Source organism: Mesoplodon densirostris, chromosome 16 (assembly GCF_025265405.1).
Source record: "Mesoplodon densirostris isolate mMesDen1 chromosome 16, mMesDen1 primary haplotype, whole genome shotgun sequence".
Taxonomy (NCBI): Eukaryota; Metazoa; Chordata; class Mammalia; order Artiodactyla; family Ziphiidae; genus Mesoplodon; species Mesoplodon densirostris.
This window is the reverse complement of record NC_082676.1, coordinates 35,659,395-35,792,749: the sequence shown is the minus strand read 5'-3', so window position 1 is coordinate 35,792,749 and position 133,355 is coordinate 35,659,395. Positions and strand designations below refer to the sequence as shown.

The following is a 133,355-nucleotide window of genomic DNA, read 5'->3' as shown; positions in this document are numbered from 1 at the left end:
TTTAATGTCTGGCTTTGTTTACCTTTGACAACTTGGAGACTACATGATGGTTTTTGAAGGTAATTAAAAAATAACTTAGAGGAGGATTTGGGGGAGGTTGTGGGCTAGGACACACCAGGAATCCATCTCCCCACCGAGACAACAATTGCATTAGCAGAATCTGTCTGATGTAACTATTTCAGAATTCTAGAGTCTGTTGAAGACTTGAAACTTCCAGGGGAAGACCTGGATGGTAAATTGCAAATTTCAGTTAATTTTGGTCAATTTTAGCTCCTTAGCACAGTAGCAGCTACCCATTCAACACCTCCAGCCACATAGAAGGTAGCTATGTATGTGTTCTAGGAGTTGCTTGCACATAGCTTGTGGTAGGCAAAAAGGACTATGTACTCCAAATATCAGGGATCTATGCTCTAATTCACTGATTGCTACTTCTAATCACGTAAGTGCAGGAAAACAGGTAGATAGCCACTCTTGTTGCACCTCCCCCTCCATTCTTGCAAGAACTTCCCCCTCCATCTGAAATGACTTCTGGGTGATTTAAAGGGCCAACACCCCTTCCCCCCTTCATTTTTTGCCTTCTCCCCTTTTGGGATTCAGACATTAAAGACTAGGACATTCAGAAACTACTGCATATATGGGGAAAATTAGAAAGTGGCCATGCATGCCTGGGGGAAGGATTAGAAAAGACCTGAGAAGACCTTAATCTGCACATTATTCTGATCCTTGGCACAGACACAGACCACAATGATCAAAAAATAAACAAAAACAAAACAAAACAAAAAACCCGGCAGACTCTAGGGAAGGAGGAGAATCTGATTTCCAGAGTTGCCACACTATTAGATTCAAATGTTTATTGTTCAACGAACAAGAAACGAAATGTTAGCAAACCAAATTCAACATTACATTGAAAGGATCACACACCATGATAAAGTGGGATTTATTCCAGGGATGCAAGAATGGTTCAATATCTGCAAATCAATCAACATGATACACCACATTAACAAAATGAAAGATTAAAATCGTATGGTCATCTCATTAGATTCAGGAAAAGCACTTGACAAAACTCAACAACTTAAGAGTCTTTAAAAACCTCTCAACAAAATGGGTATGAAAGGAACATACCTCAACATAATAAAGGCCTTATATTACAAGCCCAAAGCTAACATCATACTCAATGGTGAAAAACTAAAAGCTACCCCTCTAAAATCAGGAACAAGACAAGGATGCCCACTCTTGCCCCTCTTATTCAACATAGCATTGGAAGGCCTAGACAAAGCAATTAGGCAAGAAAAAGAAATAAAAGGCATCCAAATTGCAAAGGAAGAAGTAAAACTGTCACTAGTTGCAAATGACATGATTTTCTGTATAGAAAACCCTAAAGACTCCACCAAAAAACTACTAGAAAAAAGTAAATGAATACAATAAAATGCAAGGAATGAAGTCAATATCCAAAAATCTGTTGCATTTCTATATCCTAACAACAAACTAACAGAAAGAGAAATTAAGGAAACAATCCCATTTATAGTGATTTAAAAAAAAGCCTAGGAATAGATTTAACCGAGGAAGTGAAAGACCTGCACAATGAAAACTGTAAGACATTGTTGAAAGAAATTGAAGAAGACACAAAGAAATAGAAATAGAAAGATATGTCTTCATGCCCCATATAGGTGTCCCCAAGTTCCCTTCAGTTTACCCCAGTGTGCCATACACATATTCTCATTAAAAAAAAAAAGATATTCTGTTCTCATGGATTAGAATTCACATTGTTAAAAAGTTCATACTACCTAAAACAATCTACAGATTCAGTGTAATCCCTATCAAAACCCCAACGGGGGGCCTCCCTGGTGGCGCAAGTGGTTGAGAGTCCGCCTGCCGATGCAGGGGATACGGGTTCGTGCCCCGGTCTGGGAGGATCCCATATGCCGCGGAGCGGCTGGGCCCGTGAGCCATGGCCGCTGAGCCTGCGCGTCCGGAGCCTGCGCGTCCGGAGCCTGTGCTCCGCAACGGGGGAGGCCACAGCAGTGAGAGGCCCACATACCACAAAAAAAAAAAAAAAAAAAAAAAAACCCCAACGGTGTTTTTCACAAAATAGAACCAAAAGTTCTAAAATTGATAAGGAACTAAAAAGACTCCACCAATCTGTTCTCTGTATCAATGAGCTTTGGTTTTGTTTTAGATTCCACATATAAGTGAGCTCATACAGTACTTGTCATTTTCTGTCTGAGTTATTTCACTTAGCATAATGCCCTCAAGGTCCATCCACGTTGTTACAAATGTTGGGATTTCCTTCTTTGTATGGCTGAATAATATTAGATTGTGTATATATATATACCACGTTTCCTTTTCCATTCATCCATTGATGGACATTCAGTTTCTTTCTATGTCTTGGCTATTGTAAATAATGCTGAATGAATATGAGGGTGCAGGTAACTTTTCAAGTTAGTGGGGTTTTTTCCTTTGACAAATACCCAACAGTGGAAATGCTAGGTCCACTAGATCCATTTACTATGGTAGTTCTACTTTTGATTTTTTTGAGGATCCTCCATACTGTTTTCCATAGTGATTGCACCAATTTACATTCCCATCAAGAGTGCACAGGGGATGCCTCTTCTCCACATCCTCTCCAACATTTGTTGTTTCTTGTCTTTTTGATAACAGCCATTATAACAGGTGTTAAGTGATATCTCACTGTAATTTTGCTTTGCATTTCCCTGATGATAAGTGATGTTGAGCACATTTTCATGTACCTGTTGGCTATCTGTGTGTCTGTAGTATGTTTATGATATAGGAATGTCATGGGTAAAATGTTTTCAATATAGTTTTTGAAACTTCTGTTTCCATGTGAAATTTGTTCCTTGTGAAGTTTTTTCTATTAAATAATATCCCCCTCCCTCACCCCCACTCATATCTCCTTCCTTGTTTGTTTCATGTATCCATAGTGATTCCTAGGATAGAATCGAGTGCCTAGCTCACACTATTCAGGAACCTAAGATCATAAAGTGCCATTTCAAGTGGCAGCCAGTTCTGTTCCTAACTTTCATTTTGGCAGTTTTATTTTATTACCATTGTTTCTATAAATCCATTATAAGGTTTATGATTTAATGCAAACACTCTAGCCTGAGAAAAGAAAGTGTGTGTGGGTGGGGGGGTAGTGAGAGAACAAGAATTTGCCAGTTTCTGTGTGCAATATGACTTGATATTATTGCCATCATTTTCTTTCTTATGAGTACTAACACCCTATTTAATTTAAGTAAGGGATTTATCCTCTTAGGAGGAATGCTGACATTAAGTTAGAGAAATGAATGCCACCATTTATAGATTTATGAGTTTTTAAAAAAAAGCTCACAGAAAGCTTGTACAAATATTTCTCACATGGCAATTGATTTCTGAGGATTGCATATAAGGAAGACCAGGTCAGCTTGAGGATATTTCTGAAGGTTCAGCAAAATGATATCAACTCAAGGAAATTGAATCTCACTTTCCCCTGGCTTTTATTTCTTCTTTTACTCAGTCTTCTTCCTAAAGTCTGTTATATTAGGAAGTTCTGTTAACACTAGCCTACCCCATACAGTCAGGCCAGGAACAACTATTGCTTTCCTATAAATACAGAGGGTGCTATTGGCCTGCTACTTATAATGCCAACAGAATACTGAACAGTAAACACTCACCTAAAACATGATTGAAGCTTTGGGCCACAGCTAATGGAACTGAAAGAACTATTTGTTGAGTTTCTCAGACCATAAGCTGTCACTCAGTTTTCACTTCCTGTTAGTTATAGTCTTGCTGGTTCCAAGCTCTTGGGTTTTTGGCGTTTTTTGGTTTTTTGGTTTTTTGTCTTTGTTTTCTAGTTGGAAAAGTTGCTTTTGTAAGAGTATGTATTTATAAGTACAAAGTTGCTCTTAAGGTTTATTTGTTTTTGTTCATCTGTTTAAGAAATTAATGCACAAGTCTTCTTTTGGCTTTGGAGAACCTCAGTTCTTGCTGAGTTTGGATTATTTTTCAATCCTGATATCTAGATCAACTTCCACCTCGAACCATGCTAGTAAATGTTTTTGGCTCCAAACTTTAGGAATGTTTTAGAAATTAAAACTGGTTTTTCCCTGTTGGTGACCTTAAAGACTATGCTTAGGAGTTTTAATAATTCTATTCTCTAACTGCAGTTTTAAATAGCTGCAGCATGACTTGTCTTGGTGAATTTGTTAAAGTGTGCATTTTATTCAAAAGTAAAATTTAAGACAAAACATATACTAAACACACAGAGATCTAGAAAACTTGGCTTGTGGTACACATGATGGATTACTAAATAACTTTTAAAGGTAGCTTTTGTGTCACACTTTTCATTCCTGGGTATTGTTTGTACAATTCAGTTCCACTTTTATGATGTGAATGAATACCATATTTAAAAAATATTACCAGGCCAGTACCATTCTTATACTTTATACTACAGGAAATTTTGTTTAATGGGTTTAAAATGAGTCCATTGTTGATTGGACTATAAAAAGCAAACTACTTCTTCTCAAGTTTACATGGAACATTTGCCAAGATAGGCTACATCCTGGGCAATAAAACACACCTGAACAAATTTAAAATAGAAATCATACAATGTCTGCTCTCAGATGACGATGGAATTAAACTAGAAATCACTAATAGAAAGATAACTGGAAAAACATCAAACTATGTGGAGATTAAACAACACACTTCTACATAACACATGAGACAAAGAAGAAATCTCAAGAGAAACTTTAAAATATTTTGAACTAAATGAAAATGAAAACACAACTTATCAAAATTTGTGGAATGCAGTGAAAGCAGTGCTTAGATGGAAATGTATAGCATTGAATGCGTATATTAGAAAAGAAGATCTAAAATTAATCATCTAAGTTTCCACGTTAGGAAACTAAAAAAAAGGAAGAGCAAATTAAATCCAGAGTCAGCAGAAGAAAAGAAACAATAAGAATTAAAGAAGTCAATGAAATTGACAACAGGAAATCAAGAGAGAAAAATCAGGAATTCCCTCGTGGCACAGTGGTTAAGAATCCGCCTGCCAATGCAGGGGACATGGGTTCGATCCCTGGTCCAGGAAGATCCCACATGCTGCGGAGCAACTAAGCTCATGCACCAAAACTACTGAGCCTGCGCTCTAGAGCCCGCGAGCCACAACTACTGAAGACCACACGCCCTAGGGCCCACGCACCACAACTACTGGAGCCGGCATGCTGCAACTACTGAAGCCCTCACACCTAGAGCCCGTGCTCTGCAACAAGAGAAGCCACCACAATGAGAAGCCCACGCACCACAACGAAGATTAGCCCCTGCTCACCGCAGCTAGAGAAAGCCCAGGCGCAGCAACGAAGACCGAACGCAGCCAAGAATATAAAAAATAAATTAAAAATTTAAAAAAGAGAGAGAAAAATCAATGTAACCAAACTCTAGTTCTTTGAAAAGATCAATCAAATCGATAAGACCCTAGCCTGGCTCACTAAGAAAAAATGAGAAAGGACACAAGCTACTAACATAGAAATGAAAGAGGGGACATCGCTACAGATCTCCTGGACATTAAAAAGATTATAAAGGAATACTAAGAACAACTCTATGCCCACAAATTTGATAACCCAGATGAAATGGACCAGTTTTCTTTTTGGTTCAAAAACTAACCCCTGTACACGCAGGGCAAAGAGAGACTGAAGAAAGAGGCAGACCACTCCAGATTGGTAGGTGGCAGTTCTAATGAGCAAGGGAACTTACCAGGCTTGTGTTGGGCTGCTAACAAGATGAGTAGTTTTCTGCACCCACTTACCAAATCTTAAAAGTTTCTATACAGGCCTTACCTGTGTTCAGTCACTGTCTAGATGGTCTCAACAGCATATTGCTCTCTCAAGGTTGCGTCCTTGAAAACAGCTCCCACTTTGAGAACAGTGGGGAGAGTGTATATTCCAAGCACAGGTCAGGGCAGGGTAGGTGAGGAGCTTCTGATTGTCCAGGTCCAGATCTTGGGTCAAAACACAAAGAACCCCATGATCTAAACCACTGATTTACTAAGTCCCCTCGGTTGGGGGGTCGGATCACTCGGGGTGTTCACTTGTGTCCTCATGTGATTTAATAAGATGGCACATTGGCAGACTCATTAGGTATGAACACACAATATTCTGTTTGGATAATGGCACAGATGCCTCCTTGTAAGGCAGTAATAATGTTCAAGACCCTTCTTTTTTGGAGGACAGCCTTTCTCTTTAGAGATATTTCAGCGTTCAGTAAGGACAAGCTTTGTTGGTTGTCACTTAAGCCTTGCTGGGTGAATTTAGTAAGGACTATAATGTCCTCCAAGACAGTGGAGGGAACAAAGTCAGCAGCCAAATGATTCTATGTGTAGGAAACAGAACGTGCCCACCTGGTCTTGAGGAGAGGGAGGTTGGCAGCTTTAGGAACTTGACCTGGTTGTACATACCGTACAAGTTGGGTGGGGGAGGCAGCACTGTCAGATGGGCTGGGGGCCGGATATGCCAGACCAGGACCCCCACCTTCTCCCCTCAGTGGTGTGTGTTCCATTCCAGGTACTGAGAGTTTCGACAGGTCCAGCTTGTAGCAGGACAATGGGATCCCAGTGGAGACTGAGTAGTTGCTGCTCACCGAAGGGTGTGAAGTAATTCACCCATCCTGGTGAGTTATCTCATTGCAAATTCCAGTAGATAATGCCTTTCCCAGGCATGAAGGGGCTTGGTATTCTCAACAGCATAGCACATTGATCCACGGTGACAGTCAGGGCAATGCCTGTCTCCCACCACTTTCACCCCTTTACTGTGTTGGGTGCCTTGACAGGGGTCCCCACTCTGGCATGTGGGGCATCAGGCCTTACTGGTTGATCATTTCGATATATAAAATCACTTAAATGTATTAAATGATTAAATAGTACTTTAGTCCCCCCAGCCAAGGTGGTTTTTACCAGTTAGTAATTTAATCTGCTACTTATTAAATATTAATTTCATTATTTTTTACCAACCCTGCTACTTGCAGGTTATAGGGGAGATGGATCCTCCATTCAATGTTACGTTCTCTTGCCCAGTCTTTCACATCATGACCTTTGAAACGTGACTCACGATCACTGTCTGTTCAACAAGGGTGTCCATACATGGCACTCAGCTTCTCTAATCCACTAATGGTGGCACCTGGTTTGCAAGGAGACAGGGAAAAGCTTGGGTTAAGCCAGACACAGTGTGCATACAAACCAGGGCAGGTTTAAAGCCCCCACTCAGAGGGAGAAGGCTGATATAATCAATTTGCCAATCCCTCACCAACTGGAATTCTAGTGGGTGGCCCCAGACTCTTTTGGTGGTTGCCTTGGGTGTTGTTTAGAACTCTCAGGATATGCTGTTACTGCATTATCCAAGTCACTGTATTTCAAGGGCAATCCAGCATCCTTGATGATACACCATCCCACATAGGCACTGAGGTGGCTACTCTTTCTGCTGTGATACCCAATCTACTGCTAGGGCTCATATCCAAGCTAGGGCATCAGCTTCACGATTGCCAGGGGGTGTCAATGCCTTATGAGCTGGAATGTGGGAAACAGTGAGGACTGCCTCAGGCTCTTGCAGGTGAACCAAAATGTCCCTTCACACATCCTGACCCCACAAGTGCCCACTCATGAATCATCCACCCCTTGGCTTCCCTTTGCCCAAGCCACAGGGTTAATCTATTTAGAACAGCCCAGCACAAAGGGCTAAAAACCAGGGCTCATGAATGATCACCAGTCAAACTACTCTGAGTTCCGGCCATTGGCGGCTGCAGTTTAGTCCCTTCCGAGAGCTCCACCTGGAGGAGCACGTGTACACTGCTAGGAGCTGCTGCTCTGTGGGGGTATGTGGAGTTTCTGTCCCCTTCCAGAGCTGGGACCAAAATCCTAGGGGCACTCTCCCCTTCCGTTGTCTCTGCCACAGTGCCTGACCCATGCCTTCTGGTGTCACAGACACATCTAACTCAAATGACCGCCCCACTTAGGCGATACCCAGAGCTACTTCACTAGTATTTTGCCTTCTCAAAAGTAGTTTGCTTCTCGGATCCCCAGTCCCATGCGTACCTTTCTTTACCTGGAAGCATAGAGGTGGAGGCACTGTGCCAGGTGGGGAATAAAAGTCCTCTTAAAACCCCCAAAGCCCTACAAAGCCTTGCATCTTCTTTACATTCTTAGGGGTTGGATAGGCTTGCATCTTACCCAACACAGCTTCTGGGACAACACGCATCTCACTCGACTGAACGACTCCAAAAACCTTACAGCTGTGCTTGGGCCTTGAATTTTCTGTGGGTTCACCGCCCAACTCCCTCACAGATGTTCCAACAAAGCCTGCAGAGTATCCTGCAACAGAGACAAGTCTCCACATGTTAACATTAATCATCCATGTAATGGGCCCATTTTACTGGGGTGGGGAAGGAGAACAGGGACAGGTTTGGGGCTACCATCCCATGACATATGTGCAGGTAGCCTCGGGGAGCACTTGAAAGGTTCCCTGTTGCCCCTCCCAGGTGAAGACAAATTGATCTTGTGGCTCAGTGGCCAGGGGAGAACTGATAAAGGCATTTGCTAAGTCCAGTACCACGTGTACTGGACTCCTGTACAGTGCATACTGTCCATGCACTCCCAGGACCATGGCCAAGGAGTCTAGGGTGGTGGTAATGTGAGGCTCAGCCCCACAGATGAGGAGCACTACCTTGTTCAATTCTCGGTTGTCCAGCGTCATCCACATGAACCATCTGGCTTTCTTACCAGGCATCCTGGGCGGCTGAAAGCACTGTGGGCAGGGCGTAAAATACCCACGCAGTGTGGTTTATGGACACCTTCTCCTATCTCCTTATGCCCCCCCGGGCAACTCATATGGCTTGACAGTTACCACTCTTTGAGGAAAGGGCAAGCTTACCAGCTCCCAGTTGCTGTTTCCCCTCAGCACTGGTTTGATTCACACAGAAGCGGAAATCACAGATAGAGGTTGCAGAGTTTGACCTTGTAGGATGCCAAGGCTTATGTTCTCTGTATTAGAGAGATAAAAACTTCATATTTTCTGGGAGTAGAATACCCAATTTTCAGTGTCAAAAGGACCTTCCTGATCATGACTGTTTGCCCTCCCTAACAGGTGAGGGGGCCAGAAAACGGAGGGTGACCACGTACTAGAGTCCATTGAGCACCAGCACCCGCCAGAGCTGTCACATTTTGTTTATTTCCAGGAGACCAGTGAATAGTGAGATCAACATGAGGCCTTTGATTGCCTCCGAGAGCCCTCACCTGGAGGCAATCTTGATCTGCATCCTATACCCGGGGTGTGGGAGGCACCCACCCAAAAGAGAACTGTATCCCTGTTGTCTCTGCTGGAACAGGCAGGGCATCAGGGATGGTAGGGGCAGATGGGTCAGGTCTGAGCTGTTGTTTGGGTTTTAAGGCTTTCTACAGGTTGACCCACCCAGCAACGTGTTGTCGGTCCATCTCTTCAGGTGAGGTTCCCACAGCCATGGGGTCAAACACATTTGTTTCCAGGTTCCTTCCCCAACCCTTTACAGCCAATTAGGATAGCCCTTTTGGCTTTCTGAGCTCCCTCCTAGTCTCTGGTCTTTCCCAGGGCCTGTGTCCTTTCCTGGGATTTGTCAGTTTCCCCTAGATCAGCAATGGATTGCCAAACATCATCAGGGACTTCCATGGTGGTCCAGTGGTTAAGACTCTGTGCTCCCAATGCAGGGGGCATGCGTTCGATCCCTGGCAGGGGGCCTAAGATCCCGCATGCCTCACAGTGTGGCCAAAAAAAAAAAAATTTTTTTTAAATAAATATCTTGTGCCACAACTGGGTTCAGCATGGCTATCCCATCCCACTCCAGGTGGTGGGGGCGGACGAGAGCATCTTAACTCATTCCTGAAGTGAATGTGGCTCAATCAGGGCCTTCAAAGACAGGGGCATAGACTGCCTGTCTCATTCCCAACTCCCTAAGAATTTGTTGTACCTCATCTATAGATTTCCAGGGTCCCATATGCCCAGGAAGGTCCCTGTCATTGGGCAAGCCTCCTCGCAGGAGAGAATAAGCCAATCTATAAGGGAGTGAGGACCTGGACCCTCCCGCCAACCCCAGCACCACGCAGGCGCTGTCGGAGGGTAGAGTGTCTGATGTTGTACATCATCTCTGCCTCCTGCCCAGTCAAAGAAACCATAGCTGCTCATATCCCACGGCTGCACCAACCGTGCCTGGTAACTTTCCCTGGCCTTTAGCTGGAATTTAGCACCTATATCCATAAGCTCAGCGGGTGTGTATTCTTTCATCATGAACCTTTCCTGGATTGGGGGCTCCTGTCCCTGGCCGGGGTTGCTGTAGCTGTGCTTTTGTTTTCCTTTGTATTTGATTGGAGTCATAGTTACACAACTTTGTGAATCCACTAAAAACTACTGAATTGTGCACTTTAAAAAGGTGAATTGGGTAGTATATCTCAATAAATAAATGTTTTTAAAAACTAGTAAAGATTGGGTAGGGGTGGGGGTGAGAAAAAAACTAGAAAATATTGTTCTCATGAGCCTTTTTAGAAAATAAAAAAGTCAGCCAACCAAGAGATGAGTGGACAAACTACTAACTCTGATCACTGAATCTCTATAACTGATGAAGTAAAACTAAAAACAATATGAGGATTATAGTTAAAAGATAACGAATACATTATAAAATCTAACGACATAAAAATATGTATTGTTAATTGGGAGAGGAAAAGGAAGTTTAAGTATGATTTCCTTACCTTTTACAGCCGGAGATTTATATACATCATTTAAAACTGATTAACAAGTAATGAACTTATAAAACTATTGAACAGTACAAAGGTAAATATTAAGAAAGATAATAAGATAAACAATAAGGTACTACTGTATAGCACAGGGAACTATATTCAATATCTTATAACAGCCTATAATGAAAAAGAATGTGAAAAAGATTATATATATATGTATGACTGAATCACTTGCTATACACCAGAATCTAACACAACATTGTAAATCAACTACACTAAAAAAACTAAAAAATTAAAAAATAAAAAGATAATAAGTACAAACAAAGGAAGTGAAGGACGGGAAGGCAGAAGAAGAGAAGTATATTGATCTAATTATTGCTCATAGCAGGGAATTCATTCCTAAAGAAACAGAATTACAGCTATGGTATAAGTTACATATTCTATAACAGTAACCATAGTAAAATAATTTAATATTCCAAATTATCAGAAGAAATGAACACAAAAGAAAGCAGAACCCAAACAATAAAAGTGTTTTTAAGTTATAAAGCATAAGGGGGGAAAATGTGAGAAAAAAAAAGCTGTCATATAAATAAAAGAAAATAAATTAAGCTCACCTACTTTTTAAAAAGACTTTAACAATGGCACAAAAAGGAAAACCCAACTCTACTGCATACAAAAGACACATCTCAAAGTGATTCAGAAACTTTTTAAAAATATTTTAATTATATTAGAGTGTAGTCGATTTACAATGTTGTGTTAGTTTCAGGTATACAGCAAAGTGATTCAATTATATATATATATATATATATATATATATATATATATATATATATATATTCTTATATCATTCTTTTTTAGATTCTTTTCTTGATTCAGAAATTTTGATGGCCAAAAGTTTCCTAGGCAAATGCAAACAAGAAAGTGAAGGTCATAATATTTGAGTTATTCTTTTTGTATTATAATATTATTCTTTTATTCCTTACTTCCTTTCTATAAATTTTGATTATTTTTCTTTGGAATATCTGCCAAGGCATTCAAGGCTCACAGTTTTGGCAATCTGTGTGCCAGCAATTAGAGCACAATGTTTTGAAAATAGCAAAGATCCAATATGTTGATTCACAGACATAATTGCAATACAAAGGGAAAGAGGAAAAATCCAAGGACTGAACATTATCCTGGTTTCAATTCTTACATTAAAATTACATTAAGAGGGCTTCCCTGGTGGCGCAGTGGTTGAGAGTCCGCCTGCCGATGCAGGGGACACGGATTCGTGCCCCGGTCCGGGAAGATCCCACATGCCACGGAGCGGCTGGGCCCGTGAGCCATGGCCGCTGAGCCTGCGCGTCCGGAGCCTGTGCTCTGCAATGGGAGAGGCCACAACAGTGAGAGGCCCGCGTACCGCAAAAAAAAAAAAAAAAAAAAAAATTGAGATATAACATTGTACAACTTAATTTTTAACCTTATTTGTCATGCCTTAGAATCTTTTCTAACTAAAAATCAAACAGAAACCCCACAGAGGAATATTGTTTGGTATTGCTCTGGTAACCCATGCAATTTGTGTGCAGGCCTATAAACTGTTAATCTGAATCTATAATTTTGTATTTCAAGATGCCTCCACCTATCACTCATCTCAGATTAAATGAAACCGAAAATAAACATGGGTTAAAACATGCAAAGCGGGCCTCCCTGGTGGCGCAGTGGTTGAGAGTCCGCCTGCCGATGCAGGGGATACGGGTTCGTGCCCCGGTCTGGGAGGATCCCATATGCTGCGAAGCGGCTGGGCCCGTGAGCCATGGCCGCTGGGCCTGCGCATCCGGAGCCTGTGCTCCGCAACGGGAGAGGCCACAACAGTGAGAGGCCCGCATACCGCAAAAAGAAAAAAAAAAAAAAAAAAAAAAAAAACATGCAAAGCTTCCCCATCCAAACTGAGATCACAGAGCAACTCATAAAGTATATAAAGTATCAAATCCAAACATTTTAATGTTGTACTGTGTGCATTCCCCAATTGTAGTGTGTAATTCCTACTATACTTCTCATTTCTGTTGAAAAAGGCAGTAAGTATCCATTTTAAAATACACTAAAAATATTTTATTCAAAATTTTTTATACTCAGCAGCTCAAAATTTTTTATATTCAACAGAAATAAAGATGGCAAATTCTATGAGGCTTCATATTCAACTAAGTTCTAACTCATTAAAATTGGTTTTCTTTTACTTTAAAAAAAATTATCATACAGGGCTTCCCTGGTGGCACAGTGGTTGAGAGTCCGCCTGCCGATGCAGGGGACACGGGTTCGTGCCCCGTCTGGGAAGATCCCACATGCCGCGGAGCGGCTGGGCCTGTGAGCCATGGCCGCTGAGCCTGCGAGTCCGGAGCCAGTGCTCCGCAACGGGAGAGGCCACAACAGTGAGAGGCCCGCGTACTGCAAACAAACAAACAACAAAAAAAATTATCATACAGTAAAATTGATTTTTTGGTGTACAATGCAATGAATTTTAACACAGGTCTAGATTCACGCAGCCACCACTACAATCAGAACACAAAACAATTCTCCCAGTCCAGAAGCCTCCCTCCATGCTCTCTTTGCTCTCACAACCTCTTCCCACCCCTAACTTCTGAAAACTCCTGATCTGTCCACTATCCCTGAGCTTTTTGAGAACGTCACATAAATGGATCTTTTGAGATTAGCTTCTTTCTCTCAGCATAATGCCTTTGAGATTCATCCAAGTTATTGGTGTATCAATAGCAGTTCTTTCATTTTTATCGCTGATTTATTCCATGGTATGGATATACCACAGTTTATTTACTCATTCACCGCTGGAGGGCCATTTGGATTGTTTCCAGTGTGTGACATTTCTGTGTGAACTGAAAATTTCACTTTGCTAGTGCAAACACCCAAGAGAGGGCTTGATGGGTCATATGGTGAGTGTATATTTACTTGGTAAGAAACTGCCAAACTGTTCTCCAGAGCGGCTGCACCATCCAGCACTCCCAGAAGCAATGTATATTTGCTCACCAGCCCCATCAGCACTTTACCAAGTGTCAGTGCTTTTTAAATTTTAGCCATTCTCATAGGTGTATAATGGTGTTTCATTGTGGTTTCAATTTGCATTTCCTTAATGACTAGCAGTGATGAACATCTTTTGATATTCTTATTTACCATTTATATATCCTCTTTGGTGAAGTATCTGTTCAAGTCTTATTCACTTTTCAGTTGAGTTCTTTGTTTTCTTACAGTTGAATTTTGAGAGTTCTTTATAAATTCTGAATACAAGTCCCTTTTCAGACGTGTGATTTGTAAATATTTTCTCCCAGTCTGTAGTTTATTTCATTCTCTTAGCAGTGTCTCTCACAGAGCAAAAGTTTTTAATTTTGACAAAATCCAATTTATCCATTTGTTTCCTTCTATAGACGGTGCTTTGGGTAGCACAAAATACACTTCCTAATGGCAGGGTGTACAATTCACAATGAAGATATGAAAGTTATGAACATCTATGCACCAATTTGCAAAGCATCAACATTTTTTGAGCTACACTTATACAAAGTATAAGAAGAAACAGACAGAAGCATGTGAGTAATAGAAAACTAATTCATTTCTCTCAGCCCAGGATAAATCAAATGGACCAAAAAAGAAATGAATGTAGAAGGGGTTTAATAGAATATAAAAAGCCTAAATAACATACGAAGGCAAATCCGACTGATCTATATAATGAATACTGTATGCTGAAAACAGAGAATAGATCTCTTTTGCAGGTGCCAATGGAACATTCTAATGCAGACTTTACCATGCATTAGACCAAAGAAAGAAAACATATCCCCAAAAGAATTATACAGTATTTCATCAGTGGTCAGGGAAGAGTCAGAGAGATGGGGCCTGGGGTTGCACTGGGCTGTGGGTCCTGAGAGCGACTCAGAAAGCGCTAACCTCCTCTGACCATGGGCAACCCATGCCCTCAGGCCCTGGCCAGGCTGAGGAGGGTGGTATCCTGCTGTAGGGAGAGGTCTCTGGGTGTGGGAGTGGAGTGGAGTGGAGGTGTGAGGTCCCAAATTGTGAGGAGGAAGCATCCCTGGAAACTGCAGAGACCATCACCTGTGCTTCGCCCCCAGAGTTTATCCTGCTTCTGCTCTTGCCCCTCAAAACGCTGGGGCAATACCCTAGCACTTCTCACCCGGACCCTGTCGTCTTCATGGTCCAAGATAGCTAGAAGGTCTGACAGGCAGAATCCCAGGAGGGAGAGAGCAAGGGAGGGAGGGAGGGAGGGACAGAAGGCAGGAAGGGAGGAGGGGAGAGTGGGAGGCAAGTAGGAAGCTGTCCCTGGAAGCGCAGGGACCCACCCCCATCCCTTTTCATTTCTCAGACTCTAGGAGTTAACTTTCTGGAAGTCTCAGAAGAGGTGACTGGCTCTGAAGCACAACCCCATCTCAGGCCAGAGTTCCCATCCAAAATCCAGGGCCTCCACTTACCAGCTGATGAAAGTAAGCAGAAGCTTAAACTCTCTGTGTGTCAGTTTCAGTTTCCTGACTGTTAACGTGTAAGGATTACAGGATGTATCCCTTTGGAATGTTGTGAGTGAGAATGAAATAGGATGATGCTTTGCCACGTGATCAGTCCAGCAGCTGGCAAACAAGCCCCCAGTAAATGCTAATGTGGAAGTAACGCTGAGTCTGGGCTACTCACCAACCCCACTCTGTTGTCCCCATGTTGTAGACATTCACCTTGGGTCTACAGCTGTCCGCAGGACCACTGGCCATGCGGCTAACCTTGCAGTCAGCCCCAGACAGGCCCTGCTGGCCTCTGCACCACTCCTGGATCCGATGCTTGGTGTCCCTGGACCACAGCCAGGTTCATTCAAGGAACCTCTGCTTTGGGATGGCTCTCATTGGCTGGCTGATACCTGCAGGGCAGCCAGGAGCAGCTGGGAACATTTACAGGAGCTCCCTGGGTGTCATAGATAGTACCTAGTTCAACCTTGCCAGCTGTTCCCAAGAAGTCATCCAAGATGCATTGCTAACATTTAAACCGAAACCATCATCAGGGTTGGCTGGAGCCTGTGTGAAACCAGGATCTGAGCGGGCAACAGGTCAGCACTCCAGGATCCATCAGGTGGGTGCTGAGTCACACTCCTGGATCCTGAGTTCCTTCAGGGTTCTGACACAGAGCAGATAAGTGATAACACGGGGCTAAATGCACTCACTGTGAATTAAATTATACTTTTTATTTCTTTCGGAACCATTACAGCTTATGGATGGAAACCAACCCCAGAAGGGTCCTGATGTCTGTAATTAATCAGTCCGGGTCACAGGGATATGAAACCCCCTCTCCACCCTGTCCTCAGCTAGAAAAGGGGAGAAAATAAAGGATGTTTGATGAACTGCATGGGAAAAACTGTGAACTGGTTAAATATTTAACAGAACTGTGAAAATAAAATTAGACTATCCAGAGACTGGCTTAAAAATGTGTGAAATACTCAAAACTAGCAAAAGAGGGGAAAGGTCAAAACAGGATGGACGGATGAGTCCAAGGAGGAATCATATGAAATGATGAAACTTGGATCAAGCATGAATGTTAGGCCAGCCTTCAGAAGGGGTCACAGGGAGGGGTGGGGAGAGGGGAGGAAAGCCTCTCGCATGGCTCAGGCTCCCAACTCTGCAGGTCAACAACCTGGCTAAACGTGGATTGTGGCAGAGGTCACATCAGGTGCCCTCCAGCCCTAGGTGGGGGTAGTCCTGGAGAACATCCTTGACCTGAACCAGCGCCCCTGACTCGCTATGAGCACGGGGGTGATGGGAGGACCCCGGTGGGAGCGCCGCGTCTGGAACCCCTTTGCAGCCCTCACCCTTCCACCCCCAGCGCGCTCACTGGCCTCCGCCTAGTCGGTCCCTCCTCCGGGAGCGCGCGCAACGGAGAGACGCTCGGCGCTACCAGGCCCACGCCCAGCGCCCTCCAGCGGATGACCACCTCGCAGCGCCCGAGAACCAGTGCGTGTCCGTGGAGCAGCAGCCGGGGACAGCAGAGGTCCCAAGTCACAGAAATCGCAGGGTGGGGACGTTCACGAAAGAAAGGGGATGGGCGGGATTCCCTGGCGGCCCAGTGCTTAGGACTCCGCGCTTTCACTGCGGTGAGCCCGGGGTTCAATCCCTGGTTGGGGAACTAAGATCCCGCAAGCCGCAGGGTGCGGCCGGTGGGGGGGGGTGGGGAAAGAAGCGGGGAAGGGGGGTACCGGGGTGGGGGACATCATCCCTGAATTGAAACATTTTAGAAGTGTGTTTCAGTCTTGCACTGACGAGGCAAAGGAAGCCTTCATGCAGTTTGGCAAACGTCTGCTACCCCCAGTATCTGCCCCACTTCTTCCTTAGTATTAGGACAGCCAAGTTTTAGATGAGTAACCTGTCATCCAGAACAAAAGCTACATCTCTGAACTTCCTGTATAGCCAGTTATGACCTTAGGATTAAGTTCTGACCAGTGGGATAGAAACTGAAGTGCTGTGTCTGTGATTCCCAAGAAACGTCCTTAAAGGGAGGAGCGATGCCCTTCTTCAGTCCTTCCTCCTTCCTGCTGGCTGGGAATGTAGATGTGATGGCTGAGGCTCCAGCAACCATATTACACCATGCAGTAGAAGCTACATACTGAAGACAGTTAAGTAACAAAATTCTCTGTAAAGGAACCAGGTCCCCGATATCAAGGGCACCCTGCCAACCCTGCATGGCCTACTTTGGGGCCCTTTTATTTAAGAGAGAAATACATTTCCATTACATTTCATTCAAGCCATTACTGTGTGGTTTTCTGTCTCACATAGCTGAACTGAATCCCAACCAATAAACAGAGGAGATGAGAATCCTTTTTGTTGGCAGAGGTGGGCAAGGACTGTAATGGAAGTAGGGGTTCCCTGTGTTAGCAAAGGTGGGAGACAGAGATGCAAGGAAAGTATCAATAGAATTGGCAGCACTGGTGATAGAAGTCAGATTGATTCCTGGATAAACAGACATGGTGAAGGAAGAAATGGATCAAGGACATCTCTGTAGTGGCAGCTGTGTAGGGTGGGGTCACAGAGGACATTGGGGAGGTTAACATGTTGGACTGTGTAGGGACAGGTGTCATGGCTAGACAGGTGAGGTCCCTGTGTTGACAAAGTTTGGAGAGAGGCTCAAGGTAAAAAGAGGAATTGTTCCCGGAAGTTCTATCCATTTTAAAGAAACAGCTCAAGTCCTTGTCCATCTCCCTTGGTGGCCAGAGGCATCCCTGTTAGTTCTTGTATCCGCTGACTGCCCACAGCACCTCCTGCTGACCCACACAGCCTGTTGATCCAGAGGAGGTCAGTTTGGCCTGACTGTGAGGGCAACTCGTCCAGCATTTCTCCTCATGTAGTCCTCAGACCACACTCATGGGACTGCCCTGACGACCTGTTAAAAACACAGACTTAAGAACTCCACTCAATACCAGATGGATCAGCCCCTCTAAGTAGCCCCATGATTCTGACATATACTCAGGTCCAATCCACCTTTTTATATGTCAGGAAACAGAGGCCCAGACAAGGAGTGTGGCCCCTCCAGAGGTCTCCCTGCCAGTCAGCAGAACACTGAGTGAGAATCCAGTCCAGGGCTTGCTCCAATGCCCTGTGGATCTCCCAACACCTGCACCCTTTATCTTGGCTCTCTCCGGTAGTCAGCTGCTAATTTTAAAACTCTCTGAGATGGGGACACAATCTGCATGATCTCCTCCATGCTCACAATCCTGGGACAAACTGACAGCTGAGGACACACGGTGTCTCCTCGGCACATCTCCCAGAGCTGTGTGCAGCTGCAGAGCCCTGGCCTCCTTCTGCAGCACCTCCCGAGCAGGCACAGGGCCTGCATGCCCTAGGACTCCACGCAGACTTGCAGATTCTTCTGGCTGGACATTCAACTGACCCCTCCCTGACCCAGGGCCTGGGGAAGCACAGTAGGGGCTCCAAGATCAGAACACCCTCCTCAGATCCCAACCTAACCCCCTACCGGGCCTGCCTGCCCTTCCTCCCATCTCCCTAGTGCAGCCCTGCCCCTGCCTTCCCCATGCCTGGGGAAGGGGGAGAAGGGTATTGACATAACTGGCTGCATCCCTTTTCTGCCCCAGAATCTGAAGTATCTTCAGGTGCAACTTCCCCTTCCCTCTCCTACTGGCTGACCTTCCATATTCCACCCCCAGCTCCACCACCCCGCCAAAATAAAGTTCTGACTGGCTTCAGAAGACTCCACAAATCTAGAAAAAAGGTACAGATGAACCAGTTTACAAGGCATAAATAGAGACACAGATGTAGAGAACAAACGTACAGATACCAAGGGGGGAAAGCAGGAGTGGGGGCGGGGATGAATTAAGAGACTGGGATTGGGCTTCCCTGGTGGCGCAGTGGTTGAGAGTCCGCCTGCCGATGCAGGGGACACGGGTTCGTGCCCCGGTCTGGGAGGATCCCACATGCCGCGGAGCGGCTGGGCCCGTGAGCCATGGCCGCTGAGCCTGTGCGTCAGAGCCTGTGCTCCACAACGGGAGAGACCACAACAGTGAGAGGCCCACATACCAAAAAAAAAAAAAAAAGAGAGATTGGGATTGACATGTGTACACCAACATGTATAAAACAGATAACTAATAAGAACCTGCTGCATAAAAAAACTAAATTAAATTAAATTTTAAAAAAAGAAAGCTCCACAACCTGCCTTGCCCTTACCTGCCATGGATTCCCCCACAGGTACTGCCCCACTGATGCCATTTCCAAGCGGGCAGGAGCCAGCACTCACCTCTCCGAGGAGGTCTCTGCTGGGCCAACTCCTAGAACATGCCCTGTCTTTTCACCTTCTAAGCTATCACTAGTTCATGACAACCCCAGTCTATAAGCTGTCCCTGACCTCGCTATCTCCGTGGTCCGGGCCTAGGACTTCATGACTACAGAAGTCAGGTGAGGCGACCGCGTGGCACAGGAGAGTGACAAGGAGGCAAGCCCCCATCACCTCCAAGACCTTTATGGGCCATCCCAGTTTCCAAGGCTGGAGCGGCTGCCTTCGGCGCCACCTGGCGGCCGCCGCCCGAAAGCGGAGAGTGGACCCAGCGCGGGCCGGTTCCCGCGGGACGGGTGGGTAGGCTTGATGGGGGTCGCCCATCTTAGAGAGCCGAGACTAAGCGGCCCAGAGCCTGGCACGTCTCTGGATTCCCGCGGATCCCGCGGTCCTCGCGAGACCCCGAGACCCGGTGCCACCCGGCCCCTAGCGGCGGCGGACGGCCTAGTCGGACGCTGCGGGGCGCTCGGCGGCCGAGTGAGCGTGCGCGCACGCGCCCGCCCCACGCATCGCCCCGCACCGCCGCGCGCTCGCACGCACGCACACCCAGACGCTCGCCCGCGCCGGGCGGTCTCCCACGCAGTGAGCGGGCAGCGAGCTCCCGAGCCAGCTACCCCGGGAGAGGAAAGGGCTTACGAGCGACGAGCTAGCGCGGGCACACCAAGACCCATTTTTTCCCACCTCACTTCGCGCGCGGGGACGCCGCCGTGGCCGCACCGTCCTCATGGGTGACCCCCTCAGGGCGGGACCTGGGGGGGGGTCCGTGCGGCCCAGGCCCTTCCGACCAGGCTGCGCGAGCCCAGACCAGGCCGCTCCCACCTGCCGGCCGCGGCGGCCAATGAGAGCCTGGCCTGGTGATGTCATGCCCCGACCGGATCCCGGTGACGAGAAGTCCGAGGTCACCCGTCAGGGAACCAGCGCAAACCCACCCGCGGGGGTTCCGGAAGTTTCCACTGCGGCGGCGGCCTCACCCCGCAGCCTCGCGCGTGCCACCACGTTGGCCTTCCTTGTCGAGTGTCCCGGAGTCACCTCTCCCTCCCCCCGGGGGTCTCCTCCCTCTTCGGGGGTCCCCTTCGTGTCCCCTCGTGATCTCATGTTCACATCCTCATTCTCACAGGTGTCACCTTTTCTCCACCGGTGCCACCCGGGCCCCTGAGGGGGTCCTCAGCCGCATTTTCACGTGCCGGTCCTCCCATGCCACCCCTGCTCTGTCGTGGCCAGGGATGCTCATTTATTCGGCCCCCAGCCCCGACTTGTCAGTGTGTCCAAGTGTGTCCGTCCGTCGGTGAATGTCGGTCACTGCGTTTGTCTCTGGCTGTCACTGAATGAGACTGTCCGTCTGCATGTGTCTGTCTCCGCGGGCTTCTGTCCTTCTGTCTCTCCCTGTGGGTGTCTGCTCCGCCGCTGAGGGTCTTTCTGTCGTGTCTGTCACTGCGTGTCTGTCCGTCTGTCGGCGTCTGTCACTGGAGTGCGTCTGGGCCCCGGGGTCTCTGGGTCTGGGCTCCGAGAGAGGGAGAGGGAGAGGAGGTGGCAGCCAGGGGAGGCGGGGAGGGGCGGGGGCGGAGACAGTGGGCGGGGGCGGGCGGGGGCGCCGAGCGGCCCGGAGGGGGTGTGTGCGGGGGGCCGGAGGCGGCGGCTGTCAGAGTCGGCTCAGCCTGCGCTGGGGAACATCGGCCGCCTCCAGCTCCCGGCGCGGCCCGGCCCGGCCGCCTCAGGTGAGTCTCCCGCCCCGCCCGGGACCCTCCTCCGGCCCGCGGCCCATTCCGCGTCCCGGGAACGGTGCGCTCCCCGAGGGACCCAGGCTCCCAAACAGGACGCCCACCGCGCCCCGGGGCCTGCCCAGCGACGCCCCCCGACGCCCCACACTCACCCTTAACTCTTCCCTCACCGCCGCATACTTACGATTGCCCGCGCGGGAGGCAGCATCCCGCAGGGCCAGCTGCCGCCTCTGCTCTCGAATTCCTGTGGGGACCCCCGAGCGCCGCTGCCCCTGCTCGACCCCAAGTCTGGGGCCACTGGAAGATGCCCCCTGCTTGGGGGCGGAATCCAAGCTGCGCAGGTTCCTGGAGCCCGGCTGGGCCCTCCGGGATCCCGCGACCCCAGCGCCCCTGCGCAGCTCCCAGCCGAAGCTCCCTCCCAGGCCCAGGCGTCCCCCTCCCGCGGGGACTCCGTCTCTATTTTAGGGGAAGGGGAGGCTTAGCGGAAGCCCCGAGTTATAATTAGCCCCACTCGGGTTTCCTAGTTAATCTCCATCACCACCACCCCAGCTCAGGGCGGCGAGGGCTGGGTGAGGGGTGACCGGCGGGAGAGGGGGGAGTTCCGACCCGGGGAATTTTGATCCCTTGGCTGGAGATGCCGGAACCGCAGCAGCTGCTGCCCCAAAATAGCGCCCCTGCCCCTGCAGCCGGGGATCTCCGGAGCTCCGAGAACGCAGGCGTCCCGGCTCGCCCTTCAGACCCCTCGGCAATGTCCGCGAGCCCCCAGACCCCCGCCCCAAGTTCCCGGCTCCTGGACTCGGGGCGGGGAGCGCCGTCCTTTTCTCGGTCTCTACTGCCCCCCGCTGGCGGCAGCGTGCACCGCAGCATCGGATGGATGGGGGACTCGAGTCCTGTGGGGCCAGGGCTAGCGAGCCTGTTGGCTGAGACTAGGCGAGGGGGGTGCGCAGTTGACGGGCATCCAACGCGCTGTGTCAGACAGTGGATGAGGCGGGGCTGGGTGGGGCAGGGTGTGGAGTAGCCAGGATTTGGGGTACCCCGGGAACTGCGACTCCCACACCCTGAATGCCCAACCCACACCCCCCCAGGGTCCGGCCCTGGCCAACTGCATGAGAGGCTGAGCCTTCACGCCACCTCAAGCTCCCCCGTCGGCGCCTCCCGTCAGTGAGGGCCCCGCCCCTGTCGGGTGGCCTGTGCATGGCCCTCAGCCTCTGGTGCTGGTGCCCCGCACTGCTCGAACTGGGCCCAAGGCAGTCCACCCAGCTGGGGGAAGGAAGTGAGGGCGGTGGGTCTTCTGCGGGGCAGGGGAGGGTATCGCTTGGCAAGTGTGTCTCTGTTCCCTGCATTTGTCCGTCTGGGTGTATGTGTGTGTGCCTGATCTCCGTCCCCTCTTGCTTCTCCCTGTCTATGTCCTTGTCTCTGCCTGTCTCCCTCCCTCCCTCCATTTCTCTCCTTTCTGCCAACCTGCCCCACCTCCTCTGCAGCTCAGTGATAACCCCTGGGTAAGAGTGTTACCTAATCATCTCCTCCCTCCTGGCAGCTTTGAGCCTTCACCCTCTGCCTTTCTTTCTCCCGGCAGACGCCTGGCAGCCATGAGGCCCCCGCGGTGTCCCCTGCACACGCCCTCCCTGGCTTCCCCACTCCTTCTCCTCCTCTTCCTCCTGGGAGGAGGGGCAGAGGCTGAGGGCCCAGAGGACCCAGAGCTGCTGGTGACGGTGCGTGGGGGCCGGCTACGGGGCCTCCGCCTAATGGCCCCTGGGGGCCCTGTCTCTGCTTTTCTGGGCATCCCCTTCGCGGAGCCACCTGTGGGCCCCCGTCGCTTTCTGCCACCAGAGCCCAAGCGGCCCTGGCCAGGGGTGCTGAATGCCACAGCCTTCCAAAGAGTCTGCTACCAATATGTAGACACCTTGTACCCCGGCTTTGAGGGCACTGAGATGTGGAACCCCAACCGTGAGCTGAGCGAGGACTGCCTCTACCTCAATGTGTGGACACCGTACCCCCGGCCTGCGTCCCCCACCCCTGTCCTCGTCTGGATCTACGGGGGTGGCTTCTACAGCGGGGCCTCCTCCCTGGACGTGTATGATGGTCGCTTCCTGGCCCAGGCCGAGGGGACTGTGCTGGTGTCCATGAACTACCGGGTGGGAGCCTTTGGCTTCTTGGCCCTGCCGGGGAGCCGGGAGGCCCCAGGCAATGTGGGTCTACTGGATCAGAGGCTGGCACTGCAGTGGGTGCAGGAGAACGTAGCAGCCTTCGGGGGGGATCCAACGTCAGTGACTCTGTTTGGGGAAAGCGCAGGTGCCGCCTCCGTGGGCATGCACCTGCTGTCCCCACCCAGCCGGGGCCTGTTCCACAGGGCCGTGCTGCAGAGCGGGGCACCCAATGGGCCCTGGGCCACAGTGGGTGTGGGAGAGGCCCGCCGCAGGGCCACGCTGCTGGCCCGCCTCGTGGGCTGTCCGCCTGGTGGGGCTGGTGGCAATGACACAGACCTGGTGGCCTGCCTGCGGACGCGGCCGTCTCAGGATCTGGTGGACCACGAGTGGCATGTGCTGCCTCAGGAAAGCGTCTTCCGCTTCTCCTTCGTGCCTGTGGTGGATGGAGACTTCCTCAGTGACACGCCCGAAGCCCTCATCAATGCTGGAGACTTCCATGGCCTGCAGGTGACTAGTGGCTGGAGGGGGTGGAGCTGCTTCCTCTAGGCCTGTTCTTCACCTGCCCCTCCCCGTGGGGACCCAGGCATGAGGGCTCCTCAAAACCCACTCCCAAAGGCCCAGGCTTCTGGGCCCCATGGCCTGCTCCTCTTCCCTGAGGGCTCAATCCCAGGGTGGTCAGTGGGACAGAGAGGAAAGGAAATGTGGGTATATTTTCTCTTTCTCTCTTTCCCTTCCCCAATCTCGAACTCTCTTCCTCCCTGGTTCTGGGTCTATAACTGTTCATCTCTCTGGCTCTTTGTCCATCTGTTTCTGTCTGCCTGTCTGTCTGTGCTTCCCCTCCCCCCCATCCCTCCATCCTGTCCCCTCAGGTGCTGGTGGGTGTGGTGAAGGATGAGGGCTCCTATTTTCTGGTTTACGGGGCCCCAGGCTTCAGCAAAGACAACGAGTCTCTCATCAGCCGGGCCCAGTTCCTGGCCGGGGTGCGGGTCGGGGTCCCCCAGGCAAGTGACCTGGCTGCCGAGGCTGTGGTCCTGCATTACACAGACTGGCTGCACCCTGAGGACCCGGCGCGCCTGAGGGAGGCCATGAGTGATGTGGTGGGCGACCACAACGTCGTGTGCCCCGTAGCCCAGCTGGCTGGGCGACTGGCTGCCCAAGGCGCTCGAGTCTATGCCTACATCTTTGAACACCGTGCATCCACGCTCTCCTGGCCCCTCTGGATGGGGGTGCCCCACGGCTACGAGATCGAGTTTATCTTCGGGCTCCCCCTGGAACCCTCGCTAAACTACACTGTCGAGGAGAGAACCTTTGCCCAACGACTGATGAGATACTGGGCCAACTTCGCCCGCACAGGGTTAGCGGGGCTGAGGGGAGGAGGGCCTCCAGGATCCAGGGAGGCAAGGCGGGGGGGTGGGGGGTGAACAGACAGGGAGGGAGACAAGCAGAAAGGGCAGGGGGGGCCTCGAGTTCACAAAGGAAAGGAGACAAAGGGGGAGAGAGAGAATGACAAAGGAGACCCCAAGAGAAGGGAAGGAGGGAGGAAGGCAAGGTGGCAGATCCTGATGAGACAAGGACAGAGCTAAGGGAGGCAAAGAGAAGAGACAGACAAGGAGAGATAGACAAAGGAGTTACCAGAGCAGTTAGGAGTGTGGACTGTAGAGCTGGATCAATTGGACCAGTGATGATTTTTTTTAGCTGTGACACACACGAATGCATGCACACAGTTTACCTGTCTGAAGAAGGGGACCATAAATATCCCATCACATGGGTGTCCGCAGAAGTAAACATGATGTTTGTAGAGATAGGACTGGGCCTGAGTATATAGTAAGGGCTCAGTAAATCATAGCAATTTTTTAAATGGGAGAAACAAAGATGGAGCAGAAAAATTGAGGGAAAAAAAAAGAGGAACAACAGAAGGAGGGCAGGAGGAAGGGGAAGACTCCGGAGGACGCAGCATATTGGAAAAGAGAAAGGATGAAGGAGAAGGTGGGAGGGAGGAGACGGGGCTCTCCCTGGAGCCTAAGAGGGAACGGCATGGGTCAGGAAGCAGCCTGCCTCCTCCTACTCTCCATCTCCATTCCCCAGCCCCCAGGGGCTGAGCTTTCCCTTTCCTTCCGCAGGGACCCCAATGACCCCCGGGACCCCAAAGCCCCTCAGTGGCCACCATACACGGCGGGAGCGCAGCAGTACGTGAGCCTGAACCTGCGGCCGCTAGAGGTGCGGCGGGGGCTGCGCGCCCAGGCCTGCGCCTTCTGGAACCGCTTCCTACCCAAATTGCTCAGCGCCACCGGTACGCAGGGGCCAGCGGACAGGGGCTGGGAGGAGGCGGGGGAGAAAAGGGGCGCGGAGAGAGAGAGGGGGAACTGGGAGCCGGCCGGGTGTAACCCCTCTCTTCTCCCCCCAGCCTCGGAGGCCCCCTGCACCTGCTCAGGCCCCGCCCACGGGGAGGCGGCCCCGAGGCCCAGGCCCGGCCTCCCCCTGTCCCTCCTCCTCCTCCTCTTCCTCCTCCTCTCCCGGCTCCTGCGGCTGTGACCGCGGCCTCTTCCCCCTCCGGCCTCAGGGGGCCCCTCCTCTAATGAGTGGTCGAACTGTGGGGAAGGGCCCCACTCAGGGATCTCCGACCCAGCGGCCCTTCCCTCCTCAAACCGAGAAACTCAAACTGGACAGGGCTGGGGGCAGGGGGGTGGGGTGGGGTGGGGTGGGGGGAGGACACCTACGACCCATCTCAGGGATCCACACGCCTTTATTGTTTAAATGGAAATGAAAAAGCCAATTTTCTTTTTTTATAAAATTATTATTTGGAGCCTGAGCTTGGTGTTGGGGTGAGAGGGAGGCCCTAGGGCTAGATAGCACCCTCAGTGGGGCTATAACCGCCAACCATTTCTGTCTCTTCTCTTTTCCCCACCAACCCACGGATCCTCCTCCTCTGATCCCTTCTGTCCCCCTGTCTTCCGGTCATTTTCTCCCCCTCCCTCCTCCTTCCCGCCATCCTTCTCTGGCCCCGCCTCTACCCTCGTCCTTCCCCTGGTCTTCTGTCTGTCGCATGTTCTCCTGATCCTCTTTCCACCACCCAACGTGGTCTCCTGTATTCTCCGTGTGTCCTCCCTGAACTCACGCCCCCCTCCATGTCCGTTCCCGTCCTTCCCCATGTCCTCCCCCCCACCCACTTGCCGGGCACCCTGGCCGCAGACACGCTGGACGAGGCTGAGCGCCAGTGGAAGGCTGAGTTCCACCGCTGGAGCTCCTACATGGTGCACTGGAAGAACCAGTTTGACCATTACAGCAAGCAGGATCGCTGCTCAGACCTGTGACCCAGGAGGGACCCCCTCGTCCCGCTGCCCTGCCCGCTCCGCCCGGCACCTCAGCTGTATATACTATTTATTTAAGGGCTGGGATATAACACAGAGGATCCCTAGACCCTGCCCACCCACCCCCGACTTTCCCCTGGGGCTCCCCGCCCTCTGCATGACTCGGGCCGAGCCCCCTCCCCCGCGGTGCCTTCGCCCCTCTGGGCTGCCAATAAACTGTTACAGCCACAGGAGTGTGCGCGCCTGGGGAGCCAGGGTCCGGGCAGAATGCTTCAACCACTGGGATTGAGTGAATGGAGGGATGGGTGCTAAAGCCGGCGGGAAGAGCGGATCTGAGAGGTGGGGTGATGGGCTCCCGCGCCACGCCCCCGCCGCTGCGGCGAGTACATTCCGCCCCGCGAGGAGGAGCTCACGCCTGCGCAGTGAGGACGGCGGCGCGGACGCGGCGGTGCATTGTGGGAGCCCCGCGCAGCAGCTTGGTGCTGGTTGCTGCGGGGAGCGCCACGCGCTTAACCCTGGGGCCAGGCGACAGCGACTCCAGGGCCTGTACGCCGGTCCTGCCCGCAGTTAGCCCAAGACTCGGGGCCGAGAGGAAGCGCTAGAGCCCAGAGTTCTCCCTGGAGTTCGCTCCGCGCCGCCTGGAGGACGGATCTGCCCGGCCCGGCGACCGCCGCTCCCGCCCCCCGCCCTGGAGCCGCTGAAGGACGTCCATCTGGGCCTGGCTCAGCCCGGCCGCGGCGGCGGCCGCGCTCGCCTGGCCCTCCTCTCGGGCCATTACATTTACTATCATTACGGCTGCGACGGCGTGGACGACCGGGGCTGGGGCTGCGGCTACCGCACTCTGCAAACGCTGTGCTCGTGGCCAGAGGGCCGGCCGGCGGGCGTACCCGAACTGGCTGCAGTGCAGGCGGCCCTGGAGGACATGGGCGACAAGCCCCCCGGGTTCCGGGGCTCTCGGAGCTGGATCGGCTGTGTAGAGGCCAGCCTCTGCCTTGACCACTTCGGGGGTCCACAAGGGCGCCTACGTCACGTGCCCCGTGGAGCAGGGCTTCAGGGGGAACTGGAGAGGCTTTATTCCCACTTCGCAGGGGGCGGGGGACCTGTAATGGTTGGAGGGGATGCGGATGCCCGGTCAAAGGCCTTGCTGGGAGTGTGCCTGGGGCCAGGCACGGAAGCCTACGTCCTGGTATTGGACCCTCACTGCTGGGGTGCCCCGAAAAACTCCAGTGAACTACAGGCTGCTGGGTGGGTGGGCTGGCGAGAGGTGAGCACAGCCTTTGACCCCAACTCCTTCTACAACCTGTGCTTGACCAGCTGTAACTCGAAAAAGCAGCTGCCCACCCTGGACTGAGGCTTCTCTAGCGCCATACCCGTTGATCTAACCCATCTCAAAGGCAGAGGCTGCCTGATGTCAGACTCCCAGGAAGCCCCAGCAGAGCCTGGGATCTTTGGTGTCAATAAAGTGGCAAGGCCCAGCCAACCATGGCCCCAGCTAATTTTTGGGAGCATCTGGGTAAGTATATTACATATATACGTTAAGCCAGGAGTCACCACGCAAGTGCTTTTATTGGCAGTAGGGCTGAACGTACAAAAACTTCTCAGAGCTGGATGGGACAAGGCAGTCACAAGTATAGGTGATACCAGGAGTGAGGAAACGTATATGACTCAAAAGAAATCCACATCATCTGGAGCATCCAGGTCACGGTATTCCACAATGGCCCGTGGGTCTCCACGGACCATCCTGCGAGATAAGAAAGAGGTAAGATGGGGTGAGATTTGAGGGTTCCTGATAGGAAGTTTGAAGAGGGCCAAGAAAACTTAGACATCTTAGCCCAGTCTCACCTGTTTCGGGGTTTCCCAGGATAACCTCCCTGGCCTCGGAAGGCATCATAGTTCCCTCGGCCAGCACCATAGGGAGCATGGGGGTATGGAGGCCCTCCTGTGGGGACTGCAGGACGAACAGCACCAGCTATGAAAAAGATCAGTGTTGAGTTGAAAAACTGACCTCAACTACATCCTAGCTAAGTTTTCTTTCTCCCAGCCCCAGTCCAGGTCCTTTCAACTCCCTCTTACACTTACCTCCATAGCCCAAGATGGGGGGCCGGGGCTGACCATAGGGCATCAGGCCCTGGGGAGTCTGGTGTGGGTAGGGGAGTCCTGGGGTCAGACCTGGGGGGAGTACAATACGGACAGGGACATGAATTACTGCGGGAGGTGGGGGGCGGGCGGGGCGAGGCAGTGGCGGGAGATGGACAGCTGGCTTTTTAGTAATATGGCCTGAGAGTGGGGCGGAAACTTCTCAGGATACAACAAGTTAAAGAGAACCGGGAGGGGCTTCCGTGGTAGTGCAGTGGTTAAGAATCCGCCTGCCAATGCAGGGGACACGGGTTCGAGCCCTGGTCCTGGGAGATTCCCACATGCCGCGGAGCAGCTAAGCCCGTGCGCCATAACTACTGAGCCTGCACTCTGTAGAGCTCGCAAGCCACAACTACTGAAGCCCACGTGCCTAGAGCCCATGCTCCACAACAAAGAGTAGCCCCCGCTCGCCACAACTAGAGAAAGCCCGCGCACAGCAACGAAGACCCAACGCAGCCATAAATAAATAAATAAATAAATAAAACCAGGAGTCTCTGAACAGTCAAGGGAGAGGGAATGGGGCAGACCCTCATGGATCGTATCTTACTCTGGGCAGGGCCAGGTGGCTGAGCTGGCTTGATCTCAGGCAGAGCTGGTCGCTTGGCATCGGTGAGAAAGTTGTTAAAAAATGCTACCTCCTTCTTTACTTCCTCAATTTTCTCTGCATGCTTGTTGAAAATATGTTTGCGTACAAACTCAGGGCCCTGGGTGAACAGAGGAGGGGGTGAGAACTGAGTCAGCAATGAGGGTTCCCTAGCTCCCCAGACCCAACTGCAAGGACACTCCACCTCCCCTCCGTCTCGTCTCAATGAGCAGTTCCTCCCCAGGCTCTGAGGAGGCTTCCCGGTTGAACCCTCGCCTCCCACAGTCCTAACACACAAATGTCTAACATCCCAGACCTTGAATTTCTTGCCACTGAGAGGGCACAGCCACTTATCCTTGCCCAGTTCCTGGGTGTTGGAGGTCACAAACTTTTCCACTTCCTGCTCAGGGTCTTTGCGACCCATCTTCTGGGCCTCTTCCTCTGAAAGAGATTCCCGCACACTCAGCAGCGGAGTCAGCTTCTCCTCAAATGTCTTCTGCCATTCTAGCACTGTGGTTTGGGAACAGACGGGGAGACCAGGTTGGAGAAGGGAGCCCGGAGGTGGGGATTAGAGGAGAGTGTGGCAGAGCATTGCTACCAGAGCAGAACTAAGGCCAGAGGCAGCTGGGAGAGAGGGAAACCAGGAGTAGGAAAGCTGGGAGCTCACCTTCTCCATGACTGATGCGGTTGGGCGGCATGGGCCCCCGAACATGGATGATGCCACAGCGGTTGGGCATCTCATCCTCATTGGGGTACTCGCACGTGTTATAATAATCCAGGGAATGCACGATGCGCAAATAAAGGAGGAGTTTGTCCAAAACCTAAGAGAAATGAGAAGCTGAGAGTTCCCCATACATTTGCCCCTTTACTGCCCCGAGCCAGGCTCTCCCACGCCCCACACACTCTGCACCCACTGGCACCTTGATCAGCTTCTCATCCCGCTCCACGTTGATCTCTGCTGGGTTCCCTTCCTTAGGAGGCTCCTCAGGAGGGGCACCCCCACTGCTCCCCAGCAGCTCCTCCTCCTCAGCACTCACTTCCTCAATCAGGTAGTCAGTGATATTCTTCAAGATGGGGTTCTGCGAGGGCAAACTCTGGTAGGGTGAGAGAGGTGGAGCAAACAAAACTCAGGGTAGCCTAGGAACCTTCTCATTTGACAAGCCCATGTGGGGCAGAAAGGAGTTCAGGGCTCAGCTGGGCTGCTACATTTGCCTCATTATTTGTCTTAATTTGTGTACGTGTTCTGCCCTAGCCGATAAATAATCACTAATACCAATCTGTTTTGTTGGAAGCTGGAGATGCTGCCCAGGAGGAGAGGGGCAAAGACAGGGGTGGGTACAAGGGGGTCGATGCTACAGATCAGGTAAGGCCAGAGGTGCCCACAGCAGATGAGGGGGAACCAGCGGCTTTTCAGCAAGTCCCACGAGGAGTCACTGACCGTCGGCAGAGGAGGCGTCCCAGGCTCAGAGGCCCAGAGCTGGGTCCTGTCGTCCAGCGTGTGGATCAGCTTGGCCGCCAGCTTGATGTCGTTGCGCACGATCTGCTTGTGCTGGGTGATGCCGTTGATGTTGCGGACGCGACGGGTCAGGTCTCTGTTCACACCAGGGCTCAGCTCACACTCCCGGAGCTGGAGGAGACTAGGAGGCTCACCAACACTTGCCCAAGAAGAGCCACTCAAAGACTGGCCCGACCGAGCGCGCTAGCGATCAGACTGAGCTCCCTAAGGACAGGGACCAGGGGTGTCTCGTTCACGGGAACAGTCTCAGAGCCAAACCCAGAGACGACTGCGTACAATTCACGTGAGCAGACTAAATGGATGAAATAAGGAGCAGATGGATGAAGCCATCCATGAACGAAGGGATCAGAGACTGTGTGGAGCAGGGGGAGCCCCGCCTTCTCTCCCTCAATAGCCCCATGCCCAGGACTCACTCGGATATTCTGCAGGTTCCAACAGATCTCTTTAATGTTAACGCTGCGGTCAAAGGTCACCCAGCCACGACGGAAAAACCTAAACAAGAAAATGTCAGCATAACCCTGGGATGGACGTGATGTTGGCCACCAATCTTCCCCTGCACCTTTTCCCCAAGGTATCCAGGGTCACACCTCCCTCCATTCCTTACCTCCTCTCGGGCTGGGGCTCCGATAATGCCACACGCATAAAGCCGGGATATCTTTTACAAAGCTGGAAAAGCAAAGAAACAGAAGCCCCACTTTGTGATTCAAGGATTCACTTCTTCCTCCAATCCCCATGTCCTCAGAACCCTGGGGAACTGCCTTTTCATCTTTCCTTGGACTAGGAAGAAACAATTAAGGGCTTAAGAATAACAGCACTTGAAAGCAAACCACGCAACCAGGGCCAGCCTCTTTGAAGGGCGTGGGCCCATGGGAAGGGGGCCTCCCCGTCAGAGAAACAGAGATGTAGGTCAGAAGCAGTGCCAGCTTATCTTCTCGCTGTCGCCCCCACCCAAAGGAATGGAGCCTGGGCGTCATCCCTGCCCCCAGTACCATTCTTCCCCACTCACAGAAATGATCTCAGCCCGGGAGATGTTGGGCGCGATGTTGCGCATGAAGAGAGAGCAAGTCTTATGCAGCGGTCGGGGTTTACATTCCAGCCCAGGAGCGTCCTTGGGCTTCTCCCTCTCTTCTTCCTTGGGCTTCCCCTTTTCCTTGAGTGCTTCCTCTATGCAGGAAGTGGTGGGAGGTGGTGAAAATTTATTGTCAATTGAGGAGGGGAGGGTAGAGAAGCTGTCAAACCTCCCCGCACCAGTCCCTCCCAAAAGGCCACCCTCCCATCAATTTCACCAACCTCTCACCTCCCCCTGCCACACCGGTCAGTATGAAGAGACTGGACTAGAAGCAAAGAAAATAAAACCTACCAGCCTCCTCCTTCTCCTCCTCGGCCTGGCCACTCTCCGACTCCGACTCCGACTCGGACACACTGCCTTCGTCAAAGCTGTCATCACCACTATGCTTCCTATTCCGCTTCTTGCTGCTCTGTAAGAGCCACAGCAAGGGGAGGTGAGTCAGGTACCAGGACCCAACCCCAACACTGACCCTGTGCAAGGGAGAGGCTACCTTTTTGGCTTCTTTCTCAGAGTCTTCTTTCTTCTCTTCCTTGTCCCCATCACCCTCGGATTTCTTAGTTTTGTCATCACTAGAACTGTCGTTTTCAGCCTACAGGTAGAGACAAATCACCAGGGATGTTGGTCTCCCCTTCAGCCTTTGTCAGAGGGCCCTGCCCACGCTCCACAGCTGAGCCCACAAGTTCGCCTCTCCCCCACCCGAGACACAACCCCCGAAGCAGCTCCATTCTCCTCCCCCGGCCGCACAGGCAGCACCCAGAAGCCTCAGCACTCAGACCTGTTTGCCATCTTCTTTCTTGTCATCCTTCTCATTGGCCTTGCGTTCTCCGTCGCCCAGGCCTGGTCCAACCCGGCCTTCCTCTTTCTTGCTGGGCTCCCCGGGCTTTCCCGCCTGTTCCTCCTCCTCCTCCTGCTCCAGGATACGTAGGTCATTCTCTGTACCTCCTTCCATCTTAATCACAGCTACCAACAAAGGGAGCAGAGATCACCATCCAAGGGCCCTGGCCTTCAGCCTCTGGCTTTCTGTCCATCTTTCTTTCCATTTTCAACCAAGACCTTGGTCACCAGACAATCCCACCCCTCCCAATCCACCCACCTGCATCCAGCATCTTGACAATGGCATCAGCTTTGTCTATGTCCAGCAGAAGATTATCAAACCAGCCGCTCTCCATGAGGGACAGGAATACCCTTAGTCGGTTTTGCAGGGCCCCCCGGGCCTCCTGCCGACGCTTCCCCACCTCATCTGGGTGGTACTTAGACCGAAACCTGGGAAGGAAGTGGGGAGGGAAGAGGCCAAACGGTCACTGGAGGCCAGAGCCAGGACATGGGGAGGGGCCCAGGAAAATCAGGGGAAAGCCCCCATCCTCTCACACCCACAAAAGATCATAAAAGCAGAGATATGGGGAGAGGGGTGCACCAGAACCACCCAATCCCCCCAAAAGGAACCAGAGGTTATGCTCTGAGAAAATCTAGGGAAGAGCCAGGAACTAAGAGCTCTGGATCTGGAAAGAGCATGACTACAGGGGGAGCCAGGGCTGGAGGCAGACTGACTGCCCTGAGTATCTGGGAAACACAAATTTTAAAAAGTGTAGTTTCCCAAAGCTTCCCAGAGGAACGCTAAGGAAATAGTAGGCCCCAAAGAACCTCCCTCTCCTTGCCAACCCCAAACTAGAGTCATTAAAAGGACTGCTCCCACCAGCTCCCTCCATCCCTTGGTGGAAGACAGGGAAACCTGAAATCACCAGAAAGGAAAAGCCAAAAATGGCAGGATACCTTTCTCCCCCCTTGGGAAGATAAGCAGATGGTGAGGGGACAGGGAAAGAGCAAAGGGAGAAACTGAAGTGCCCTTATAACCTCAGGTACTGCCCACAGGGATCGAGAGAGGACAGGGTGGGGAGTTAGGGTAGATCATGAAAAAGGAAAACACTTAAATTAGGACCCTGGGCAGGGGGGCAGGAGTAGGGGGGAGGGACAGAAGAAATTAGGAAAATTATGCAAAAAAGAAAGGGGAAAGTGAGAGAAAGTCCCAGAAGTCAAAAACAAAAAGGAAAACTAAAGACCAAACAGACTAGGGGGAGAAAAAAAAAAACAGTAGGAAGAAGCGTTAGGCAGGAGCAAGAACAAGGACGGAGAAAGAATGAAAGGTTCACGAGAGAGTGAGACAAAGACACAGAATAGGAAGAGGAGACAGTGACAGAACAGTGACAGAACAGAACCGCGAGGTGAGCGTGAGAGGAAAGGAAAGCCGCAGGCATCACCTCCAGGATCTTTACCTTGGCCGCTTGGTCAAACAGAGCTCAAGATTTAACTAGCCGCGCCCAGGGCCCATGCTGGCTGGTGGGCCACCGGCTGGCTCCTGGCTGGGGCGCCCGGCCCAGATGCCCCACCCCCGCGGGACTCCGCGGTGGTGGCCCTGACTGACTAGCTGCCTGAGCAATCACATTCAGCTAAACCGCTGCATTGTGCACAGCAGTGCCCTGCCTGTCTGCCTGGCCGGGGCAGCGCCGTCAGCCCAGGGGCTCATGTATGGGCTGGGTATGGTGGGGGTGGAGGTGGGTTTGCTCCGAGCTCCGTCGATGAGCGGGTGTAGTTCCCAGTTCTGGCTCTTTTCAAGGAGGAGGAGCAGAAAGAGGATGAGGAGGAGGAGGAGCAGGAAGGGGGGAAAAGATGGTTGATTAAAATTAAAACATCCACAAAAGGAAAAAAATTAAAATTCTTTTTCTGTCAAACGACACTGAGATCTTTGCTTTTCTTGTCTGGATTCACTCGTTGCTTTTGGGAGGATGCCGTAGCCACACAGGGTCCCGGCGATCAGGGATGACAGTGACCCAGTATCAGCGAGTGGGAAGCAGTCTGTCTGCTGCCCCAAGGGAACAGGTGGCTCTGGCCAGCTGCCTGGAGGCGTCTCACTCGCTGAGGACAGTGGGGAAGGGAGATGGCGTGGGGGCCGTGGCGGACATGGAAGTGAGGAGGAGAACCCATCAGCCAGTGCTGTGACGCTTCCCATCCCCCACCCCCAGGAAGTTCTGGATTGGGGAAAATGGGAAGAGGACAGGGCTGCAGGCTCCGCTGGCGGGGCCAGGGGAAACATGCCAGGGAGAAGACAGCAGGAGAGGAGGGGCACTCACCACTCCTCATCTTTATGAGCCAGGAAGAAATCCTGCATCTGCTGCCTCCGGAAATCCAGCTTGTAGTCGTTATAGCGCTTAACGGCCTCTGTCTCATCCACAGAGTCATCCAAAGACAGGAGGAACTCCTTGAAGGTCTTCATCACAGGTGGCGGCACACCCAAGTCGATCTCTGCTATGCTGCCCAGCCTGAGGGGGGGCCCGGTCAGGAAGTCTTGGTTGTGGGGGAAGAGGGTGGGGGGATGGCGGGCCAAGGTAGCCTGCTGCCCCCTTCCTTCGCCCACCAGGGACATGACCCCAGGCGCCAGCTGCGGCCACCCCCACAGGCACGCCAGTGTGCCTGACCCACTTCTCCTGGCTCCAGCCGTGGTCTTCAGCAGCCCCAATCCATGCCCCAGGCCTACCGACTCCCTTCTCCCAAGAACCCCAGAACAGCAGGTCCTTACCTGGCCTGGATAGGCAGAACATGGTGCTGCATGATGTGGACGTCTGGATGGACCCAGGGCTGAGGGGGGCCGTAAGCTGGGCCCCCACCCCCCCCAGCATAGGGCATCTCATAGCCACTGTGGTATGGGTCAGAGCTGTGCTCATCCCTGAGGGTGGGGGACACAAAAGTCAGACAGAGAAGGCCATCATGTCTCCTGAGCACAAAGGCAGATGGGACTGAGGGAGGGGCACACCTGCAATGTGGTCTCTCACCCAAGGGTTTAGAGGAACCAAAAAAGATGGGTTTATGGGAACTTTGAGAAAAGGAAATGACCAAGAAAGTTCTCAGCAGAAGTGAGGGAAGACAGCTGAGGCTCAGGTAGAACTGAGGCTGAGGAGAGAAGACAGAGAAACCGTGGCCATCTCACCAGTCTCGCCTCATGCGCTTCTGTGGGGGGCTGAGCTCATGTCGGGGAGGAGAGAAGCGCTCTCGCCGATTCCTGTCATAGTCACGATATTCACCCCGACTGCGGCGCTCCCGGCCACGGTCCCACTCTCTGGAGATAAGAACAAGTAGCGGTAAATAAGACACAGTTGGATATCCCAAGATCACACTTTTGGACAGGCCCTTCGCATCGTATTTGAGACACGAGACTAAAAGCCTGAAATTATAAAACTTCCCTCTAAGAGGAAAAAAACTCTTGTCTACTTCCATCACTTCGGCCATTACCCACAAACTGATGGCCTGCCAACTCCTCCAGGCTGGCCTTTTTCCTGAGCTTCAGACCAACATCAACAACCCCTCCTAGACAGCCACTGTCACCTCAAAATCAACAGGTCAGAATCGAGCTGATTATTTCTATCACTATATTGGGCCCAAACTTGCTTCCGCCATCCTGTTTCCCACTCTCAGTTGCACCAACATCATCGCCAGGTATCCAGTTATCAAGTGTCACCCTCACCACTAATTTGTTACTGGCTTGTTAATCCTCTGCCTCAAATCCTATGAAAGCTGTCCTTTTCCGTGCCATCCCCACAAACTCTGCCCTAGTCCATGGGCCCTGGTCCTGGCCATTTCTCCTTTAAGTGCAGCCTTGGTTTGTCTTCTCTACCTCTGGTCTCTCCCCTTCCTCCACTCCAAGGTCAAAGTGATCTTTCTCAAACACAAATCCAATCATGCCATGCCCTTGCTTAAATGCCAGTGCAAAATACTATTCAAAACCTTGGTTCCGGGCTTCCCTGGTGGCGCAGTGGTTAAGAATACACCTGCCAATGCAGGGGACACGGGTTCGAGCCCTGGTCCAGGAAGATACCACATGCCGTGGAGCAACTAAGGCCATGCACCACAACTACTGAGCCTGCGTTCTAGAGCCCACAAGCCACAACTACTGAAGCCCATGTGCCTAGAGCCCATGCTCCGCAACAAGAGAAGCCACCGCGATGAGAAGCCTGTGCAACGCAATGAAGAGTAGCCCCCGCTCGCCACAACTAGAGAAGCCCACGTGTAGCAACGAAGACCCAACGCAGCCATAAATAAATAAATAAATAAATAAATAAATAAATAAATAAATAAATTGGATTTATTTGGGGGGAAAAAAACCCAAAAAACCCTTGGTTCCTGGCTGTCATTCCAGGTTCTCTACCCGTTACCAGCCAACCCCATCTCCATCTTAACAAAATAAAAAAGAAAATCCTCTGCTATAACCCAGTGGTTTTCAAACTTTTCAGTCTTGGGACCCCCTTACACTCTTAAAAATTATTGAAGATTGAAGAGCTTTTGCTTATGTGGGTTAGATCTATCAATACTTAACTGTATTCATAATTAGAACAGAAAAAAATACCTAATAATTTTGAAGTTATATAATAACATAAACTACATATTTATATATTTTTATAAACAATGGCTATTTTACAAAAAAATTTTAGTGAGAAAAGTTGCATCATTATTTCATTTACAAATCTTTTCAAGGTCTGGCTTAATAAGAGGCAGCTGGATTCTCATAGTATATACTTCTCCATTCAACCTATTATGATACGCTGTTTGGTTGAAAAATATGAAGAAGATCTGGCCTCACGGTGATATGTAGTTGGAAAAGGGAACACTTTAATAACCTTTTCAGATAGCTGGGGATATTCTTTGTTTTTGATACTACCCAAAACTTGGCAAGAGATAGCTTCTTAAAGTCTAGCTGCAATGTTGAATCTGAAACTAAATCAGTGAACATTTTGTACTCTGCTATATTAAAATTCATTACTCTACCTTGCTCTTTGAAAAGATCTTCACACATCTCATTACACAGTATCAAAATATAATTGTTAGTATCACTCCCTATCTCACCAGAAAAGTCTTTAAAGTAATGGGAAGCTGTCAAGCTGACACTGGTAGGTACAAGTTTTCCAAAATTTTAGTTTACACTGGGAAGTTCCACTTCCTCACTGGCAAAAAAACTGACAATTTTCCTTAAAGTAACAAGTTCTCTTAGCTTTTTTCAAAATGTCTACCAAATACCCAGATATGAATAAGCACTGTTTGATAGCCTTTCATTCAGGTAACAAACCTGAAGTGTGGGTGGGGGGGGGAGGATGAGGACTGTTAGTTCAGCTCACAACTCAATCCCACAAATGCTCCTCAAGGTAAGCACCATACCATATGCAGAAGTGCTTTATGCATACTTCCTATCATCACACGTATTGAAAACCATATAGTCGGCCTTCCCTGGTGGCGCAGTGGTTAAGAACCCACCTGCCAATGCAGGGGACACAGGTTCAAGCCCTGGTCCGGGAAGATCCCACATGCTGCGGAGCAACTAAGCCCGTGCGCCACAACTACTGAAGCCCACACGCCTAGAGCCCGTGCTCCACAACAAGAGAAGCCACCGCAATGAGAAGCCTGCACACCACAACCAAGAATAGCCCCCGCTCGCCGCAACTAGAGAAAGCCCGCACGCAGCAACAAAGACCCAATGCAGCCCAAAATAAATAAAATAAATTAAAAAGAAAAAAAAAACAGTTGTAAGCTCAAAGACCTCTTAGGAATTTTGAGAACCACTACTCTAAAAAAACTAGAACACATGCTTTTTTCTGTGCACAACATTATGCCCCCAACTCCAACGTGCACACTCCACCTGTGTCTGAGGAATCCCCACTCATCTTTCCAAGCCTTGCTAGGTGTCCCTTTCCTGTCGCTCTCCCCTACAACACCTCCACCACTTGTCCCCTCCCTCAGATCTGTTCCCTCAACATTTCACATCTTCATCATGACCTCTCATATATACTCATTTGCAAAATACACCCAAGGCCATTTTGCCCCACACTCCAAACCCCAGACTGTAAACTCCTTAAGGGCAATAACTGTACCTTAGACAGCTTCAGGACACCTTTTGTTGTCATCTGACATTCTTAGAAGATACTAAACAAAACAAAGTGCCACATAAAGTCTCCACAGTGAAGAGATATACCGACTGAACGATTTACTGAACTCACTTTTCAGAACAACACTGAATGAATAAATGCTATTGCAATAAGCCACCTCAAACTCTTTTTTCCTGATAACCTGTTTCCAAATCAAGCCTGCGCCATGAACTCACCGATTAGATATTTATGATGTCCCTTAGATAAAAGTCTTCCACGGTTCCTTTAAATATCAGCTGTTTCTTTTTTTTATATATACATTTATTTATTTAATTTTGGGGTCTTTGTGGCTACTCGTAGGCTTTCTTTAGTTGCATTGTGCAGGCTTCTCATTACGGTGGCTTCTCTTGTTGCGGAGCACGGGCTCTAGGTGCTCGGGCTCAGTAGTTGTGGCTCGCGGCCCCTAGAGCACAGGCTTAGTAGTTGTGGTGCATGGGCTTAGTTGCTCCTCGGCATGTGGGATCTTCCTGGACCGGGGCTTGAACCCATGTCCCCTACATTGGCAGGCGGATTCCCAACGACTGCGCCACCAGGGAAGCCCCTACCAGCTGTTTCTTAACAAAAACACCTCAACTATAATTAACTCAAGAACATCCCAAAAAGCTAATCACTAGCTGAGTCAAACCTAATCAATTAACCCAACCATCACTATTCAAAGAACTCTTTCAGTTTTTAGGCTAGACTATTACAAGAAATTTACATATCCTTCTAGGGTACTTGTCTGACAACCTCTCCAGTCAAGTCAATTCTGTAATACTACTCTTTTTGAATCAACATTTTTGGGGTATAATTTACAAACAATAAAACACACACACAAACACTGGTTTTTCATACTCAAACTCTTACCTCTATTGCTTTGATCTGCTGGACATTTCAAAAATCAAGCCACAGCTAGCTCCTTGGCCAAGAGCAAATAGGCTGAACCACATGAAACGGTCAAGTATGAGCGATTTCATATGGTTCGTTCTAATAAAACCTTAAGGGAAATGCAACGAGACTTGAATGCAAGAGAATAAGACGGGGGACGAAATTAAGAAAAAGCAGTGTCTTACCGATCATTCCAATCATCCCCTCGACGTCTTTCATCTCTTTCCCGGGAACGGTCATAGTCGCTGCGCTCTCGTCTAAACTTGTCCCTGCGCCTTCGATCATACTCGTCATCACTGTCACCCATGGCGCGGAAAGAGGGGCCTGGAGCCCGGACAGGAATAATCGGGGTGTTGGACAATAACGACAGGAGCAAAGGACTCCCCCCGCTTGGAGCAGCACGCCCGCCTCCCTCCGCAAAGGCCAACCTTCCGCTGTCCCCGCCATCCTAAGCCCTCGGCCCAGGCAGCTGTAGGGATCCGACTCTCCACTCGCCCCCAGGGGCCTCCACGCCCACCTCCCCGCCCACCCGCAGGCCCCTGTCCCAGCTGCCGGCCCCAGCCCGGCTCTCCAGGCCCCTCCCCTCCCCCACCAGAGAGCGGTGGCGGCCGTTCTTCTCGCGCTCAGGCCAGCAGATTCTCCCGGTGACCTGGGCCCGCCCCTTGCCTCGGGCGCGCGACGGGGACTGCGAGTGTGAGAGGGAGACACGGGGCTCTCAGCGACGGGGCCGGATAGACGCGAAGAAAGTGGGACAGCAGAGGATGGGCGATCGGCTCGCGCCGCCCGAGCTGCGCCTGCGTCACCCGCAGAACAGCGCCTCGGCTCACACACTACAACCCCTGGTGCCTGATCTGGAACCAACTCAAAGAGGCAAAGGCGGGGAGCACCGGGGGCTGATGGGAAGGGGCGGGGACCCGGAAGTCTCGCGAGCTTTCCAGGACGAGAACTGCGGGCGAGAGGAACTACGGGAGCAGAGCGGGACCAAGCGTAGCTTCGGGAGAGAGCTAGAGAGATAAAACCGTCTGGGCGTGAGGGAAAGTTTCCTCCTGCCGAGGTCGAAGGTCGCGCTTTCCCGGATGTGCCCGGTGTCTGAAACAGTTCGCGTCCAGCCGCTTTCTCCCCAGCTTTGATCACAGAGCCTCCGGACCTCATCGGGGGTGGTTCCCCCCTCTCCTTGCGCAGGGCACGGGTTTGGGGAGTGAGGGCGTTTAGCGGATACGGCAACCATTTTAAAGCATTTTCTACCATTTTGTGGTCCCATCAGAGAACCAGCCTTTGTTGGTGCCTCAGCACGTGCTACCTGCAAAATCCATTGTTCCTGCTCTTCTTCCAGAAAGGCACCCCATCTTTAAGCAAAAGTGGTAAACCCCAACCAGTACTTTGATAGGATCGGTTATACGTTTAGGGCCTGACCACCAAGCAGGATCTGGGTTGCCCCAGATTAAATGCACCGCCCCCCCTCCCTTGTTCAGTGAGTTGAGTGTGAAGATTTGTTTAGAATAGGAAATGCTGCCTCCCTTGCACATGCTGCAGCCTTGCTCCCAGCGCTGAGAGGAGGGTGTCTTTACAGAAACTACATTAAAAAGAGTGTACAGTGGAGTTGCAAAAAAACTGGCCCAGGACTAAGAAGACCCTTCTGAACTTGGTTCTGCCATTTGGGAGCGATCGATGTAAGCTGAAGAAGTCACTTTTTTTTTTGGCCATGCTGCTCAGCATGAGGGAATCTTAGTTCCCCGATCAGGAATCAAACCTTTGCCCCCTGCAGTGGAAGCTCAGAGTCCTAACCACTGGACCACCAGGGAAGTCCCAGGAAGTCACTTAGCCAAAAACGCAGGCAGTCACAACAACCATGCTTGTGTTCTGCTGTGAGAATCAGATGAGACGATAGACTTCAAAGTGTTTTACAAAGTCTCGAGGGATTATTATTTCATGATTGGAGGAAGAGGAGACAGCATTTAGTGACAAAGTTATAAAGGTAGATGTCGGGGAGGGTGGTTGATGGGAAGGGAGAACACAGCAGGTGCTCCTGGGGAGACTCAGCAGTCGGTGGTGACGGTGGCTGAGAGCTCCTGGATGCGCCAAGCACTGCAAGCCTTGCACAAGATGTGCCCATCCAGCGGGTAGCAGCCCTGACACTCACCCTCAGACGAGAGCAGCAGCCCACACTCCTGTTCGGAAAGAAGCAACAGCTTTCCATCAGGCCCGGACCCCTGAGTTCCTTCTCCCTCGTGCTCAGCACCCCAGACCCCAATAACCCTTTTTCCCTTGCCCAGCCCTCCTACCTCACACTTGTAACAGCCAATGTGAAAACTGCGATCCAGAGCTACGATTCGCACAGTCTCCTCCTGACCTGGCTCAGGCATGATGGCCCCACCACACACTGAGCATCTTGGAGCAAACTTCCTGGGGTGGAAGGGAACCAAGGAGGCTGTCAAGCCCCAGGGTTAGAGGGAACTAACAACAGAGCCCAGAGAAGGTGGGATGCTGGAGGGAACGGGAGAGGCCAGAGGTAGGTAGGGTCTTGGATCTTAGGGAAAGAGAGTGATTTTAACGAGAAGGAGGCATGGCCAGGGGTGTGAAACAGGAGCGGCTGGTACCGGGATATGAAGGAGAGATGAGGAAGATGGGAAAGGCCAGGCCAGACATCCTGAGACAAAAGGTGGGGACCCTGCTGACCTGTGGAAGTCCTCAATGCAGTGGATCTGGCTGGTGGCATCCACAGTGAAAGGGATGCCGTCGAGGCCTCGGTGGCACACCACACAGGTGAAGCAGCCAGGGTGGTAGGCCTTCCCCATAGCCCGCAGAATCCGGTCCAGGATGGGCTGGGAGCACGTGGAGCACTTCTCCAGGGTGGCCTGTCGGGAAGGAGGGCAGGAAGGTCGGGGGCTGGGGAGACCCACGGCAGCCCTTTACAGGCATCCTGCCAGCCTACGCATCTGTTTCTGTAGCCCCCTGCATGTGATTCAGTGAAAGGTGGCCTTGAACAGATCTGAGTACAAGCCCCAGCACTGCAGCTTCCTGGACAAATTTAACCTCTCTGAACTTCAGTTTCCTTCATTAGTAATATCTGTCTCACATTCCCTTAAATCTAAAATAAATGCCTCGGGACTTCCCTGGTGGTCCAGTGGTTAAGTATCCGCCTTCCAATACAGGGGACGCGGGTTCGATCCCTGGTCGGGGAACTAAGATCCCACATGCTGTGGGGCAACTAATCCCATACGCCACAACTAGAGAGGCTGCGTGCCGCAAACTACAGAGCCCACGCGCCCTGGAGCCCGAGAGCCACAACTGGAGGAGAGAAAACCCGTGCGCCACAACGAAGAGCCCGTGTGGCGCAACGAAAGATCCCATGTGCCGCAACTAAGATCCGATGCAGCCAAAAGAATCTTTAATTGAAATTAAAATAAAATAAATGCCTCACACGTATGAGGGAATATCGTCCTTCCTCTCCAGCAGCCAGTGTATCGCTACTGACTTCATTCATCTCCTCTTGTGTATCAGTTTTAGTCCCCCTGCTTCAAGCCCTATTCCTCTCTGGGGCTCAGATATGGAGTTCCCATCTCGGACTGGAAACCGCCCCCCCAGCCCCAACCACTCACCACATAGCAACTCTCACAATATGCCCTCCTCTCCACAGCGTAGAAATGCTGGCCCCGGAGCTGGGCCCGGCACGTAGAACACACAAAGCAGCCAACGTGAAAGACGCGGTCCAGGGCCACGACCCCGGCCCCATCCCCGACCACATCTTCTCTGCAACCACCACACCGGCCTGGGGATGGGGAGGGAGAGGGTCAATCTGCACAGGCTGGGAAGCTGGATCCACGGGCCTTCTGACTCTCCAGCCCCACCTCCCCTTTCCAGTCCTGCCGGGGGTCAGCTCACCCACCAAAGTACTCCCCGCTGGGTGGGTGGTTCATGTCATGCACCAGCTTCTTGGTCAGCCTCTCAAGCTCCTCCTCCGGAGGCTGGCTCAGGGGGACCTGGGAGGTGAGAATCAGGGGCTTGGCCCAACCTCTAGCTCCTGATGCTGTCACTGAGGGTGACCAGGCAATTCTACCCAGAGAGTTCATCGGAGAACATCCCAGCTCAGGGGCCAGGGGTGCCCCTGCAGGAGCCAGTGTGCAGATCTAGACCCCTTCCTCCTTTATTTCCTGACCTGCCCCCACCCCCAGAGGATCCAGAGCTCCAGCGCCCCAGACCTCTGACAACCGGGACGTGAACCCCCACACACACCCCAACCGGTCGGCGTCCAGTTGTCTTTGAAGACCCCAAATCCCAGTGCCCGGGGGCTTACCTGGGACCCATACCCGCCTCCTCTTCCTCCGGCAGAGCTGGAGACCCCAGCAGCCTCTTCTTTGCCCCCCGGCCCTGGCTCGCGGTGGCTCCTATAGCCAGCCCCCCAGACTTCACCTCGGCCTGGGAGAGGAAAGTGGGGCCCCGGGAGGGGCCCAGAGGCCTGAGAGGCCCCCCGCCTGGGGGGGCCACAGCCCCTCACTGGTTGTGCCACCTTCACTTGCACAGGGAAGGCAGGGCCGGCGGGGGTGCTGGCCGTAGCATAGGAGGCTGGAGTGGGGCCCCCATAGGGGGATGCTGGGAGCGGCGGGGGAGGAACACCCCCTCCATTCGGCTTCAGGGAGCCTGAGCCTGAGCGGTAGGCAGGGGGCTGAGGGGGCTCGTAAGCCTGGGGAGAAACGCAGACCAGAAGGAGTGAGCTGGGCCCATTCTAGGACACACATCTGTAGAACCCCCTACCCCATGTGGCACCCAGGCAAGCAATGGTTTTGACAAGGGGCCTCCCTCAAGTGGTTGACAACCTGGTGAGTCTTGGTGACCCAGCTTCCTCCACGCTGGTGTGGGCATCACTCACACAGAGGGGGAGAGCAGGTGAGAATTCAGAGTAGGGACCAGGCTGGGGGGGGGGGGCGGGGCACGGGACAAGGACCGGAAGGGACAGGGGCAGGACAGGGGAGTCACCTGCCGGTCAGGCCGCCTTGGGGCGTGACCTCGACCCCCGTCCAACTCAGCCAGCATGCTGGTCAGGGAATCTATCTCAGCATCCAGACTTCCTGGGCGCAAGCCCCCCCTGTCTGCGGGGAGCCCCTGGGGATGGAGCAAAAGCAGGGAGAAAGCAAATCACACGGTCTCCTCTCCTGCCCTAAGCCCCCCCACCCCCCCAATCCCCGTGCTCACCTGCGAGCGCTGGGGTGCTCCATGGCACCCCACCCAGGCCAGCCCCCGATCCTCCGGTCCCCCAGGGGCCTGGTAACACTGCTCAGATGGGAGGGGGCAAAAATTGACCCTGGGGTGGGGCTGGAGTGCTGGGTTGAGGGAAGAGAGAGTGAAGGTGGGGTTGGGGAAGGAGAGGGTGACACTTGTGGACGCCGCCGTCTTGGGTCCCTCTTCTCCCCTCCCCCACGCCCCCACCCCCGCACCTGGGGTCCGCGGATGGGGCAGGAGGCAGGGAGGGCCGCGAGGGGGCAGGGGCGGCGGGGTTCAGCCGGGCTTGGGAAGGGGCGGCAGCGGCGGGCTCAGCGGGAGGCAGGAGCCACAGGACAGAGGTGAGCGCTGGTGGCCCGGTGGCCTCCTCGGCCGCACTGGGTTGCCTTACCTGCTCCGTGGGCCACCGGCGGCCCCGAGGCGCCTCGGGGGAGCCCTCTCCCCTGAGGGGCTCTGGCAGGCTCCGGCTGCTTCGGGGTGAGCCAGGTGGGCCCGGACATGGCCTGGAAAGGGGGACTCCAGACAGCGGTCAGGGCCCCACGGAGCCCCGGGCGTCTGATTTTGATCCCTTCTTCTGTCCCACACCTCGCTTGGGACTCCAGGAAAGAAACTTTTTCTGGCTTTTTTTTTCCCCTTCCTCCCTAATTTTGGGGACGGCCACGCCCCCGGTGACGTCACCGCATTCCTGGGGGAGGGTCACGTGGCCCCCTAGGCCCTAAACTGCCGTCCTCCCCGAGTCGGGCCCCCTCCTGAGAGCAGGGAGGGCTTTCCTCGGGAGCCTGAGTCTGGGGGCTGCAGGCAGCCTCCATCTCCACCAGCTTCCCCCAGGCCCGGAGCCCCGGGTCCCGCACGTGGCCCCCTCGCCGCTGGGACGCTCCAGCGCCCCTCTTTCCCCATCCCCCATACAGATTTCTCCCTCTTTCCGTCCCAGCTACCCGTCCCGCTCCAGAAGCGCCCGGCAAACGCGTAGTGTTTTGATCTTTTATTCACGTTCGGCAGTTAGAAAAATAAAACAGAACAAAAACATCAAAAGCCCAGTGGTCGGGGAGTCTGTTGGGCGAGGTGGGGAGACTGAGGTAGCCTAGAGTCACAAGTGGAGACCCAGCCCCCGTCAAGGCACGGGTGAAGGGAGGGAGGCCAGCGGGGGAGGGAGCCCTCCCCCGTGGTGGCGGGGACAGCTGCCCTGCGTTAGTTAGTGCATCGGGGCCCCTCTCCCAGAGACCGAGAGATGCCAGAGACCAGGATCCCCACCAGGACCCTCCACCAGGGTCCGAGTCCCATGTGCCAGGCGGGTGGAAGGCGGCCCTTCCCCTCCTCACCCCGTCATCAGGGTGGGCCACCCGATTACGATTACCTGGACACTCTCTACTTGGAATGGGCATCAGAGATCAGTGCAAGTGACAGGGGTGACGCCATGAATGAGCAGCGTGGGGCCCAGATCGCGGCTCAGAATTTCCAGCAGCGCCAGGTAGCGAGGATAGCGAGCAGGGTCAGCAGGTGGCCGAGGCAGGTACAGGAAGGTCAGAGCGGTGGCGGGCCCCTCCTCGCCATCCCCACCCTCAGGGCCTCCAGGCCCCCCTCCTCTGCCGCGCCCCTGCTGGGCCCGAACCAGGGCGTTGGCACTACATGCCAGGGCCTCTGCCTCGGCGTCTCCCCGCCTGCCGTTGACGAAGTCCCCTTCCTCCTCCTCCTCAGGCTCCTGGGACGACGCAGACCCCTCGCCCCACACCACCTCCTGCACCTGGGCCCGGATCCTCAGCTGGCTCAGCAGTGCCCGCAGCCGCCCCTCGGCTGCCCCTGGCGCCTCGCGAGGCCCCAGGCACAAGAAGATCCGCAGGCGGGCACTGTGCCAAGCAGGCACCATGCCCAAGATGGTTGCCATCTGCAGCAGGAAGAGGCCGCAGACATCCACGTAGCCGGGCCCGCCCCGGGGCCGCAGCAGGTTGAGGGGCCACACGTCCACGTGATGCAGCTGAGAGGTGCCCCCCGATCCCCGGTTTAGACGCTCGGGGGGCAGGGCTCCACAGGCCCGGGCCAGAACCACATTCTTGTTCATCTTCAGGGCATCTGCCACTGTGGCCACGTAGTCCTGGGGACTGAGAGCCCGGGGGCTTCCTGGAGCCCGGGGTGGAGGGAACAGGGTGCTCAGGGCTGGGGACCCGCCCTCCTGGGTGCCATCCGCAGGCTCAGAGAAAGCTGGGTCCGTCAGGAAGTGGTCCTGGGGTGCAGCATCATCGTAGAAACCCAGGACCAGCGTGTTGGGCTTCATGCCACCTGGGGTAGGCAGGAAGGAACCCACAGGAATCAGTCATGGCTGAGTTCACACTATGCTAATAGGTGTCCACTCCCACCCGCTGACAGCAACGTGTGTCAGCCATCAGGTATGACATGTGCATTGTGCTTGGCCTCTTAAGGCAACATTATGCACATTTGCATAATGATTTTTAGTTTTCCCAAACACTTTCACATGCATTTATTTGATTTATCTCCATGACTAATCTCCCCCATTTAAATAGGCAAAGTTCGCCTTAGGATTCTTCTAACTAAGAAGCACTTCCGTTCCGGGGCAGTAGGATGTATTCACCCTGGGCTTCAACGCCTTTTTCATGATAGGAGATACAAGTCTGACTCCACTGGCAGATGGGACCCCCTGATTAGTCAAGCTCATGGCCTCAATCCCCAGGGAAACAGCGCTCAGACCCTGCTAGGGGAGGATGAGAACTCAGGGCTGGGGCTGCACAATCTATGACTGCAAAGCCCTAACGACAGCGTGTCCAAAGCACTGTCCCCTGTGAGCCACCATCTGCACGCTGACTGGAGCCCCCAACCTGTTGAAAGCACTTTGTGTTTTAACTCATCTGATCCTTGAAGCAACAGTATGAGGTAGGGACTATTACTCACCCCCTTTTACAGATAAGGAACCTGAGACCCAGAGAGGTGAAGTCACTTGCCCAAAGGCTCATGGCTGATACACACTGGGGCCAGCAAGTGAACACGAGGTACCCAGCACCAGAGCCCATTCTCTGAGCCACTAAGCTGGTGGTGCACCAACCACAAAGTCCCCAGTCCCTGCTGACAGCTCCTGGGTTTTAGTATCTGAACAACGAATATGGAATCAGATAATTTCCCCTGTACCAGGGCTGAGTTTACAGGAAGACTCAGACCTCCTCTAAGACCCCTTCTCACGGGACAAAAGGTGTACTCAAAATCTGCCAGTAAATCAAATTCTCCATGCTGGGCGATTAACCACTTAAAGGAAACCTTTTCCTTTTCATCTGAATCATTTTCTGCAGGATGAATTGCGTGAAAGGAGTGGTCTCTTGGTCCAGAGACCAAGGGTCTCTCCCCAACAAAAGGTGGGGCTGGGGAGAGACAAGCCCTCAGATGCTCCAGGTTCTAGTTATAACATGCTTGATAACACCCCTAAAACACCTTGGCAGGTGGGAACTCCAGCTGATCTTGCAAATTAAACTAGTCACACCCCCTCCTGAGCATTTTCCGGGGTTCTGATTGACTCCGACCAGGGCAATGTCCAACACTTGAACTTTAGCCAGATTGTAAGTGGAGCAGGAAGCAAGCACTCAGAGAGGACATAGACGCCAGTCCCGGGGTTGAGAAAGATGGAGGCGCTGAGCAGCGATTTGAAGGAAGCTGGGGAGCTGGGCTGGAGGCCTTGGCACGAAGACACAGTCACGGAGCTGGGACCATTCCACTCCATGCGACAGCATCAGACCCACATACCCTTGGCATCCTTTGTAGTCTCTGGGGGCCACATTACACGGCCCCCTACTTCTCTGCTGCTCTCAAGGCCCAACTGAGATACCATCTCATCACAAAACCTCTGCCGGCCACATCGGTGACAGTGGTCTTCCTCTCTCTGAACTCTGGTGGTTAGAAAGCATCTACCCTAGATTTGATGGGGCAGCCCCACCTCAAATACTTCTCCCACTGCCCCCTGAAAGACAACAGGCTCTTCAGAGCCTGTGCCCCAAGCATGGGTCAGAAAGAAAACAAACAAATGGTGTTGCTCCATCTCTAGTCCTTAAGGCATCACCTTGGAGACCTTATCACTCACTGTCTTTTATCTTTGAGAACCAAGTCCTGTCTGCACTAGACTGTGGGTGTGGAGTTTTGGAGTTTGCAATCTGTGGTTGACTCTCTGGGGGAGGGGAGCAGAGATTGAGAGGGGCCACGGGCACCCGGAGAGGAGCAGCTCACCAAGACCTGAGATCCGCAGCAGGTGCTGAGCCCCCTGGCGCACGGAGGGCGAGAGGGTGAGGTCCACGAAGGCCTTCACTTGGGCCCGGTCCACCAGGCTCAGCCACGCCCCGTACTGTGGCTGCACGGGGTCCGAGGGCAGGGAGTCTGCGGAGGAGGCAGGCAGCCCATGTGGGCCAGATTCACGTACTTTCTCCTAGAGTCCAAGTCCACGTGGGCAGAAAAGAAAGGTCTGGGCAGGGGTATGGCTGGTAGGGAAGGTCATCTGGGAAGAAGCACGAGGCCTCTGGGGCACAAAGAACACAAAGAGCTTCTGGGAACGGGAGGGAGGGAGAGGTCGGGGCGGAGGGGTGGGTGGAGGGCAACTGACCGAGGTCTCCCAGGGTGACATGGCCCAGCACATAGAGGCCCCCTTTCTTGAGCTGGTTGGCCAACCGCAGCAGAGGCAGCGCGCCCCGAGGGTTCCCCACCAGCAGCAGCAGCTGCGGCCGCCAGAACTTCACGTGGTCCTTCCGGACGTCCAGCCTGAGCAGGTACTTCCGCACCTGGGGACCAGGTGAGGTGACAGGAGGACGGGCTCCGGGGCGCGGCGCCCATTCACCACCTGGGCCGGAACCAGCGCAGGCAGCCCGGGGAAGAGGAGGGCTCCTCCGGGCGTGGGCGTTCCCGTCCCAGCCCCTCCCCTCCCCTTCCCCTCCCCTCCCCCCTCCCCCAGCTCCCCCCACCTGATGGAAAAGCAGGGCCTGGCTGACGTAACCCCAGCTGCTGGGGCCTCCTCGAGCCGTGAGCAGGGCAGAAAGCAGGCCCATGAGAAGCAGGGAGCCGCCGGCGGCCCCGGGGCTGATGAGGAACATCATGAGCCCGCAGGAGGCCACGCCCAGCAAGCAGGTGTGCCAGGAGAAGAGGCTGAAGGCGGGGCTGGGGACAGAGAGGGAAGGACGCTCAGGGCTGCCCCGACCGCGAGCCGCTCCACTCCATCCCCAGCCTCTCCCCGCTCGGTCCCAGGCCTTCCCATTCCTCCCTCTCTTTCTCTGAGGACACAGGCATCTCCTTCGCTCACCGGAAGTTGGGGGCCGAGGCCCACTCGAGGCTCAGGCAGGACAGGTCCACGGCAGCATAGGCCACCAAGTAGAAGACAGTGACCACAGCGGCCAGCGTGTTCAGCTTCCCAGCCAGGAGCACCAGCTGGACAAGGACCAAGAGGCTGGGCGTTCATCCACGCGCCCCGCTCCCCCATCAAACGCCAACACATCCTGCCTTTTCAGGCACGTCTCCCAGTGCGCGTCTGACCTTTCCTGGTCCCGCGAGTGTAACGGGGGGTGCGGGGCTTACGGTGAGGGTGAGGGTGAGGGCAGCTTGAAGAGGAAAGCTTACCTGCACTAGGCCCCAAGAATACAGCACGGCTCCCCAGGGGTTCCCCCCTTGGGATATAACCTTAGCTGGCGCCAGGATCACTCCTGTGCAAACGGAAATGCAGCAGACACATCAGCCTGGGCCAAGGTGGGGACCGAGACAGACACAGGAGGGTGTGCTCAGAGCCGGGCACGAGGCAGGGGACAGCGCACCAAAGAGGTTGTCCTGGGCCAGGGCGTGGAGGATGCGGGAGGCGCCAATGAGGGAGCTCATGGAGGCTGAGAGCGATGTGGCATAGATACCGGTCAGCACCAGCGGGGGCCACAGGCTGATGGCTTGGAAGAACCCATAGTCCTCCTGCAGCAGGATCCTACAGGGAAGGAAAGGAGGACGACGCAGATGATAAATGTGCATCCACCCTAGGGGCCTGGTGAGAACAGTTCTCACAACACTGGCTGAGGTTAAGCACTGGGTATTCTGAGCTGACCCCAGCCCTGATCTCAAGGACCGTATTAATAGATCAAGTGTGCCCAGGGGTTAGACTTGGCATTCACTGGTTTTCGTTGGGCTGCTTTGGATTTAATCACAGGGTGGACATTCCCAACAGTACGTGCACAAGAAGCCAAATATTTATGGAAATACAAATTGACTAGAAAGCTGTTCCCCACCCCACCCCCAAACCAAGTACTTACAATAGTACCAGGCACAAAGCAAATGCTGGCTTCGGGTTGGCTGTTACTATGTAGCCAGCCCTCTGCATCCGGGGCAGCAGCTCTAACTCTCTCCCAGTGGGAGGAACAGTCCCCATTTTCTCCACACCGCCCAACAGCTTGGGTATCTGCCCCCCGCCCGCCCCGGCCCGTGCTTCCCTTGGTGATCCAGGTGTGACAACACCTCCACTCCACCCCCTCAAGGACCAGGCTCACCCCCTCCCCAGGCACCTGTCACAGGTGAAGCTGGAGAGGAAGAAAAGCAGGATGTAGATGAAGAAAGTATAGGCAACGGCAACAATCGTGCCCAGAGGAATGGCCCGGCTGGGATCCTTCAGCTCCCCTGGAGGGCAGGGAGCAGAGGGAGGGAGGTCAACCCTCCACCATGCCCTGTATCCCTGAACCCTCAGTGCCCTGTAGGGGCACAAGGTGGCAAGGCAGCCCCCCTCCCCCAAGGACTCTCACCTGACATGTTGGCCCCAGCCATGATGCCTGTGCAGCCGTTAAAAAGGACGGCAAAGACGCTAGCAAAGGTCATCGTGGCCCCCGTGGTGTAGTCCTTGGCGTAGCCAGCTGAGGAGAGGGGAATCGTCCCCAGGGAGGAGAGGGGATCAGCATCAGTCCTAGGAATCTGGGCGTTTTGGCCCTGCTACCCTCTCCTCACGTTCTAAACCTCCCCCCACGGCCTCCCCACCAGCCTCACCAGCTCACCGAGACCCCAGCCCTGAGACCCCAGCCCTGACCCGTCTCTGGCCCTGGCTCAGCTGACCTCATCACCTCCTTCTCCCCCTGCTCCTCCATTCCTCCCTCCAGGCCTTCATCCACGCTCTTTCCTAAGACGTCTTCCCTCCACCTCCTATCTGAATTTCCCAACCCCGCTCACGCCACCTCTAGCTCCAGCGGCCCGCGCCCTCCCCGGCCCAAACCCAGGGCTCCCTCCTCTGGACTCCTCTGTGCTTCTTGTCTACTTGAATCACATTCGGTCCTATTATGCAGTTTGTTTCCTGATGTACATCTTATCTGTCCAACTAAACAAGTTCCTCTAAGGTAGGGACTGTCACGTGGTCACTCTCGTGCCCAGCTGGGCCAAACAGACAGCGGCCAGTACACGCCCAACAGATCTTAATCAACATGTACTGCTCGAGGTCCAGACCTCCCGCGCCTGATTTTCTCTGACATCTCTTCTCATCCAGGGATTCCAAGACCCCCCCCACACACACACACACGCCCGCCCCTCGCCCTGAGAACCCCAGGGCTCCTGCACCCAGCTTACCGCCCAGATTGGCCTTCAGGGTGCTGCTGTTGAAGCCGGTGAAGTGGCCAACCTGGGGTGGCAGGGAGGAGCCGTTGGGGCCAGGCCTAGGGGTCAAGGGGATGTCCCTGGGCCTCACAGCCACAAAGCTGACCAGCACGGAGGCCAGGGAACCGGAGACCAGCAGGAATGTGAGGAAGGAGGCGCGGGCGTAGAGGCCGGCTCCCAGGGTGCAGACCCCGCCCACCAGGCCCAGCAGCAAGGAGCCATAGAGCAGGTTCCAGCCGTAGCCCTGGGGTAAGACGCGGAGCCCGCTGGACCCCGTGGCATCTGTAGAGAGGAAGGAACAGAGTTAGAAAGCCAGACCCCCAAGGAGGGACCCCAACCATGACTCAAAGCAGGAAGAGACCCCATCTTTGAGAGGCCATCTTTCCCACTCCCCCGCCCAGCTGTAGCCCAGCATCCTAGCCCTGCCTGGTGGGTACCACCAATCTTGCTCTGTCAACTTTAGGAGTGTTAATCTGGCCTCCCTGACTAGATGGGAAGCTCCTCATGGGCCAGGACATTCTCTCGGATGTCTGGATGTCTGCACGAGGCTGGGCACACAGCAGGAGCTCAAGAAAGTTGAGCTAAAGGACCACTATGCATCTCTCCTGGAGAGGGCTTCTCTCCCTGCCATGATCCCAGAATCCCAGACCCGGCAAATCTTCAGAGCTGCCCAGACCAGGGTGGGGAGCACAAACCAGCCCCGAAGACATCAAGCATGGCCTCCACCAGCCCCAGCAGGGAGACAGCACAGCCACAGACGTTAGCCAGGTAGAACATGAGGCCGATGCTGCCCCCGACCTCAGGCCCCAGGGTGCGACTGATCATGACTGAAAGTGGAAGCAGGGGGTGAGTGTTAAGGGAAAAGAAACTGAACTGGAGCGTGAGGAAGGGCCCGGGCACAAAGCACCATGCAGCTGGCCCTCCAGGGCTCATCTCCCTGAACACACAGGACTGTGCCCAGAGGCAGTGTGTCCCACTGCTGCCACTCCCAAGCCACGTGGCTTTGCCCAAGTCACTAATGCCCTTGAATTTCCTCGTCCATAAGATGAATACTACCTAACTGACAGGACTGTCAATTAGAACCAAAATGGCAGCTGGGAAGACACCTGGTGAACTGGAAAGTGGCACTAACGTGTCAGGTCGTGTTTGTCACCTTCGCCATACCAACCTGTCTGCTGGACATTCATTAGAACTTGTCCCCTCTTGTCCTACCCCCCAGGGGATGCAGGGAGGGGCCCTCTCCTCCTCCCCTATAAGACAGAAGAGCCCAGACCCCTGTCCACCGACGTTGGAGGATACAGTAGGCTCCGCCCCCTCGCACAGCTCCATTGGTAGCGATGGCACAGACGGAGAGGACAGTGAGTGCCAGGATGAAGTAGGCAACCAGGAGCATGGCCAAAGCCTGCAGCAGCCCAGCATGGCCCACGACGAACCCTGGGACAGGAGTGGCAAAGCAGGTGGGATGGCGGCTCACCCATCGCACCCCCCACCCCACCCCAAGCCCTTCATCCACCTGCTTCTCCCAGGGCCCTTCCCCAACCTCATCCCAGTCCCACCCCACTGAACCCCCGAGTAAACCCCTGCCACTCACCAATCCTCAAGAAGACAACTATACTGAACATGGACAGGACCGTGGGTACCACCACACCCAGGAAGGTGGAGAGCTTCCGGGCAGATGTCCCTCCAGGACCCCCGGCCCCATTGGCAGGGAAGGAAACCCCCTCCTCCCCCAGGAGCCGGTAGGCCAGCAGAGGAGAGTTCTCATTGGCCATGGTCGACAGCGGGCAGAGGAAGCCGCCAAAGGGTTATGAAGCCTGCAAAGAGTTTGCTGAGTGGAAGGCAGCTCTGTGGAGCCCCCCACAAAACACCTCTAATCAAACACCCAGAAGCTTCCCCAAAAAGGAAACACACACACAGACACACTCACGTTCACCAACAACTCAAACAGTTAGTGGAGAGCAGACTGGTCCTGGCCACTGGCCCAACAATGGCAGACTCTTAAGCCTCAGCAGTGGGTACCATGGCCCCTCCCAGCTCCTGAGGCCACCCCTTCCCCCGTATCCCTGAGACTAGGGATGGCAGTGGCTCTGGAAAGGTGCAAAGATCCTCCGCCTTCTTAACTAGCAGCACAAGAGGAAGCAAATCCCCCAAAAGGGAAATGAGTGATGGGCAGGAGGCCCTCCTCACCCCCTCCTCCAGAGTCCTGAGCCGCCCCCCAAGATCCTCCATGCAATCACCTCATCCCCGGGCGATAAGAAACTTCCGAATCTTCCAAAGCCCCACCCTCCATCAACACTCTCCCTCAACCCATCTCAAACAGCCTCCTCTTTCCTTAATCTCACCAGATTCCTCCCACCCACACAGGCGTCCCCCAAACTCTACCGCCCCAACAACTCCTCGACGACCAAAACAAAAACACCGTCCGGCGACACAAGGTGGTCCTCCTCCCCGCACCGGTTCCTGCCCACTTTCTCCCGGGACTGGTTGGAGGAGGCCGAGATTTGCTCCTCCCCGGCCAGGCGCACCCTCACCGCCCGGGTGTGGCAGGGCGTTCACTTACCCACCGGAGGACGCAGCCGCTCAGGAGTGATCCCCGAGAGCCGGAGGGTCCGTTACTGGAGGAGGGGGCGCGGGTGCCGGAAAAGACAGCTGTGGCTACCGGGATGCCAGGCCCGGAGCCTCACCCACCCCCAGCACACACGCGCTCCATTGGTCCCCGGGCCCGGCCCCGCCCCGTGGGCGAGCCCGGGGAAGCCCCGCCCCACCCGGCTCTCGCTGCCTGCGCGGCTCCCGCCCCACGTGCGACCCGGGTGCTGCCTGGGGTCGCCACTCAGACGTGCGTCTCCGGAAGGGTGTGGGCCACGGCTCTCACTGCGCCTATCACCCTGATGCAAACAGGCGCCCGCCGCGCGGGCCGGACTCCACTGGAAGCTCGGAGGCGCCCGGAGGAGACACTGCTGAAAGGGGCGTGTCGTGACGGCAGAAGGCCTCCGGCAGGTGGGCGGGGCCACAACACCTGGCCCAGGTGCGCCACCCGGAACGTGGGGCCCTGTCGGCCCACGCCTTCCGGGGTCCTACTCCTCCAGCCTCTCGGATCCTTGCAAAGCCCACCAGGTCCTGGCCTCAGCCCCCGCCCCTGCGGCGCCCTCAGCTCGCGCCCTGTCCAGCCCACTGGCTGCTCTCCTCTCTTCCGCCACCAGAGGGAGCCATTGGCCGCCGATCCGGGCGAGCCCTGGAGGCGCAAGCCGCCGTAGGTCGGATTGGTCCCCCGCCCGCTTTCGCGCCTCCCCGCAAGGTTGTCCTCTCCAGACTTTTGAACCTCTGAGAGTTAGGACCCACTCCTCACTCTTTACAGGTGCCATCAACGTCGGCACCACCTGGCAACGTTTCCTCATCTGTAAAATGGGGATTAACTAGACCCTCCCGCTTAAGGTTGCTGTGAGTGTTCAATAAACTAATAGGCACTTGAGAACAATACCGAAATGTTCAACAACTTATTTGCATACGGTACTACATGAAATATGAATAACCACTTTGTGAGGTAGATCCCGCTATGATTTCCATTTTTCACATTAGCAAATTGAAGCTTGGAGAACTTCAGTAATAATTTCCTCACTTTATAGAGTCCTTCACGGTTACACTGTCATTTGAGCCTCAGGAAATGAACACCGCTTTTCCTGCCACTGGCCTTTGGCTGTAAATTATCTGCAACCTTTCCCTAGGAGAGGAAGGGGCTCAAAGCAGCACAAATGTGGCTTTGCCAGGGAGAGTTCTCATGAGCAGTTAAACTGGCATTTTCAGTGGTCATCTGTGCTACCCACAACATGGAGCTTAGCTCCTGGGTCTCTCCAACATCCCTCCTGTCACAATTTTTTTTTTTTTTTTTTTTTTTTGCGGTAAGCGGGCCTCTCATTGTTGTGCCTCTCCCTGTTGTGGCCTCTCCCGTTGCGGAGCACAGGCTCCGGACGCACAGGCTCAACGGCCACGGCTCATGGGCCCAGCCGCTCCGCGGCATGTGGGATCCTCCCGGACAGGGGCACGAACCCTTGTCCCCTGCATCGGCAGGTGGACTCTCAACCACTGCGCCACCAGGGAAGCGCCCTTCTGTCACAATTTTTGGTGATTTCAACATCCACATGGATGAGACTTCCAACACCCTGGGCTGGCAGGTGCTTAAACTCCACTTCTGCATAGATCTCACCCTCCATCCCACCCAGTGGTGATGCCTAGACTTTGTCATTACCAGTAATGTACCCTTTCCTCTTTTCATTCACCACTTCTAGTTATGCCTGTTGAGGAAAAAAAAATAATCTGACACTTGCTAAAACAGTAAAGAAGACTTTATTCAGAGCTATTGCAATAGGTGTCAAGATGTCACAATAGAGGAGAGAGAACGGGCTCAACTCCAAATACAGCAAAAACAGCTGGGGATTTAGAGCCAACAAGCAGAATGAGGGGGTCGGTGAATGGAAAATGACTAGGAGCAAGCACCAAGCATTGGGGGATTCTAGCTAAAGGGACTTAACAGGATCCTTGCTGAAGGCCGGCCAGGGTGATCAGATATGAAGGGTGGGTGGGTTCTCTCTAAACTGAGCTAGGAAGGCCCAGCAAGGATGGGGGCTAAGGTTGAGGCCTAGTCCAGAAGAAGGTTCAGAGGAAACTGACTGAAGTTTGGTCAAGGGGAGGGTGTTTGTCATGCCCTGACCCGAACACTCCTCCACCTCACCGGAGCCTCAATCCATTGATCCTGCCCTCTGCCCACTGTCCCCCACTCACTTCCCTTCTTACCCAGCTTAAAGTTCATGGTCAGTGAAAAGCACTCCCTTGCCCCTCTCTCACTTTATTACACCTCCTGGCAAAATCACAGCCCTGGTAAATGCAACTATCCTCCCGTTCAGTCTCCTTTGCTGGTTCTTCCTCATCTCTTGTCTCAACTCTGGAGCACTCCTAGGTGTTGGAGGAACAACCAAGAGGCCACTATGGACTGGAGGCTCCACTGAGCACTGGAAGCTCAGTCCACAGACATCCTTTCACCACTTACACCCACTCCCTTGGTGATCTCATCCAATCCCCTAGTTTTAAATACCATCTCTATAACAGTGCCTCAAGGGTGTATCTACAGCCCAGATCTCTACTCTGAACTTCAGACTTCCAAGAACATACTAACATCTCTGCTTGGACATCAAATGGGCAACTCAAACTTAGCATATCCAAAATCCAACGCCTGAACATACCCCCACAACCTACTCCTCTTGTGCTTGTCCCACTTGCCCAGTTGCTTAGGTCAAAAACCTTGGGGTTGTGCTTGAACACTCTCTCTTACACCCCACATCTAACCCATCAGCAGTTCCTTTGGCCTCTCTTTTTCTTTTTTCTTTTTTTTTGGCCTCTACTTTTAAAATACAACCAGTATCCAACCCCAATTTACCACCCTAGTCCAAGTCACCATCATCTCTTGCCTGCATTATTGCAACAGCTCCCTGACTGGTGGCCCCCTAACTGGTATGCCTGCTTCTGCCCTGGCCCCTACATTCTATTCTCAGCAGATTAGAGTGATGCTATTAAAGCAAGTATCCATTCATCACACTTCTCTTTTCAAAACTGTCCAGTGGTTTCCCATTTTCCTCAGAGCAAAAATCAAAGTCCCTTAAGGTAACCATACTTACCTTCTGATTCACCGACTACAGTCCAGCTACCAGTTTATGCCCGCTGCCTTAGCATAAGTATTAACAGCATATCCTTCGCTCAGAAGTGACCCAGAGTGGTCTACATATTAAATGGGCACCCTACGCATGAAGCCCTACCCGATCTGCATCCTGCCCTCACCTCTGCTCATCTCCTGATCTTACCCCACAACGACCTCTGGGCTGTTCCCAAGAACGCCCTGTGGGCACACAGGGCATCAGCCTCCTTTGTCTTCTGAACTCATATATTATCTTCTTAGTGAAATCTTCTCCGCCAGTCCCATTTAATATTGAACTACACCTTCCTTCCCGTCCCACTTTCCTATTTTTTTTCTCCATAGCGCTTAACACTAATACATGTCGTTTACTTGTGTATCTTGTTCATTGATTGTCTATTCCCAACAGAAAGTTAAGCTCCACGAAACAGGAACTTGTCTTTTCTTCGCTGCTCTAGCTCCGGTACTTCTAACAGCCCCTGGCACTCGAGTGGACCTCAGGAACCATTCCCTGACGGTTCTGGGAACCATCGCGTACCTGAGTGCTTGCTCCTCACGTGACTGCATTGTCCCCGCCCCGCCCGCTGGGAAGGGAATATGGCGGCGCCCAGGGTGGCCTCAGAGAGAGGGCAAGCAAGGAGAGGGCGCCAGCTTGCTAGAGCGTCCGCGCCACCGCCTAGTCTGCGGGTGCGTCCTGGGAAGGCGTGAATTCATAGGCTACGTGCTGGTCCTCCTCCCCACCATTTTTAAAAGAAAAGGGAATTAGCTAATCCTCAGAAACTGCTCGGGCTGGCCTGCCTACCGTCTCCCCACCGCTTGGGATTCCCGGGATCCGAGGCGTGTAGGACGAGGTTGTGGGATTCAGTATCTAGATTTTTCTCCCCTCGTGTTGGCTCCCACTTATTAGGTCACCTCGGGGTGTCCCTCCAGCCTCCAGTTCTAGGAATCCCCGAACTCACACCCGGACCGCCCCTCGGAGATAGGACGTCCAATCCCCGCCCCCGGGTGCCCCAACTCCGAGTTCAGGCCCTAAATGCTAATTCCCCGGCGATCGAGCCTCCCTACCCCCGCCGTGAGCTCCCCAGGATTAAGTCTCGTGAATCCGAACCCCCCCACCCCAGGCCCCAGGGGCAGATGAGCCCTTGGCCACCGCCCCTACAGTTTCCTGCAGACCCAGCAAACAAAAGGCTCGGGAAGAGAGGCGAGGCTGAACAGGGCGCCCTTCCTGCACGAACAGCTGATGGAGCAAAATGACCCAGGAGGGAGAGGAGGGGATGGGTGAAATTCCAGGGTTCCTGGAGGACCTCAGCGGGAGGCCAGACTCCTGGATCCTGGGAAGGGAGGGAGGGAGAACAGGAAAGCGGCGGTGGAGGGCCCAGGCCGGACCCCGGAGTTCACTGGGCTCTACCAGATCCCAACCGCCCTGGTTGGGGGGGGGATGTCAACACTGGATTTCAGGTGAGCTCTCAGGCCCCCACGCTGGAATGGTGGGGGCTGGGAGAGGCCTGAAGGGCTGCGTCATCTCCTCTGGGCCCAGCCTACCGCCCCCTGGCCCGACCTGCTACCCTCGGTGCAGGCCCCACCCTGGCCTGGCTTCCTGCTCCTCCCCAGGCACGGAGCTTTCCCTGCCAAGCTCCACGAACTAGCCCGGGGGCTTCTGGTCCCTTCAGAACCTCGGTAGCCTAGCCCCCAGCCACGAATATTCCTTGTATTCCCGCCTAGAGCCATTGCCCCTGCCCCCATCCCTGTCAAGGATACAATGGTAAGGGAAGGGCCCTGTCCAGTGGGTGGGGGGATGCTGGCATGGAGAGGGGGCTTGGCCTCATATCCTGTCAGGCTGCCAAGGGAAGAGAGGAAACAAAAGACTTCCCCCTGCTGGGACAATGAGCCTCCCATTACCTCTCCCCCCACCCCCCGAACTACCCACCCCCAGCCCTCCCTTTAAGCTCTGGTCCCCAGCCCCCTTGCCTCCGTTCTCTCTACCTCCTTGCCTTCTGGTAGCCTTGGCCTCTGTGGTGAGCTCTGCCCTTCCCCTGCCCTCCTTCTTATCAGCTCGCACTGATGCTTGCTCCCAGTCTTGGCTGTTTCAGTCCTCTGCCACTCCATCAGTGCTCAGGGTCCCTTCCTCTTCCCCAGCACCAAGATTGGCGGCTGGCTGGGCCAGGCTCTGGTGAATGTTAGGAGCTAAATCACACCCCTTTAATGTCTAGTGGGAAGTAGGGGTCCACAAGAGAAAGGGTCCAAGGCTGAGGGAGGGAAGTGCCCTCAGCCTGGCCTGGGTGAGAGAGGAAGGAGGAAAAGGACACGTGTGTCCTACAGGTCCTTGGAGGTGGGGCTGGAAGGCTTTCCTGTATGCTGAGTGCGGCGTCAGGCCCACCTGCTGGCTACTAGCTGAGTGCATTGCACAGGTCACTTAACCTTCCGAGCCTGTCTCATTTTTAAAGTGGATATCATAATAACACCCATCTGCTAATGGGGTTCCTATGATGATTTAAATTCGATAATGCTTGTTTAGGGAAAAAAAAAGGTGAAGTAGTAAAGCTTTCCTCAGTCTTCCCAATCTCTACAGCCTCCCCCACACCCCCATTCCCACTCCCCGCAGTTTCCATCACCATCATATGCCAATAACTCCCAAACTGGTATCTCCAGCCAAAAACCTGTCTCTGAGCTGCAGACCCATTGAGCTCAGATCTAGCTCACTTCTGGCCCAGCCTGGATGGTACACAGGGATCTGAAACGCAACATGCCCATCACCTTCCTGCCCATTTCACTAGCTCCTACCAAGCTGCCCAATCCCTCACCCTCCCAGCCAGGCTCCAGGTCCTGCCCACTCTAGCTCCTTGACACTTTTTTTTTTTTTTTTTTTTTGCGGTACGCGGGCCTCTCACTGCTGTGGCCTCTCCCATTGCGGAGCACAGGCTCCGGACACGCAGGCTCAGCGGCCATGGCTCACGGGCCCAGCTGCTCCGCAGCATGTGGGATCCTCCCGGACCGGGGCACGGACCCGTGTCCCCCGCATCGGCAGGCGGACTCTCAACCACTGCACCACCAGGGAAGCCCCCTTGACATCTTTTGAATCCTCCCCCCACACACACACACTCATCCATGTCAGTTCAAGCCCTCACTGACATTTGGAGAACTGCATTTGGTTTCTCTGCCTTCAACCTTGATCACTTTCAATCTATTCTCCAAAGTTGTACAAGTGGGAACAAATCTGACGATGTTGCTTCTTTGCCAAAAACCCTTCGGTTTTAAGTCTCCAGCTCATCCATTGTCACTATCCTTGCACTCCACACCCTGGCGACGTGAATGCTGGCAGCTTGAGGACAATCTCACCACATCCATGCTTTTGTACTTGCTGTTCCTTCTGCCTTGAAAGCAACCTTTCCCACCAATCTCCTCTAGGGCTCATTCAAATAGCAGCATCTTCTCCAGAAAGCTCACCTTGAACCTGCAGGCTGGATTCGTGTGCTTCCTCTGTGATCCCATAGGACCCTCTGCCTGCCACCCTTTATGCTCAACACGTAGCCTCCTGTGTTCTGTTGAGGTTTTATGGCAATTTCTACCCCTGGGCTGTCAAGTCCTAGAAGGTAGAGGATAACTGTGTTTCCAGGCCTGGTTCATAGTATTTCTTCAAAAAGTAATTATTGGGGCACTTCCCTGGCAGTCCAGTGGTTGGGACTCTGCACTTCCACTTCAGAGGGCCACGGGTTCGATCCATGGTCAGGGAACTAAGATCCCACATGCCTTGCGGCATGGCCAAAGAAACCCCTATGTGTATATATATATATATATATATATATATATATATATATACACACACAAAAAAAATTTATTGCTGAGTAAATTAAAGAATGACTAATCAATTAGGGGATAAATAGTCCACAAATATTTATTGAGCATTTACTATGAGAAAGACTTGCATGGGACTTAAAGCAGTGAACACAATGTATGTTGCACCTGCTTTCATGAAGCTTAGAGCCACATACAAGCAAATATACAATCACTAATAAATTAAGGCATGTGTCTATTACAACTTTGCATATGATGAGTTCAGGAAGGTTTGTGGTGGTCAAAGGAGCAGTGGATTCAGGTTTTTTGGGTCCTGATGTTTTTGTTTGTTTGTTTGTTTATTTTATTTATTTGTATTTGGCTGTGTTGGGTCTTTGTTGCGGTGCGCGGGCTTCTCATTGCGGTGGTTTCTCTTGTTGCAGAGCACAGGCTCTAGGCGCCCGGGCTTCAGGAGTTGTGCCTCGCGGGCTCTGGAGCACAGGTTCAGTAGTTGTGGCGCACAGGCTTAGCTGCTCCGAGGCATGTGGGATCTTCCCGGACCAGGGCTCAAACCCCTGTCCCCTGCATCGGCAGGTGGATTCTTAACCACTGAGCCACCAGGGAAGCCCGGTCCTGATGTTTTTACAATTTGGGGGAGCCCTCCTTAAGAAAACAAAAACAAAACCATGAATATAAAATTAGGTGTAAAAGTTAATGTTTACCTAGATTGAGAAATCACAACCAGTTGCAATGTTAAGGTGATAAACACTATAAATATTACAAAATCTAGAAAAACACCGTAATATTTGTAGTTAATAGCTGCCAACACATTGCTGTAATAATTTCATGTCCTGTTTCTTAGATACGAACTCTTTGACCACCTCTTCATACAATAATGATTTTATAATATTATTTTCTATTCTCTTTGTCTCTCTTTCTCTAGTATGGCCGATTTAATTTTTTTTCTTTCATTGTTGAGAGTTTATAAAAACCTCATTGAGCTTTACAGCTTATTATTGGTACTGTCAGAATCTCTATCAAATTCCTTTCGTGTAAGAGGTGTGAGATTTGGGGCCATTTCAAACATTCTCCTCCTGTGAGTCACCTTGAAAACTGTTTAAATTGATGGCACTCATTAACCAGGGTGGTGGGTGGAGCCTGGAAGGTGAGGGGTTCCTAAATTTAAACTTGCTGAGCTCCCAGGTAAACTTAACTCTAGGCTTGACAGGGTCAGGTGGACCTTACAAGGGGGACTGGGATATGGGAAAAGGAGTGATGATTTCTACAACTGATGGTGAAAGGGGTGATTTGTTTGTTGTTTGTTTATTACATATAGAAAAAAGTCTGAACTCCAAGCCCACTCCAAACAACTGTAGCCAGGTGGATAGCAAAAAGAAAACCCTACCAGCTGCTGGGGGAGGTGTGCTCCACACAGGCACTGCCACAGCAATATACTGATCATGGACAGGGAACAGGGATGACAGCCTCATATTTGGGCTGGGAGGACAGTGAAGTACTCTAAGTGCTCTAATAGTGAAGGAAGGAGGGCTCGAGATTTGTTTGAGTCTGTGGAGCAAGCATCAAACCAGGTAGTGACAGGGATGTTCGCCTGTGTGATGAAACTCAGTGGATACTGAATTAGCTTGCCTGCGAAGTGGTCTGAGGGTGGAGGAAATGACCTCACACCCCCAGGAGAGATCGAGGATGATTTTTGAGAATAGGAGTGAAAAATCTCAGCTATCATCTCCATCCATGGAAGAGAGAAATAATGGGATTTCCACCAGAGTATAGACCTTTGAGGTGAGGAGCCCTGTTTTACAAATCTTGCAAACTGGCACGGTGATCACCTGGCACACAGTAGATGTTCAATAAAGGTTTCATTTTATTCATTCCTTGATTGGTGTACACTAGGTATTAGGAACTGAATTACCTGCTGGGGGATGGGGGCTGATGACCTATGATGCCGGATCAACTGGGTATTTTCTTACCTGTGGTGCTTTGCTCACTCTAGCTGAGGGAGTCCTGGTGCTCAGGGGGTCAGAAATACAGGGTTTGAATCTGCGGTGAGCTAGTGAGCTGTTGTATCTCTTCACCCCTCCGGTCTCATCAGCCCCTTGCTCCACCCAGCCTCATTTCTCTGTGCTTCCATTCCGGCCATGTACCGACACCCCCCCACCACCATGATGATGAACTGCATGCCCCATCAAAGGAGACAATTCAAGCAACCAAGTGCCTGCGGGGGGGTTGAGGGCAGGGCCCAGGAGGAGACAGAATCATCTCTTAGAGGCTAGAGAATGAGTGCAGAGTGAGAACAGGGGAAGGTGCGTTGGGAGGAGATGGATAGCCTGGAGGAAAAACTGAATAAGAAGGGATACTGGGCTTGGATCGGGGAGGGAGGAGGGAATTCCCAGCCCTGGCCTGGTCTGCCTGGCTCCAGCCAAGCTGGCTGTTTCCTGCCCCCTGTGACCCCCCCACCCCCACCCCGGAGCAGGACCCAGGCAGGGCTACGAGGAAGGGCAGGGGTGTGGGGAGCACCACTTGTGGCCGCAAGATAAGTGCGCTGGGACAAGAGGTCACTGCAGGCTTGGCCGTCCTCGCTGTGGGTTAGAGGGGCTTGGCAACCCCCCAAGCACCAAGGACTCCTCTTTCCCTCTCTCGGCTGCTCAGCTCCTCTATACTCCACTATACTCGGCCCCCCTTAAATACCTTCTGAGTCTAAGCTCTTTCCTTCCAGCTCTTCTGGGAGGAGCTGCTTTCCTGGACCCTCCCCTCTAACTGATGAGATTTGGTAGGGGGTGGATGGCGACGAGAGGAAAGGCCCTCCCAGCCATGCCGAGGGCCCCCAGGAGCCCGACAGGAAACAGCTTCAGGAAAGACAGACAGCAGCAGCCCCGGCCCGAGCCCCAGGGGTCAGGACTGAGGGTGTCGCGGAGCCTTCCTAATCGCGACGGTGAGAGTGAGGACCATGATTTGGGAATCCGTCTGGGCCCCTCACTCTCTCGGACCCAACTACCTTTTATTTACCCTTGCTTCCTCGATTTTCTATACTCCCCATCTCAACCCAGGTGCCCCTCTTCCTCCGCATATTTTTCAGCGCTGCGTTGCGCGCACAGTAGGTCCCCAATACTTAATGTTTGTTGAATGATTGTGTGAACGTTCGCTCCAGGCGTATCTAAGCTGAGACCTCTGCCTTGGGGCCCGCTGGGCCACCCTCCATCTTCAAAAATTCCCCCAAACACGGTCCCCTGCGCCAACGAGGGGGTGGTGGGTGAATCCAGGAGAAGAATCCGAAGTCCGTAGGAGGATCGGATAGGGCTTCGAGCGTGCGGCCCTCCATGCTGCGGGGTGTGTTTCTCTGCTCCCTGGTGTCTGCCGGGCTCGGACCTGCTCCGGGGGTCCCTGGGCTCCAGCCCCGACACGCGCGGGCCGGATCAGGGGCGCACGGCCACGGGGCAGGTCTGGGCGGTCCCCGGGCTCCACACCCGCCGCCCCTCCCCCTTCTCCAAACTTTCTCCCAACTTCCCGACCTGCTCAGCTCTACGCCCCGCTCCGCTTCCCTCATGAATTATTCAGCAGCGCGTGCTCCAATCAGCACGCCCCGGCCCCCTCGCCTAGCCCGGGCTGGGGGGTACCTCCCCCCGCCCCCCGCGCGCCCCTCCTTCCCCGGCCAGGCGCCGCCCGGCCCAGCTCCAGCCTGCTCGGCCCCGCGACGCAGTCCCCTCCCTCCCGCTCCAGTCCCTGCTCCGCTCCCACCCTCCCTGCCGGCGCGAAGCGCAGTCGGCCCGGCGGCGCGAGCAGCGCCACTCCAGGGAGGGGGGAAGACCGCGAGCGGCCGGCCCACCCCCAGCCACCCGGGGCGGGACCCCGACTGCAGCCACGTCTTGCTCTGCTCGCGCCCGGCGCGACCGCTGCCAGGACGCCCCCGCCCTCCCGTCTGCGCGCGCGGCTGGGACGCGGGGCCACACCTGGGCGCCGCCACCGGGTGCCCGGAGCGCCCGCATGGGCCCGCGCTGAGGGCCCCGACCGAGTTCAGCGCGGGGAGTCGACGTCCACCCGCTCGGGGGGGGGTTAGACCTGGGGGGGCTAGCGCCCCCCAAACTCGGATCGGATCCAACCAGAGTGAGGCGGCGCCATGGAGCTCCGGGCTCTGCTCTGCTGGGCTTCGCTTGTAGCCGCTTTAGAAGGTGAGTTTCCTTGGGGTCACCCCGCCACTTCTGGGGCCCCCCGCCACTTCTGGGGCCCCCCGAAGATGGGCCTCGGGGTGGAAGGGCCAACATCTGTCTCCCCCAAACCCGGCACCCCAACAGCGAACACTCCGGACCAATAGTGCTAGCCCGGGAGGGGGGCGGGGAGGAGGCGGCCCAGCGGGGAGTGGAGTTTTCTTTTGTTTGGGAAAGAGATGGAGGCGAGCTCCGTCCCGGGACATGCCCCGGTCTCGGCTCCCCGCACTCTTACTCCTGACTCCAGACGCCCTTGGCAGCCTTTCCTTTTCTCTCCAGTTTTCTACTCCAATCTTCGAAACTCTCTCCAAAGTTTCTGTCCCCTCCTCCCACCTCTGCCAAACAGGAGGAAACATTTCTGGAGGAACAAGAGGACAAGGCAGAACTTTGTGCTAGGCCATAAAACTGGCCCGCCCCCCCATTCCGGAGCATTCACACCTTGACCCTACAATTCCACACACCGCCGTGGGGATGGCCACCTTCTGCACTCACACTCCAAACCTCCAAATCTCTCCCAAAGCCATGGCCCCTGCGCCAGGGAGGCCCCTTCCCTGGTTTCCCCAAGCTGCACCCCAGCCCTTTAAATACTATCTAGACCCTGTCCCAGTCCCACCAGAGTCCTTTCCTCTAACCCTAGGCCGTCAGAAACTGACCTACACAGTCCTCGTGTCCCCTGAACTCAGCTTAACTACTGTCTACTTGTCTCTCTTAAACTTCTATTTTTTCTGCATTCCCCCCCCCGGGCAAAATGTTACTTTATCCATGAGTCTCTGCTCTCCCCCCAGCCCCTAGAGGGGGAGCCAAGAGCCCTATAAACCCTCCTCCCATGGCCCTAATCTCCTTTCAATGAGCTGCCTCCTTCCCCTCCTTCACTGCCTGGAATCAAAGGGGTCTCTGGGGAGTGGGCCATGGGGGGCTACTGAGGAGAAGGAATCAAAGGCAGTTAGAAACCCCTCTCCCCCAGGCTGGGCAGTGCTGCTCTGGGCTGGAGATCAAAGGCTGGGTGTGGGGGAAGAGGAGAGACTTGCTGGGCTCGGGGAAAGATGGGGAAAGAACTGGGGGAGAGAGAGGGGAAGGTAAAGCAGAGAGAAAACCCGTCGGGATGATGTGTGGTGAGAGGGGAAGAAAGATGCAAAGAGGAACAGGGAGTAACTTCTAATTTCTATCACCTCACTGCTTTCCGGGCCCGAGGCCCATGCTGACTGCTTTATGTTTTCATGGTTCCAACAACCCTGTGGGTGGGATGTATTGTTGCTCCCATTTTACAGATGAGGAGACTGAGACAAGAGTTCAGTCTTTTATCCAAGGCTCTGTGCCCCTGGGATGGTGAAAGGTGGGAGACAGAAAGCAGAGTGACAGTCAGAAAGAGAAATGGAGGTGGATGGAGAGTGGGAAAGAGAGGTGAGAGGCAAAAGAAGTGACAGATCAAAGAGAGAGGGAGGCCGGCAAGACGGAGAGAGGGTGAGAGAAAGTGAGCCGCTCAGAGCGCCTGGGACAGCCTGAAACAGAGACAGTGTGTAAATTGGAGACAGGAAAACACCATCCAGTCTGGAACAATGGAGGGTGGAGACGGCAGTCTCTATCCGCCCCCTTCCCAGAACCCGGGCATCCTGTCCCCAGCGTGCTGGGCTGTCTCCTGCCATCCATGGGGGCCCAGGCCTCACCCCCAGCTGCCTGGCCGGGGTCCCGCCTGACCCCTTGCCCTCCGTGGATATCACCTGGTCCCTGGGAGGAGGCTACCCACCCACCTGCCTTCCCTTCTCTCCTGCAGCTCCCACCAGTGGGGGGGGGGGCCTGGTCCCAGGTGTGCTGCTGGCTCCCCTGGGGGCCCTCTCTCGGCTCCTCCCAGGGCAGGCCTGCGGCACCCCACCCACAAATCTCCGAGGGGATTCCCCTACCCACCCTCCTCAGCCGGAGGGGGGGCGGGGCGGACTGTGCAGTTTCTCCTAATCCCCACCTTCCAGCAGAGCCCCGCCCCGCCCCTCCCCAGAGAGAAGCCAGAGCAGAGCCAGGTGTGCTCACCCCCCGATACACACACCCCTAAAATCTCCTCCCCTTTTCCTTCCCATAACCAAATCCAGATGTGAGGCCTCTGCAGACAGGGGCCAAGGGCAGGAACCCAGGCGTCCTGGCCTCCAGCACTTCCTCTTCCGAGGGCAGCTAGCCGGTGGGGAGGGAATGGGGGGTCAGGGCTGGGCCTCAGGAGGTCAGCACCACCTTCAAGGATCTGAAGGGCTGGGGTGTTTGGTCTGAAGCGGGGTGGGGACGGTGAACAGACTGCAGAGGCTGAGGCAGGCCCTGGCGGGAGGGGTGTCCCTGTATCCCACCTCGGGGTGAGGGTCAGGTCTGGGCTCTAGTTTAGCCCTTTCTGAGCTGTTTGCCTTTTTCCCCTTTTAGCATCTGTGTCTCCCCTTCTGCTCTGGGGCACAGCAGTTCACAGAGGCCTAGATCTGGGAGTCCCGGAGGTCAGCTCTGTGCCTGTCAGCTGTCAGGGGCGGGGCTGGCACTCAGAAAAGAGGCTGGAAATCTGGGCTTGCTTGGGGGGCAGAGGGCAGGGCTTGCTCCCCTCCTCAGCCTGTCTGTCTCAGCTCCCAGGGATCTGGGCTTCCTGGTGTCTCTCCCAAGCGCTGACTGACTCTGTCTGTCTGTCTGTCTGTCTTAGAGACCCTACTGAACACAAAATTGGAAACTGCCGATCTGAAGTGGGTGACATTCCCTCAGGTGGAGGGACAGGTAAGAGCTGGGGCTTGAAGGGAAACCGAGGGAGGGGGGCCACCTGTGCTCCTGCTTCCCAGGCCACACACATACGCACACACACCATACCACACCGCACACACACACACCACACACAGCCATTGCAGCAGCCGAAGCAGGTATCCTCTGAGCCCTTGCTCTCCAGGGGTCCCCCCAGCCCCTCGTGGCTTTATGGCACTGACCTTCACCCACCCACTTAGCAACCCCCAGGCTGACCACCCTTCTCCCCGCAGTGGGAGGAGCTGAGCGGCCTGGATGAGGAGCAGCACAGTGTCCGGACCTACGAGGTGTGTGACGTGCAGCGCGCCCCGGGCCTGGCCCACTGGCTGCGCACGGGCTGGGTGCCCCGCCGGGGCGCCGTGCACGTGTACGCCACGCTGCGCTTCACCATGCTGGAGTGCCTCTCCCTGCCACGGGCTGGCCGCTCCTGCAAGGAGACCTTCACTGTCTTCTACTTTGAGAGCGACGCGGACACGGCCACAGCCCACACGCCAGCCTGGATGGAGAACCCCTACATCAAGGTACCCAGGTGCCCCAGGCCAAGGTGGGGTCTGGGGCCGGCCTGTGGTCTAGAGGTGCTGAGGGCTAGAAGCAAGAGGCCGGGTCTGAGGAGGGAAGACCGTGGTCTGCTAGGTGGAACAGCCTTTCTACTCCGTGTGCTGGGGTCTCCCTACACTTCCCCATTCTCTGAGTACACTTCGCCCCTTTACAGCCCCCTGCCTTTGCACCAGCTGATGCCTCACCCTAGAATGCCTTCTCTTTGCCTCTCCCACCCAACTCCTCGTCTTGTAACTTCCAGCTCCGAGGTGCCCCCTGGGACGACTTTGCTGATGTTCCCTGCCCTGGGGTCCCGCCTGCCTTAGCACTCATCATACTTTTAATTTATCATTAGCTTATCAGTGTTTCCTTCATTTCTGTTTCCTTGGCGTGGAGTCCGGGGCCTGGCACAGAGTAGGTGTTGATAAGTGTCTGTAGGATGAGTGAATGCACAGAAAGGGGGTGCAGGACAGCGGCTGGATGCATCATAGGAGCTCGGCAGGTGTTAATGGACAATGTTGGGGCCTGCAGGAAAGCGTACGTTGGGAAAGGTGGAGAGAAGGTTCTGGAACAGGAGCCAGACAGGTCAGGGAGAGGGTGAGCTGGGAAGAAGACAGTCCAGCGGGGTCCTGGGGGAGTGGAGGACAGCGGCAGTGAGTCTCTTCCCCAACCTGGCAGGTGGACACAGTGGCTGCTGAGCACCTGACCCGGAAGCGCCCCGGGGCCGAGGCCACCGGGAAGGTGAACGTCAAGACACTGCGTCTGGGCCCGCTCACCAAGGCCGGCTTCTATCTGGCCTTCCAGGACCAGGGCGCCTGCATGGCCCTGCTGTCCCTTCACCTCTTCTATAAGAAGTGCGCCCAGCTGACTGTGAACCTCACCTGCTTCCCGGAGACCGTGCCTCGTGAGCTGGTGGTGCCCGTGGCGGGGAGCTGCGTGGCCGATGCCGTGCCCGCCCCTGGTCCCAGCCCGAGCCTCTACTGCCGGGAGGATGGCCAGTGGGCTGAGCAGCCGGTCACGGGCTGCAGCTGCGCTCCAGGGTTTGAGGCCGCCGAGGGGAATACCAGGTGCCGAGGTGAGGGCCAGCACTTCCCCAACAAAGCTTGCCCATCTCTGCAGGAGGCACTGGCTGGTACCCTGCTCTTGGATCCACTTCTTAAATTTCCATTTTAAAAGTTCTTTATTCTCCTGGGCACTCAGTTACTGGAGGGCGTGTTTTCAGGGCCCCCAGCACAGTTCTGAGCTCTCCATCATTTCCACACTCATTCTTCTAACTATGTCCAATTCCTTCCTGGGCTGTGGGACTGTCCTCAGGGCTGGGGGACCTTATTGGACTCAGAGGACAAAGGCTTCATGGTCTGTAGTCTTTTTCATTATGGTTTCGTCTAATTTACTGATATTGAATTCTCACGTAGTCTTTTCTCCAGAGCAGAGTTTCTTAACCTGGGTTTTGTAGATAGAATGTAGGGGATCTGTGAACTTTGGTGGAAGGGGAAAAAAAATGACCATTTCTTTGCACTCATCTTTACCTGAAATTGGCCACTCCTCTTACGGAGTGTCAGCCACGGCCCAGCGGTCGAGCAGGACCTGAGACTTGGGCCCCATTCAAATCCTGGGTGTTTTCACAGCCCATTAGAGATGATGCAAGAATGGCAAAATGTTGTTTTTCGCTCATCGTGACTTCAGTATTTCCTTGCCTGTCAGCCTTGCCGCTGTATCTTGTTAGTACAGAAACACACACATTGCTGTGTTGCAAAGTTTCTTCATGTTTTGATCACTGTATTTTCAGTTATTTGGTTTTCTTGGTAATCTGTATATTTTGTGGTGTGCATTTAAAATCATTCCTCGGAGCAGGGGTCTGGGTTTCACCAGGCTGCCATGCAGTGGCCTTGGGTACACGTCAGGGTTCCGACCCCTGGTCTGGAGGGAGGTCTTCTCCTCTTAGAGGCGAGGTTTCTGAGCTCCTCCCTCCCTGCTCTCCCTTTTGCACCTCACGCAACTTTAATAGCTGCCGAATGTCCTTTTTTTGGTCCCCATCCCCCATCCCCCACCCCACTGCTGAATGTCTCTGATGCAAGTTTCTGATGGACGCTTTCTCGCAGCCTGTGCTCAGGGCACCTTCAAGCCCCTATCTGGGGAGGGGTCCTGCCAGCCGTGCCCAGCCAACAGCCACTCCAACACCATTGGCTCACCCGTCTGCCAGTGTCGCATCGGGTACTTCCGGGCCCGCACAGACCCCCGAGGTGCACCCTGTACCAGTAAGTGGCCAGTGACCCCTGGGGTGGACCCCCGACCCCAGTCCCATCCTCCCACACCTTCCTCCTCTTGACCCTGGCCTGGTGCCCGGCCAAGACAAGACGTCAGTATGGCTGCCTGTCTGTCCCACTGCCCGTGCCCTGCCCGTCTGCTCAGCCTCTGCCTGATGTCCTGGTCTCCTGCAGCCCCTCCGTCCGCCCCGAGAAGCGTGGTTCCCCGCCTGAACGGCTCCTCCCTTCGTCTGGAATGGAGCGCCCCCCTCGAGTCGGGAGGCCGAGAGGACCTCACATATGCGCTCCGGTGCCGGGAGTGCCGCCCCGGCGGCTCCTGCACGCCCTGCGGGGGAGACCTGACCTTCGACCCCGGCCCCCGGGACCTGGTGGAGCCCTGGGTGGCCATTCGTGGGTTGCGTCCTGACTTCACCTATACCTTCGAGGTCACCGCCGTGAACGGGGTGTCCTCCTTAGCCAGCGGGCCAGTTCCATTTGAGGCTGTGAATGTCACCACTGACCGTGAGGGTGAGACTGGGGGCTGGGGGCAGGGGGCAGCCTGTGGTCGGATGGGAGAGGTGTTGGTGGGAAAGGCTCGCGAGGGATATGGACAGTCTAAAGGCCTGAGGAGGAAAAGGCAGCAGCTGGGAGTGGGATCCCCAGGAAATAGAGTGGGTCAAGGCCTTTGGGGCAAGAGGCAGAAAGAGAATTAGAAAGATGCAAAGGTGGACTGGAGGGTTCAGGACGGGGCAGAGAGAGCCAGAAGGAATTCCGGAAACAGCTGGGGGACCGAGACAAGTGTGGCCAGTAGAGGAGGAGCTGGGAAAGATGAGAGACAGACCTGCCACGATCAAGGGCCCCAAGGTGTCTGTCTCTCGCAGTGCCGCCCCCAGTGTCCGACATCAGGGTGACTCGGTCATCACCCAGCAGCTTGAGCCTGGCATGGGCTGTTCCCCGGGCACCCAGCGGGGCAGTGCTGGACTACGAGGTCAAGTATCATGAGAAGGTGAGACCAGGCCCCGCCCCAGGGTTGGGGGTGGGCAGTGGGACCCGCTCCAGGGACCAGGACGCCTGAATTGCAGTCACCTGCCACATCCTAGCTAAGTGACCTTGTGTCAACCCCTTGGCCTCTCTGAGCTTACTATCCTCATTGTAAAATGCTTAGGATAGGACTTCCCTGGCGGTCCAGTGGTTAAGACTCTGCTTCCACTGCAGGGGGCATGGGTTCGATCCCTGGTCGGGGAACTAAGATCCCGCATGCCACGCGGCGAGGCCTCCCCACGCCCAAAAATTGCTTAGGATAATGGAACCTATCCCACAGAAACGCTACAAGGATTAAATGATATAATTAATGCAAAACACAAGGCACAGTGCATACATAAGTGAGCACAAAGGTCTCACCTGCCACTCAGCAGGCCAGAGATGCTAGGGACGGAGGCCCAGGGCAGGGGGAGGCAGAAAGAGCAGTGGAATCTGGGGGCCCTGGCTCACGGCCAGTCCCCTCTCCTGAACAGGGCGCAGAGGGCCCCAGCAGTGTGCGGTTCCTGAAGACATCGGAGAACCGGGCAGAGCTGCGGGGACTGAAGCGGGGAGCCAGCTACCTGGTCCAGGTGCGGGCGCGCTCCGAGGCTGGCTACGGGCCCTTCGGCCAGGAGCACCACAGCCAGACCCAGCTGGACGGTGAGCCCGGGGAGCAGGATGCGGGTGGGGTTGGCTGACCCCACCAGGCGGGAGGCCTTGGCTCTGCCCTCAGGACCCCCAAAGCCACAGCCCCATGCTTCCCTTGCTCTCAACCACGAGGCATTTTGGCCTGGGGCTAAGATGTAGAAACCAAAACCAACAGCTGGGTGTGAAGGCCAGCTCAGCGGCTCTCCAGCTATGTGACCTTTAGCAAAAACTTGACCCCTGAGCCCCAGCTCTCTCATCCAAAAAAATGGAAATATGTATGAGGCCTCTCTCACAGGGCTCCAAGGATTAACTGAGGTGACACTTTGATAGTTTTTGTATGCTGGCCCAGTGGTTTTCTAAACCTTTGAAATGTTTTAAACAATTTTATTGAGATATGACTCATACACCATGATTCACCCATTTAAAATGTATAATTCATGGACCTCCCTGGTGGCACAGTGGTTGAGAATCTGCCTGCTAATGCAGGGGACACGGGTTCGAGCCCTGGTCTGGTAGGATCCCACATGCCGCAGAGCAACCAGGCCCGTGAGCCACAACTACTGAGCCTGCGCGTCTGGAGCCTGTGCTCCGCAACAAGAGAGGCCGCGATAGTGAGAGGCCTGTGCGCACCGCGATGAAGAGTGGTCCCCGCTTGCCACAACTAGAGAAAGCCCTCACACAGAAACGAAGACCCAACACAGCCAAAAATAAAAATAAATAAATTTTAAAGTAAAAAAAATAAAATAAAATGTATAATTCATTAACTTATAATATATTCACAGAGTTGTGCAACCATCACCACAATTAATTTTAGAACATTTCAGCACCTCAAAAAGAGATGCTTATAACTCTTCCATTACCTCCCAGCCCCTGGCAAACACTAGTCTACTTTTTGTCTCTGTAGTTTGCCTGTTCTGGATCTTTCATACAAATGCAGGCATACAATACGGTCTTTTGTGACTGACTTCTTCTTTTACATGGCATAACGTTTTCAAGGTTCATCCGTGTTGTAGAACATATCAGGACTTCATTCCGTCTCGTGGCTGAAAAATACTCCATTGAATGGCTGTGGCCCATTTTATTTATCCGCGCGTCCGTTGATAGACATTTGGGTTATTTCCACTTTTTGGCTACGAACCTTTTCATTTTTAGCCTTTGGAACCTTCTGTTCAAGTGGGACTTTCTGTGGTTACCAGTATTTATAACAGAACAAAATCAAACCCACCAAGGCTGGGAAACTTCTTTGCTTGCCCTGAGGGACTTGAGTGGAGCCCACGGGCCCGCCGGGTCCCCCTCATCACCAGTTCTTCTCCAGAGCATGAGAGCTGGCGGGAGCAGCTGGCCCTGATTGCTGGCACGGCGGTCGTGGGCGTGGTGCTGGTCCTCGTGGTCATCGTCATCGCTGTCCTTTGCCTCAGGTGAGGGCTCTGGGCACCTGGAGGCCCCTGCGAAGCCCCGTGTAGCTGGCCACCTGCCCTCTTGCTCCAGGGCAAGCCTTCCCTGATGTCCCGGGAGCCTGTTTTCACCTGGAATCTTCTCTGATTCCCATCCTCCCCCTCTGGGAACATCGAGACGTGTGACTCAGTTTATCTCTTCTTTCCCATCGGCTACAGGAAGCAGAGCAACGGGAGAGAAGCTGAATACTCAGACAAACACGGACAGTATCTCATTGGGCACGGTGGGTAGGCCCATCCTCGAGGAGATAGGGCTGGGGTGAGAGCTGTGAGCCAGGGACCCGGGCATCTGAATGCAGTGGTGGCTGACAAGCCCTGCGTGATTCCTCAGGTACTAAGGTCTACATTGACCCCTTCACTTATGAAGACCCTAATGAGGCTGTGAGGGAATTTGCAAAAGAGATCGATGTCTCCTATGTCAAGATTGAAGAGGTGATTGGCGCAGGTGAGAGGAAGACGCCTGGGTGCCCGGGTGGGGGTGGGGTGGGGGGAGGGACTGCAGGGCCGGACCTGGGGGGGGTCGGGGGGCAGGGGAGGAGAGCTGACCCTCGGCCTCCTTCCTGAAGGCGAGTTTGGGGAGGTGTGCCGGGGGCGCCTGAAGGCCCCCGGGAAGAAGGAGAGCTGCGTGGCCATCAAGACCCTGAAGGGCGGCTACACGGAGCGGCAGCGGCGGGAGTTCCTGAGCGAGGCCTCCATCATGGGCCAGTTCGAGCACCCCAACATCATCCGCCTGGAGGGCGTGGTCACCAACAGCGTGCCCGTCATGATTCTCACCGAGTTCATGGAGAACGGCGCCCTGGACTCCTTCCTGAGGGTGAGACCCCCTGCTCCCAGCTTTCCGCATCCACCCTGTGCTCCCGCAGTGCAGCCAAGGAGCTCAGAGCCCGGGACAGACAGTGGGTCCCGCATCACCGCCCCTCTACCCTTCATTCTCCACCAGGGAAGGTTGAGTCCTGGGATTGGTCTCCCTGTGGGGCCGGCTGACCCTGGGATATGGAGGGGTTGTCATCTGTCCTCGTGACAAATATTTACTGAGCGCCTCGTTGTGTACCAGCCCCTGTACTGGGCCTCGGGAGATAGAGCCGTGAGCACCTCTGCTCTTGGAGAGCTGGTTGCGTAATGGGGGAGACTGAAGATTAACAAGTACAAACAAGGTTTTACAAAAAGTAAACGTGATTTCAGATGTGAAAAAATATTGAACAGGATCATAGAAATGAGAGAGAAGAGCTCATTTTTGCTACCTTAACAAAATTGTATGAAATTTTATTATTTTTTAAACTTTACCATGCATCTTCTGGAAAAAAACAAAACTTTCTTTTTTTTTGGCCGCTCCACGCGGCACGCGGAATTTCCCTGACCGGGGATCGAAGCCGCTCCCCCTGCAGTGGAAGTGCGGCGTCTTAACCACTGGACCACGAGGGAAGTCCCCAAAACGTTTTTCTACATAGCAAAGTAACATTGCGTTTAACAGAATTACAATTCCTTGGTATCACCTAATGCCCACTTGATACTCATAGTTCTCTAGTTGTCCCCAAAATGTCCCAGCATCCAGTTCAGGATCAAGCATTGCACCTGTGGTTATTGTTTTGAGCCTTTTCTACATCTAGGACAGTCCCTTGCTGGTGTTCTGATACACTGAAGGGCTGGGCCACTTGTCCACTTGAATGTCTTATCTTCTGGATTTATCGGATTCTTCCTTGTGGGGTCATCTAGCTTGTTTCTCTGTGTTTCCTGTAAGGGAAGCAATGTCTAATGTTGTGATAAGTTCAAAATGAAACTTCTGTGGCCAGCCTACATCAGGGGGAGCCGTGTACTTCCCGTGGCACCGCATCAGGAGACACAGGCTACCCAGCTTCCAGCACGAGGGATGCTGAGGCAGACCCTGGAGTAGTGCCAGGATGGCCTGACCCTCCCTTGTGGATACGGGAGTCTGTTCCATTGTCCGGTTGCAGGAAAGGGAAGGGGGTCTATCTTAGAAGAGATGACGTTTGGTTAGATGAGAAAGCCAGCCATGAGAAGGTGGGGGGAAGCGTGTCGGGGGCAGAGAGTAGCAACCCAGGGTGGGCGGGATCCCAGCCTGTTTAAGAAGCAGAAAGGCCGGCGAAGCTGAACCAGGTCAGCAGAGGAGTGATAGTGGATCACCTTGTGGTTGGCGGCTGGGCCTCGTGACCTTAGAAATTTGGATGTGATTAGAAGTCTGAGGGGAAGCATTTCAGCAGGAGAGGGAGGTGATTTAAGGAGATCTCTCTGATGGATGCTGAGGGATAGGAGCCAATGAGAAGACTGGCATTATTCAGGCCATGGGGGCTGCAGTGAATGCGCAGAAGTGGCTGTTTTGGGGTGCGTTTTGGAGGCACAGCCAGCAGAACTTGTAAGCCATGGATGCGGGAGACTCCGAGGTCTCTACCCTGAGTGTCTGGAAGTGAGTCCACCAGCTGAGATGCGAGGTGTGGGGTGGGTGCAGGCTTGGAGGATGGATTCAGAATTCGGTTTCTGAACTCTGTGTTGCTGGCCCTGGAGGGCTGCCGAGGGTCCCCTGCATGCTAGCTGAACCCAGAAGACGGGCTGAGTTAACTGTCCGTGACTGGTTGGCTTACCTGGTGAGAGCCAACTCTATAAAGCTCAAGGTCGGGCTTTAGACCTTGGTTTTGGTGCTGTGGTCACTGATCACACCCAATTCCTCACTGTTCTCTTGCATCCTGCATACAGTTGGTCCAGGAGGGCTGAGTGAGACTGTGGGAGGATCAGCACCAACACATGCATCTCCACCTGTTAGAAGGGTGGCTTCAGAGCACACTCGTAACTGTCAGTGCTCTGTTGCTGTCAAATAAAGAGAACATAGATCAAAAGCATTTGTTGAGTATTTCCTGGATGTAAAGCACTGTACTAGGTTAAATGGAAGAAAATCTTAAAATGTCTCCTTATAATCTAATTACGAGAGACTGAAAGTGAATATTTGAAAGTGGGACAATTTTAAGCATTGTGTCACGATACCATAGTAAGAGCTGAGAGAACTCAGGGTAAAAGAAAGGAGGGAGGGACTTCCCTGGCGGTCCAGTGGTTAAGACTCCACATTCCCAGTGCAGGGGGCCCGGGTTCGATACCTGGTCGGGGAACTAAGATCCCGCATGCATGACCAAAAAATAAAATAAACCGTCTATAGATTTCAAATAATAAAATCAAAAAATAATAAAATAAATAAAAATAAATTAAAAAAAAAAAAAAAAAGGAGTGCTTTACCTGGGATGTCAGCAGGCCTGTCCTACAGGTGGGTCTGCGAGTTGGGTCTGGGAGGGACAAATACTGTTTAGAACATGGAAGAAAGGGGGAGCGGTGGGTGAGCTGTCCGAACCATGCCCCCGCCATGTCCATCTCCAGCTGAACGACGGCCAGTTCACCGTCATCCAGCTCGTGGGCATGTTACGGGGCATCGCTTCGGGCATGCGGTACCTTGCTGAGATGAGCTACGTCCACCGAGACCTGGCTGCCCGCAACATCCTGGTCAACAGCAACCTTGTCTGCAAAGTTTCAGACTTTGGCCTCTCCCGCTTCCTGGAGGAGAACTCTTCTGATCCCACCTACACGAGCTCTCTGGTGAGGCTGGGACACAGGCATATGAGCTAGGTTCTTAGGGCCAGGTGAGCAGGGCAGGTTGGAAAGTTGGGAGGCTGAGGGATTGACAGCTCTGGTCCAAGACAGGATGTAAGAGAGACCTTGTCGGGGCAGGGGGGTCAGCTTAAGGAGCCTGGCTACCGGGTGTCTAGGAAAAGAACAAGAGTTGGGGAGCTGGGTGTTCGGGTCCCAGAAAGAAAGGAGGCCCGAGCTGGGGGAAACGCAAAGGTGGGAGGCAGAATGCCTGAGTCCTGTGAGTCCCTCGGCTCACCTTTTCCTCCCCCATCTTTAGGGAGGAAAGATTCCCATCCGATGGACAGCCCCTGAGGCCATTGCGTTCCGGAAGTTCACATCTGCCAGTGATGCCTGGAGCTATGGGATTGTGATGTGGGAGGTCATGTCATTTGGGGAACGGCCATACTGGGATATGAGCAATCAGGATGTAAGTGTCCTACCAAGCTTTCCTGGAACGTCCTCTCTCTTGGGATATGGGTGGTGGTGGGGGGAGTTGGTTCTCAGCTCATCACTGCTTGGTCCTTGAGGTGGTGAGGGTGGCGCTCTGAGGAGCTGATCTCTGTATCCAAGAGTTCGATACAGCCTATCTGGTCGCAGAAGGACACAGTGATGGAGGGCAGCCTTGGGAAGTTACATGTCTGGATCATAGCTCAAGAGCTTCTGGGACGTTGAGCCACAGCCAGTGGCCTCGGCCCTGGCCAGGAGCACCCCCCAAATCTGCCCTTCTTGGGGGGCTGTAGCAGCCATCCCAGCGTCTGTTGAGTCGCCATTTCCCTGGGGTCCTTTGGCAGCCTCGTCTTCCCTGACGTCCTCACCCAGTGCTTCTGCCTGTCATTCCAGGTGATCAATGCCATTGAACAGGACTACCGGTTGCCCCCGCCCCCAGACTGCCCCACCTCCCTGCATCAGCTTATGCTGGACTGTTGGCAGAAAGACCGGAACGCACGGCCCCGCTTCCCCCAGGTGGTCAGTGCCCTCGACAAGATGATCCGGAACCCTGCCAGCCTCAAAATCGTGGCCCGCGAGAATGGCGGGTGAGGACCCCAGAGGATGGGCCCTCTTTCCTGCACTCTGCCATTCCCTGAGAACCTCGCTGCCCCCCGAGAAGTATCCGTCCCTTTGGTGGTATGTGGGATGGTCCCTGTCCACCTCTCCAGGGCTGGGCTCTGCGTCCGCACCCTGACACAGGCTGGTTCTCAGTGTGTCCTCCCCATCCTTGCCTCCCAGGGCCTCGCACCCACTCCTGGATCAGCGGCAGCCTCACTATTCAGCTTTTGGCTCTGTGGGTGAGTGGCTTCGAGCCATCAAGATGGGAAGATACGAAGAAAGTTTTGCAGCCGCTGGGTTTGGCTCCTTCGAGCTGGTCAGCCAGATCTCCACTGAGTAAGTTGTGGCAGGAGATGGACGTGGGGGAGTGTTGAGGGCCAAGCTGCCAGGAGGTGTGGTGCCTGGGGACCAGAATCAGGCCCACAGTTTCAGCAGGGGCCTTTGGGGTCAACTCCTGGTGCCAACTGTTTTCTAAAGCCCCTCCCCTGCCAAAGCAGTAACAGCTGCAGCGGCTGAGAGCCCCAGGATTCTTCCCGGTCATCTGTGCCCGCCTCACCCCCTTGCACCATCTCAGCCCGGGGCCATCTCGCTCGCACCTCGCAATCTGTATCTATCTTTGTGCATCTATCTGCATTCCAGACCCTGCTCTCACATTAACGATGTGTCAACTCTGGATGTTTTCCCACCCATAAAAGGAGAAGGTTGGACTAGGTTTTGGAGGTCGTTTCCAGCTTTAATGTTAAATGGTTTTATGATTCTAACGCCTCCCAAATACTGGTTTTCCCTAGCTGGCCTCTCCCTGGTCCTCCTTTCTGCCTTTCCATTTCTCTCCCAACGACTCTTCTTGCCCCAGGTTTGAATCACAGAAATAGAAGGAATATAAATCCAGACACAGAGGGTCCAGGAGGCCATCCCTCTCCCTGGAAGGCAGGTCCCGGGCCAGTCTGCCCCACCACATCTGGGCACCTCCTCCCTGACTTGCTCCAGCCTCGCCTTGACACGGGTTCCCTGACACGAGTTCTTGCCCTCCATTTCTCACCTCTTCTTTTTTCCTTATCTCTGTCTCCCCGCATCAGGGTGGGGCTGGGAGCAGTTTGTTTTTGTCTTCTCCCGCCCCTTCCTCTCCACCCACCCAGCTCTTTCTTTCTCTTTCTCTCTCTCTCTCTCTCTCTCAGCCCGCCCCACCTCCTGCTTCTCGACCCCCGCGGGTACCTAGCCCCGGCCCTTACTGCGGCTGCGCAGAACTGTGGCGGCTCCTAAATCCTCCGGAAACTGACTGGCAACTATTAGCGTCAGCCCCCTTCCCCGCCGGCCATTCTGATTGGCGGACAGTCCCGAGGCGAGGATGGGGTTTCGGTAGGAGAGCCGACCCGGGAGCCCAGTGGCCTCACCTAGCTGTTCGTTCTTCCCCAGGGACCTGCTCCGAATCGGAGTCACTCTGGCGGGGCATCAGAAAAAAATCCTGGCCAGTGTCCAGCACATGAAGTCCCAGGCCAAGCCTGGAGCCTCAGGAGGGTCGGGAGCACCAGCGCCCCAGTACTGACCTGCGCCTCCTCGCCTAGCCCCCCAGCTCTGGAGCATCAGGGACTCCCACGCTGGGGACACCGCTCCCCTTATTCCTGGGGCAGAATCGGGTGGGGACCCAAGAGGCTCCCACCCCCGGGCCCCACTGGATTGCACTTTGAACCCATGGGGGCGGGGAGCTGGCAATTTGGAGAGACAGGATTTGGGGGATTTGGGGATTCTGCCGTATGGGAGTGTAGAAATCTGACGCTCCCCAAGCGGGGAACCCCAAACTGAGGGTGTGGGAGCCCTTCCCTCGGGATTGGGTCTGACCAGAGGAAAAGAAGTGCCCGGAATCTACCAACATCCCGGGGGTGGTTGGGCACAATCCCCACGGCCTCCCTCTGATCCCCAATTAGAGCCCCCAGGTGCCCCTCCTCACCTTGAAGGGCAGCGACCCTGCAGACCAAAGAGAAGGGGGGACTAGCCTGCGAGTCGTGAGGCAGGAAGGGGCGTCATGGCCCAGTGACAAAATCATCGGACTTGGATGTGCCAACCTTGCTGCTGTCCACCGAATTCGGTTTTCCCTTGTAAATGCCCCTTCCCCATCTGCTGCCTTCATATTGAAGGTTTTTGAGTTTTATCTTTTGTTTTCGGTCTTATTTTTCCTTCCCCTTTTTTTTTTTTTTTACCGTCCTTGTAACATTTTGTGTTAGAGGGGACCTGTTTATTGCCTCCTTTGCCCAAGTTGAAACAGGGACCCATCGTTGTGTGTTTCCAGAACAGTGCCTTGGTCACGCCACAACCCCAGACATTTCCCTGCCCCCCACCAAGTACCCCTAAGCTGTGTCCATGAGGGGGTGTGGGGGGCAGGGGTGGTAGAAACAAGAGACAGACACTGGTGCTTGGAGGGGTTCTTAAATTATATTTAAAACAATTGTTTTGTATAAATAAAAGAAAATGGGAAGTGTCCTGGCTCTGGGGATGATTGAGAGTGGGGTTGGGTGGGGGGATAGACTTCTGTGGAGGGTGGGGACTGCTGTGAAGGAGCTTTTGAGCCAGGCTGAGAGGGGTTGGAGGTCTGGAGACGGGGCTGGGTGCTTGGTTCCCAGCCCCACGGTGTGTTTGAGGTGGTAGGGTGGGGGCAGTGGAAGATGAGTCATCAGCAGCTGCTTCTAAAGGCTCCAGATGGCTCTGCCAATAGCCTGGGGCACCTCCGGGATGGGGTTGCCCTCCCTCCCCTGCCCTGGTTCCCTAGCCCTGGCAGGGGGCTTTGTGAGGCAGGGGAGGCCTTGAGCTCAGAGCCCTGCCCTACAGCTCTGAACAGGGGAGGGGGGAATCGGGTGGAGGTCCAGTCACATGAAAGAGACAGATGTGGGCCAGATGTTGACAGCTGGGGTTGGTTTAGAGGCAATGTGGGGGGAGTGTCTGCATTGGCTGTGGAGGAGGGGCAGAGGCTGGAGTGGAGGACGTGGACCCCCCACAAGTACACACACACACACACACACACGTGTACAGACAGTGTGCTGGGTTGGGAGGACAATTCCCCCTTTCAAGATGCTGCCCAGGTAGGTTCTCCCAGCCTCTTGGGAAGGGAGGGGAAACCACCTGAGTATCTTCCCCTAACTTCTCCCTCCCAAACAGGAAGATGAGATGAGGATGGGGGTCAATCCCCTGAAGTCTTTCTCAGCATCTTTGGTCTCCCAGCCTGCCCGCCCCAGGGGACAACTGCAGGGGGAGGCCTGGACCTGGTCAGGTTTGTCAAGCTGGTGCAGCCCTGCCATTTCTGCATCTCAACTGACCCCTGTTGTGTTGGGGTCAGTACAGGACCCCAAATCACAATCTCTGCCTCTCCCAGCCCAGGAAGCCTCCAGCAGTGATCCTGTCCCTGATTTCCTGCCTCTTCAACTGCCTTCGGGAGTATAATACTCGAATCCTCTGTCCCCTCCCTCGATGACATGGCCCAGGTGTTGTACCCCTAAAGGGGGGTGGGTGGGAGTCCGTCCTGCTGATGATAGCGGGGGTCTGGGTCCCCCTACTTCTGGAAGGAGGAAGTCTATCTCGAGGATGCTGGTCCAGGCCACCTCCTTCGCTGCCAACCAGACATCCAGGCTAGATAAGGAGACCTTAGCTGGGTGAGGGGAGGAACCAACATCAAGGGAGCAGGATATAGATGAAGAACAGAGAGGCAAAGGGTCAAAGCTCAGGAGAAGGGAGCTCAGTGGGGGCAGGCATGCCGCTGGGAGCCCCGTGACGTCCAGCCCAGTTCCAGAATGCCTGAGCCTTCCTGTCACAAGCTCCAGAGTGTGAGCTGCTCCCCTCAGCTAAGGGGCAGAGCGGCCTGGCCAGGGGCACCCCTCCCTTGGGGCCCTTTCCCCAACCAACTTGGGTCTTGCTTCCTTACATGAAGGTGGCTGCTGGGGTCATTTGGAGGACAAGCACAGAATAAGGATTCCTCTCTAGAACCCAGGGTCCTGCCTGTTTTGGCGTCCCTGTCCCTGGGGGTCCCACATCCTGAGCGCCACCAGTTGACAACCTTCTTTTTCTTCTTAGAGCCCAAGCAGGATGTCCCACCCTTTCCCCCAGGACCTGCCTGGTGAGAGGCACGAGGCACAGGGGTCAGGGTGGGAGTGTTTGCACTTTGGCCTTTGGCTGAGGTGAGCTGCTCACTCCTAATAGGATGGAGCTCCAAACTCCTCCCAAGCCAGCCCTCAGACTCCACCCTCAGTTACCATAGGAACCCCAAGGCCCTTTTGGTCACAGGCCGGCCGGTTCACCCTTTGGAAAAAGCCACATTCCCAGTCCTTAGCCTCTGCCCAGCGCCTTAGTCTCATCGTTAGAAATGTAAAACCTCAGGATCACCTTTCACTACCTGCCGGTGGGGAGCTCTGAGGCCAAGTCCGCCAAGAACGAGGATTCCTGGCGTGAAATCTTTTCTCCTGTATCCCCTAAGCCGGAGGGCGGGTGGCCCACCCTCACGTGGCTTTGTCTAAGGGACAGACAGCCCCTCACCTCCTCAGACCTCTGTTCCCCTTCCTTCTGGACACTCTGTGGAGCCCCCAGCCCTAGACCCTTACACCCCATCTCCCTCCTACTTCTCCCCTCAAGACCCCCCTCACAGAGCCTTTCTCCACCAGAACCATGTACAAATTACATCTCAAAAATAAATAATTTTATGTCTCCTTCTTCTGTGGACAACTCAAAACTGAGCGACTTTGAAGGCATGCTCTGGAGCAAAATCTGAGGAGAAAGCGAGAAAACCTTGTATTAGAGGCAGACTCAACTTCCCGGAGCCAAAGCTGTGGACGGTGGGGCTGGTGCTCACCGGTATCTGGCAGCTTGTCTCTGGTCTGGCTGTGCATTTTCTCCCTAGAGGGCGTGGGGAACAGACACCAGCTTGAAGGTCAGCGCCCGCCCCCCATGTTTGCTCTCCTACCAGCCGTCCCTCCTCTTCCCCTTTCATGAAACTCACCTCCTCCTCTTCCTGGAAATGCATTCTCTGGTCACTGCTGACACTATGACCAGCACAGGCACCAGCAATCCCAACAGGATGACCACAAAGTTGGAGGCTTCTGGGGCGTGGGAAGAGAAATAGGGATGTGGGATAGGAAGGGGTGGCAGAGACACTCCCCTTCAGTCTTTGGCTGCCACCCTGGAGGGACTACATCCCCTACATCCCTGGTGGCTGGTTCTCCCTCTAGGAGGCTGCTGCTCCCAGGGGTTTCAAGGCCTTGGCACTGCCCTCCTGCTTCTGGACACAGAACTCTCATGAACCTTCTAAGGGGATGTTTATCCAGTTGGTCCCCTGGAGTCCAGGGTATTATGTCGGTCAGTGCTTCTCAAAGAGTAGCCCAGGCATCACTTCCATCGGTCACCTGGGAGCTTGTGAAAAGTGCAGATCTCTGGGGCCCCCTCCAGACCTACTGAATCCAAATCTCTGGGGACAGGTCCCGGAATGAACAAGGTAAAGGAGACAGCCCTGCTCCACCCCGATCTCAGGCACGAGGATAAAGTTGGAGAACGGCTGGCCCAGAGGCTCACAGGAATTACAGTTTGGGATGGAGAATACCAATAAAAGGTACTGGAGGCTCAGAGGGACACGAGAGGGGAATAACAGCAGGGTGAGGCATACAGATCTCAGAAGTGGGGAGCTCAGGATCAGAGAGAAGATTCCAGAGTGTGTGGGTAGGAGATGGGCAAAGGGACTCTGAGATACTTGGAGGACACTGATCCGGCTAATCTGTAGGGATCATATTATAATATTATATTATTATATTTCATATAGTAATATATGACATGGATACTATACTATCTATTATACATCTATAATAGATATTATAGGTTAATATATATATGGGATAATTCTGCGGCCATTGTTTGTGGGGAAGGGGCTGTGAGGATACAGGGCCTGGGATGAAGTTCTTGCCTGGCTTTTTGGGGGTGGCACATCCCGAGGCTCCATGCAGAGGTGTCCCCCGTAACCAAGCTCACACTCACAGGTGAAGTGGGTTCCCTGCTCCCCGCACCGACCATCATTCTGACAGGGGTTCTGTAGGCACGGGCTGTCTACAAGGATGGAAGGGGTTGGGAGGGGGGTTCTGAGAGGACACCCACAGCCAGGGAGAGGGGCCTGGGGGCTGGGACGCCAGGGAAGAAAGCAGCAGCTGACAGAGACTCGCCAGGGTCCGCTGGCCAGGTTTCCAGTCCTGGCTCTACACGCCCTGAGCTCTGGGGAAACTGCTTACCCTCTCTGAACTCCATTTTCTTTACCTATAAAGTGGGGATGCTGTGCTTACCCCCAAGTGGTGAGTAAGGACTAAAGGAGATCCTGGGAAGCTAACGCTGGGCAAAGGGCCCAGCACAGTGCCCGGCAGAGAGCAGAGGCTCAGAGAAGGCAGGGCCTGTGCCTTTGCCCCTCCCAAAAAAGACAGTGGGATCGCATGGCATGAACTTCCTGACACTGATGAGATGGAGTACCAGGCACAGGCCTGGGAGGTGCTCCTCGGTCCAGGCACACCTCCACCCTCACCCCCACCCCCAGCCCGCTCCCAAGGGTATGAGGGCAGCTTGAAGCCAAGGGCCAGTCCAGGCTCACCTCGGAAGCAGCCACTAGTGAGGTTCCCCAGGGTGCAGATCTCCCCAGGGCTGCAGCTGAGGGGCTCACACAGCAGGACCCCTGAGCTGGCACAGGTGCAGCGCTGGGAGCAATCCTCGGTCACGAAGCTGTCACCCTGCTGGAGAGGGAGAAGGGGCGGGAGGTGGGGTTCTGGTTCACCTCCAGAGTCTGGCTCTCCTTGTGCATCTCTGCTTTCCCGAGGCCTCCCACTTCCAGCCCGGACCTGGTAGTAGATGCCATTGTTGGTGCAGCCGCAGTGGGCCAGGGGGAGGCTCTGGGCACCACTGTAGATGTAGCCTGGGAGGCTGGCACAGCCCTCCACACAGGGGCCCTTGCAGTCCCTGGGAGCCACCAGGGTGGCACAGGAGGCTGGGCAGGGTGTCATACAGCTCTGATAGACGGTATTGGCTGGACACGGCAAGGCTGAGGGGACAGAGGGCACAGAGTCATAGTCAGAAGGTGGCTGCGCTGGGGCTGGCCCCCCACGTATGGGGAACGAGGTCACCCAGCAGAGCACAGAGCTTGGTAGAGGCAGGGGAGCCAGAAGAGTGGACCAGATTTACGTGTCTTTTTGTCTGTGACACCAGCGCATGAGGTGGAGCGAGGATGGGCACCGGGGTGACGGGATGACGGGGTGACGGGGCTGAGGCTTCAGGTGAGGGCACAGGAATTAGCTCGGGAGGGCGTTGACAAGGGGAAAGTTCAGGGCTGGGGGAACCAAGGCAGGAAGCCAAGGTGCGGGTACCGGTGGGGGCTCAGAGCAGAGCAGAGGGTGGAAATGGCCGGGGCGGGGGAGGAGGTCAGGAGTCCGCTGCTGGGGAAGTCAGGGCTTCACCGCAGTGGGTGTGGTCCCGCCAGCTGACCGGGGCAGCGCCTGCCTCCTGGCAGATGATGGCGTACCCACTGAGGACCTGGCAACGTCACTCGTCCTGCTCTTTGGGGTCCCGGGCGGCACACAGATCAGACACACAGTGCCTGGGGGGATGGCAGGGACAGTTGGGTGCTGTCAGAGAGGGGGAGGCAAGGAGACCTGGCCCCACAGAAGAGGCCCTGGAAGCCCCACCAGGCAGTGTAAGAGTGTGTGTGTGTGTGTGTGTGTGTCTGTGTGTGTGTGTCTGTGTGTGTGTGTCTGTGTGTGTGTGTGAGAGACAAGGTACCAAGGCCACAGAGAGAACTGTGCCCAACAGAGAGCCTATCAGAGAACAGGCCCCAGGACCTGGAGAAAGGCCATTCCCACGTGTCCTGGGTCCCCAACTCACTCCAGGAAGGGTTCTGGGGCCACAGGGTGGTGGCAGGCAGCGAAGGGGCCCTGGGGGTCCACCAGCACCCTACACGCCCGTGTGTGCTCGATGAGCTCCAGCTGCTCTGGGCTGCATTCTGACACATTAAAGCCTGACGCCTCTTCTTCTTTCACTTCCTCTTCTTGTACCTCCCTGGGGCAGAGATAGTGAAGGGCCAGGTGAGGCCCACCATGGCTGTGAACTTAGGAAGAACCGGGGAGGAGATGGGAGGGGAGGGCTCGGGCACAGACCGGGATCCACAGGGCAGGTGCCCCACAGTCAGTGAGAGGGGAAAGAAACGATGGGATTAGGAGAATCAGGCCAGTCTGAGCCCTTGACCTCGGGGTTCACTCCTCTGCTGAGGATATGGGGGTGAGCAGGGTGTAAACAGATACTACGGTGTCACTCATCGCCCCTCCACCCCCGGGCCTGGGCCTCCCTTTCACCTTGAGAAGCGGGGGAGGCCTCCCTTGGTCTTCTTCACCTCCCAACTGTTGCCAAAGACAAGGAGGTTCTGGGTGAGGGCACCGCTGGGCAGCATAAAATCATTCCTCTTGTTCTGGTCGTAGTTGCCGCACAGGCCGCGCACAAGCCCCCGGTACGTGATGGGCAGGGAAATCACTGCAGTAGGAAGGGGGCCCAGAATCGAAACTCCCCATCTCGTCACTTCCCACCCCTCCTGGGTCCTCCCCTGGAGCTCGGGGGCCCCACTCCCAGGCAGAGGTCCTTTCATCACGCTCGGCCCAAGATGCGGTTTTCCCTACCCCCATCTTTGGAATGTCCCTTTGGCCCTCCGGTCCCCACGCTCAGGTACCTGCATTGTTCTTTCCATTGAAGCTGATGACCAGCTCAAAGTCTGTGATCAGATACAGGCGATGGCCCCGCATGGTGACCCGCAGCTGGTCGTTGGGCTCGTAGGGGACGGCCATCTTCTGACCGTTGACCTGGAGAAGGCAGACAGGAGCGGCACGGAGGCCTGAATCAAGGTGACCCTCTGCCGCTTTGGCCTCTGTCTCTCTGCACATCTTGGAACCTCTTGGTGCCGTCATTCCGGGGAACAAGATACCGCAGGAAGCTTTGCTACCCCGAGTGGCAAAGGCCTCCCTGAGGTCTGCTCCTGTTGGAGCCTCAGCCCCTTCCTTGCAAAGAAACTGGCAGGTGGCAGGTGGCAGTACAACTGCCCTTGTACTTCTTCAGCACAGCTCCACCCTCACACTGCGTGAGCTTCCCTTCTCTCTCTCCCCCTGCCTCTCTCCCACCTTGTGTGTGATCCCACTGCCCTCCTCTGCCCACCCCCCAACCCCCAAGGAGGTGAGTGTGGCACTGATTCTGATTTCCAAAACCAGGCAGCCTCTGCTGGGACCTTCCCAGGGAACACAGAGTCCTGGCTTCACCTGCTCCAGGTGGCCTCCCATGGCCCGACCTGCCTCCCCAGACCCTCCCGGCCTGGCCTGGCTCTTACTACAAGTCCCAGTTCCGTCTGGAGCTGGACTGTGTAGCCGTAGACCATCACGATGACTTCGTGCAGGAAGATGGGTTTGAAGGACGGGTACACCTTGTTGTGGCCCTCCACGACCAAGGGCTCCACCCCATCAGGGAGCACGTCCAAAGTCTTGATCAGAAAGTAGGACATGCGGCCCGGGAAGCGGTAGCTGAGGCCATCAAATGTGTGGTAACTGGGGTCCCCATAAATTGTGCATTGCTCCGACTCTGAAAAGAAGGGCCAATGCCCAGAAGGCACCCTGAGCGATGTAACTGCCCCAGAGCCCTTCACCCGCCTGGGGCCTCCTGTCACCTTCCCTCTTAGCCCTGGGATCCCCGTGGACTTGATCTTCCACTTTCTCCCTCTCCCAGCTTGAGAGGATCTCCTTGTCTGGTTCCCTCTTTTTGCCCTTAAGATAGCAGATCCCAGATAGGATCATGCAGGGACCAGGGAGCTGGTAAGAGCCTGAGAGCCTAGGCCCACCCCTGCCCGCGCCGGGTCCCTCCCTCTCCAGAGCCCCCAGCCCAGGCCCCTCTGGCTCCACCTCCCCGAGGGCCCCCTTACTCTCCGGTGCGCAGTAGTCTTTGCCGTCCTCGTTGGGCTGGCACTGGGAGCCCAAGGGGCAGGTGAAGGGCCAGCACTGAACGGTGCCCGCTCTGCAGGCACACCTCTTGGAGCAGCCTCTGGAGAACCAGGACTTACCCACCTGCAGACGCCGCAGGAAGAACGGGGAGTGAGAAGGGAAGGGCCAGCTCTCTTTCCTTCAGGACTTCAGCCTAAGCCTACAGTCTGATGGCTCACTTGGCTCCGGCCAGAGGCAGTCCCGGTGCCATCTGCACCCTTATGGACCTGTACCGCCCCCTAGAGGCATTGTGCTCGGTGTGTCTCACACAAGCTGCTCAGGAGGTACTGAACCCACCTTACAGATGAGGAAACTGAGGTCACAGAGGTCCCCTGACTTGTGAGTGGTACCAGCAGGATTCAAATCAAAGCCACCCTACTGGCTGCATCCCTGTGGTTTGCATTTCTCAGTCCCCAAACCCAAACCACATACCCTCTAGCCCAGGCCTGGCAGGAGGCCACCCTGCCCCATCACCAGCCTTCACACCCAGGGCCAGCGGTAGAGGCGTGGGTGGCCCAGGCCGAGAGAGGCACAGGAAAGGAGAACATGGCATCCTGAAGGTGTGTTGCCCCCACCCCTACTTCCTGCCCCCACTCACAGGGAGGGAGTTGCCCTGGGCGTCCCTGCAGCTGCACTGGCTCTTGGGCACACACTGCTGTCCACTGAGCACGTAGCCGGGCTCACAGACACAGCCCTCCTCGCAGGTGGAGGGCACTCTGGAGCCTTTGCACTGGCCTTCCGGGTCCCAGCAGGAAGGAGGGCAGGAGGGAACGCAGGTGGTGTAGACACTGTGGGCAGAGCAGTCCAGAGCTGGAGGGGTGGCGGGGGGAACACTGACTGAGCGTGGGCTGTGTGCTGGCTCCGAGGACAGAAAAGAGCAAGAACGGTTCTCCCCACTCGGCGTGGGAATCCGAGGTCAGCCAGCAGCTGCAGCAGCGCGACCCTGGTGCATCTGGTCAGTAAGCGTGTGACTGGCATGTGTGTGTACGAGGTGTGACAGGAGCACAGGGCAGGGAAGTATCCACTGTGCTGGAGGAGCTAAATAAAGTCCTTTAAGTAGAAGTAGTTGCAAACAAATGGAAATGTTCACAAATGGGAAGATGTCAGTCCTCCCTAAGTTAATTTAATTATTATTATTATTTAGTTTTTTGGCCACGCCATGCGCCACATGGGATCTTAGTTCCTCAACCAGGGATCGAACTTGTGCCCCCCATGGAAGCACAGAATCCTAACCACTGGACTGCCAGGAAGTCCCTCCCTAATTATACATTTAATACGATCCCCCAAAAATACACCAACAGGATTTTGTTTTGTTTTTTAATAGGACAAGATGATATTAACGTGGAAATGAGGATATAAACAAAGCAGAAAAGCTGGGAAAATTCTAAAACAAAACAAAAAAAAAACTGGAAAAAAAACAACAGTAGGTAGTGTATGTCCTTACCAGAAATCTAAACACTATCTAAACTCTCAATGACCACAGCATTGCGCTGCTAGTAAATGAAGATAAATGGAGCAGTGGAAGCGGAGAAAAAGGCCCAGAGAGGGATCCAAATACGTGTGGGAATTTAATATAAATCATGGCATCTGAGTCAGTGGAAAAAGAGAGACTGGTCATTTAATAATACTGGGAAAAAATAAACACAAAGTTGATTCTGTTCTCATCCTACACACCAGGATAAATCCCCATGGATCAAACATTTAAATATAAAAAAAAAAAAGAAACCATACAAACACTAGAGCGAAACATAGGCAAATTCTTTTTTAACTTCAGAGTGGGGAAGCCGTTTGTAACTAAGGCTCAAACTACAGAAGCCATAAAACAAAGACTATTATATTTGACCTCACAAATACGTATATATATATATATATATATATATATATTTTTTTTTTTTTTTTCTGCATGGTAAAAAAGAGTGAAAGATGAAAAAAGAGACCTGGAAAAAATTTTTGTAACTCATGGCACTAACGAAGGGCTACTCTCTGTAGTAGACAAAGGACATCTATAAAACATTTCAACAAAGACCAACAAACCAGTGGAAAAAATGGTGAATGGGTATGAAGAAATCACAGAAAGGGAAATCCATATTGCTCCTAAACATATGAAAGAATGCACAACTTCATTCATAATAGGAAAAATACAAATTAAGACTCTTTTTATCTTTCACATATCAGATAGGCAAAAATCCAAAAGCACGATAATGCTGTGTGTTGGCCAGTCTGTGGGGAAATGGGCACTTTCGTATGTTGCTGGTGGGAATGTAAATTCCTCAACCCCTATGGAAGGCCATTTGGCAACATCTCTCAAAAGCACAAATCCACACAATCCTTGATCCAACAATTCCAGGTCTACAAATTTATCCTACAGATAAGAGACACACACGTAGAGAATTGTATCTGCATGAGGTTATCCCTGCAGCACTGTTTGCAATAGCAAAAGACTGGAAACAACTAGAAAGTCCATCGCTAGAAGACTAGTTACATAAATTATGATAAATGAATTACGACGCAGCTGCAAAAGAGAATGAGGATACTCTTTACATATCTGACAGGGAAGGACCGCCAAGCTAGTTTGTCAAGTGAAAAAAAATAAAGTGCAAACTACGGTGTCCTGTCTCCTGTTTGTAAGAAAATACAGAAAATAAATTTGTATTTGTCTGTATGTGCAGAAATAAAAGACTTTTGGAAAAATACTCAGATGCTGAAAAGAGCAGGCTGGGACCTGGGCCCCTGGGGTCAGGGCGAGAGGGAGACTTTTCACTGGGAATCTTTTAATACTTTCAAAATTTTTGAACCATAGGAATGCATCACATAGGAAAAACACCGTAATCACTGTTTTAAAATTTAAAATGTTCTTGGGGACTTCCCTGGTGATCCAGTGGGTAAGACTCTGCACTCCCAATGCAGGGGGCCCGGGGTTCAATCCCTGGTCAGGGAACTAGAACCCACACGCATGCCGCAACTAAGACCCGGCACAGCCTAAATAAATAAATAAAAATAAAAGGTTCTGGAATTAGATAGTGGTGCTGGTTGTACAACTTTGTGAAGATCCTGAAAATCAGTAAATTGTATACTTTTAAAGGGTAGAAGAATATGGTATGTGAATAATAATTTTAAAAAATGTTTTTAAAGGAAAGAGCTAGAGGAGGATGCCTCAGAGTCTGCCAGGAGGGGAGAAGAAAACCTTTCGGGTGCAGGGCGTGGTATGTATAAAGGCAGGGAGGGGTGTGGGAAAGTGAGGCCTGTGTGGGGTATGGGATGGTTTGATGCAGGTGATGCTGGCGCACAGGAAAGGGGGGTGGGGGAGGGGCACAGCTTTCAGGATCTCTCAAACATCTCAGAGAGGAGCTTGGACTTGCAGGCAACAGCCGTGAAGGGGCCTAACATGATCACATTTCTTTTGGAAAGGAGCTGCTGACAAGCAGCCCATGCGGTCCTGGTGGTATGGGGCACTAGCTAAGAGCTTGCTGTAAATGGTCCACATCAGAGAAAATGAGGTCAGAAACAGGTTGGGAACAACTGAAACGGAGAATGGGGGAGCTTTCAGCAATACACAGACGGAAAGAGGGCTTGGGAGCAGTTTGGGGGCGGCCTGAAGACACACTCACGGCAGAAGCTGCTGTTTCTCCATATCGGAGGCTTGATCCCCTGGGCCTGGCAGGCGGCCCCGAAGGCTTGTAGAGACTGGCAGAGGGCATGGTTGAGACCTCCAAACTCACAGAGGCTGTGGGTACATCTGAGAAAGAAGGGACTGAGAATCACGCGGGTGGCACACTTCGCCCAGGCTGGAGCCTGAAAAGCCGCCTGGCATTGCTCCTGGGCTCTTGCCAGGTCAGCTGCCCGGCAGTTTGTATTTGGCTTCTCCTGAGGTTCTGCTTCAGTCTTCTTGTCATCTTCTTGGCAACTGGGAAGGGAAAGGGCATCATCACAGGGACAGCCACTGCCTCATCTACGATAATGACTTGGTGCTCCCAAACCACACCCTGAAGACCCCTCCTGTCTTCACCGGGAAGCTGGCCTGGGCTCTGGCCAGCCTTCCACGTGGCCTCGGTCTCCTCCCACGTTTTGAAGCCAAGACAGGAAGACTTTCTCGTTTCCCCATATAGGTTCCTGGGACCCAGACGCCATCACCTGTCAAATTACATGCACAAAGGACCACTCTGGTCTTCCCATCCCAGGTGGGCCATACAGTCTAGAATCCCAACTCGTGTTCCTATGCAAAGGCAGAGATTCTTCAGGGACAATTACTTTGGGTCGATCTCCTTGTCTTGCCAACTATCCACATACATGACGTCATCCAGAGCTAGTTCGTCATTAGACATCAATAGTTCGTCTTCTTCCTCACCGTTGAAGTTTCCACACATGCCACAGGTCTGGGTGGGCAGAGGGGATCGAGGGATCCTCAGTGCCAGGGATGGCAGAGGGCATTTTTTGTTGGCATCCCCTTAAAGAGAAAGGCACCCCCGTCCCTGCAGGCTGACTCCCCTACGAAGAGACCCAGGTGTTTTCCTCACCTTTTCATAATAGGCTTTGGGGATTTCGACCTCTAGGAAGCCACTGCCGTCAAACTTGACTTGCACCCCAGTGTTGATGGTGAGCACGGTGTAGCCGTCCCTGGAAATGACTTTGACTCCCCGGATCTGGGTGGTCGCCGGGAGGGTGACCCGTATGCCATTGATCTACAGAGGAGGGCAGGACCCGTGAGCAGGAAGAAGGACCAGAGCCCCGTCCCCAGAGCCCATGTCCTCCCCGCCTGCCTCGCTCACCAGCACTTGGTCCTTCTCAGGGTGACCAGGGTATTAAAGATGCCCACGTGGACCTGGCGGAGGTAGAAAGTGTGGGGTTGGTCTTTCCGCTTCCCATTCTTGCCACTGATCTTGAAGAAAGGCAGGTCCATGGTGGAGTGGCATATTTTCACCAAGACGTAAGTGCAGGTGCCCCTGACCGCATGGTAACTGCCATCGAAGCTTACGTAGTGGGACATGTCGCAGATGCGGCACTCTCCCATCCCTGGAGGACAGACAGGTGGCTGAGGAGTGGTCCAGCCTCTAGCAAGAACAGGCCTTCTCCCCTGCCTCAAGGAAAGGATGGGAGGAGAGGGAGCCTCAGAAGGGAAGGAGACAAAAGAGTCAAGACACGAGGAGGTGGGGCAGGTGTCATTCGGCCAGGGAGAGACTTACACTATCCCGTCTAAGTCCACGGCTGCCACAGGGAACCATGAGTGAACCCCGAGGAGCCCTTCTTGACAGAGGAGGAGTTGGGGAGAGATCGTCTTGGTGGCTGAAGGTCCTCCTCCACGCTCAGTGGAGACCTACCTGCCGCCCGGCACCGTATCAGCCCATCCTGGGACCCGCACATCTGGCCAGGCTTGCAGGCGGTCTGGAGGCAGGAGATGTTGTGAGCGGAGCAGGTGCAGAGCCTGGAGCAGGTGTTGTCCGTGTAACAGCTCTCCCCGACCTGTGGGGCGTAGGCATCATTGGAGCCGATAGAAACTTGGAAGCCAGAGGTGGTCGGAGCCACCCGCACCCCAGGGCCCCCATGAGGCTCGCTGCCCTTGGCTGCCCGTCTCCATCGCTAGCCTTCCTCAGGCTCTTGGCTTCTGGATTTGCCCCCCAGCCCCCAGCACTGGCCCACCCTACCCCTTTGCAGGCTCTGAGCCCTCTGGCCCCCAAACTTGGGGAGCTGGGAAGGGCAGGGCACTCCCTGTGGTCTGGCCTCTCACTGGGTGGTAGGAGCCCCTCTGGCTGGTGCAGCCACACTGGCTGAGGGGCACACAGGAGGTCCCACTCAGGACGTGGCCTTTCTGGCACTCACAGCCCTCGGCACAGGGCAGCGAGGACGGGCAGTATGATGGAGTGCTCAGGCTGAGGCAGGTGGCGGGGCAGGGGTTGGCACAGGTGCTGTAGCTGCTGCCCAGTGGGCAGTTCAGAGCTAAGAAGAAATCGGTGTTTAGGAAGGAAGAGTGATTTCCAGCTCTCTGATCTTGGGGCATCAAGAGTTCCTGGGAGGGAATTCCCTGGCAGTCCAGTGGTTAAGACTTCGCCTTCCACTGCAGGAGGTATGGGTTTCATCCCTGGTTGGGGAGCTAAGATCCCACATGCCTCGAGTCCAAAAAATCAAAAACATAAAACAGAAACAATACTGTAACAAATTCAATAAAGACTTTAAAAATGGTCCATATCAAAAAAATCTTTAAAAAAAAAAGAGTTCCTGGGAATGTCCATCAAACGAATGGATAAACAAAATGGGGTCCAATCATACAACGGAATATGATTCAGTCTTAAAAAGAAGGAAATTCTGGCACTTGCTACAACATGGTGAACCCTGGGGATATAATGCTAAGTGAAATAAGCGAGTCACGAAGAGACGAATACCGTGTGATTCCACTTAGATGAGGTCCCTAGAGTCGTCGAATTCACAAACACAGAGAGTAGATGGTGGTTGCCAGGGGCTGGGGGAGGGGATGGGGACTTACAGTGTTTCATGCGGACAGAGTTTCAGTTTGGGAAGATGAAAATGTTCTGGAGGCGATGGTGGTGATGTTTGCACAACAAGGTGAATGCCCTTCATGCCACTGGACACTTAAAAATGGTCACAATGGTAATTTTTATGCTCTGTATGTTTTACTACAATTAAAAAAAAAAAAAGCATTTCTGGGAAAGAAGAAAGGTCACAGAGCTGGCCCAGGGAAGAAGGGAAGGAGGCAGTAACCAAATGAGATCAGAACTTTTTGGGGGGGCCACGCCCCATGACATGTGGGATTTGAACCAGGGATCAAACCAGTGCTCCTTCCTTGCAGTGGAAGGGCAGAGTCCTAACCACTGGACCACCACGGAATTCCTGGGAGATCAGAATTTTTTGGTGAACTGAGAATCGAATGGAGGCTCCCAGAAGAGGGAGACAAGTAGAGGATGGGAGCTGGGCTCAGAGAGACTAGGGAGACGGGAACAGAGGAGGGTCCCACGTGGGGCCTGGGGGCCGGGCTCCGAAGGGAAGAGTGAAGGAGCAGAATTTAGGGAGAGGAAGAGAGGGCAGGGCTCCGGGGACTCCTCCTGGCTGTCAGGTCACTCACGGCAGAAGGTGGTGTTCCGCCAGGCGAGGGCCTGGCCTGCGCGGGCGCACAGGGACGCATACGCCTGCAGGGAGCGGCACAGGGTCAAGGCGTCGCCCTTGGTCCCACACTGGCCGTACACGCAACTGGTGAAGCTGGAGTGCGGGGCCACCACCCCGTGGCAATGGGAGAAGGGTCCTGGATGAAACGTAGGTGAGACTAAGCTTGGGGAGGGAGCAGAACCACGCGGCTGCTCTGTGGCAAATTCAACATCCATTTCCATCAAAACCCATAATTATTGAGAACCTACTGCCTGAGATGCAAAAAACCCCACAGATCCGTCAGCGTTCCCAGGTGACCACTGCCTCTGCATTCCCTCTGCCTGCCTCTTGAGGGCCACTACTTCCTGTCTCACCCTTCCTCCCTCCCTCCTCAGTGCCCCTCCTCTGTCTCCTGCCCCCGGGGAGCAAAAAGGGGCCCCCTGTGTGGCTTACCCTGAGGGTTCATTAAGATATCACAGTTCTTATTCCAGGCCTCCGTCACTTTCTTCTCCAGGCACCTGGGGGGCTTGCCACCCGCAGCAAAGCAGCTGACAGAGGAGGGGAAAGGACAGGAGTTTAGGATTGGAGGAAGCTTTCCAAAAGCCAAAGCAAAAGTGGAGAGGGAAACAGCAGAGGGGAATAAGGACGGGAGAGGAGAACAGTGATGGCCTCAAGTAGTAAGGTCAGCAGATGCAGCAGGAAAGCAAAAGGTTAGATCTCAGGGTGGACTTCCCAAGAGACAGATCAGTCATCAACTCCAGGAAAGACTGGGGACGCACAGGGAACACCTCCAGGCTGCCCGCCGAGCCTCCTCCCCTGGTCCAGCTCCCCGCCTCCCCCGTTCCGGCTCACCCAGGTTCAGATAACTCATTTAGCTTCCAGGAGGCCCCCAGGTGCACGGAGCTGACTGCAGGCCTTTTATCAGGCTGCAGATTGTCGTCTAGGCTGTTGTTGTTGAAGTTCCCTGCAGGACGGAGCAGTCAGCAGAGGCCTTGAGCTCAGCCCCAGGACCAAGAAGCATCCCTCCCTCTTCACGCAACCAACCAAGATGAGCCCTTTCTCTTCCTTCATCTTCGGCTTCCCTTCATGCCTACCCTAGCGCACGACACCTTCAACCAAGTAAGAGGTCGACAAGCACCAAGGACGCCTAATCAGATGTGTGGATGAGTAGGACCGGGATAGGCTCCAGCCCATTACCCCGGCTTCACCTGCAGGTGCCCTAGGAACTCACCACACATCCCGCAGAGCCGGCCAGCATAGGAGGAGGGCACGGTCACTTCCACCAGGTGGTTCCCGTCATAGCGAACTTGAAGCCCAAAGTCCGTGTAGAGGAGGATAAAGGAGCCACTGGACCTCACGTTCACCCGGCCTTGTGCAGGCCACATGGGCAGGGCCACCCGGCGACCGTCCAGCTACAGAGGCAGGGAGGACACTGTAAGGAAAGGTGCCTGGGACAAGGACAACAACGGGGCCAAGACCAGGGAGTAGGAGGGGGGTGGCGGGTGTGTCTCAGAAATGCGGGCTGCATCTGCCAGACAGGTGGGCCTGCAGGCAAGGAGACGCGGGTAGCGTGGGCTTCGGGTGGGGCCGGGGAGGCCAGCGCAGGCACGCACCATGACCTTGCGGCCTTTGATCATGGAGATTCTGAGGTTGAAGACCCGCACTTGGACGGTTTTGACATAGGAGGCCTCCAAGTTTCCGCCGCGGAACTCGTTGGTGGCACTCACGACGAAGTAACTCTCTGGGGACCTCAACCAACAAGGCTGGGTCAGGGTGTAGGTGCAGGTGCCCATGAAGTGGTGCAGGGCTCCGTCAAATGTCAGGTAATGGGGGTCCCCTGAGACAGTGCAGGTAGCGGACCCTGGGCAGGAGGAGATGGCGTTCAGAGAGGCACTGACCCTGAGCTGCCATCTTGGCAAGTTCACATTGGAAAGGTACCCATGGCTCATCGGGGTGGTCGGTGTGACTTGGAGAGGTCAAGGTCAGGGACTGCCCCGGCCTCACTCTCTGGGTCCTTGAAGACCCTGCTTTGGCTCTGGGCAATTGCCTTCCAGCCCCCTGGTTATGCTCCAGCTCTCTGCTTTAGGACAGGACCATGCCTTTGCTCGAGGTCACATGGGCAGCCCCCATGCTCACCTTCTTTCGACTATTCACCTTGAGCATGGCAGCCATAGATGCCATCCTGCCGACCACACACCTCCTGGGACTGGCACCTCCACTGCACACAGTGAGTTCTGTTGCTGCCCTCACAGATGCAGAGCTGTCTGCAGCCTGGCTTGAACAACCGCTCCCCTACCTGGCGGACGGACCGAAGGAAGGAAAATAAATTATCCCCTGATCTATTAGCACTGCTATTCAGATCACTGACCTGCTCACCAGGAAGGCATTCATGTCATCCCAAAGCTCCAGGCTTAGTTGCAAAACTCTGGCATCTGCTCACTCGTTCAGTCACTCCACTGTTTGTTCACTAGTTCAACAGACAGTTATCATCTGCCTTGTGCCAGGCGTCAGGGATTCAGTAATGAGCTGGATGGATGAGGTCCCTGCCCTGACAGAACTCACAGTCCAGAGAGGGCAGTCGACATGTAAACAGATAGATCACGTGGTCCAACACACTCTGCACCCAAAGACGATAATCAGGGCACCCAGGGAGAGTTTCGTGCCATTGACACAGACAATCCGCACTCACCACGAGAGTTTAGAGATGCTTCTCAGGAGGGCTTTAAGGAAGAAGCAGCATTTCAACAGGGCCCCAGAGGTGAAGGTGGCTAACAGGCATAGTGCCTGGGAGGCAGAGCCGCGGGGAAGGGCTGAAAACAAGGTGAAGCTGAGAGAGCAAAGCGCAGACGAGGAGAGTCCCGTGGGCCAGCCTGGAATGCGGCACCAAGCAGGGAGAGCCAAGTGGGTGCGTGCTGGGATGGACGTCAGTGTCATCCCCAGGCCTTGGGTGAGGGACAGGCAAAGGAAGAGAGAGAGAAGTTTCACGGATGAGAGTCTAGCTCCAAGTGCTGCCTCTGAGAAGATGGTGAAGATGGGGCCCAGGTAGCAGCTGAAATCCTTCAGCAGAGAAAGGGACCCTCAGTAGGAGAGAAAGAGTACAGGTGAGATGCAGACATGCCTGGGCCTTCAGAGGATGAGAAACCGGGAAAGTGACTCAGGGATGTGACGGGCAGGGAAGATAGGAGGGGAGAGAACTAGGGGTCCCAGGCTCTGCTGGGCAGCGTGGGAAATAACTGCGCTATGACTCCATCCCGGTCTGCAGGGATGAAAAGTACTAGAACTGAAGAAAGAAAAAGGAAAATTAGACCTAAGCCTGAAGTTCCTTAATCCCAGCCTGCCCTCCCCCCTCGCCCCCCCGCCGCCCCCCTGCCACCCCCACCACCCCCGCCACCCCGCCCTCCGCCTTTTCTCTCCTGCCCACAAGCTGGCCGTAGACTTTAGAGCTGGAATGAGTGCCTTCTGGCTGCAGGGCTGAGAGAGGCCCAGCCCCAGCAGCTCACCTTGAAGTAGCCAGCCGTGGGGTCAAGGCAGCCACATTCGGACCTGGGGACGCACTGGAGACCGCTGAGGATGAAGCCCGGGTCGCACTCGCAGCCCTCCACGCAGCGGTTCTGGCAGGCCATGCCCGAGAACTCGGAATGGCAGGTGTCGGGGCACAGCTTGGCACACAGGGTGTATCGGCTGTTGGGTGGACAGGCCAGTGCTGGCAGAGGGGGGAGCACAGGTGAGGCGGGATGGGGAAAAGAGGAAAGAGGTAGCTCCCAGCCCAGAGTTCAGAAGGCCGGTGGCTAGAGGCTTTCGCCCTATCTTGAGAAGAAGACAGTGACTGGTAGAAACCACCGAGGAGCTCAGCTTCCACGTCCTGGGCCTGGAAGGGGGCCTGCAAGGAACTGCCAAGAGGCAGGACCACGGGAGCAGACTGATCCAGAAGCCTCAGCAGCACTGCTGTGTAGGGTGGAGGGGAGCAGAGGGAACCCATGTGGCCCCATCAAGGCCCCAAAGCAGGCTCCCCAGAGGGCTGGGCCATGACCAGGAGCTGTGGGGCCGTCATGACGCGCCATCCCACCCACCAGTCTGTACTGTATGCACATTTTGTGTATTTTACGTGTGCATCCCTCGACATGGGTGTGCATTTACACACATATGCATTGCTCTGCATACCCGTACCTTCAGGTAGCTGGGAAAGCTTTCTTTCTTTCTTTCTTTCTTTTCTTTTTTTTTTCCCCAAAGAGCTTTAATTAAGACTTTAATAGAGCAAAAAGAGGTCAAAGTGTAGTCAGGGCCCAAATCAGAGGTAACAAAACCAAGCTGGATCCAGGATGAAAATGCTGCCTGGAAAATCCACAGCTGGGAGCAAACCCTGGGAAGGCTTTCTGAGTTTGCAGGTGACCATGTGATTTTCTCAGTGCATGTTTCTGACTCTGCAGATTTCCCTGTCCTAGTGTGGAGGCAAAGGGGTTCCACCAGGGCGTTGGCCAGCCTGTGCCACCACTCTCAGATGCCGCCGGCCCTCTACCGCGTCTGCGTCTGAAAGAAGGGGCCCTTCATCTTGGTACAACTCACGGCAGAACTGGGGTCCCCTCCAGGGCTTCACCACATAGCCAGCATCCTGGCAGGTCTCAGTCAAGGCCGACATGTGGGCACACAGCATCTGCTGTAGCCCCTGGAAATTACACATGTCAAACATGCAGTTGTCAAAGAAGGAAGAGGCCCTGAGGTGAGGCAGGCAGGCCCTGAGGAGAGAGGCCAGGTCAGAAGGAATGAGGGGAAGAACTTCCCGCCTCCTGCCACGGAGGACCTGGTCCCCCCCTATGGCCCTTCCTGGCCACCGCCCCGCCCCCCGCCCGCCCCTGCACATACTCAAAAGCTCCGTGAGCGACCGTGAGCCGTCCACAGAACTCTGGCCCCGACACAGTGTTCTTCAAGGCAGTGTCGCAAGATGGGGGAGATGCCTGGTTTTCCTGGCACCTGGAAGAGACCCACCCCAAACGCCCTAAGGACCGAGGCTCACCTCCATGCCCACCCCGCCCCAGCAGTCTCCCGGCTCTCGGCATCCCCTAGTGGAGAATATCTGAATACCAAGAGGTGGGAAAACTTGGAGCCGGGCGAGCAAGAGGCGGGGCTGCCCAGAATCGCCTGGGGACGACTGACGGATGGTGGGGCTGGGGGTGAACGTGGTGGCAATGAACTCTGCTGGGAACGGGAGCGGGGAGAAGAATGACAGACGTGGGGGTGTGCAGCAGAGGAGAGAGGAGAAAAGGGGTGATGCCAGTCGGGGTTCTTAGTTCCTCGAAGGGGCAAAGGAGCAGGAGGGCGGAGACGGAGACGGGGAAGTCCTCACTCCTGATCCTCATCCTCCGAGGCCTGCCAGCTGCTACCCAGCTCCGTCTCATCTCGCGCTGGTCTGCCATCCGGCTTTCGGTTGTCGTTGCTACTGTCGCCATCATAGTTGCCACAGAAACCGCAGAGTTTGCTGGAGTAGGTGCTGCGGGGGGCCGGTGGGAGGGGAGGAGGAGGCGTTAGTGGAGAGAAGGGGCCTCCAGCATCTGAGGGGCTACAGCAGAGAGGGGATGAGTCGCGGAGGCCACTGGCACGAGGCCAGTGGAGGATGAAGAGGTGCAGGCTCAGAACAAGGGTTCCACGCCAGGCACCAGGCACGCAAGGACCTCAAGCTCTCACTCTCGAGCCATCTTGACGTCTCCCCTCGTCCTCTTGTGCTCACACTTCATCTCCAGCCATAACAAACTTCTTGCAGGCCCTAAGACATTCTACTTTTTCCCTCGCAATGACTGTTCACTATTTCTATAGTCTTTCTTTCCCTTGTTTGGCCAGCTGGGGAGCTACTCATCCTTGAAGACTGCAGTCAAGGGACCACTCTTCTGAAGGCTCCCACGACTCATCAGCAACTCCTTCTAGAACATTCCCAAAGCCTTGTGTATATATCCTGCTACTATCACACTGCCCTGAAACCATTTCCTCCCCCTCCTCAACCAAAGGGAGGCCTGCCCATTGAGCTAGGTGTCTCCTACCCATGACTGAGAATTAGCACCTGGGATGGCAGGGGCCGGGGATGGGAGGGTCCCGGGAGAGGGAGGGGCAGAGTGGGAGGAGTGGTAGCTGCCTCGCTGGGTCGCCCCCTCACCTGGGCACTCTCACAGACAGCTGCTAGTCACCATCCCATCTCACCCGCAGACCGAATGCTGTCTGCAGCTGCACAAATCGCCCACTTGGAGTCAGGAAGATGCCTTTAGAAGGTATGGCTGGGAGGGTGACTCGCTGACCCCCAACCTGGAAGGAGGGGCCGAGGGAGGAGACAGAGAGACAAATCCGGGGGTCAAGGAGGACCCCCAGCAGACTCCCAGATCCCCACCGCCACGCTAATGACCTCTTCTGCTCCACGTGGAATGCTCTGGAGGAGCTGGGTGGGACAAGGCCACAGCCAAGGCCAGCAGCCCGGCAGGGTTGAGTGGAGAACGGACTCACCAGCGTGTGTCTGCCCTTGAGCAGGGTGATGGTGGTTTCGGGCAGAGTCACGTAGACCTTGCTCAGGCAGGACACGCCCTCCTGTCCTCGCTCCTCATTCTTCACCGTCAGCCTGAAGAATGGCTCTGGGCAGGGAGAGGGGTGGAGAGCTCCCAGGGGCTCATTCCAGAAGCATTTCTGAGCACCCACTGAGGGTGCCACCCCCAACCGGCCCTGTGCCCCGCGAGGATAAAGGGCCACAGAGGTGGCGGCTCTACGGTTCAAGAGGGGCAGGAGTGGGGCGTTGTCCAGAATAGCGTGGGGCTGTGTGCCGCGAATCTGTCCCCCCAGGGGACAGGGGCCTCCTCTGCCAGGCACGCCCTAGTCCAAGCCAGCCAAGGGAGTGACGGATACAGAGAGGAGTCCTAACCCGCATTTCCCCCATAGTCTGGTCCTCATGAAGTCCTGCTTGGGGATGGACGTGTCATCCCTTGCTCTACCACTGGCCTTGCTCCCGTCTTGCCCCTGCCAGCGGCTCTGGCCCTTTTCTGCCGGCCAGTGCACCCCATGCCCAGCTCTTCTGATCTCAGACCCCACGCCCAGGCCGTGGGGGGGCATCTCCAGGGTCCTACCTGTCGAGTTGCCACAGGGTTGGGCCAGGATGTAGGTGCACTTGCTCATGAAGTTAAAGTGCCTCCCGTCGAAGGTAATGAGGGTCTCCGTAAATGAAGCAGGTGGCAGTGCCTGCCGAGGGGACACCGGGGACATGTGGAGCTGGTTCACCAGGCCAGGCCCCAGGGCCCACCTCACCCACCCAGTGGCCTGCCCGGGCTCCCCTGGTCGAGGGAGGGATGGGGACCCTGGTGTCACACCCACGTGGGAACAGCCTGAGGGGAGGGTCTCACCATAGGGGTGGCATCCGTACTGGCCATTCTTCAGCTGGCACACTGTATGTGTCCCGCACTTATAGGGCTGGCACTCCGTCCGACTGCCAGGCTGGCAGCGGCAACGTTCTGTGCAGTTAGGGCTGAACCACCCTGTCCCTGGCTGAGGGCAAGGGGGCCGGAGTCATGAGGCCGTAGCTCCTGGGCAGACTCTGTCATCCCGTGCTGTAGTCCCCTCTCCTCCTGCAGACCTCACCTTGCTCAGACTCCTCTCCTCATCGCCTACCACATATTCCTGCTCAACCCAGGCCCTTTGCACATGCTGTGCTGGAACGTGTCCCTCTCCCTCTCTCTAACCCATTCCTGTGCAACTAGCGGAGTTCAGCTCAAGGGTTGCTACCTTCTCAGGAAGACTCTCCAGACCTCCTTGACTACCTCTGGGTACCTTTCCTTCCCAGGACTTACCACAATTGCACTATTATATTCATCTTTGTGATTATTTGATAAGCGCCCCTGCGAGGGACCATGTCTATCTTTACTCACTATCTCAGCCCCAACATGTAGCACAGTGCCTTACCTAATGAAAGAACAAACCAACATCCTATGTGCCCCCTGGAATCTGACAGCATTAGGAGAGCAAGGACATGCCCTATTCGTGGTGACCCCAATGCCGAGAGGGTTGAAGGTACCCAATAAACATTTATTGAATGCATAAGTGATCATACAATAAGTTCATATGTGTCTCCCGGGGCAGAGGGAAGAGATGCTTGGTACTGATGCTTGTGACAGATAGTTCTACCCGGGCTGCAGCTGAAGCTACTCCCAACACTGACGCAGGGACGCCCGGGAGACGGGTCAAGAGGGCTGGAGGAGGAAGGGGCCCCCGAAGAGGCAAGCAAGAAACTCGGACGCCCCATGGGGAGAATGCCGGAGCTGAGAAGAGGAACTGGATGCTAAATGAATAGCTGACTGAACTTTTAATTTACAGGTCACATATATTTACCATAAATTGCTAACAATAACAATGAGCATGTATTAAGTAATTGCTCTGTGTCAGGATCTAATCTCACCTTCACAACAACCTAATGAGGTAGAAAATCTTGTTGTGCCCATTTTATAGATATGGGAACAGATTTGAAGAAGTCAAGAAAGAAGCTCGCCCAGGGTCACTCTGCAAACGAGTGGCGGAGCGGTGATTTGAGCTCAGATTGGCCTGACTCTTGGGCGGCTCTGTCCAATACAATGGCCACCAGTCACATGCCACTGAGCTCTTGAGATGTGGCTGGTGCAAATTGACATAGGCTGTAAGTGTAAAATACACACTGGATTTTGAAGACTTAGTAAGAAAAAAAAAAAAGGTACGTAAATGATCTCATTGATAACCATTGATTACATGCTAAAACAGGTAGATGACTGGAGTTAACTTAACCTGTTTCCTTGTACTTTTTCTTTTCTTTGTTTTTTGGCCTCACTCGTGGCTTGCGGGATCTTAGTTCCCCAAGCAGGGATTGAACCCAGGCCCTCAGCAGTGAGAGTGTGAAGTCCTAACCACTGGGCTGCCAGGGAATTCCCTCCTTGTAGTTTTTTTTTTTTAATGTGACTATTAGGACAAGTAAATGCTGTGTGAGGTTTGCACGCCATCCCTTTTGGACAGAGCCTGTGCTCCACCAGAATCTCCCGGGGGGATGGGGATGGGCATCAGTTAGGAGAGACAAGAACAGTATCTCCTCTCCTTTGACATAGCCTATCAAAATTTGCAAGTTCCTTTGGAAGAAGGTTCTGGAATGCCTCATTCTGCCCTGAAAATGCCTGAACTCACTCAGTGTCCAGGGCTCTCTGTATACTCAGGGACCCCTGACTTTCCTCAGGATGGAGATAAGGGCCCTGCACCACCTGGCTGGTCTATGGTCAAATGCATCATGGCTGCCAGTGCAGGATGGAGAAATACAGAAATATCAAAGCTGCCAGGAGCACCGAGGACAGGGCCACGGGCTGACAGGATCTTCCACACAGCCTAGTGTCAGGCTGGGCCAAAGCAGGTGCTTAACAAGTATTTATTGTGTGAACAGAGCCGAGGGACTTCCCTGGTGGCCCAGTGGTCAAGACTCTTGCACTTCCACTGCAAGGGGCACAGGTTCAATCCCTGGTCAGGGAACTAAGATCCCACATGCCGTGTGGCGTGGCCAAGAAAAAAATTAATAAAATTAAGGCAAAAAAACCACACACTGAATGAATGACTCCACCACCGTGTCACAGCTGCCGGAGAGCTGACCCCTTGGGAATGTCCCATGGATCCAAATTCATGTCACCTGGGGAGCAGGTGGCGCTGGACCCCAGGTGTTCAGCTCGCAGTCTCCCTCAGAGGATCTGGGCATCCTGGGGTCTCACCTTATAGTAATTGTCATTGTAGAAGCAATTGCAGGAAGAGGCATTGATGCAGCAGGAGTCGCTGAACAGAAAGCCAGGATCGCAGACACAGCCGGGCTTGCAAAGGAGCCCACAGTTGGGCGTGGGGCTCTGGCAGGATGCTGGGCAGGCGCAGCGCTCGTAGTGGGCGCTCGGCGGGCAGCTCACTGAGGGGAAAACAGCCTCTGTCAAGCCCCCGGCTTTCCTCCTGTCTCCCCTCTACCCCCCACTCCCATTCTTCTTGAAGAAGGAGGCCCATGTTATTCAGCCATTCAAAGGAAGGAAGTCCTGACACAAACTACAATCTGGATGAACCTTGACAACAACATATGCCGAGAAAAAAGAAGCCAGTCACAAGCGACCACCGATTATATGGCTCCACGGTATGAAATGTACTGAACAGACAGAAAGCAGATTCATGGTTGCCAGGGGCTGGGGGGTGGGGGGAATGGGAGTGATCGCTAACGGGTACAGGCTTTCTTTATGGGGTGATGCAAATGTCTTGAAATGGGGCTTCCCTGGTGGCGCAGTGGTTGAGAGTCCACCTGCTGATGCGGGGGACACGGGTTTGTGCCCCGGTCCAGGAGGATCCCACAGGCCGCGGAGCGGCTGGGCCCATGAGCCATGGCTGCTGAGCCTGCGCGTCCAGAGCCTGTGCTCCACAACGGGAGAGGCCACAGCAGTGAGATGCCTGCGTACCGCAAAAAAAAAAAAAAAAAAAAAAAAAAAATCCTGAAATGGAAAAGTGAGGATGGCTGCACAGTCTTGTGAATATGTTAAAACCACCAAATTGTACGCTTTGAAAGGATGAATTTTTACGGCAGTGAATTATATCTCAATAAAAAAAAAGCAATAGTAAGTCTAGCGCTTGGTTCCCAACAACTCCCATTCCCTCATGCACCCCCCCCCCCCGGCCCTCTCACTCAGGGTCACTCTCATCATTCTTTCTAAAGTCATCGTGTCTGGTTCCTCTCTCCTCTGAGACTGCAGTTTCCTACTGGAAGCATCCGTTTCCCCAGCCCTCTCTCCTCATCACTGTCTCTGACTTTCAGCTCTTTGTCCGATGCTCCACCACAAACCTGGAGTAGGTCTCGGGGTTGCAGTGGTGGCCGGGGTCACAGTGGTCATGGAGGTACTTGGCATCATGAAAGCTGTTGGCCAGGTGCGTACAAGAGTTTGGCTGGGCTGGGGTGTCATGGGAACTGTGGGCCTTTCAGTGGGGACCGTGGGTTTTTCCGTGGGGATGGTGGTCCTTTCCGTGGGGATGGTGGTCCTTTTAGTGGGGACCATGGGTTTTTCTGTGGGGACCGTGGATATTTCACTAGGGACAGTCGGTTTTTCTGTGGGGGCCACAGGTTTCTCTGTGGGGATGGTGGATATTTCAGTGGGGACGGTGGGTGTTTCCTCAGGGGCCACAGATTTCTCTGTGCAGACAGGGGTTTCAGGAGGTCCAGTGCAGGTAATGGGAGGTTTGGAAGGAGGCGCTACTGATGCAGGTCCTGCAAAGAAAATAAATCTCTGGAGTTTAGTCAGAATCGTACCACCACCCCCTTGACTCACATCTAATTGGAATGGGTGCGCTCAAAGCAGTAACTCATTCACACCTCTCCTTCTCCTCCCTGCCCCAGCCTCCACTCAGGTAACACTGACAAACACCGTTCCTAACATATGTCTGATCTTGCGCCGGGTACAGGAAACAAATAACAAATAGGATATCGGCCTTCCCTTCAGGATCACCATTCACTAGGTAAGGGGTCTGACCACAGAAATCCACGGCATCAAAGTCACATTCACTCAAGCAAGCATTCTGATGGGGCTGGGAAGGTACAGGTGGGCAGAATATAGAAGACAAAGCTGCGTGAGGACTTGAGCACAAAAGAGGACTTGCATTTTAAGCAGCTCACGCAGAGAAGCCCGAGAGATGGTCATCCTGGAGCACGGCCCCCTTTCCGGGACCTGGGGTTTTGTCTTACCTTGACAGGTCCCGTGACTGATCAAGATGAAACCCAGAGCAACAATGAAGGCGGTGCTGGTGCCCCTCTCGGCCTCAAACATCAGCTGAAGGTACGAGGGAGAAAGGAGCAAGAGAGAAATGAAAGTGAATCACCGTCAACTCAGTGACTCTCCAGGCAGAGGGTCTGTCCTCTGCTAAGATGTCGCCTTGTTCTGGCCTCAACAGTGCAAAGGGGGCCCGGACCCCTTCCAGGAGCCAGAGAGCCTCACAGGGAACACAGAGTGCCCTCCGCTCTGCTGTTTTTCCAGTGTCCCATCCTCTCAGCCCTGGTTGTGCTCCCTGATCCCAGGTGTTATGTCCCCCTCACCTGGCCTCACAGTGACACTTAAAGAGCAACTCTCTCTGTCTCTCACCTGCATGGGCTGCTGATGTCCCGAAGGGATGGTGATGGAGTCGTTCAGCCAGTCAGCGCTTTGAGACCCAACTCGTTCCCAGAGAGAAGTTGGGGAACTGTCCGCAGGGCTCCCCAGCAGAAGCCTGAGCTTCGTGCCGTTTCCGAGGCCATACATGTGGTAGGTAAACTCCACACAGATCGCACCCGGGGCACAGAAGGTCCGGCTCACCGGTCTGAAAGACTGGCCTGCCTGGGAGAACTTGTCAGCCTCAAGGTAGACAAAGTGACCCTCTGGGCAAAAGAAGGGAACAGGCAAGGTGAGAAACCTCCAGAGGACAAGTCTGGTGCTTTCTTGAGCGACATCTTGCTTTCCAAATGGGGATTTGATGCAAACACCCCAACTCCCCACATTGCAGTGGGTTTTTTGTTTGTTTGTTTTGTTTTTTTCTCTGCTCATTTTAGACTTCTAACTGAAGAAGGCAGGATCAGAAAGAAAGGGAAAACCAAGCCAGCAACCCAGATTCCTTTGTTGGCTGCACCAGTAAATGTCTTGACTGAAAATGACCCAGTGGATTTTGAGGCCTTGGGCTCAATGAAGCACTATACCTGGATCTTCTGGGGGTTTCAAGTGACCTCAGAACCACGAGAATCCTCAACTCACTCTACCTCTGTCGCCTCCACAGCTCTGGCCCCATGACGACTTCCCAGTAAACACCCGCTGGCTGATCCTCACCACCTACATCTTGCGTCAATCACACCAGTCCACCCCCTAGCTCGGAGCAGATTCAGTAGCTCGTTGGCTTGAGGGGTCCTCCATCTCCTCACCTCCATTAAGGGAGGCTCCCAAAGGGCCTGTACCCTGGATGAGCGTGTTTTCACTTCCCTGGGTCCAGTGTCCACCATCCTGTAATGCCTGGACCCAGTCACAGAAGGGATGGGCCTCATCTTCAAAGTCACACTGAGGAAAGCTCTCTGGGGGATCAAAATGGGAGATGTGAGAAATCTGGGCCATGCTCTCTATTCCTCCCCCATCCCCAACCCCCATTCTCAGAGCTGCTCTCACCCCCGCAGGGAGCAATGCTGATTGCATCCACCGCCACCACTGGCTCTGGGATCTTTCCAAACACACCCACCACGGTGAACTGAAGAGAGAGGGAGAAGGGGCCGGGTGTGAGGAAACAGCCCAAATGTTCAGCCCCCTCCGTTTGATTTTACTCTCTTCAGGGACCCAGGCACCTGGCTTCCAGGGCCCAGAACTTCAATCCTTGTCAATAACAGGTGCGCCTCCCAGGTCCAAGGAGACCTGACCTCTTGCTCCTCTGTACCTGAATCTGTCCCTGGCCTGTGTAATTGACAGAAACAGGCTGCCAGTTGGGTCCGGGTTGTCCTGAAAAGAGTGTGTGTTTCCGGATGCTGCCTACAATGGAAGGAACCCAAGAGAGCGGTGAGATGACGGGGGCTGGAAAATGACTTCAAACTTATACTCAGAAGGATGAGTAGCAGGGGGACCACTTGGAGTGGATTCCCTCCCCCACGTGCAAGCACGTCCTTCTCGCTCTCACTCTCCTGGCGTTTTTATCTATTTTTCCAGAACCCTGTGCCTTCCGCTCCCAAATTCCACTCCGTAGAATCATCTTGCAAGTATCCCAGATTTCCCTAGACCCCGAGAGATGCCCCCACGTTTCCTCGTCAACCCAACCCTGGGAGAAGAGCCTCAGGACAGTGTAAATGCCATGACGTTGTCACTCTCACTCAAGACAGAAGCATAGACCATGAGGGCTGCACCAGGAGACTGGCCATGTAGGGTGTAGTGAAACGACAGGCTCAGGCAGCCGAAGGACTGGATCAGAGGGCTCAGGAGGGCAGATCTCTGCCTTGGTTTTGCATTCTTGGGGTCCAGGAGCATGTAGAAGCCACCTGGGAAAGAAAAGGCCAGTAAAGTGGGGGGTGGCACAGGGATAGGGGCTGCGAGGGCAGGGAGCCTGGCCCTGGGGAGCCCTAACAGTTGCCTAGGATCAGCCAGCGCTGAGATGGGCCTAAACCCATCACACGACTGGCTGAGGCCTTGGTTCCTTCCAGAAGTGCTTGGCAGGTCTGGGTGAGGACGCGGTCGCCGCCCAGGAAACGCGGCATCCTCTCAGAAGCAGCCAGAATCCTGTCCTTTGGATTCAGACTTTTGAGGTCCCCTCACAGTCACATCCTCTTCCTTTTCTTAACCCACTGGACACAGCTGATTCACGCAAAGTAGTGACAGTCCCGATCTGATGCTGACCCGCAGGGATCTCCTGCCCCCTGCCGCCAGCTCACGCAGCCAATCAGCCTGGACCTCGCTCCGTGACGCAACTGATAGCCGTGGGAAGGAGGGGGGAATTAAAGAGGCCTCCGACCGCGCGCACGCACGTGCCGGACGCCCCACGGGGTTCTGCCTGGAGAGTGAAGCCCGGAAAGGTGGGCTTCCGAAGGGAGAGAAGACGGCTGAAGAGGAGGGAGTGGGCAGAACTGCTAGAGAAAAGAAAGGACCCAACAGAGAAGGAGGGAAAGAGTAAAATGGTGAAAGAACGCAACAAGTGTCGATACTGGGACGTCTGAGAAATGGAAAAGGAGATGCGGGAGAAAAAGAGGAAAGATGGAAAAACGTAAGGAAGGGAGCAAGGTGGAAAAAGGAAGAGAGAGAAAATGGAAAAAACAAACAAACCCAGCAACATTTACTGAAACTGCTGGGCACGGGATTTGGTGCTAAATAGTAAGGGGGATGCAGAGATGGGCTGGCCCTGCCCTGCTCTCCAGGGGCTTAGAATGAACGTGGGGTGGGGTTTTCACCAGGTCTTTCTAGAAAGCAAACCTCAGGCAGCAGGAAAGATCAGAGGAAGGAGAGCAAGGATTTGGGGGGAGGGAAGGATGGAGAAGAATGGCCTCTGTCCTTGCCCCGTCCCTTCAGTGGATTCTCGTACAAAAATACCCAGGTGATCCTTTTTTTTTTTTTTTTTTTTTTTTTTTTTTGCGGTACGCGGGCCTCTCACTGTTGTGGCCTCTCCCATTGCGGAGCACAGGCTCCGGATGCGCAGGCTCCGGGGCCATGGCTCACGGGCCCAGCCACTCTGCGGCATGTGGGATCTTCCCGGACCGGAGCACGAACCCGTGTCCCCTGCATCGGCAGGTGGACTCTCAACCACTGCGCCACCAGGGAAGCCCCAGGTGATCCTTTTAAACGTTAAGTCAGATAAGGTCACTCCTCTGCTCCAAGTCCTGCAAAGGCTCCCCATCCACATAGAATATAAGCCACAATCAGTCCTGACAATGGTCTGCCCCTCCTAGGATCCTTCTGAGCTCATTCTCTCCATCCCAGCCACGTGGCTCCTTGCTGCACTTCAACACCCACCCCCCAACCCACTGCTACCTCAGGGTCTTTGCATGGCTGGCCCCTCTGTTTAGAATGTTCTTCCCCTCGATGATAATTTCACGCCTCACTCCCTCACCTCCTAAAAGTTTGTGCTCAAATGTGACCTGTCTGAGATCTACTCTGACCACCCTATTTAAAACTTACAACCCACCCTACCCCTGCTCTCCCGATCCCCTTACTTTGTTCAACTTTTTTTTTTTTCCTGATAGCACTGGTCATCTGAAAGCTTATATAATTTACTTCTTTATCGTTTCAGGAACTGTCTCCTCCTTGTCCCCCACCGTCCTCTGTCTGTTTTGTAAGCTGATGCATCTCAAGGGGCTGGGACTTGGCATACTGTAGGTGCTCAATAAATATTTGTTGGATGAATGAAGAAGGAAGGGTGCCAGGGAAAAGAGGTGAGGAGTTGGCTGTGTTGGGTCTACTGGGTATAGGGCTTTTGGGGTGGCAGTGGGGGAAGCTGGCTGGGTGCTTAGAATCTGTTTTCTGTCCTGTAACTTAAGCTGATGGAGGTCTGAGGTTGCTGACGTTCGCCCCAGGCCATCCCAAGAGAGTTATTGTAGGGTGGTCAGGCAAACATCGTAAACTCACGCAAAGTTCACTAGAAGCTCAGAAAGTCAAAGGACGGAAGAAGCATGGCCATTACTCACTACCAGGGCTAGAGAAGTCATCCTCAGGCCCCACGTTCAGCACCCCTGTTGACCCCTTCTTCTGGACCCACTTGGCCCCAGAGGCCGTCGGGATCCAGCTCCAGCCACAGAGATCATTTGGAGTGTCAAAACTGCACGTTTGCATCATGCAGACTGAGGGAAAAGAAAAGAGGAAGGATTTAGCTTTTTCTAAGGGGAGGCAGCTCAGAAAAGTATGCCTCAAACACAACATTATTAATCAACTATACTCCAATATAAGATAAAAATTTTAAAAAAGAAAAGTATGCCTCAGTCTGGAGTCAGAACTCTTGAGTCCTAATGTGAGCCATGGCTGGCTTGCAAGGCAGATATGGTCCTGCTCCCCAGCGGCTGTGTTCCTGGCACGGATTACTTAGGCTGCCCAAACCTCAGTTTCCCCATCGATAAACTGGGAACCACACCACTTGCCTGTTGTAAGTTGCACCACGCGTGAGAGCATCTAGCCCAGTTCCTGTGCTCAGTACGTGTTGGCTCCTTACATGCAGCTTCTGGAATGTTCCTTCCCTTGAATTCGTTCCCCTCAAATCTCTAACATCAGCCTAGAGTGCTAATTCTGGATGGATCTGGGGTAACAGCCAGGTTGACCAAATGTCCAAGTCTGCCAAAGACTGAGGGGTTTCCTGCGATGCAGCACTTTCGTGCTAAAAGAGGGACCGCCCAGGGCAAATCAGAATGGCTGGTCACTCTAGGACAGGTGTCAGCACAATTCTGTGTTCCAGGAGAACCTCTCTTTAGATGTGGTTGCTTCAGGGGTCAAAGGTGTGGGGTGTGGAAGTAAAGGGAAGCAAGTCACCCCAACTCTGGAAGAAACCAGGGTCATGGTCCCTGAGTTACTCCTGCCACCTGGGCAGATGTACAGGCGTGGGGAGAAAGAAGAGGAGGGGCGGGGGCTCACCCCGATTGCAGGAGCCCCAACGTATAGAGATGGCATCCAGAGCGATGTCCAGATAAGCCGTGCTGCCCCTGATTCCTTCAAATGTCAGCTGCGGGAGGGAGGAGGGATAACCCACGCTGTGAGCCCCATTTGCCTCAGGCTCCCACTTTCCCGCCTGAATTCAGGTGGCCCAGCCCCCATGCCCCCTCCTTGTCCCAGCCCAGCCCCTCCTGGACTCCCCACAGCCAGATTCCCACTGGGACCCCAGGCTGTGCCTTCGGCCTCACCTGACTGGGCAGGATGCGCCCGATGAGCACCGTGATGGCGGTGGGTATCCAGGAGGGGCTCTGGGTGCTCCTGTGTTTCCAGAGCACGTTGGGGCCCTTGCCCTTGGGGCCCGTGGTCGACAGCAGCTTGAGCTGGGCGCCCCACAACAGCCCGAATATGTAGTAGGCGAAGCGCACGCAGAGGGGGCCTTGCTCCCATATGGGGGTGCTGCGCAGGCGGGCCACCCCGCCCGGGGGGAAGGTGTTGGAGTCCATGTGCAGGTAGTAGCCCTCTGGGGGAGGCAGAGCCAGGGGTGGTGAGGCCCTGCCCCCCACCTTCCCAGAGCCCAGGTATCACTTCCGGCCGCCTACCTGCGCCCAGATCCGCCAGCGTCCACCTCCCAGGTGCCTCCCTAAACCTTTGGCTTCCTCACCTCCATTGGGATACCCGCCCGGGGGCGCGGTGCTGCTGGTGGGGGAGGGCTCACTGGCCCGAGTCCAGGCCCCATCATCTTTGGACACTTGGCTCCAATCACAGAGGGGTCTGGAGTCATCCTCAAAATCACACTGGGTGAGAACGGCTGGGAAGAAAGGGCCACTGTGAGGCCAGGAGAGGGCAGAGGGGAGGGGGTCGGCTGCAGAGCCAATGGGGCTGGGGGGGTAGGAGGTGGGGGGAGGGAAGCAGAGCCGGGTTGCAAGGTGGCCACTAAGATTTAGGGCCCAGAGCAGAGACTTGGGAAAGAGAAGCTGAGAAATAAGTCTTCTCTTAGGAGAAATTCAGGGCTGGGGTCGGCGAGGGGCAGAATGACTAGGTCAGGGGTTGCGAACGGAGGTCCCAGGCAGGCAGGCTTGTCTGGGCAACATCCATTCCGTTGTTGTTCATTTGAACGTGGATCTTTCAGGAGGGACTCGTACTGTACTCCTCCCCGGCTCCCTCCACCCTCCATCCTCTGAGGGCCGCCCTTCACACATTTCTTACATATTTATGTCATCACCCTGCCTGAGGGCACCTGGGGTGGCCACCCCTGGGAGGGACTGAGCAGCCCTGGGTTCCAACTCACAGTTTTCCCTCGAGCTGCGAGAGACGGGCTTCCAATCCAGAGGCTTCTCTTTCCTTGGCATTGATTTGGAGACAAAGAGAAAAAAAAAAATGTGATCCTTGTCATTACCAAGAACTGTTAAGCCTCCAGGATTGTGAGCTTTCTGGAGGACTGTTCCTTTCTTTTTATCCATATTGTATCATTCAGCGTGTATGCAGTGACATATATTTACTTGAAGGTTTTCAAAAAGGTCACTCACAGCCTTCTCACCTTAAGTTGTCATCTGTCTCCTAGAAAGCATCTCCCCTCCAAGCTCCCCACATCCCCACTGGTCCCTCCACCCCTCTATGCCCTGGATGTCACACGGGGTTCTCTTGCATGCGAAAGAACCAGTTTCTTTGTACCAGTTTCTTTGTCTAGGAATTCTCACGCAGCGCCTAAGCATTGGAACCTGAGCAATCTCCTTCCTTCACGTCGAGGTCTTCCTGTGCTATAGCCCAAGTCTTCCCCACAGAGTAGGGACTGTATGGGCCCCATGTTGCCAGGTAGGTGTCAGGGATGGTATTGCCCCAACTGAACACACAATGAGCAACACCTTACAAATTCCACAGAGAAGCCAGCTGCCCTTTTCCAGGTGGTGTGGGCCACATAGAACAGCCCCTTGTTTTAGTAGTTCAAGTCCTGCTCGTTCAAATCCCCTCAAACAAGCTCCAGGACACCAAGCCACCCATCATTTCTTGCTGCTTCCTACTTGCTGTCTCTCTGTCCGCTGGGTCTGCTCTGGGTTTTGTCCATTTTCTGAGGGCCCTACCTCTCTCTCCTCCCCTGCCATCCTCAGACCTGTCTCCCCAGCTCTGCACCTCCTTCCTCTGTCCTCGCACTTCAGCTCTGTCCTGCTCCCACTGAGCTGCTCACACATCTCAGGTCCAGGCTTGTGGGCTGCGGGGCTCCACCCACTCCTGTTCAACATCCTTCTCACACCCATCAGGCTCCCGCCTTCCTTCCCAGGGCTGTGCCCTTCATCGCTAGCCCGCTTGCCCCTTCCAGCTTTGCCCCTCGCTCTTCCTCAGAGCCACCCCCAGCTGCCCCCTGAGCCCAGCTTACCGGGCAGGGGCAGGCACGTGGCCCTGGCCCCAGGCAGCCCCCAGCAGCAGCAGCAGAGTCCAGACTGGAGGAGCCATGCAGGACCTCAGAGGCAGCTCTCAGGGGAGAGGAGGAAGGCAGAGTGAGGGGCCCAGGCCACCTTATACCCCTGCCCCTCCTCGCTTGGCATCCTCCTGAGGATGCCATGAAAACTGGACAGAGAACACAAGAAAGCTCTGGGAAATGAAAACTATGAGGGCTGAAATTTAAAAGCCAGTAGAAGAGTTATACATTGAAATCAAGAGAAATAAAAATGAGAGCAAGAGAGAAGGAAAGAAAGAAAGAAGAGAGAGACTTGGAGGGTTGGTCCAGGAAGCCTAACATTCAACCAGAAGAGTTCAAAAAAGAAAGAACAAAGGAAAAGAAGTTACTTAAGAAAAACCACAGAAGATTTCCCAGAACAGATGTATGAGTCTCTTGATTAAAAGGGGTCTGGTACGATGAAGGCAAAGAGACCAATGGAAGGCATGTCATGAAATTTCAGAACATCAGGGCTGAAGAGAAGATCCTAAACACTTTCAGACAGAAGAAAGCAGGTCACATACTAAGGATCAGGAATCAGCGTGACATGGGACTTCTCAATAGCAACCATGGATTCTATGAGGCAGTGGAACATTGTCTGCAGAATTCCAACAGAAAACCATTTCAAACCTAAAGTTCTATAGCTAGCAACAGTGTCGAAGGCGATGGAAAGATGGAGTAAAGTGAGGACTGAAAATGCTTCTTGGCAAAGAATTGAAAAAGACAAGTCACAGAGGAAGGCCTACAAGCAGCCAGTAAACGTTGGAAAAGATGTTGTGCTTCTGGGACTTCCCTGGTGGTGCAGTGGTTAAGACCCCACCCTCCCAATGTAGGGGGCCCAGGTTTGATCCCTGGTCAGGGAACTAGATCCCACATGCATGCCACAACTAAGAGTTTGCATGCCACAACTAAGGAGCAGGTGAACCACAATTAAGGAGCCCACATGCGGCAACTAAAGAGCCAGCAAGCCACAAGTAAGACCTGACACAACGAAATAAAAATAAATAAATAAATATTAAATAAAAAATTTTAAAATGTTCTGCTTCTGTTATAAGAAGGGAAATGCTAATCAAAACTACAACTTTCATGTTGACAACAATTTAAAAGATTGAAGCATTGAGTGTTGGCCAGGATGCAGGTGGACACACTCAAATACATTGATGCTAAGACTACAAGTTGGTGAAAACGTCTTAGAAGATAATTTGACAATGACCATTTAACTTTCAAATGTGCTTATCTTTGACCCAGCATTACCTTTGTAGGAGTCTTCCCACAGAAATACGTGCGTATTTTCACAAAGATGTACATACCTTAAAGATGTTAATTGCAGCATCGTTTACAATAGGAAAAGAAATCGAGGTTACCTAAATGTTTGCCAGGAGATGTGTGTTTGGATCGTATTCAAGGAATATTATTTATATGAAGGAATATTATACAGGTATTAAAAAGAATGGCACTCCTCAAAAAATTGACAGTAGAATGACCATATTGCCCAGCAATTCCACTTCTGGGTATATGCCCAAAAGGATTGAAAGCAGGGATTTGAACAGATACTTGTACACCCATGTTTATGGCGGCATTATCAAAATAGCCAAAAGGTGACAGCAACCCAAGGGCCCATAGACAGATGAGTGGATAAACAAAATGTGGTCTATACATACGATGGAATATTAGCCTTGAAAAGGAAGGAAATACCTGATACAACCTGGATGCACCTTGAGGACATTATGCTAATGAAATAAGCCAGTCACAGAAGGACAAATACTGCATGATTCTATTTATATGAGGTATCTAAGGTAGTCAAACTCATAGAGACAGAAGGTAGAATGGTGGGTGCCCCGGAGAAAGGGGAATGGGGAGTTAGTGTTTCATGGGGACAGAGTTTCAGTTTGGGAAGATGAACAAGTTCTGGAGATGGACACTGGTAGTGGTTGCACAATATGAATGTACTTAATGCTGCAGAACCGTACTCTTTTTTTTTTTTTTTTTTTTTGCGATACGCGGGCCTCTCACTATTGTGGCCCCTCCCGTTGCAGAGCACAGGCTCCGGACGCGCAGGCTCAGCGGCCATGGCTCACGGGCCCAGCCACTCCGCGGCATGTGGGATCCTCCCGGACCGGGGCACGAACCCGTGTCCCCTGCATCGGCAGGCGGACTCTCAACCACTGCGCCACCAGGGAAGCCCAGAACCGTACTCTTAAAAGCAGTTAAGAAAATAAATTTCATGTTCTGTATATTTTACCACAATTTAAAAAATAACATAAAAATATTAATATTATGATACTGTTTATTAAAGTTCATTCCTGACTAAAGGAAAAAAGGAATCATGGTAGATCATATATTCTGATAGTGGAAAGAGCATCTGGATGTATTATTAAGTGAAAGAGGTGAGTCACAGGAAAAAAAATTATAGTATGATTCCATTAATGTAAACTCCCCAAACAAAGGTATATGTTTATGTATGTGTTGTTTTTTTTTTACTGAGATATAGTTGATTTACAATGTTGTGTTGATTTCATATGCACATGTTTTGAGTAGAGGTGTAGAGATGGAACTAGGACACACAGACAGCTGTTCATGATGGTTCCCTCCGGGAGGAGGTGGATGGGCTCTCCATGCATTCTGCATACTTATGCACACGACAAGGATGTTTCCAGGCCTTCCTGTGTAACAGATGTGGTTCATTATAGGGACCTTAGTGAAAGCCATTTGAGGGGCCTGGTTGGGAGGAAATCAGACTGGAGGGTTCAAGGAGGGACCGGAAGTTGAAGAAGGAATCCCACCAGGAGGGGACAGCGTTTTGGGGCTGTTTGGCCACCTAGAGGAGACTCGGAGGGCAGGTGCTGAAGTTAGGACGAGGTAAGTTCTTTTCAAAATAAGGGAAGTTTGAGCCTGTGTAAATACTCATGGGAAGGTGGGTGGGAAGAGTCCAGAAGGAAAACAGCAGGAGGGGCAAGCCAGCTCTGTGATGGGGGCTGGTGGAGGGATGCACCAGGCCGATGCACATTTAGCAGCTTCTGTTTTATCTGTGAAGTAGGAGGTGAATGGAGAAGGTTCTGGTGGCAAGAAGGTCACAGGAGTGCCCCTCCCAGGCGAGCTCCCTGCTGGTACTGCCCACAGCCAGCAAGTCCCTACCTCCCAGCCCTGCCAACGCTAGCCCTCTCTCCGCCCCCACCCCTTCCCACCTTCTGCCAGGCTTGACAGTTGTATCAATGTGCGTTCCTGGGGCTGGGCAGATAAGTGCTTTGCTACGGAGTGGAGCGTGGAAAAGGAATCCGTGACTCAGGTCACTGATGACAGGAAGGGAAGGGAGCTGGTTAGGGAAGGCTTTTGGCAAGAGGTGACACCTGAGGGGCTTTCTGAAGTATCAAGAGGGACTTCCCTGGCGGTCCAGCAGTTAAGACGCTGAGCTTCCGCTGCAGGGGGCGCAGATTCGATCCCTCGTCGGGGAACTAAGATCCCCCATGCCACGCGGTGTGGCCAAAAAAAAAATACCAAGAGATGGTAACTAGACAAAGAAGTTGGGAAGGCACATTCCAGGAAGAGGGAATGTTCAAGCTTAGAGGGAGCATGACACTTGGAAGATAGCTGAGCATGTGTTTGTGTGTGTGTAGGCAGGGGCCCTGTCTTGGAGAACCTTGAATGCCATAGCTTTGTGGAGCCACCAAAAGTTTTGAAGCAGTGAGGGTGACTTGATTCCACTTGCATTTTCAAAAGGCTACTCCAGCATCCCCAGGTGGATATGGATCAAGGAGGGGCTGGGAAGAGCTAGGGAGATGGGAGAGGAGGTTGTGGAAGGTGAGAGATGGGAGGGGCCGATGGACGCTGATGTCAAGGTAGCGGGAGTGGGGATGCAAGTGGATCGAGAGCTTTCCAGGAGTCGGAATCAGCAGTTCTTGCTGGCTCACCTAACTGAATCTCATGTTCTCCCTCTTTTTAAAAAAAATGTATTTTATTGAAGTATAGTTGATTTACAATGTGTTAATTTCTGCTGTACAGCAAAGTGATTCAGCTGTACATATATATATCCTTTTTCATATTCTTTTCCATTATGGTTTTTCACAGGCTATTGAATATAGTTCCCTGTGCTGTAGGGTAGGACCTTGTTGTTTATCCATCCTATATATAATAGTTTGCATCTGCTACTTCCAAACTCCCACTCCATTCCTCCCCCAGCCCCCTCCCCCTTGGAAACCACAAGTCTGTTCTCTATATCTGTGAGTCTGTTTCATTCGTTTTTGTTTCATAGATAAGTTCATTTGTGTCAAATTTTAGATTCTACTTATAAATGATATCACATGGTATTTGTCTTTCTTTCTTTTTAAAAAATATTTATTTATTTAGCTGTGCCAGGTCTTTAGTTGCGGCATGCGGGATCTTTTAGTTGCGGCATGCGGGATCTTTTATTTGCAGCATGCAGGATCTAGTTCCCTGACCAGAGATTGAACCCAGTCCCCCTGCCTTGGAGTCTTAACCACTGGACCACCAGGGAGGTCCCTGTCTTTCTCTTTCTGACTTACTTCACTTGGCATGATAATCTCTAGGTCCATCCATGTTGCTGCAAGTGGCATTATTTCATTCTTTTTTATGGTTGAGTAGTATTCCATTGTGTATATGTACCACATCTTCTTTATTCATTCATCAGTCAGTGGACATTTAAGTGCTTTCCATGTCTTGGCTATTGTGAATAATGCTGCTGCGAACATAGGAGTGCATGTATCTTTTTGAATTATAGTTTTGTCCAGATATATGCCCAGGAGTGGGATTGCTAGATCATACAGCAATTCTATTTTTAGTTTTTTGAGGAACCTCCATACTGTTTTCCATAGTGGCTGCACCAGTTTGCATTCCCACCAACAGTGTTCCCCCATCCTCTCCAGCATTTGCTATTTGTAGATTTTTTTGATGATGGCCATTCTGACCAGTGTGAGGTGATACCTCATTGTAATTTTGATGTGCATTTCTCTAATAGTTAGCTATGTTGAGCATATTTTCATGTGCCTGTTTCATGTGCCAATCGCATGTTCTCTTCATCACAAAATTCTTGTCCTCATTTTCCGCATGTGGAAACTGAGCTCTAGAGAATTGATGTCAATTGCCCAGCAGAAGGGCATGGTCCCTACGTGGTGTCCTGCCAAGTCCCATGGTTCCCTGAAGTGCATCCAAATGGGGGCGGGGTCCCATCCCAGCCAGAGCAGATCTGCCTTTATCAGTTTCATCAATAGCAAGTCTACATGAGAATGCAGCTAAGAGGGTGGTTTTGCCGCTTTTTAAAAACAGCATTGACGCTTGCTCATGGCTGTATCTTGGCTGGTGGGCTGGCCTGGCAGCAAGCTGAACTATCGTGAATCCAGAGTTCCTGTATCCCACGCCCAGGTGTTCCTAGAAATCTTCAGTTTCATTCCCTTTACTTTGGCAGCCCCCGTCCCTACTATCAAATCTGTGCCCAGTGTGCCTGGCCTTGGCCCCTGACATGTGACAGGGTTGCCTGGGCCACAGCCATTCTCATGAGCTGTCAGGGAGGGGCCGGTGCTGTCATGCCCCAGGTGTTGGAGCAGGAAGTCCCAGCCCCCTTCGGAGTCCTGGGGACTCCTTCTGCCCAAGTGAGTGACCACAGAGCCCACGCAGGGGTCAATCCCGAAAAAGAGAGACCCTCTGCCCCTTTATATCAAAGCTGGGGGTGTAAAGGATGCCCAGCCCAAACCCCAATCTCCCCTTCCTCCAGAGCAGGTTAAGAGAGCATTCAACAGAGAGACAAAGCCAGGAAAGGGTTAACCCAGGGAAGAGCAGCAGAAGCCAATTGATCCCCAGCCCCCCAGGTTAGGCAATAAGTCCTCTGAGGGCTGCTCTTGCTGACCTCCCTCTGGCGCCGCAGAGCTGGACGGTCACAGCTTCCAGCCTGTCTGGGGTGGGGGGTTGGTGCTCAGGCAGGACAGGAAGGAATGTGGTGTGGGAGGGAACCACGGGCTCTGCCTTTTGGGGAGTCCTGAACGGGCAAGACCCCAGAGGCTTTGTCACCTGACAAGACTGGCAGGAATAGGTGTGAGGGACCCTGGGATGTGGAAGAACCTGGGAATCACTCCAGGAAACTGCAGCCAGTCCTGGCTTCCCTGTGTGTCCTTGGACACTTTGCTCATCTCCTCTGGGCTTCAGTTTCCTCATCTGTAAGATGGAGAGACCAGCACAGCTAAGGTTTTTTAAAAACCAGAAATTGTGTGTGGGTGGTATAATTTTTTTAATAACTCATTTTTTAGAATCGAGGAGGGATATAGACATTTGGGCACGACTCACATAGGCTGGGAAACCATCCTGCTATCTGTTTTTCTGTTGCCAATAATCTTTTATAATGTCACAGTTTTATGATGGAATTTTAAGAGGAATGAGCCTTGACTAGCTGGAAATAATGTAGTTAACATTCAGCCTAGATTCCAGTGTCTGAGAGGCCTCATTTAGCTAACTCAGCTCTAACAACAATCACCTACTGTGGGAGACCAGTAGACTGAGTAGTTCCAGGAGAATCCCAGGTGGCCTGGAGGCTGGGGTCAGGCGGATGCATTGGTCAGCCTGACACTCAGGCCCAGGAAGAGCGTTCAGGCCAGTGGTACCCAAAGCCAAGAGGCTTCAGTCAAGGTGGGAGCTGGCGCTGCAGGAGGCAGATGAGGTGGGCCCCAGTGCTGGGAGGTTTGGTGGTGGGGAGGGTGACAGGCACTTTCTGCCTTTCCAGGGAGGAAGTGGGCACCAGGGGCAGGGGGTGGAGCGGGAAAGAGTTGGTAGCAAGAAATGGATGGATCTCATGCCTCTCTGACTGAAGCTGTTTCCTCCCATCTGTCCACTCCCTCTGCTTTCTCTTCTCGCCATGATCCTTGCTTCTAGTAGAAGAGGGACCCAGAGTCCGAGAGCCTGGCTCCTGGTCCTGACGCTTCCTCTCAGTGTCTTACGACCTGGGCCAGACCCATTCATCATCTCTCCGGATCTCGGTTTCCTCCTCTGCAAAATGGGGATCCTCTCCTGTCTCTGCCTTCCTCATGGGGTTAGGAGAACAAATGTGAGACTGCCCGGGAAAGCACCTTGGAAATCAGCAAAGCACTCTACAAACAGAATGCATCTCCATGAAACAGTTATGTAACCCGCTGACTCAGAACCGGGCTGAGCTGGCTCCTGTCCCACCCGGAAGTCAGAAGAGCTGGCTTGGTCACTTACCTGGAGGAACTTAGTTTTAGTTTCCCAGTCTGACAAAAGAGGATGATGCCTACTATCCTCCTTTTTTCATGGAGTGATGGTGAGAATCAGAGCAGATCGTGTAAGTACCAGAGATTAATAGGTTCTTAACCATCGTGACAGTAGTGCAGAAGAAACTTTACACCCCTGGCCCGCACTTGAAGAACCTGGGAAATCTGGCAACGCCCTCCTTGCATATCTGTGTCTCTTCGCAGGGACTGTGGGTGTCACCAGGTTCTTCCCATCCAGGCCTCTCGGCCCCCCACCTCTCAGGACTCAGTCACATGCCAAGCTGGCTATGTCTATGCCTACATTCATGAGCACCCGTCTTTTTGCCACCAGGGGACTGCCCGCTCTAGGAGGACAGTGGGCTGTGAGTGGCACAGACCGTCTTTCCAAGTTTCCTAGCATTTAGTGCAAAGGCTGGAACACAGTAGGCACTCCATAAATGTGGAATAGAGTATGTTTCTTTTGGTTTTTTAAAAATATTTCTTTTATTTACTAAATCAGAGTTTCTAAAACTGTTCCATCTGTCCTGCAAGATGTTCCACGAAAAAGAAAAGGACTCCTGTCTAAAAGTTCATGAAATAGGAAACCCTATTCCTTCCTTAGAGATTTATCAAGCACGCTAGCACACTAAAGTCTGTGAGAAGTCCTATAGTCGAAAAAGTGATTTAATTTTTTTGTTTAACATCTTTATTGAATTATAATTGCTTTACTAAAGTATGTTTTAAAATTATGTTCTTAACTTACTCGCCCATCACACCTGACCCAGGTCATATACTTAGGTTCTGTTAACTCTTTTTTTTTTTTCTTTAATTGAAAGCAGTAAGAAGTCTGAAACAAAGTCGAGGAATAAGGTCAGGAGGAAAAAAGATCCAGGGGATGTTTAGGCAGCACATCAGGCTGAAAGGTGGACAGGACTTTGGGGTTATGAGTCCTAAATCTCAAGTTTAGGTCCCAGCTGTAACTTACTAGCTGGATTCCCTGGGCTTCAGGACAACTCTCTTAGCTTCAGTTTTGCCAGAGAGAAAGAGAGGTTCCTTCTTTCCTGATTCACAGCGGTGGAGCAAGAACCGGATGGCATGTGTGGAAATCATAACACGAATTTTTATCGAAATGCCCAAGGTCAGAGTCCTCAGGGTTCTATAGCTTGTAGATTACTCTAGCATTTCCCAAGAAGGCCTGAAGAGGGCACTGTAGCCCAGAAGCAGTGTTGGCCAGAGTGAAAATTCTCCTTGGGTCCTGCCCTTGGCTGACTCCTCCCACCACAAGTTCACCCCTACCCTCTCACACACATATACTTGGCAAATACCCTGCAACCCCGCAACCTGCCCATATTCTTCCTGCCGTAGATTGCACAACATTCCCTGCCTTGTGCATATTTGCCGGGGTGCAGGCTGACTTCTCCGTTTTGTGATATAAGTGAAAGACCGATCCCCCCACCATGTACGATAATGGCCAGGATCGGGGGTTCCCGCACAGTTCTGTGACAGCTTTTGCTGTCTGCACAGGTCTCTCTTGGGCGTTACTTTGCAGTTGAAACATTATTTCTGGGAAGGAATTTGAAATTGATTGTCAGGGGAAAGGGTAAAAATAGAAGTAGGAATTCCCTGGCGGTCCAGTGGTTAAGACTCTGTGCTTCCACTGCAGGGGACACGGGTTAGATCCCCAGTTGGGGGACTAAGGTCCCGCATGCGGTGTGGCCAAAAAAAAAAAAAGAAAGAAAGAAAGAAGCAAGTAGGGATCAAGTGTGGAGTTTGAGTTTGTCCCGTGTCCCCCATGCCAGGGGAGCTGGGAGGGCTTATGTGGCAGAAATAAGCACAAGAGGGAAGGGGGTGAGTGCTGGGAGGATGGGGGATTCCTGTCATCTTGGCCTTGGGCAAGGTATTTTACTTCTTCATCAGTACCATGGGAATGACTGCAGTGACATTCTCCCAGGGCTGTGTGAGGAATAAAATGAGGTCATATAAGTGAACTACCTGCAGTAGCTCTGGGCAGAGTGATTGGTCAACAAGATGGCCGTCTGGGAAGTTGGTCCCCACTGTACCCCAATCTACTACTGCCCCTTTGGCAAGTTTCAGGGTAGAGCATTCATGGTAACCATCCCCAGGCAAGGAAAGTTCCACTGGATTTAGAAGGGGCTTGTGTGCTGAGATGGCAAAGGCTGATGCTGGGGTTGTGGCATTAGAAGAAGAGGCCACAGAGAAGAGGCAGAAAATAATACGGGGCCAGCAGGCAGCATTGGCAGCTGCCATCAGCCCCCAAAGGGGCCCCTCCTCCGGGCTCCTGTGTCCTTGCCAGCAGCCGAGGCTCACTAAAGACATCATCCTGGGGACTTCCCTGGCGGTCCAGTGGTTAGGACTCTGTGCTCTCACTGCCGGGGCCCAGGTTCCATCCCTGGTTGGGGAACTAAGATCCCACAAGCCGTGCGATTCAGCCAAAAAAAAAAAAAAAGACATCCTGGGCCAGATGGCAGCTGCCTACTGAGGACTAGCCTTGAATGGAGCCACCTTATTGACCAGTGTGGGCAGAGCTTGTGGCCTCAGGCCCAGTGGGGTCAAGAGGTCAGACAGGCCATGAGAGGCAGCACGTAGGGCCCGGCCCCCTCCACCTCTGGTTTCCCGGACCTGCTGCCTGCTGCCAGGATGGGGGCAGAGCCAGGGAAGTAGGGGAAAACAGAAAAGCCAAGAGCCAGGTTGCGGTTTCAGTTCTTGCCAGTGAGATTGAAAAATACACAAAACTTGGACCCAGTGAGAGCCAGGAGCCAGCCCCCATCCCATCTTCACGGCTCCCACCACCCTCCTTATCCAGCGGGCTCTGCTGTCACGGAGTCCCCATGAGACCCGGAGAATTCATGGCTTGCCCCCTAAATTCTCCAGTCCATCCTGTTCCTGCTTGCTAGGTGCAAAAGGAATTATTTGCCCTCCAGCTTGTCCCAGCATCACGCAGCATCACGGTTCTGCAAGGCACTGAGATGAGTATCAGTGTCTCCCCAGCATGGCGCTGTCCCCAAGTTTAAGTTGAACTCTCTGAATTCCTCCTGCTTTGGAGACTCAGGCTGGCCCTGTGACATCCTTAGATCTGAGTTGAGCTCTGAACAGTTCCTCTAGCCCCTGAGATATCACTGCTGGCCCTGGAGTGTCCGTGGGACAGTCTGGCGCTGAGCTGATGGCCCATCGACAGGGGTTGGGAGTGGAGGTGCAGAAGGCATGGCACAGGCAGTGGTGGTGAGCGAGGTGGTGGACGTGCCCGGGGTGGGAGCACCGGGTCACCTGTCCCCTCTCCTGCAGGCCTCCCCTGTGTACAGCGTCAGCTTTCCCCGCAGGAAATTGGAGTAGATTCGGAAAAGTTTGCACAAAGTATCAACAGTGAATGTTCGGAGGGGGGCTGCAGAAGAGGCTGCGTCTGGAAGGGGGACGGCTCCCTTCTGCCAAGGAGAGAACAGAAGGTTACCGGTGGGGACCCCGGCAGGAGACGGAATTTGGGACAGAATTGCAGCAGGGATTCCTTGGCAGGGCCCTTCTCCCATTTTACAGAAAGGGCAAACACAAGTGCGAGGGAGGGGCCTACACGTACCTGGGCTCCCAGCGCCCGAAGCAGGGAGGTGAGGCTTCGCAGGCCGCTGACAGCTTTGTCCACGTGCAGCTGCAGGGCCTCGGATGGCTGGGACGAGTTGGCCAACAGGGCCTGGCCCTGCAGGATGGCTTCTGAGAGCAGGGCCAGGCCCTGCCAGACTTCAACAGCCTGCTGCTGGACCTAAAGGGAGCAGAGACTTGGGGTGAGCTGGCCCAAGCCAGTCCCGCCCTCCTCCCTCTCAGCAGCCCCAAGCAAACAGAAGTTTTGTTGAATGAATGAATGAATGAACAAATGAATAAATGAATGAACATATTCCATTCAGCCCTCATCTTTGCTGCTCTGTTTCTTCTCTCTCTCTATCATTCTCCTTCCTGCCCTAGGAGTTCCCAAAATGAGACTCCCCAAGAGGAAGGAAAAAATGAACTCACCTCCATCCTCTTCCAGGCATAGAAGTTAACCTTGGTGTCTGGGACAGTGATGTTCTCACTGAAGCTGCAGCCTTCAGCACAGCCCATCTGAAATGCACCACAAGCCTGGAGTCAGGGGCCCCAGGGGGTCCTGCTGGCTTTGCCCCTTACCTAGCTTCCAGGTGTGCACTGGGGACTACCACTCATTACTTTTACTGGGGGCTCTGGCTCCCCGCTTCCACCCCTGAACCAAGTGCCAGGGTGGAGTCCAGGTTCCTGGATCTTGGGGGAGACCCTGGACCCCTGAGGGTGAGTTCTGTGGAAGGTCCTGGGGTGGGGGCCTCACCGTGGCATTTTCGGCCTCCCTGGCCTCCAGGATGTACCTCTCCAGGACTCGGCTGTCACAGATGAGGCGTGGGGGGGCGCCCAGGGCTGGGAGGCCCAGAGGAAGCAGCAGCAAGGACAGCAGAAGAAGCAGGGCAGGACATTCTAGGAGAGAGAGCCGGGCTGAGTGTGAGGCTGGGACTTGCGGGAGAAGGGGTGGTCTGGACGTGCACTTCACCCATCCCGCTGCTCTGCCCCCGCGAGCCTCCCGACCCGAACCTTGCGAGCGCTCAGGCTCTGCCTCCTTTGCCTTCATTCAATCCCGTGGCCGCGTGCACACCCCACCCCCCAGCTACCGGCATCCACTTCTCCCGGCCAAACTTCAATCCCGGTGTGACAGAGGCTTCCCCTCTCGCAGATCCGAGTTGTTGCTCCCAGACCCAGGTATCAGCTTCCTCGTCACCCACATAGCTGCCCCTCTTCTCCCTGGACCCCCAATCCTCCACCGCGTCTCCAGCTCAGATTCCGACTTTCCCGGGGACTCTCCCAGCCCGGCCGGCAGGTGAAGGCTGCCCCACCCCCCTTGCCCTTCCGGGGTCCTTGGCAAGTCGCAGGTCCTTGAACCCGGCCACCCTGGGGCCAACAGCCCCAGCGGTAAATTCCTCCTCAAACAGGGGCCGGGCGGGCGGGCGCTCCCGCGGGCGGGAGTACTCACCGCGCACCCCCATCTCCGCGCCTCGCCCAGCCCCTCAGCGACCTGCGGCTCGGCGGGTGCCCGCGCCGGGGGCCCGCATCCCGGGAAGCTCGGCGGGGCAGAGCCACCCCGCCGCCCGAAGGAGGGGGCCGCCGTCCGGGGCGCCGAGCCGGGGTCGGGGCAGAGCGCGCAGGGCCCGGGGCCAGGGTCCGGAGGACGGCGCGGCGAGGCGGCCGGCCGGGGTTGGCCCGGGGACTGTTGGCCCGGGGAACTGCGGCGGCGGCCGGGGGTCGGGGCTGTTATCAGCTGTGTGCGTGCGTGTGGGGGGTTGGGGGGGGAGGCTGTGTGCGTGAGGGGTCGCGGGAGGGGGGCCCGGAGGGGTCAGAGCCGGGGGCAGGACGCCTGGGTCGGGGGCTCGCCGGGGCGGGAGCCGAGCTGCCGCAGGGGCGGGTGCGGGGCGCGGGGCTGCCAGTCGTCGGACCCCAGGGTCCCGGGAGGGGCGGCTGGGTGCGCGCAGCGGGACGGGCAGAAGGCTGCGCTGCGAGAGCAGTGCCATTCTGGGAAAGGCTGGGGACCCCCACGTCCCCCCAGGGAAGGGGGCGTCCCAGTCTTGGGCGGGGACTCAAAGCTGGGACTGTCTGTGTTCTTGTGAGGCAGCTGGGGCTGGAAGCCCGGAAGGTGCTGGCGGGGCAAATCAGTGGTCTCCTTCTTACGATCCTAGTTCTTGTTCTAGAAACCAGTGTTCTTGTTGAGAAATTTAATGGGGGTGCACAAAGCAAGAAATCTGAGGGGGTCTTCACCCACACTCCTCACTTTTGAGGACCCTGAAAACCCAGAAATTGAACTTTTAGGTTAGTCTGCATGGTAAAATTCTTAAGAACTCTGAAATAGAGTGACCCCCCAGAGTGATGGCACTTGGGATTTGCAGCTAAGCCTTTGTGGCTTCTAGGAAGCCTTGAGGCGGGGGATGGGGGGGTGGGGGGGGAAGATCCCGGGAGCAGGAGTCCAAGGCTAGCTGGCCTATCAAACCTTGGAAAGTGGCCTGAGTCCCTGAGCCTCAGTGCTCTCACCTGTCAAATGGGCCTCATGAAAGCACCAGTCCCAGCTCATGCAGCTTTCATAAAAGACAGGGAAGTCCTACAAATACCGGCGGTTATTTATACATTCATTCACTCCCTCCCCAGTCCCATGATATTAGAGATACTTTATTCATGCGTTCAGTGCCTTCTTTGTGCAAGACAATTGACTAAGAACTTTTCAGGACAAAAAGATGTCTTGAGCCCTAAGTCCTGCCTCCTGGAGTTTGTAGTTTACAATAGAGATAAGGTGGGGACACGGAACTGTGCATGAGGACTGGAGTGAGCAGATCCGAGCTGTGAGAGTTTGGAAGAGGGGGAGCTCACCTCTAGCTGGGAAATCAAGGAAGATTTGATGCAGGAGGTGACAACAAGCTCAGCCTTGAAGGGTGGGTAAGATTTCAATGGGAAAAGATGTGAGGTGGGTGCAGAGGCCGGTCCAGCCAAGTGCTTGGTGGGTCAGGTGTGTTGGGGTGAAGTGGGGGGAGAGGTGGAGATCAGACTAGGGTGCCCGTTAGGGAGAGGTCAGGTTGTGAAGGGCCTTGAATGCCCCTCTGAAGAATTTGGATTTTGTTTGGAAAAAGTGGGAAGTATTCATTCATTCATTCATTCATTCATTCAAGAAATATACATATAAGAGTACCTACTCTTGGCCAGGGACCTGGGGATAGAGCAGTGAATGAAACAGACAAGAATGCCTGCCCTGGTGGAGCTGACATTCTAGTGGAGGGATGGATGATAAACACAGAAAATCAATAAAAGATAGAGGCGCTCCAATGGCTAAAAGAACTAAAAAGGCCCAGGAGTGTTGGAGGAGGTGGCAATTTTCTTTTTTTCTTTTTTTTTTTTTTTGCAGTACGTGGGCGTCTCACTGTTGTGGCCTCTCCCGTTGCGGAGCACAGGCTCCGGACGCGCAGGCTCAGTGGCCATGGCTCACGAGCCCAGCCACTCCACGGCATGTGGGATCTTCCCGGACCAGGGCACGAACCTGTGTCCCCTGCATCGGCAGGCGGACTCTCAACCGCTGCGCCACCAGGGAAGCCCTGGCGATTTTTGATGAAGCAGGCAGGGATGCCTGCTGAGAAGGTGACAGAGGTGAGGGAAGGAGATAAGGGGTCGGGGGAAGAGCCTGATCAAAGAGGGGTTCAGGGGGCCTCCCTGGTGGCGCAAGTGGTTGAGAGTCCGCCTGCCGATGCAGGGGATACGGGTTCGTGCCCCGGTCTGGGAGGATCCCATATGCCGCGGAGCGGCTGGGCCCGTGAGCCATGGCCGCTGAGCCTGCGCGTCCGGAGCCTGCGCGTCCGGAGCCTGTGCTCCGCAACGGGGGAGGCCACAACAGTGAGAGGCCCGCATACCGCAAAAAAAAAAAAAAAAAAAAAAAAAAAAAAAGAGGGGTTCAGGGCTTCCCTGGTGGCGCAGTGGTGGAGAGTCCGCCTGCCGATGCAGGGGACACGGGTTCGTGCCCTGGTCCAGGAAGATCCTACATGCCGTGGAGCGGCTGGGCCTGTGAGCCATGGCCGCTGAGCCTGCGCGTCCGGAGCCTGTGCTCCGCAACAGGAGAGGCCACAACAGTGAGAGGCCCACGTACCTCAAAAAAAAAAAAAAAAAGAGGGGTTCAGAAAGATGAATGCAAGGGGTGGGGAGGCAGAGGCTTGCGGGAACTAATGAGGGCCCAACTTGCTCCCCTGCCCTCCTCTCCCTGCTCTCGGGGTCCTCCCCGAACCTGGTGTGCTGCCTGCTGTGGCTCTGCACACCTCACTACGTCCTCTGGTCCCCGATTCCTCCTCAGCACCCAGGCAGCCTCCCAGCCCAACTTGGGCCTCAGAGCCCAGCTCTGGGACAAGATCCCAGCTGTGGGACAAGCACACGCACACTCACGTCCACACACGTCCGCACATGCATTCTGTCCCGACCCACCACACACCCCCCAGCCTCTGCTCTCTGGGTCCCCTGACTCCTGCGTCACTGCCCTGACCTGACCATGGAGAGGGAGCCGGGGACAGATGGGGTGGGGGGGCAGTAGACACAGCCGAGGAGAGGAGGAGCCATTCGGGCTGTGGGACCTGCTTCTCCCCTCACACCAGCTTGTCAGAGGTCCCCAGGCCCCTGCCTTTGAGAAAGGGAGATGGGCCCTGAGCACCAGCCCCTAGCTGCTGGGGCCTGCTGGACAGGGGTGACGCTGGCTCATCCGCTGGGGCTTTGGGAGAGAGAGCTGCGATTGCAGTCTGGGAGAGAGGGCAGAGGAGAGGATCTCAGCTCACCCTACATCCAATCCCTAAGCTGTAGTAATCCTACCAAGAGGGCAGAGGCTGGTTTAGGAGCCAACTTCAACCCAGGTGCTTGTGGATACTGCCCAGCAGGGTCCATCCATCCAGCCTTGAGAGCAGGGGTCCCTGAGGAGCAGGAAGCTACCCAGGGCTCTCCCTCCGATGCCCACCACACCCCTGCCAGTGCCCCCTCCATCTGCCTGTTTGTATTTCTCTGGCACGGGGCTGGACCAGTGCCAGGACCACCACGGAGGGTCTCCGCACCATCCCCTCCAGTTATCCCCAACCCTGCCACTAGAGTAACTTTCCCGCTGAATAGCTCATTCGTGGCATTCCCCAGAGCAGGAGCCTGCAGTGGCTCCCGGTTGCCTCTGAACTAAGACCCTCTGTGCTCTGCCATCCACCTACCTTTCCAGCTTTTTCTCCCACTTTGCTCACTTCCACTCTCCTGCATCACATGAGCTCAGTTAGATGGTTTGCTGCTTCCTGCCCTTCACTCACTATGTGCCTTCCACCTGGATCACCCTCCCCCTCCCAATATGGCTCTCAAAGCCCAAACCCAAGCATTACCTCCTCTACGAAGCCTTCCCTGATACCTCAGCAGGAAGCTGCCTCCCTGCTCTGGGCTGCCATCCTTTATGTACACGTCTTAGGCCTTTCCTGGCCGGGCCACCATGTACAGCTGTCAAGGTTGAGCACTGCACAACTCCAGGGGGCGCCGTTCATATCGACCCCGGTGAGAACGGTACTCTCTGGAGTCACGCAGCACAGGTGCTCTGTTAACCGGAGGAGAGGGCAAAGGACAGTGTAGGCAGGTCTTGTGCACCTTGGTGCCACTGGGCACCCAGCATATTGCCTGTTTATGGTCATCCCTCAAGTGTGGTTTGCATTGTGTGGTCACTCCACTCCAGGCACCTCAGCCAGAGAATGGAGACCTAGAGGGAGGAAGTGAGCTACTCATCCTCTGAATGCTTGCTGGACCCATGCCTAGACAACCTAGCTCTGGGTTCGTGGGGGCCTGAGAGGCCTCCATCTACTTCCTGAGCAGGCAGCCCCCCGAGGCGGGGCTCTGAACCAGAGGATGGCGGGGGTGGAGGCAGGCTCTGTTCCATGGAGTCTTCCTGGCAGCCAATTCAGACTGAAAATCCAAGAAGCAAATTTACAGCCCCCTGAGCTGTCGCAGACCCCCAGGCAGCACGAAGTCCCAGCTGCCTGGAGTCGTGTTGGGGACGAGGGGGGCCTCTGGACTTCTCCTCCCTCCTCCTTTCCAAGCAGTGGCTTCTCAGCTGGGCTCGGGAGTTCAGCCAGCAGCCCAAAAGACCTTCTGTGCTGGGAAGTGAGGTGGCCGGGACCTTGGAGGGTGCGGTGGGGGAGGGCTTCCTGGCGCTTGGGGAACTGGGAAGGGAGTGAGGACTTGGAGAAGGGATTCCTGCCAGACGGCAAAAGGAAGTCCTGTGCGAAGGTCACTTTGGAGAAACTGAGGGAAGTTCTGCTTACTTGGCCACAA

The 133,355-nt window shown here is 54.1% G+C and overlaps 8 protein-coding genes across 12 annotated transcripts; 3 read left to right on the top strand and 5 right to left on the bottom strand.

Annotated features, from left to right (window-relative positions):
- The first annotated feature begins 22,853 nt into the window (after positions 1-22,853).
- On the top strand, positions 22,854-26,722 carry ACHE (acetylcholinesterase (Cartwright blood group)). 3 transcript variants are annotated; one of them, XM_060078481.1, is made up of 4 exons: positions 22,854-23,918; positions 24,545-24,765; positions 25,532-25,701; positions 26,601-26,722. In XM_060078481.1, exons 1-4 carry the CDS (start codon positions 22,854-22,856, stop codon positions 26,720-26,722), a joined length of 1,578 nt encoding a protein of 525 aa, XP_059934464.1. The 3 variants fall into 3 exon arrangements, with proteins under 3 accessions (XP_059934464.1, XP_059934462.1, XP_059934463.1); XM_060078479.1 differs by having other exon boundaries at positions 24,281-24,765; XM_060078480.1 differs by lacking the exon at positions 26,601-26,722 and adding an exon at positions 25,816-25,943 and having other exon boundaries at positions 24,281-24,765.
- A 475-nt stretch (positions 26,723-27,197) lies between these two features.
- Positions 27,198-28,187, top strand: UFSP1 (UFM1 specific peptidase 1 (inactive)). The gene has a single exon (XM_060078709.1). The coding sequence runs from the start codon at positions 27,642-27,644 to the stop codon at positions 28,068-28,070; it is 429 nt and encodes a 142-aa protein (XP_059934692.1). The 5' UTR covers positions 27,198-27,641; the 3' UTR covers positions 28,071-28,187.
- A 79-nt stretch (positions 28,188-28,266) lies between these two features.
- On the bottom strand, positions 28,267-40,732 carry SRRT (serrate, RNA effector molecule). 2 transcript variants are annotated; one of them, XM_060120170.1, is made up of 20 exons: positions 40,445-40,732; positions 40,038-40,176; positions 36,003-36,131; positions 35,595-35,741; positions 35,149-35,337; positions 33,117-33,286; positions 32,799-32,983; positions 32,514-32,612; positions 32,315-32,432; positions 31,961-32,118; positions 31,559-31,620; positions 31,368-31,446; positions 30,877-31,065; positions 30,359-30,532; positions 30,106-30,259; positions 29,755-29,948; positions 29,403-29,559; positions 28,799-28,900; positions 28,562-28,688; positions 28,267-28,460 (listed from the first exon to the last, which is right to left on the bottom strand). In XM_060120170.1, exons 2-20 carry the CDS (start codon positions 40,157-40,159, stop codon positions 28,385-28,387), a joined length of 2,631 nt encoding a protein of 876 aa, XP_059976153.1. In that variant the 5' UTR covers positions 40,160-40,176; positions 40,445-40,732; the 3' UTR covers positions 28,267-28,384. The 2 variants fall into 2 exon arrangements, with proteins under 2 accessions (XP_059976153.1, XP_059976154.1); XM_060120171.1 differs by having other exon boundaries at positions 28,799-28,888.
- A 1,017-nt stretch (positions 40,733-41,749) lies between these two features.
- On the bottom strand, positions 41,750-45,715 carry TRIP6 (thyroid hormone receptor interactor 6). Its single transcript, XM_060120402.1, has 9 exons — positions 45,461-45,715; positions 45,043-45,170; positions 44,827-44,952; positions 44,147-44,533; positions 43,739-43,832; positions 43,452-43,621; positions 42,529-42,707; positions 42,135-42,255; positions 41,750-42,020 (listed from the first exon to the last, which is right to left on the bottom strand). The coding sequence occupies exons 1-9, from the start codon at positions 45,567-45,569 to the stop codon at positions 41,889-41,891; spliced, it is 1,446 nt and encodes a 481-aa protein (XP_059976385.1). The 5' UTR covers positions 45,570-45,715; the 3' UTR covers positions 41,750-41,888.
- A 338-nt stretch (positions 45,716-46,053) lies between these two features.
- Positions 46,054-55,334, bottom strand: SLC12A9 (solute carrier family 12 member 9). 2 transcript variants are annotated; one of them, XM_060120346.1, is made up of 14 exons: positions 55,211-55,334; positions 54,242-54,464; positions 53,950-54,084; positions 53,346-53,477; positions 52,624-52,932; positions 51,816-51,923; positions 51,582-51,693; positions 50,853-51,010; positions 50,662-50,744; positions 50,348-50,472; positions 50,013-50,205; positions 49,658-49,832; positions 49,288-49,434; positions 46,054-47,343 (listed from the first exon to the last, which is right to left on the bottom strand). In XM_060120346.1, exons 2-14 carry the CDS (start codon positions 54,420-54,422, stop codon positions 46,451-46,453), a joined length of 2,751 nt encoding a protein of 916 aa, XP_059976329.1. In that variant the 5' UTR covers positions 54,423-54,464; positions 55,211-55,334; the 3' UTR covers positions 46,054-46,450. The 2 variants fall into 2 exon arrangements, with proteins under 2 accessions (XP_059976329.1, XP_059976330.1); XM_060120347.1 differs by lacking the exon at positions 54,242-54,464.
- Positions 55,335-65,843: 10,509 nt separating this feature from the next.
- EPHB4 (EPH receptor B4) lies at positions 65,844-82,126 on the top strand. Its single transcript, XM_060119921.1, has 17 exons — positions 65,844-66,285; positions 68,984-69,054; positions 69,309-69,596; positions 70,291-70,687; positions 71,715-71,870; positions 72,054-72,386; positions 72,740-72,864; positions 73,373-73,538; positions 74,842-74,944; positions 75,140-75,204; positions 75,312-75,425; positions 75,547-75,794; positions 78,359-78,574; positions 78,885-79,034; positions 79,448-79,641; positions 79,835-79,990; positions 81,068-82,126. Exons 1-17 carry the CDS (start codon positions 66,234-66,236, stop codon positions 81,195-81,197), a joined length of 2,964 nt encoding a protein of 987 aa, XP_059975904.1. The 5' UTR covers positions 65,844-66,233; the 3' UTR covers positions 81,198-82,126.
- A 2,230-nt stretch (positions 82,127-84,356) lies between these two features.
- ZAN (zonadhesin) lies at positions 84,357-115,312 on the bottom strand. Its single transcript, XM_060079196.1, is given in 48 exon segments — positions 84,357-84,397; positions 84,483-84,526; positions 84,630-84,734; positions 85,588-85,723; positions 86,253-86,391; positions 86,497-86,696; positions 87,109-87,248; positions 87,533-87,706; positions 88,000-88,174; positions 88,368-88,497; positions 89,016-89,263; positions 89,601-89,742; positions 90,257-90,468; positions 93,267-93,562; positions 93,907-94,031; positions 94,173-94,337; positions 94,425-94,441; positions 94,444-94,668; positions 94,974-95,115; positions 95,381-95,589; positions 96,731-96,907; positions 97,204-97,298; positions 97,603-97,714; positions 97,982-98,162; positions 98,364-98,611; positions 98,905-99,046; positions 100,251-100,453; positions 101,314-101,483; positions 101,611-101,718; positions 102,092-102,235; positions 102,893-103,038; positions 103,234-103,358; positions 103,845-103,918; positions 103,920-103,956; positions 104,118-104,259; positions 106,485-106,669; positions 107,582-108,001; positions 108,476-108,560; positions 108,870-109,141; positions 109,676-109,822; positions 109,914-109,992; positions 110,176-110,267; positions 110,603-110,767; positions 112,901-113,053; positions 113,835-113,922; positions 114,101-114,372; positions 114,514-114,660; positions 115,141-115,312. Coding segments are annotated over 48 exon segments (7,446 nt in total).
- Positions 115,313-126,772: 11,460 nt separating this feature from the next.
- EPO (erythropoietin) lies at positions 126,773-128,539 on the bottom strand. The gene is made up of 5 exons (XM_060078652.1): positions 128,527-128,539; positions 127,834-127,976; positions 127,509-127,595; positions 127,081-127,260; positions 126,773-126,931 (listed from the first exon to the last, which is right to left on the bottom strand). Exons 1-5 carry the CDS (start codon positions 128,537-128,539, stop codon positions 126,773-126,775), a joined length of 582 nt encoding a protein of 193 aa, XP_059934635.1.
- Positions 128,540-133,355: the final 4,816 nt, after the last annotated feature.

Excerpts from the sequence above, each read along its gene's own strand:
- ACHE (XM_060078480.1), top strand. The coding sequence starts at position 22,854 with ATGAGGCCCCCGCGGTGTCCCCTGCACACGCCCTCCCTGGCTTCCCCA. Across the intron at positions 24,766-25,531 it reads GCCAACTTCGCCCGCACAGG|GGACCCCAATGACCCCCGGG; the intron begins GTTAGCGGGGCT and ends TTCCTTCCGCAG. Across the intron at positions 25,702-25,815 it reads CAAATTGCTCAGCGCCACCG|CCTCGGAGGCCCCCTGCACC; the intron begins GTACGCAGGGGC and ends TTCTCCCCCCAG.
- UFSP1 (XM_060078709.1), top strand. The coding sequence starts at position 27,642 with ATGGGCGACAAGCCCCCCGGGTTCCGGGGCTCTCGGAGCTGGATCGGC.
- SRRT (XM_060120170.1), bottom strand. The coding sequence starts at position 40,159 with ATGGGTGACAGTGATGACGAGTATGATCGAAGGCGCAGGGACAAGTTT. Across the intron at positions 33,287-35,148 it reads GCTCATAAAGATGAGGAGTG|GTTTCGGTCTAAGTACCACC; the intron begins GTGAGTGCCCCT and ends CTTCCTTCCCAG. Across the intron at positions 28,461-28,561 it reads CCTGGGAAACCCCGAAACAG|GATGGTCCGTGGAGACCCAC; the intron begins GTGAGACTGGGC and ends CTTATCTCGCAG.
- TRIP6 (XM_060120402.1), bottom strand. The coding sequence starts at position 45,569 with ATGTCCGGGCCCACCTGGCTCACCCCGAAGCAGCCGGAGCCTGCCAGA. Across the intron at positions 45,171-45,460 it reads GCCGGTGGCCCACGGAGCAG|CACTCCAGCCCCACCCCAGG; the intron begins GTAAGGCAACCC and ends CCCTCAACCCAG. Across the intron at positions 42,256-42,528 it reads TGCATTGAGGACTTCCACAG|GAAGTTTGCTCCAAGATGCT; the intron begins GTCAGCAGGGTC and ends CTTCCACCCCAG.
- SLC12A9 (XM_060120346.1), bottom strand. The coding sequence starts at position 54,422 with ATGGCCAATGAGAACTCTCCTCTGCTGGCCTACCGGCTCCTGGGGGAG. Across the intron at positions 51,011-51,581 it reads TCCAGCTTCACCTGTGACAG|GATCCTGCTGCAGGAGGACT; the intron begins GTGCCTGGGGAG and ends CCTTCCCTGTAG. Across the intron at positions 49,833-50,012 it reads AGGCCCTGCTTTTCCATCAG|GTGCGGAAGTACCTGCTCAG; the intron begins GTGGGGGGAGCT and ends CCTGGTCCCCAG.
- EPHB4 (XM_060119921.1), top strand. The coding sequence starts at position 66,234 with ATGGAGCTCCGGGCTCTGCTCTGCTGGGCTTCGCTTGTAGCCGCTTTA. Across the intron at positions 75,426-75,546 it reads TGAAGAGGTGATTGGCGCAG|GCGAGTTTGGGGAGGTGTGC; the intron begins GTGAGAGGAAGA and ends TCCTTCCTGAAG. Across the intron at positions 79,991-81,067 it reads GTCAGCCAGATCTCCACTGA|GGACCTGCTCCGAATCGGAG; the intron begins GTAAGTTGTGGC and ends GTTCTTCCCCAG.
- EPO (XM_060078652.1), bottom strand. Across the intron at positions 127,596-127,833 it reads GGGAGGCCGAAAATGCCACG|ATGGGCTGTGCTGAAGGCTG; the intron begins GTGAGGCCCCCA and ends GGTGCATTTCAG. Across the intron at positions 126,932-127,080 it reads TTCGGGCGCTGGGAGCCCAG|AAGGGAGCCGTCCCCCTTCC; the intron begins GTACGTGTAGGC and ends TCTCCTTGGCAG.